Consider the following 144,179-nt stretch of genomic DNA (forward strand, 5'->3'; position numbering starts at 1 on the left):
ATCTCTGGGCCGATAATCTTGTTTTTCTTGTTGATGTTTTTTCTTATAAAAAATAAAGGGCTGCTGTGGCCAAAATTTTAATCCATGTCACGCAGTGTGTGGTGTCTTATTTATTAGGTTACCAGGAGCGCAATTCACTAGTCCATCAGTCATGCATTTTCCCTTTGTACTTTTTTTTGTGTGTATCAATGAACAAACTAACATAAAACCAGTCAATAATTTGGCACTTCATTAAAACAGTTTAATATCATGAAATCTGAATGAAAACTTGGAATGCAATGGATCATATATTAAAATCTTACATAGAGCTTTGAAGAATACAATAACACTTTTAAAACTGCTTAAAAACGTCTCTGCCACTATTTCCTTTTTTATTTTCCCGTGTGTAAAAGAATGACAGACTATCACAATGTACCAGTCATTTGTGAAGAAAGAAAGAATGAAACTATTTATTGCAGCCACTCCTTCATTTCACCAGTGTGTGATGGACTAGAAGCATCAATTATGTGAGAGGACGCCGCTCCCCATCGATCCAGGATACCGATATTATTCCTGTTTTCAGTCAGTTGGGTGTCTGGCGCATGATGTGGCAAAAATAAGAGCCGCTTGTGGCTCACTATAAAATACTGGCTCCATATTCAGTAACAGATAAAAGATCCGCAGATCACAGTACACTCAGATGAGCTAACAAGTCAAGTTCTATCTACAAGTCTGAAAGGTTGTAGCGTACAAACAAGTGCAAATACATTCGCTCTAGACAGTCACAGTTTGGCAATATTTGGCAAGCAATATGCTTGGATATCAGGATTCCTTCAATATCAGGATTTTCTATCTGGTCTTCATGATGAGAAGTTCAGTTTCTGAAATAAAAAGTAACAGTAAATGAAGTGGGCGAAGACTAGGAGCTGTACAGCCAATAACATTCTCATTACTGTAACACTTTACCCCTAAATGTAGGTTCACACTATCTTTTTCCAGTTGTTAAAAAAATGTCAATTTTTCAAGCAGAAGCTTGGAGGAATGGCAGCTTTCCTTTGGAGTTTTGTAAAGCTGAAGCGTCTATTAATGTTTTTTAGTCTTTTCATAAGTGTATTTTCAGTGTTTTATTTTCCACCAGGTTTTTTCCCACACTTTTGTTTAAGAAGGAGGAAGGCTTTTATGGTTGCACACTGGAGGTTTGTTTTTTTTAAATCCATTAAGCAGCAAAAATGTGTTTTTTGAAGCAAAACCGCTGACAAAAAAAGCACAATGAACATACAGTGGGTGCGGAAAGTATTCAGCCCTTTTAACTTTTTCACTCTTTGTTTCATTTCAGCCATTTGGTAAATTCAAAAAAGTTCATTTTTTTCCTCATTAATATATACTCGCACCCCATCTTGACAGAAAAAAACAAACAAATGTAGACATTTTTTGCAAATTTATTAAACAAGAAAAACTGAAATAATCACAAGGTCATAAGTATTCAGACCTTTTGCTCAGACACTCATATTTAAGTCACATGCAGTCAATTTCCTTGTGATCCTCCTTGAGATGGTTCTACTCCTTCATTAGAGTCCAGCTGTGCTTAATTAAACTGACAAGACGATTTGGAAAGGCACACACCTGTCTATATAAGACCTCACAGCTCACAGTGCATGTCAGACCAATTGAGAATCATGAGGTCAAAAGGAAGTGCCCAAGGAGCTCAGAGACAGAATTGTGGCAAGGCACAGATCTGGCCAAGGTTACAAAAGAATTTCAGCAGTACTCAAGGTTCCTAAGAGCACAGTGGCCTCCATAATGCATAATCCTTAAAGGGAAGACGTTTGGGACCACCAGAACTCTTCCTAGGCCTGGCTGTCCAGCCAAACTGAGCAATTGTAGGAGAAGAGCCTTGGTGAGGGAGGTAAAGAAGAACCCCAAGATCACTATGGCTGAGCTCCAGGGATGCAGTAGGGAGATGGGAGAAAGTTTCACAAAGTCAACTATCACTGCATCCCTCCACCAGTCGGGCCTTTATGGCAGAGTGGCCTGATGGAAGCCTCTCCTCAGTGCATGACATATGAAAGCCCGATACAGTTTGCAAAGAAAAAAAAAAAAAGAAGAAACACATGAAGGACTGCTAGACTATGAGAAATAAGATTTTTTGGTCTGATGAGACGAACATGGAATATTTTTGGTAATAATTCCAAGCGGTATGAGTGGAAAAAAACAGGCACTGCTAATCACCTGCCCAATACAATCCCAACAGTGAAACATGGTGGTGGCACCATCATGCTGTGGGGGTGTTTTTCAGCTGCAGTGACAGGATGACTAGTTGTAATTGAAGGAAAGATGAATGTGGCCAAGTACAGAGATATCCTGAAAGAAAACCTCTTCCAGAGTGCTCTTGACCTCAGATTTGGCTGAAGATTCACCTTCCAACAAGACAATGATCCTAAGCACACAGGTAAAATAACAAAAAGAGTGGCTTCAGAACAACTCTGTGAGCATTCTTGACTAGCCCAGCCAGAGCCCTGACCTAAACCTAATTGAGCATGTCTGGAGAGAACTGAAAATCGCTGTCCGCCAACGTTCACCATCCAACCTGACGGAACTGGAGAGAATCTGGAAGAAAGACTGGCAGAAGATCCCCAAATCCAGGTGTGAAAAACTTGTTGCATCATTCCCAAGAAGACTCATGGCTGTACTAGCTCAAAAGGGCGCTTCTACTCAATATTGAGCAAAGGGTCTGAATACTTATGACTATGTGATATCAGTTTTTCTTGTTTAATAAATTTGCAAACATTTCTACATTTCTGTTTTTTACTGTCAAGCTGGGGTGGAATGTACATTAATGAGAAAACAAAATGAACTCTTGTATTTACAGAATGGCTGCAATGAAACAAAGTGAAAAATTTAAAGGGGTCTCAATACATTCCACTACATGCTAACAGTTTGTGTTGAAAGAATCTTTCTGGCAAATAAAATATTATATTTATAATATACACACACACACACACACACAGACATATATATATATATATATCTATATCATATATAGAGATATATATAGAGATATATATCTATATATAATATCTTTTCATTTTCCCATGCACTTTTTTTTATCCTTTTCACTATGGGGGGGGGGGAATTGTGTGTTATAATAATATTAACTGCCTTTAGTCTTCATTATACAGGGTTCTTCCTCCCATTCTCTTCAGAGTACCTGTGACATCAGGTGTGCGCTTGCGCATTCTGCCTGCTATCTTTCCTCTGCACAGCAAAATTGAAGCTTGTGCCTACAGAAGACCGCAATAGTGCAGGTTGGGACGGCAGGCAGAATGGAAATCTTGCGCGTGCACATTCTGCCTGCCGTCCCAACCTGCACTATTGCGGTCTTCTGTAGGCACAAGCTTCAATTTTGCTGTGCAGAGGAAAGATAGCAGGCAGAATGCGCACGCGCAAGATTTCCAGACGCGCACACGATGTCACAGGGACACCAGGGAAGACCGGAGGCAGTCTTATCTTCCGGGCAGCACACGCCCCATAGACTAGAGGATATAAAAGAGAAACTTTGCCAAATGACCCATCATCCAGAAGGCATACAGGTATGGCTAATTTCACTGTTATGCCACCTGTCTGCCCATATTAATAACTAAAAAAATGCAAGTGGGAAGACAGATGCACAGATTACATGCAACCTAATTATGAGTACCCTAGGACATTCTGGAAGAATGGAGGACGCAGACAATGGCTCCTTCTCTGGAGGACTTAACACATTCGTAATAATCATTGGGTTTCATTGGGCATGGGGTGGCACTGCAGCTAATCATGTGGAGTCACAGTTAACGATATAGATATGAGCACAGATGGATTTTCCCACGGACCGTTCTCAATAGCTGCTGCTCATATGACTTTTCAATAAGTGAAATCACTTATTAAATTAGATTTTACACAGAAAATCACAAGTAGCCAGGCAGGAATTAACCAAACGGAAAAGGGTTCAGCCCTGTGGCACTTGATACTGCAAATCCACTCCAGAAATCTGCGGGTCAGTCTTGAATTTCTGTCTTGTGCTCTTTTGAAAATGAGCATTCAACTTTTCAGAAAACGTCTAATTGTAGCTTAGCGAGGCCAATCTCCAGTTGTCTCATGAACAACACTCACAAACCTAAATTAATTGTATTGGGCTTTATGGGAAATACCAATATAAAGTAACAAGTATGTGTGACATGTAACGGAAATGATACATGGTTTTCTAAAAATTTTAAAATTATAAATCTGAAAATTGTGACGTCCATTCAACTCCCGGTGTTCTGGTACCCCTAAATTAAATCCTGAGGTGACCAATTGCTTCCAGAAGTCACCTACAGTAATTAGTAAATTGAGTCCACCTGGGTGTAATTTATTCCAAGTATAACTAAAATTGTTCTTTGAAGGCCTCAGAGGTTTGTTTGAGAATATTCGGGATCAAACAGCGTCTGACAGAGACCTGCTCAATCCATCATCCAAAATGGAAGGCGCATGGCTCAACTGGAAACCTGCATGGCTGTCCACCAAAACAGATATCCCAAGCCAGGAGAACACTAATTGGAGAAGCAGCTATGAGGCCCATAGTCACACTGGACATCACAGCTCATCAGATTCCCGGGGTCTTGCAGAGGGCAGTGCAAGCCAGGAGTGGCTGCTGCTCAAAGTCTTGTTCTGAGACTCCATAGCCTTTGATCCGCGTAATCCAAGCATGTCATGGCAACTGCTGGACTATGTCAGACCTGGGAACTTTGCTTTCTAATACATTGGTGAACAAGGGACAGTTTCTTGGGTTTTTTTTTTCACTTCTTTTAGATTTTTGGATTACAGCAGAATCTTTGTACTACAGCATACCGGCATGGACTTTTTTTTTAATAAAATGGTGAACCTGGAACAGTGTGAAGGGGTGTTTTTTTCAAATAAACTATTTTTGTGTGTGTTTTTTCTGTTTACTGTGACAGTAATGGTAGGGTCTGATAGACACCTCTCCATTACTAACCCCAGGGCTTGATGCCAGCTGACAATTCACAGCTCATATCAACCCCAACTATCATTACCCCGATTGCCACCACACCAGGGCAATAAGGAAAAGCCAGGACGAAGCACCAAAATTGGAGCATCTAATGTGATGCATCACTTCTGAGGGACTGTAGGCTGGTATTTTTAGGCTTGGAAAGGCCAAATAAGTCTCATTGAGACTGGACAGTATCTTAGTGGGATGATAGTACATGCCCACACATCTGAAATGTAAAAAAACACTCAGTTGAATGATAAAAAAAAAAATTAACACATTAGGCGCTAGTAATTGCAGTGCCCGGAGATTGTTATAGACTAATTAGTAGCAGGAATGTAGTTTATAAGGCAAAATTCATAAAAGGTCCTCTTTCCTGGATTGGCCAAAGTAGACATTCATTGTCCACATATCAGTAAGGCCTTTTTACTTTTCAACAGCTAGAACAATTCAGTATAATATACATTATATGTAGACTCATTCTTAAGTCAATGGGAATGTACATATCAGCGGGAATGTATTATAGGCAAGTTGATGCTTTAAGTTAAACCCCAGCTCTCAGGACCTGAAAAAGCCATATCTAGTCATACATTTCCCCCATAGCAGTATAATTGTACGTATGATCAGAATATACATGGTATAACTAATACATAAGCATGTACCGGCACTGCTGAGGTCACCAGTGTGAGGAGTTATTCTGATGTATCTGGAAAAAGAAAGAACATTTTCAGAAACCTTTGAAGTGGTTCATCATTACTTTCTCATGTGTTGTCAATAGCAGCACTGTAAAACTAGTAAATTCTCATAGCATCATAGCACACATTGAGTTTTCTCCGGTATCAGAGCCGGGAACGGTGGTCACGTATGCGACATGCATGTTCCAAAATCCGACTAGACTGTTTCCGGTATGCTAATTGCAAGTGTATTATGTGAGGCTGGAAACAATATAGTCTGATTCTGGATGGAAGATTGCATATCGCATATAGTTCACGGTGCTGATACAGGAGAATCTTCACACGACACACAATGGTAGGACAATATTAGGACTCATACGGTAAATTTACAACCCCTGTCACAACAGCAATAACAAGTAGATTTTGGGTACTCACCGTAAAATCTCTTTCTTGGAGCCTTCATTGGGGGACACAGAGACCATGGGTTGTATGCTGCTGCCACTAGGAGGCGACACTAAGCAAAAAACAAGGAAACTCCTCCTATGCAGTATACACCCACCAACCGGCAATTGTACCTCAGTTAGTGAGAAAGCAATAGGAGACAACGGTAGAACAAAACGCTCAATCATACAGAAGTGGACATTAAACTCAACAGCCAACAGAAACATTGAACAGTAACATATGTCCAACACAAGGGCGGGTGCTGTGTCCCCCAATGAAGGCTCCAAGAAAGAGATTTTACGGTGAGTACCCAAAATCTACTTTTCTTTATCGCTTCATTGGGGGACACAGAGACCATGGGACGTCCTAAAGCAGTCCCGCGGGTGGGTCTAATGTTACTCTCAGGGCTGACCTCGGTCCACTGCAGCCTGCAGGACTCTTCTACCGAGGCTCGCATCGGAGGATGCGAAAGTGTGGACCCTGTAGAACTTAGTGAAAGTGTGGAGCGAAGACCAGGTGGCCGCTTTGCAGAGCTGCAACGCTGGAGCGTGGTGACGGACCGCCCACGAGGCTCCCACCGCCCTGGTGGAGTGGGCCGTAATCCTGAGTGGGCGCGTTATCCCTCTTACCCGGTAGGCTTCCAGTACGGCAGAGCGAATCCATCGCGAAATGGAGGACTTGGAGGCAGGTAGGCCTCTGCGCGGGCCAGACGGAAGTACAAAAAGGGAATCCGACCGTCTGAATTGAGAGGTCCTGGAAATGTACAAACGGAGAGCTCTGACCAAGTCCAGCTTGTGGAGAAGAATCTCACGAGGGTGTGAAGGATTCGGACAAAAGGAGGGAAGAACAATGTCCTCGTTAAGATGGAAGGAGGAAACCACCTTGGGCAGAAAAGAAGGAACCGGACGGAGGACTACCTTATCCTGGTGGAAGACAAGATATGGAGAGCGGCAGGAAAGCGCCGCTAACTCAGATACCCGCCTGATTGACGTGATGGCAACTAAGAAGGCGACCTTCCAAGAGAGGAACATGAGGGACGTCTCCTGCATAGGTTCGAAGGGAGAATGCTGGAGAACAGACAGAACCAGGTTAAGGTCCCAGGGCTCCACCGGAGGTTGAACGGGGGGCGCCGCATGTGCGGCTCCCTGAATGAATGTGCGAACTTGTGACCGAGAGGCAATCCTCCTTTGAAAGAGAATGGAAAGAGCAGACACCTGACCCTTGAGGGAGCTGAGTGCTAATCCAGCCTCTAGACCAGATTGTAGGAATGACAACAGAACTGGTAAGGAGAAGGTCATGGCTGTGACCTGGTTAGCTTCACACCAGCGGAAATAGGCCTTCCACGTTCGGTGGTAAATGCGGGAAGAAGAAGGCTTCCGAGCTTTGATCATTGTCTGGACGACCTGTTCTGAGAATCCCGCGGAAGTTAGTACTGCGGCTTCAACAGCCATGCCGTTAAATTGAGCGACTGTGAATTCTGGTGAAGAAAAGGCCCTTGAGTGAGAAGATCCTGGACGTCTGGAAGTCTCCACGGAACGTCGGCGAGAAGGTGCATGAGCTCTGCGTACCACGGGCGTCGAGGCCAATCTGGGGCCACGAGAATTACCGGAACTCCCTCCGCCTTGATCTTCTTGACTAGCTTGGGTATAAGCGGAAGTGGAGGGAAGAGGAACGGCAGAGAGAACTGCGACCAGGGGATCGCTAGGGCGTCCGTTGCGAGCGCTAGTGGGTCTCTTGCCCTGGAGACGAACTGGGGAACCTTGTGATTCCACCTGGAGGCCAGGAGATCCACGTCGGGGGTCCCCCACCTGGCACAGATCTGTTGGAAGATTCTGGGATTGAGGGACCATTCTCCGGCGTCGAGGCCCTCCCGGCTGAGAAAGTCTGCGGCCCAATTGTCCACGCCCGGGATGTGGACCGCCGATATCGCTGGGATGTTCTGTTCGGCCCAGTCGAGGATTTGAGATACCTCTCTCATTGCCGCACGGCTGCATGTTCCGCCTTGATGGTTTATGTAGGCCACAGTGGTTGCATTGTCGGACTGCACCCGAACTGGGTGTCCGCGAAGCAGAGCCTTCCAATGAAATAGAGCTAGGCGAACTGATCTGAGTTCCAAGATGTTGATGGGAAGTTTGGTTTCCGGCTCGGTCCAGCGACCCTGAACTGTGAGGTCTTGGAAAGTGGCTCCCCATCCTAGCAGGCTGGCGTCTGTCGTGACGACCCTCCATCGAAGGGGAAGAAATGATCTCCCTTGGAGGATGAGGGGAGAGCATCTCCACCATTCCAATGATTGTCTGACTCGAGGAGGGATCGCAATTGGTCGATCCAGGGAGTGAGGGGACTTGTCCCATGCTGCGAGGAGAAGACCTTGAAGGGAGCGAGTGTGGAATTGACTGTAGGGCACCGCTTCCATTGACGCCACCATCTTCCCGAGGATGCTCATGCAGTATCGAAGGGAGCAGCGAGGTGCGCGTTGGAGCTTCCAAATCCCCCTGAGAATAGCTGTGAGTTTGTCCTTGGGCAGAAGAACCTTCGCTTGCGAGGTATCGAAGATCATGCCGAGAAATGAGATGCGTTGAGACGGGATCAGAGATGACTTTGGTCTGTTGATCAACCAGCCGAGACGGGATAGAGTATCCAGAGTGATGTTGAGACTGTCGCGGCACTCCGCCGCCGAGGAAGCCTTGATCAAAATGTCGTCCAGATACGGGATGGCTAGAATTCCCCGGGTTCGAAGAATAGCCATGACAGTAGCCATCACCTTGGTGAAGACTCTGGGAGCTGTCGAGAGCCCGAATGGGAGGGCAGTGAACTGGAAGTGTTGCCCCTGAACCATGAAGCGTAGGAATCTCTGATGAGCTGGGAAGTTCGGGATGTGGAGATAGGCGTCCTGGATGTCCACCGAGCAGAGGAACTCCCCTGGTTCCATGGACGCTATCACTGAGCGCAGAGACTCCATGCGGAATCGCCGGAGGCGGACCCGCCTGTTGAGACGCTTGAGATCCAGGATGGGGCGGACTGCGCCATTCTTCTTCGGTACCACAAAGAGGTTTGAATAAAAACCCTGGAATCTGTCTTGAGGGGGTACGGAGATGATGACCCCAGAGTCTCGCATGGCTTGAATGGCTGCGAAGAAGCCCTTTGTGAGGGAGAGATCCTTGGGGGGCTTGGACTGGACGAAGCGTGAGCGTGGGAGTGAAGAAAACTATCTTGTAGCCGTGAGAGACGACGTCTCGAACCCAGGCGTCGTCTATCACGGAAAGCCACGTGCTTCTGAATCTGCGGAGACGACCGCCGACCCTGGGTGGGGACCCGGAGACGGGAGCCCAGTCATGCGGAGGAAAATCTGTGGGATCTGGACCTGGAGGACTTGGACTGCTGGCCACGGGAACGCCAGGAACGCCAGTGGGGTGCTGCCTTAAAGGAGGGCTTCCGTCTCTCCTGACGCGCCGGGGACCACTCCCGACGTGGGTTGGCGTTGGTGGAGAATTGACGAAAGGTGCGAAAGGGAAAAAGCCGCCGCTTTGGAGGAGCACGAGGGGTCCTCTGTTGGGGGAGGAAGGTACTCTTGCCTCCCGTAGCCTCAGAGATGATCTTGTCCAGCTTTTCTCCGAATAGCCTGGTACCGACAAAGGGAAGACTGGTGAGAGACTTCTTGGATGCGGAGTCTGCGTTCCACGCCTTAAGCCACAGGGCTCTGCGGATTGCAGTAATGTTGCCGGCTGCCAGGGCAGCGGAAGCAGCAGAGTCAAGGGACGCAGCGACTAAATATTTTCCGGCGTGAGTGATCTGATCTGCCAGATCTGCCAGCTCTGGTCTGGGAGCATCAGCCAGGATACCACGGCGAAGGATCTTTGCCCAGGCGGAGACAGCCTTGGAAACCCTGGTGGTCGCAAAGGCTGGAGTGATGGCCGAGCCGGAGGCCTCAAAGGCTGACCTGGCTAAGGATTCTATGGTCCTGTCCGAGGGATCCTTCAGGGAGGCTCCATCGGACAGCGGCAGGGTGGTGCTGGACGAGAGTCGGGAGATCTGAGGATCCACTGAAGGAGCCACTGACCACTTCTGGAGAAGTTCCGGTGGGAAGGGATAGAGGACCTGAGCCCGCTTGCGTTTCTGGAAGCGCTTGTCGGGATGTTCCCACTGTCTGGAAAAAATATCCTCAAATTCCCTGTGGTTGCCAAAGCTTTTTGGCAGCTTCTTGGCTCTTTTGAAAGGGACCGATTGACAGGTAGGCGCTGGGTCAATGTTCTGTACCTCTAGGGTCTGATTGACAGCAAGGACCAGACTGTCCATCATACCGGTCAGCTTGGATATATGTTCAGAGTCCAGATCGGAGTCAGAAGCAGAGTCCTGGTCCGAATCTGGAGCTGCCGCAGAAGAGACAGGAGACAGCGAGCGTGATGCTCTGGCGGCCCTAGCAGGGCTAGGGGAGCTGGAGGAAGACCCAGAGAGGGACCGCTTCCTAGACCTCCCTTGTGATCTGCCTTGCCGGGCTGGAGGCGCTGCGGGCTCAGACTCGCTCTGGGTCGCCGGAGGGACTCCAGAGGAGGAGGCGGACAGCCGGTCTATGGCCGATGCTAAGGACTGAGACATGTCAGTTAGCTTGTCCACGGACTGGGAGAGAGCTGAGGCCCACCCAGGCATGGGGGCCGAGTCCTCGTTACGGGCGGTGGGGGGCTCCGTAGTAGTCATGTTAGGGGTGCTACAGGCTACGCAGATGGGGGAGGACTGCCCTGAGGGAAACTTCTTTAGGCAAGAGGAGCAGGCGAAGTGAAGCACTATAGCCTGTGGTTGAGAGCGGGTCACTCTTGTGCTGGACATGGGACAGAGAGAGGAAATGAGGGAGAGAAGAGAGGCAGGAGGATGCCAGGTGGGTGAGGTACTGGGGAAGGAGCTGCCTCCCAGTGGCAGAGCTTACCCTGAGTCTGTCGTTCTGTGTTTGATGTTTCTCTGTAAGCAGGCGCTTCCTATCCAGCTATGCAGGCTGAGGGAGCAGAGGTGGGGGCTCCGAGGAGCTGCAGGGACGTGAGGCCGGTGGCTGCACGTGTAGCGTGTCTGCCGCAGAGGAGATGACAGGGCAGTGACTGCTGCTGAGAGCCCAGGCCGGAGGGGGAGCCGAAAAAAGAGCGCGAAAAAACGGCGCGCAGACTGCAGGTATCGGCCGGGAGAGAGAGAGGAGGCCCGTGGTTGGCTGGGAAAGGGCGCGCAGAGGCCTCCCCTGACTGGCTGCTGGAGCGGGCGGGCCTGCTGGAAGAGAGGGCACACGCGATAGGCTGGCCGGGAGGGGGCGTGGCCGGACAGGAGCTAGGCCGGAGAGAAGCCGGGGACTAGATTTTTTATGTGAGGCCGCAGGGGGAGCCGAGGACGGCGCCGAGGACGGGATCGGGGCTGTGTGGGGGAGCCGAGCGTACTGCCTGGAGAACGGGTAAGAACGACGCCTGATATATAATGATTTAAAGAGACGGTTTTTTTTTTTTTTTTTTGGAACGGAGCCCCCCATGACCCGGGACAAGGGATGGGTACCTGTCCCGGTGGCTGATAGTCCTCTCCGCTTGATCCTGTCCTCCTTGGCTTGATCCCTGGGAAGGGCATAGGGAGACGGGGTTCTTCCAAGGATTTTTTCGTCTCCCCTCCCTGATCAGGCCGGCTGTGGAGAGCGGGCGTGCAGGGGGAGGGGGGCAAGGACCATCCGCCTGTCCCTCTGTGCGGATGCCCCCCAAACAGTCTTGAGAGTGTTAGGGGGGTAGGGTCCTGCCAGACAGGCACGGAAGTCAACGGAAGTGGCGGACGGACCCCACTTCTGTGCGACCGGCCTCTAGGGGGGAGAGCAGGGTGAGCAATTACACCCTGTCGCCCGACGAGCTGTGTCTGAAAAGAAAAAGGGGAAAAGATTAAAAATACAAACCTGAGGGGCTGGAGCAGCCCCAAGTGTGTCCACCTCCTATGGACACTAAGCTTAAACTGAGGTACAATTGCCGGTTGGTGGGTGTATACTGCATAGGAGGAGTTTCCTTGTTTTTTGCTTAGTGTCGCCTCCTAGTGGCAGCAGCATACAACCCATGGTCTCTGTGTCCCCCAATGAAGCGATAAAGAAATAAGGTCTACATCTTCAGTCCAGGAGAATGTGACCTTTGTAGCCACTTCTCCTAAGAAAACCAAGGCCTAAACTAGCTGCGTTATTCAGGAAGCATGATAAGTATGAGTGGGAGTAATCCACTGATCACTGAAGTAGAAGTCCAGTAATACAACCCCTCTCTAATGGCATCCTCTAAAGTTGTAGGATGTATTGGACGTCAATTTGAACATACAGTTCGATTCCATGTAAAGCACCAGGACTTAATACTGGCTTGTACTACAGGGCGCTGAATCAGAGCAGTCACCAACTGTTCTTGCTGGCAGATATTCCATGTCAACAAAGCAGTAGCTCTTCATCTTCAAGGCTGTTGTCGATGGGGTATGACGGCCGATGTTGTGCCAAGTCACAGCCGCCTTCCCGCAGTTATGCCTTGAGGAGCTGACTGTCAAATCAGCAAGACATTAGCGGTCACACCCAAATGGCAGAGCGGAAGAGAAACAGCTGCCCTGTTAATGTGATGTCAGCGGAAGCTGCTGAAAGTCAAGCAGAAACAGTCTGTAACCACTCTCTGTGCCACTGAGAATGGCTCCAGGCACAAAAGGTAGGTAGTCAGCCTGTTATGTTTTAGGTCCATAGTAAAAAAAAAAAAAAAAAAAAAAAAAATTAAAATAACCCCTTTAACGTTCTGACTGGTGGTGTTCAGCAAAGGCTGTATTCCTAGGTAATTGGGAAATAGTCAAAACTAAAGAAACAATGCAAAAATCCATCAAGAAAAGTTCCCTCCTCCTTAATGAGGGGTCTGACCGCTAAAAAGGTCATAAACGATGGCTTTAGTGCCTGTCACGGAAGCATTGAGGAAGATTCATCAAGCCAAATATGTCTGAATTCTAGCGCAATTTGTGTAAAAGAGGTCTGGCCTAACGTGACAACATTTTGGAGGAAATATCCGGCATAGAGTTGGTCAACCAGTAACATGTAGAAATTGTGACTACGTATTCCAGCTCCCAAATAAAAATAAATAAATAAAAAAAAATCCTTCTTTATTAATTAATGAGGAGTCCTAAAAATACACATGGGAGGGTACAATACTTTTTATACAAGTGTATAAGAACTGAAGGCTTTGGAACGTGTTGGGAGGTGCCGGCTTACTCCCCCCACCCCCCATGTCTATTTTTAGGACTTTTTATGGCTCAACAAATAGTTTTTTTTTATTTGAAAAGGGCTTGCATGCATAGTCACAATTGTACGTTTACTCTTACATGCCTGGTCGGTGGGATCCTTTCCACTCATCCCGAGTTGGTGAAGAGTCAGTACAGACTCTTTCGGAGACTTTTTAGGTTTTTTTTTCTCTCCAACCAATTAATAGGTAATGTAAATTTAGACGAGACAGTCTAAATGCCAGATTTCTCAAGCAGCATGATCTGGAGTGAGAAATCTGGTGCATTTTATTACGGTCTAGTCTAAGACCCAGAATCATCATTTGCATTTTTTTTCTGTAAAAGTATTTCCTTTTTTTTTGCCTTTGCACAGACTGTCTGTTTTTGTGACAAATTCTTGAAAAATGGCACACGCGACCAAAACTGGTCCCCTTCACGGTCTTTAAACTGTTTTTGTGACTTCTTTAGATGAAACTGTCAAAACATTTTTTAAAAATTTGAAAAATGACTTTTTAAAAAGTATCACAAAAAGAATCAGCTGAAAACCTCTGGATTCGTAAAATTCTTCCCACAAAACAGGAAAACAAAACTAAGATTTAGAAAAAGGCGCAAATAAACTAATTAATTAGATGCAAACAAAAAAGAAAATGTATATACATACAAAAGACACGCACAAAGATTAAATCGGGGCCATACAGTGACTATTTTTGCTCCTGCTCCCGATCCTGTAGTAATCTGCCCATCCTGGTCCTCTTCCTGTAGTAAAGTGCCCATCCTCTAATAATGTGCCCATTCTTGTCCCCTTGCACTTTCCCCTTCTTGTAGCAATGTCCCCTTTTACAGCTTTTTTCCTGTATCAATGTCCCATCCTGTAGTAATTTCCCCTTCATTATATTTAAAAAAAAAAAAAAAAAAAAAAAAATTCTTCTCACTTGTTCTATTCCCTCTGTGTTCTCTTTCCTTCTTTTTGCGGCCCATAGGCCTGTGGCACCTATTACGATCACGTGAGGTGCAGGATCCACCGCTGTCAGTGCTTTATTCCATTTGAGTTAATTAACAGCGGCACGTCAAAAAGCACTCTGCAGCCCTAACCCAATGGCAGCAGCTGGCCAATCAGAGGTCAGCAGCTGACGGCATACACAGATGTTACCTGCTAGACTGTGACTGGCTGTCGGCTGGTATTGAATAATGCGCTAACAGTGGCGGACCCTGCACTAGCCACAATCGTCAGGGGGTCCACGGGCCGCAAGGAGCAGCCTCAGGTGCCGCATGCGGCCAGCGTGTTTGAGACTTCTGAACTAAACAGTATACATAGGCTTGAAAGGGAATGTGGCCACTGACATCACTAGGTGAATAAAACAATCCAGGCTTGTAGCTCCCATCCAGTTACAAAACAAATGTATGACAGCAGATACTCTTACAACCAAGTTATTTGTTTTTCACTCTTTGCTGCTATATACAATATAAAAGTAGATATAACTGAATATAAAAATAGAACACAAAATATTAGAGAAAAAAACAACTAATGGTCATAATAACTGGCGTCTTTCTGGGATATTATTATGTTCATGTACACAAAACTCATTGAGGAATATTAACCACCATCACAGAGTATATAGAGGTCTCACCTGAATAAACCCTTTCAGGCTGCTCGGTGTTTTAAAATCACCCTTTAAGACCTGAAAAATAATATGAAGTATTAGGGTAACTGTTATTAAGACTCTGAATGTACAGAATTAATGAGAAGATTTTATATTGTATAATAAAGAAAAACTTGGTGCATAACGTAACAAATATATTTCTATAGGTAGCCATACTTTTCACCATTTACTTGGCTAAGGCCTGGGAAATGCTACCATTATCAACATGTAGTTTAGCGGGTAAAACATCTCCTTTTGGTAAACAATAAGACGTCTTTGCCTGCAATTCTTTAATGGCCAGAGTTACTTTGATGACTGACAGTGGATTTTACAGGAGTGTACACGTCTTCATATCACAGATATACTCACTCTGTGGGTGTTGTTGACCACTAGTGCATCTGGACTACCATACTTTGGCGGGTTTGCAAAAGGGTCATACCCTAGTCGAGCAAGCATTGGAGCAACACGAGGCATGTCTTCTACTATATCCGCTGGAAGCTTTCCAACCCACTTTGTCAAGGCTTCAAGATTCACAGGTTTCATTACTTGGTCTGTTGACTTTTCTGTCCTGAAAAAAATATAAAAGAAAGTAATAAAAATCTAGGCAAAGAGATGTCCTGATAAAAAAATTGAAAAAAAAACCCCAAAGACCCGGCATATCTATAAAGGATTATTAGTCAATAACCTATTTCCAAACTAATTGCACGATAGGGATCTACAATGCACTCAGTTCACGTCATTGGTCCAGTCACTGACTACTGGATGCACAGGAGCGCAATGACCACTAAAACTTGCTGTAAGCGTTCTTGGTGGCCCCCTGGTCTGGGAAGCTCAGTAGGTTTGGCTGTATAATTCTACAAGTAACATTTCCCATCTTAGCTTATTCACACCTATAACAGATCGCTCGGGGAAAACCAGGTAATCCATTCCCAAAAGGGAGTTATCCAGAAGACACAAACCTACAATCAAACCTACGAACAGACTCTGCTGGGGTTTCTAATGGTAAACATACGTTTCTTTCGATGAGCTACTATACTGCCAAGTTGTATTCCAAAAGTAGAAATGATCAGAACCGGACACAATGTAGCAGCACTATGCCGGTGCGACCACCCATCCACTCAATTACTGTGGGACAGCCTGAGAAAGCAGAGTGCATCTGTACCAGGCAGTCCCATGGAGAATAATGGAGCACTGTCACTGCTAATGGGGATATAAGGGTGCCCCATTCTAGCAAATAGACCCAACAATATAGAGAAAGATAGGTGATAAAGGGGTATTCTGGTCGGAAGAAGTGTATAGTGACCACACTCTTAAGGCCCCGTCACACGCTACGATATATCTAACGATATATCGCCGGGGTCACGGAATTTGTGACGCACATCCGGCATCGTTAGAGATGTCGTAGCGTGTGACAGCTCCGAACGACTGTTAACGAGCAAAAATACCTCATCTTTGAACACACACGACACACACACACGACGAACACAGCTTACCTGCGTCCCGCTGGCAATGAGGAAGGAAGGAGGTGGGCGGGATGTTACGGCCGCTCATCTCCGCCCCTCCGCTTCTATTGGGTGGCTACTGTGTGATGTCGCTGTGACACCGAACGAACCGCCCCCTTCAGGAAGAGGATGTTCGCCGCCCACAGCGACGTCGTTAGGGAGGTAAGTATGTGTGACGGAGGTTAACGACATTGTGCGCCACGGGCAATGAATTACCCGTGACGCACAACTGACAGGGGCGGGTGCGATCGCTCGTGATAGATCGTCCCGTGTGACGGGGCTTTTATTCCCACGTTCACTAGCAGCAATGAAAGCGCTGAGGCACAGAAAAACGTTTCACTATAACGGGTTGTGGAGTTGGAGTTTGGGAAACTGAGGAGTCAGATTTGGCTTACCGACTCCACAGCCCTGGCGATAGGGCCATCAACCTTGTTCATGTATCAAAAGGGATTCTGTCACATTACTATGCTGCTCAATGTATGGAAAGCACATAAAGGGACACAACAGTCCAAAAATGTAAGGCCATTTGGCCACTAGAAGCAATAAATGAATGATGAGATCACCGAGGGTGCTGTATGAATAAGAATCCATTGATAAAGTCATCAGCGGTATATCCCAGTTTGGATACAATTGTAACCAACTCTCGGCTGTGAGAATGAATGGGTCAGTACACTTGATCTGCTTGTACACGTAAACCTACATGACAACGGTCTCAAAGGTGTTGAGCGAATATAGCGATTAAGATACATTTACATAAATCCATCCTAATTTTACTTTGATTATTAAACTAATTTGCAACATTTTTGAGAGAATACCCGAGGTAAAGCCCCTTTAATATTTCTGTGGCTTGTTTCACTAGATTTAAGAGTTATTCATTGCTGAATGGTACTAGTGACGACCGGCTCTTTTGAAATTAACGTATGTCATCTTTACTCCAAAAATTTGATTCCCGGCAAATACATTTGCACAAATTTAAATACTGGAAAGCTGATAATTGCAGGTGAGGAAAAAGAGAGCAACAAGAGAAGGACCTGGACCATAAGAGCTTACACTCTAAAGAAGGGTCTCCGGAGATGGACAACAACTCTGCTCCTGTGGGGACTGCTAATTTTCTGATGGCCCAAGGACTGACCACCACTGTACAAGGTGTGATAATCAGGAAGATGTCATAGCTGCAGGGCATTATGAGGAGGCCCACGCAACAACGCAAGATGACATTTGCTAGCTTTCTGATACTTCAGATGTATGGAAAATGGTCACGGGCAAGTGTTTTACAAACCGTAAATCGAATCTCAAAACATTTGACCGCGAGTTACAAGAAATTCTATTGACTCAAGATTGAGCCACTCATCTCTAAATATTATCCATCATCAGAAATGCCTACAATAGCCACATCCACGAAAACCGTTACAAATGGTAATCATGATGCCTTTTTTAAACTGGCCACTAGGTGTCAGCAGAAACTACATTGGCACATAAGAGCACAACGCTTCAACGCTTTTCAGCTTTGCTGTTAAAGTAAATCTGTCAGCAGGTTTTTGCTATGTAAGCTAAAGCCAGCATGCAGCAAGGGTTAACAGAGAAAGTTCAGGCATGCTTGTTTTGTCACAGTCCGATCTTTTGTTTATTTCCTAAGATTGTTTAAGCAGCAGGACCCTTATTACAGGACTAGAAACTCATTGCAGAGAAGTCTGACTCCCCCTGCTATGAATTACACCTCACTGTCAATATATATCTGTCAGCAGTTTTTTGCTATGTACGGCCGGTTTCAGACGTCTGTGTTTAATCAGGTACCAGTCACACACATGGTTATGGTCACAGGTGTGACATCCATGTTTGCAAAAGTGTGACACGCACCAGGTAAAACACGTGTCTCTGCAATGAAAATATGTTCTATATTTACCTGTATCCAGCGATGCTGTCTTCTGCTCTGCTGCCTCCCGCTCCTAACCCCCGCTCATTATTTTCATTGATTATTCACTGCCCGAGGATCTGGAAGCCAGAATAACGCGGGGATAGCGCCGGACAGCACAGCACCGCCAGCGACATCGCCGGTGACAGGTGAGTATACAGCAGTTTGTGCAGTGACATCCAGGGGTCATCGGAGTTCCCAATGAACTCATGAACCCCTGGAAGTCACCATCGTGACACTCCCTGTTGCGCACTTGTCACAGGGGTGTCATCAGGAGGTCATCAGAGTTCATTGGGAAATCTGATGACCTCCTGGATGTCCCTGCACACACACTGCTGGCAGGATACTCACCTTTCACTAGCAATGTCCCCAGCGATGCTGTCACCGCGATGCCCCTGCTCTCAGCTGCTCACTGCGGTGAATAATCAATGAAAATAATGAGCGGGGGTCAGGAGCGGGAGGCAGCAGAACCGGAGACAGCATCGCTGATACAGCTAAATATAGAAAATCTTTTTATTTAAAAACCCGTGTTTTCTCCGGTCCGTGTCACACTGATGTCACACGGATCACATCAGTGTGCGGACCCGTGTGACACCCGTGCTGCCGGAGAAAAAACGGACACATCTCCGTGTGAAATAGCGGGGCCACGCGGTCTGTGTGAAAACACGGCCGTGTGAGAGTGCACAATAGGGTAACATGGGTAAATGTGACATCCGTGTTAAAAACTGTTATCTCACGAACCTAAAACATGGACGTCTGAAACCAGCCTACGCTAAAGCTAGTATGCTGCAAGAGTTAACACAGAAAATTCAGGCATGCCTGTTTTATCACAGTCCAATCTTTTGTTTATTTGCTATGAATGTTTAAGCAGCAGGACCCTTGTTACAGGACTAGAAACTCATTGTAGAGAAGTCTGACTCCCCTCTGCTGTGAATGACACCTCACTGTCAATGTGCACTCTCTATAGAGAGCCTGGTTTGGGCGAGAACAGCTCCCTGGGCTCAGCTACATGACTAAAATTAAAAATTCAAGATTGTGTCAGACCAGCTGTACCCAGTAATCTAAGATAATCATCGTTGGATTCAGCATCTCCTTGCCTACACCACGCTGCTCTCAGATGAGATAGTAAAAACCTGCTGACAGATTCCCTTTAAGAGTAGTGTTAGCCAGAAAGTAAGATGTCACGGTTTAGTTGTGATAATTTCATCAGTAGGTGTCACAACATGAGTTTTTATTATACAAATAGAAAATAACAAAAAATACAAAAATAAAAGTAAAACTCTTCAAACTCAACACTAGCAGATGTTTCCAACAGTGGCACTCACTTAGAAAGGGATACTCCTCCTGGTTTTCCAATCAGTTCCTCATGATGAAGCACTGCATCGTTCCATGGGATGCCCAGAAACTCTATAATGGCGTGCATGGTTTGCTTAGGATGCAGAACTAGCTGTTCATAATAAACCGGAAAGCACTTGTGCTCTCCGATCTCCAAGCACTGCGCATACATGATCTCGATCGCCTTGTTCCATTTGGTCAGGCAGTCTCTATAGCTGTTGAGATCGAAGCCGGCTATAGTAATCTTCCTGGTTATCATGGAATGTACCGACGCACGTCCATCACGAATCATTAGCAGAAACTTGGAATTTGGGAACAGTTTGGAGAGATAAACTGATGATTTCAATGTAAAGGGATCCTTATTACACAACAGTTTAGCAGGCTCTCCATGTTTGGCTATAATTTCTAATATAAAGGCCTGCACAGCGGCATCCATGACCCCATCTGTTACGCCAGCCTCATCAAGACGCAGCTTTTCACTTCCAGATTTTGACCAAGCTTGGCGCATTGCTAAAATCCGAGGAATAATCCTAGTCTCTTCTCCACAGCGGACATCCGGATGTGCATCCAACATGGCTCTCATTAATGTAGTTCCGCTTCTAGGCACTCCTCCAATAAATATAAGTGGCATGTCTTTACTGTATCTGTACTCTACGTTGTTGGCGTCCATCATTACAAGTTCTTCACTTTCTGGCTTCATGACGCCCCGGTTTTTTCTACCATATCCTTCATCTAAAATCTGCTGACATTCCAGCATTTGTTGGCCAAGATGCACTGCCAAGGCAACCAAAGCAATGAAGCCAAACACCAGCAGCACCTTCCTCACCGTGAAGCGCATTCTTAAAGGTCAACATGCGGGAACGAGCAATGCAGAGGGGAAACTAATACGATAACTCTTCCATAGGGACCCTGCAGAGGAGAGGAATAGAAATAAGAACATGTTATATCCGTTCTCAAATCAGATCTTGCTTCCATTTGCATACAGTACTACACATTCCCACAAGGTGGCAGTATTTTATTGCCTAAATAATATGCCATTGTGGCTTTGAAACATTTTAACATTAGCTATTCCTGATCCTCAGTTAGTAGGACTAAGTACACTAAATATTGGCCTATGGGTTCTGGTATAGATGCTTGTTTCTACACACAAAGTGGAGTGGAGATATGTTCTCCCCGTGTTTTCGTAGGTTTCCACAGGGTTCCCAGTTCCCTTCGACAGGCTACATACAAACTGATAGGGAATTTAGATTGTGAGCTACAATAAAGACAGAGATAATGAAGTCTGTACTATGCTGTGGAATAATATAGTGCTGTATAATTGAGAATAATAAATAAGACAAAACAGTTAAAGGGAACCTGTCATGTGCAATATGCACCCAGAACCACGAGCAGTTCTGGGTGCATATTGCTAATCCCTGCCTAACCCTCCCTGTATACACTGGCATAAATAAAGAGATCTTTAGAAAAAGTGTTTCTAAAGATCTTTTATCATATGCTAATGAGTGCGGGGACTAGTCCCAAGGGCGTTGCTTCCCTTGCTAGTCGGCTCCATTAGCATGTTACTACACCCCTGTGGGCGTGCTAACATGCTAATGAATGTGCAGCGTCAGAGGATGATCTCACTCACCTCTCCGCTGCCATTGCTGCCTGACGCTGGATTTCCGCTCAGTCGGCCTTTCACTCATGCGCACTACTTCAGTTTGAAGCCGGAACGCGAACACCCGGCTTCATAGTGAGCATGACAAACTCCGGGGTCATGCGCACTGAGCTGAAATCCAGTGCTGGGCAAAAAATGGCAGCGGAGAGGTGAGTGAAATTATCCTCTGATTCTGCACATTCATTAGCATGTTAGCACACCCACAGGGGTGTAGTAGTAACATGCTAATGTACCGACTAGCAAGGGAAGCAACGCCCAGGAGACTAGTCCCCGCGCTCATTAGCATACGATCAAGAGATCTTTAGAAAAAGTATTTCTAAAGATCTTTTATCTATGCTAGTGTTTACAGGGACGGTTAGGCAGGGATTAGTAATATGCACCCAGAACTGATCGTGATTATGGGTGCATATTGCACCTCACAGGTTCCCTTAAAGTATTTTACCATGCAGTTCCACTTACTCACAGATCTTACACCTAAGCATTTCCCATTCTCGCCCATGTGCTCTATAAAGTACTATGAAAGGGGTGATAATGCCCCTTAATATCTATCTTTAAGCCATAACCACTTTTGTAATTTGCTTTATTATAAATTCTTTACTATTCTCCTTATTTCTTTTAATCCCTATTTGTGCTCATTTTTCTTTACCGCCTGTGATGTTTTGTTTGAGGGTAATGTCAAACAGGACGCCAAATGAAGATGGCCCTACAGTCACTTCCCCGCATCTTCCATCACCCCCCCAACACAGTACGTCATCACGGAGTGACACTGTGGTCACGTAACACAGCTCTGTCACTGCTGTTCCCTGATGTCTCCCTGTTCCAAAAGGGTGATTGAGAAGTAACTGCATTTTCAGTGGCCGCTGCCACACTTTTTGTGCCCGCATCCTCAGTTCCCGCTTCTAAAATGAGAAAATAGACGACACTTCCTAACTGACCAATGTGAACAAGTGCAAATGAAAAATGCTCTAACAAATATACAGCTGCACTAAAGTATGCAAACATTGAATACAGGAATTTGGACATGTATTACTGTTAAGGAAACAAATTAAAAAACAGACACAGAGCATAAAAAATGAGCCCAGAAGCCAGCATCAATGTGTCATGCCTTCTGACTGAGCACTTCTTCCCACCAGCTTAAAGGGAACCTGTCAGGTGGAATATGCACCCAGAACCACGAGCAGTTCTGGGTGCCTATTGCTAGTCCCTGCCTAACCGTCCCTGTATCTAGTAGCATAGATAAAGAGATCTTCAGAAAAAGTATTTCTAAAGATCTTTTATCTTATGCTAATGAGCGAGGAGACTAGTCCCAAGGGCAATCTATCCCCCGACTAGTCTGCCCTCTTAGCATGTTAGTACGCCCACAGGGGCATGCTACATTCTATTCAGTTCAGCATCACCAGCACCATCACCTGTGTTTGCTGTGACCGACCTTCTGAATGCACGACACTTCCAGTCATGCGCATTAGACCTCTTTGAAGCCGGGACGAGTACACCTGGCTTCATACTGTGCATGACAGGAAGTGCCCGGCATTAAGAGGCGCGAACACAGGTAGGTGCGTCACCGCTGGTGATGTGGAGTTGAATAGCATGTTAGTACGCCCCTGTGGGTGTACTAACATGCTAAGAAGGCGGCTTGTCGGGGGGATTTTACACCCTTGGGACTAGTCCTCTCGCTCATTAGCATAAGATAAATTGTCTTTAGAAATCCTTTTTCTAAAGATCCCTTTATCTATGCTAGTGTATACAGGGACGGTTAGGCAGGGATTAGCAATATGCACCCAGAACTGCTTATGGTTCTGGGTGCATATTGCACCTGACAGATACCCTTTAAGACTATTTTTAATTTTCTCTTAGCAGATTCCTGCCTGCCCATTAAATTGTAGGCTTTTCAGCCTGGGTAGAGGCCTGTAGGCAGGGACCCAGCAAAAGAGATACACCTTGACGCTGGTTGCTGGGCTCAGATAACTCCTCAAAAAAAGGCAGTTTTAAGTGTCTCAATTTTATAATTTATTTCTTTAGCAGTCAAGCATCTCCAATTTCCTATATTCAATGTTTGCATACCTTAGTGTCTGAGTGCAGCTGTATATTTGTTAGAGCTCCTGCTTATGACACCTCCTTCACTGAAATTAGCAGCACTGCCGACTGATGACGATTCTTTGAGGCTGGTGTTGGAAAATGTCCAGTTTTGGGAGGGAATTGACATCTGCCAAGTATAATGTAGTAAAGACAAAAAATAATATGGACGTTTACCCTGCTGTAACTGAATAAAAGCATAGTGCATATAAATAAACATAGGGTACTTGGTAAACACTGTTTCTGATCAAAAAATGCATAAAGCCATCCAATTTCACCCTGAAATCATATGCCACTTACCCATTTAAGCCTATGGGTGCCTAGAAAACATCAGACTGCACTCGGATGACATCCAAGTGCAGTCTGAATTCTGTGGACTCAATGGAGCAAGTTTGTTCTCCATCTTCTCCTTACAGTGCTAGGATTCTCTCAATGGAGAGAATTGGATGACACTATGCTGACACGGTTATCAAACTCTGATCAGAGTATCATTAGAATAATCTATCCAATTCTTTAGGATGAGAAAATGTACAGTTTTGTGACCTTAGCTCATGTAGAGGCACTTGTCTTCCCCTGGTGAATACTTGTTATAGTTGGTATCTACTTTATGGGTTGTCTGCTTCAGTGTTCCCTTCTAGCATTCCAAAATGGTTCCCCTTCTCATGATGCCGTTTGACTTTTCAAAGAAAGGGAAAGTAGAATCTCACTACAGTACCCTTGGCGTGCTAGGAGTCCAATCTAGTTTGATTATTGTCATGGAACTATGGTTCCCTAAATTACACTGCAGAGTCTCAGTGTCATATAGCTTCATCCTGTCTCCCCTGCCTCCTGCTTGAGAAAGATTACTCCTTTTATATTCCATTATAAGCTGGAGGCAGTGGAAAAATGATGGAGCTTCATCTCCTAGGAAATACTGGAGATCTTATAGACCGTGAGCTAGAGTCAGGGGAGCTTCATAACGAACTAATCAATTTATGTAGAACCGCTTGGGTGGTGGGGGAATACAGAGCAAGTAGAGTTTAGCTGGATGAGGGTTAGGTCCGATCACTGCCAGGAGGAATTTAGATGATAGGTCGCCTTTAATGGTGATATGCCATAGGAGTGTTTTATAGGTGTAGCATGGGGCTCATATAAGGCAAAAAAATACTAAAGCGCAAGCAGCAAATGAGCTTGTTGGCAGTAAAGATCTTTTTATAAAATCTGAAAGACAGTCAATTATTAATGGTACGGCAATGGATTATCCATTTACAATATAAAATATTTATACCAGCCCTGCTATATCATACCATATTACGGAGGATAACCCACCTATCCATGGTGTACTCATTTTATGACAGCTTCTTGTATTTATAATGGTCCATTCTGAAAGAGAAAGGGAGGACATCCATTTTCAATGCTATTAGGTATCAAAGAAACAAAGAGTCCCCAAATACTACATCCTATTGTAACATCACCCATTAATAAAACTGTATAAACATACAAAATGCACTTCATTATGCTTATACACACAACTTGTATACATTGATAAAGCTTGGGGTAAGTCTCAAAAGATATCATAATATCTTTTAGAATCTCATAATAACTTTTGCATATGTTTGTTTGACAGAAGCATCATAAGAATCCTTATTTTTTTTGTCATACGTCAAAAAATTGATGCCACATTGTAAAAACTAATATACGTCCCAAAAACGGATGAAAATCAGATCCAGCAAGTGATGAAAAGGCTTGTGTGCAAGAACAAAAATCCTGTGTTTTGCCAAATACACCCTTCCAGTTTTTTTGTTTCCCAAGAGATAAATTATCTTGCTTCCCACAGTTAAGCCATATGCAGATGTGTTTTTCACAGATAGAATATTTAACGACTATTAGGCCCTGTGCGCACTTACCGGATTTTGCCGCGGATTTTTTGCGGTTTTGCTGCATGTTTCGCTGCAGAAAATGTTCATAACATCTCTGCAGTGAATCACCAGCAAACCCTATGGGAAAAAAAATCCTGTGCGCACTAGGCGGATTTTGACAGCTGCATGTTTTGCTGCGGGATTCCCGCAGCAAAAACAATTGCATGTCAATTCTTTTCCGCACGTCGCTGCAGGATTTCACTCCATTGACTCCAATGTAATCGTGAAATCCCGCAGGGAATAACGCAGGCAGCAAATTCTGTGCGGTTCACTGCGTTTTCCTGCATTATTCCCTGCGGTGTTTCGCGGTTTACCTGCGGTAATGTACATCGCTTGCCTGCGGTTTTGCAGGGAAGTGATGTCATTACAATAAGAGGAAGCGGAGGAGAGAGTAAACACACAGATCACACACACACACACACAGACATCACAGACATAGAACACAGACACAGACACATAGAACACACATAGAAAGAAAAATGGAAATATAGAAAAGAAAACACGTGGGCTCCGCTGCATATTTACTGTCCAGCCGAGGTAAGCACACAGCGGCGGGCCGGTATTCTCAGGCTGGGGAGGGAGAGGGACAGGGTTAATGTCCCCCGCCTCACTCCCCCTCCCGCAGCCGACAATATCAGCCGCAGCTGCCCCGGCACTGTCGCATGCATTATGCGGCAGTACCGGCGTGTCCCTGGCTCTTCTTGCTGCCGTGTAGCAGTGGCAGTCAAGGTAATACAAGGGGTTAATGGTGGCGGATCACCGCCATTAACTCCAGGCTTGATCATGGCAGCGTCTATGTGACAGCTGACATGATCAACCCATAAGTAAAGTGAAAAAACACACACACCGAAAAATCCTTTATTTTAAATAAAACACAAACAAGCCTCGTTCACCCTTTTATTAACCCCTCCCGAAACAAAGCTCCGACGTAATCCACCGCTCTGGCGTAATCCACAGGTCCTGCGCTGCTTACATCCAGCCGCGACTGACACTGTCACAGCACTGAATGAATGCAGCCTCGCAGCGAGACAGCAGAGGTAATTACCGGTCATTTCCCACGGCCGGTAATGTGAACTCACTGCCGACCGTGAGAAATGCAGTGTGCTCTCAGGGACTATCTATCTATCCCTCTATCTATCCCTCTGTCTATCTATTCTTCTGTCTATTTCTCTATCTCAGAATTAATTTTTTTTTTTTTCTTCAATGTGCTTTATTGCATTAAATGCAATAAAGCACATACTAACCCGCACGCGGCAAAACCGCGGCAATACCGCGAACAATGCCGCGGTAAAACCGCGGCAAACCGCATGCAGTTTTCGGGTGCGGTTTGCCGCGTTTTTTTAACGCGGGTGCGGTAATCTTTGAATACCTGCGGAATTTTCTTGAGAAAATTCCATTTTCCAGTGCGCACAGGGCCTTAGTCAATGGGGCTGTTCACATTTTTTGGGATCCAAGATTGGGATCTGGATTCTCATTCACAAAAAAACAACATGTAAGAATGAGGCGTTTAAGAAAATTTGTCACCTGGTTTTTGTTCTTTATTCTTAGCGCAGCATAATATAGAGTCCGAGACCTTAATTGCAGCGATGTGTCATTTATTGGGCTAAGAAAAGAAAAATCACTGTTTTCACTAGAGGATTAGTAAACTTGCTGCCATGTAATCCTCAATAATCATGATCTCTGTGCAACTATACTCCCACCATTGATTGGAAGCTTCCTGCACAGTGCATAGTCAGAAAGCTGCCAATCATTGGTGTGGGTTGAGTAGATCAGACCTCAGCATTCAGAGAACTGCTAGATCTGCAGCAGAGAAAACAGGAGTTTTACCAAAATTGCAAGCAGTAAATGATACACTGCTGGAATCAAGTTCTCTTCCACATTATGCTGCTCTCAGCTAGGGTAACAAAAACCTGGTGACAAATTTCCCTTTGTAGCAAATTTCACATTGCGGTCTCAAAATAAATCCTAGGTTGTCTGGCCAGTAACATTCACTGCTTTCCTCGCTATCAGCTTATTGGTCAGTGAGTCGGCACACTGTCCATACCAGTCATGACAATGTCTCCCACGGGCTGATATTACCTTGTCTTTTCCTTGCTGGAAACCTAGACTGACTCAGCTGTAGAATGCCAAGATACTGACTGACTGGATACAGTGGGAAGAATTCAACCACCAGCTGTGTTCTAAATTTAGAGATGAGTGCGAGGAAGAGAGCGCGGCGAGGAAGAGAGCGCGGCGAGGAAGAGAGCGCGGCGAGGAAGAGAGCGCGGCGAGGAAGAGAGCGCGGCGAGGAAGAGAGCGCGGCGAGGAAGAGAGCGCGGCGAGGAAGAGAGCGCGGCGAGGAAGAGAGCGCGGCGAGGAAGAGAGCGCGGCGAGGAAGAGAGCGCGGCGAGGAAGAGCGCGGCGAGGAAGAGCGCGGCGAGGAAGAGAGCGCGGCGAGGAAGAGAGCGCGGCGAGGAAGAGAGCGCGGCGAGGAAGAGAGCGCGGCGAGGAAGAGAGCGCGGCGAGGAAGAGCGCGGCAAGGAAGAGAGCGGCAAGGAAGAGAGCGCGGCGAGGAAGAGCGCGGCGAGGAAAAGAGTGACGATAGCGAGCAAGAAAGAGCAAGAGAATGAGAAAGAAAATGAGAATGAGAAAGAGAAAATGAGAAAGAGAAAGAGAAAATGAGAAAGAGAAAGAGAAAATGAGAGAGAAAGAAAATGAGAAAGAGAAAGAAAATGAGAAAGAGAAAATGAGAAAGAGAAAATGAGAAAGCGAAAATGAGAGAGAAAATGAGAAAGAAAGAAGCATATAGAAAGACAAAAGAAAAAAAAAAGCAAAGCAAAAAAGAAAGAAAAAGAAAGTGAAGGAGGGAGGAGACAAAAGCAAAGAGCAAAAGAGAAAAAATAGGAGGGAGAGAGGAAAAAGAGAAAGAAGAGAGAAGTACAGTCTATCACAAAAGTGAGTACACCCCTAATGTTTGTACATATTTTATTATACAGTATCTATTCATGTGACAACACTGAAGAAAATGACACTTTGATACAATGTACAGTAGTCAGTATACAGCTTGTATAACTAAATTTGGTGTGTCCTGTAAATAACTCAACAGCCATAACCCCTTCACTCTCCAGCCTGTTTTCACTTTCATTACAGGCCATTTTTTTCCAATTCTGACCAGTGTCACTTTATGATGTAATAACTCTGAAGCACTTCAAGATATCCCAGTGATTCTAAGTCTGTTTTTACGTGACATATTGCACTTATGTTCGTGGCATACTTAGGACGATATTTTTTGCATTTATTTGTGGAAAATATTGGATATCTGCCCAAAACAAAATACGTAAATTTCACAAATTTCAACCTTTGAATTATAATGCCCTTAAACCAGAGTTGAGTCACACAAAATAGTTAATAAATAACATTTCCCACATGGTGGGAGTTGGAAGGGTTCAATGTTTATCTGCAATTTGGTGCAGCATGGTGGAGGAGTTGGTTTGCTTCTGTCCGACCAATGCTCCTTTACACCAATTCCACTACCACCCTCTGTTACTCTTCCCTCTTTTGAGGTGCACTCTGCACGAATCTACTCCCCTTCCAACCTCCAACTGGCTGTCATTTATCGCCCCCCAGGGCCAGCCACTGCCTTTTTTGACCATTTCACCAACTGGCTACTACATTTCCTTTCCACTGACATCTCCACCATCATAATGGGTGACTTTAACATCCCCATTGACTCTTCTCACTCATGTCTCTAAACTTCTAACAACACTCACTTCTTCCTTCGGCCTCACTCAATGGTCCTCTGCAGCTACTCACAAAAATGGCAACATGCTAGACCTCATCTTAACTCACCTCTGTTCCCTATCTAACCTCTCTAACCCACCTCTCCTCCTGTCTGACCACAACCTACTCACATTCTCTTCCTTCTCTTCTCTAAGTACACAACCCCCCTCCACAATCTTTCCCACCCCCGCAGAAATCTCAATCACCTTGACTTACACGCACTTTCTCAGTCCCTTCTACCCCTCACAGACATCGCTTCTTTACACAATGCAGATGCTGCTGCCACTTTATACAACACCACCATCTCTGCAGCTCTCCAATCAGCTGCCCCTCTCACACACACCAAAACCCGCACAATCAACAGGCAACCCTGGCACACGAGCCAGACTAAACAATTGAGACGGGCTTCCAGAATTACTGAGCGCTGATGGAAGAGGTCTCATTCTACTGACCACTTCATTACATACAAACAGGCTCTCACCACTTTCAAGTCTGCACTCACTGCTGCAAAACAAACCTACTTCTCATCCCTCATATCCTCTCTATCCCACAACCCTAAACAGCTATTCAACACTTTCAACTCTCTCCTCCATCCCCCGGCACCACCTCTCTCTCCTCTCATCTCAGCTGAAGACTTTGCCTCTTTCTTCAAGCAGAAGATTGACATCAGAGCAAGCTTTGGCCCACAATCACAACAGCCACTCCTCACAACTACTCAGCCTTCTTCCTCCAAATCCAGCTTCTCCACCATGACAGAAGATCATCTTTCCACTCTACTCTCAAGATCACATCTCACAACCTGCCTGCTTGATCCACTCCCATCCCACCTCATCCCCAATCTCACCACAGTCTTCATCCCGACCCTAACCCATCTCTTCAACCTATCACTAACAACTGGTCTATTCCCTTCATGCTTTAAACATGCCTCCATCACACCCATCCTCAAAAAGCCCTCCCTTGACCCTTCCTCTGTGTCACACTATCGCCCCATATCACTTCTTCCTTATGCCTCAAAACTACTGGAACAGCATGTCCATCTTGAACTGTCCTCATACCTCTCTTCCTGCTCCTTCTTTGTCCGGTTACAATCTGGCTTCCGACGCTATCATTTCACTGAAACTGCCCTAACCAAAGTCACTAATGACCTACTAACTGCAAAATCCAAGCGACACTACTCTGTCCTCCTCCTGGACCAGTCCTCTGCCTTTGACACAGTAGACCACTCCCTTCTACTACAAATTCTCTCGTCTCTGGGCATCACAGACTTGGCGCTATCTTGGATCTCTTCATACTTAACTGACTGAACTTTCAGCATCTCCCACTCTCACACCACTTCCTCATCTCACCCTCTATCTGTCGGTGTCTCCCAAGGTTCAGTTCTTGGGCCCCAGCTGTTCTCCATTTACCTTCGGCCTGGGACAGCTCATAGAGTCCCACGGCCTTCAGTATCATCTCTACGCTGATGATACGCAGATCTACCTCTCTGCACCTGACATCACCTCCCTACTAACCAGAATCCCACAATGTCTGTCTGCTATTTCATCCTTTTTCTCTGCTCGATTCTTAAAATTGAACATGGACAAAACAGAAATCATTGTCTTTCCTCCTCATCACTCAACTCCCTCACCTGACATATCCATCAATGTCAATGGCTGTTCACTTTCCCCAGTGCCACATGCTCGTTGCCTGGGAGTAATCCTAGACTCTGATCTTTCTTTCAAGCCACACATCCAAGCCCTCTTCACCTCCTGCCGCCTCCAACTCAAAAATATTTCCCGGATCCGTACATTCCTTTCCCAAGAAGCTGCAAAGACCCTTGTACATGCCCTTATTATCTCCCGCCTAAATTATTGCAACCTCCTGCTCTGTGGCCTCCCTTCTAACAGTCTTGCACCCCTACAATCTATTCTGAACTATGCTGCCCGGCTAATCCACCTGTCCCCCCGCTACTCCCCGACCTCTCCTCTCTGCCAATCCCTTCACTGGCTTCCCGTTGCCCAACGACTTAAAAACCCTCACCATGACCTACAAAGCCATCCACAACCTGTCTTCTCCCTACATCTCTGACCTAGTCTCCCGGTACCTACCTGCACGTAACCTTCGATCCTCACAAGATCTCCTTCTCTACTCCTCTCTCATCTACTCTTCCCGCCATTGCATACAAGATTTCTCCCGTGCCTCCCCCATACTCTGGAATGCTCTGCCTCAACACATCAGACTCTCGCCTACCTTGACAAGCTTCAAGAGGAACCTGAAGAACCACCTGTTCCGACAAGCCTACAACCGGCCGTAACCCTCAGTCTGATACAGCGCCGCACAATCAGCTCTACCCTAACCTACTGTATCCTCACCTATCCCTTGTAGACTGTGAGCCCTCGCGGGCAGGGACCTCCATCCTCCTGTACTAGTCTGTGTCTTGTATTGTTTATGATTATTGTGCTGGTCCCTATTATGTATACCCCTTTCACTTGTAAAGCGCCATGGAATTGATGTCGCTTAATAATAAATAATAATAATAATAATTTGTAATTTTTCCCCAAAAAATTACAAAACCATTTTTTTTTTACTTTTTTTTTTAGGGACTACATCAGTGACTTTGAAGGGCATATGTAACAGAAACTACCCAAAAACACACCATTTTAAAAACTGCACCCCTCAAACTGCTCGAAAAGACATCCAAGAAAATTATTAACCCATAAGGTACTTCAGAGGAACTAAAGCAATGTAGAAGGAAAAAATTAAAATTTTACTTTTTTTCCCCCACAAAGATGTCACTTTAGCCACAAATTTTGCATTTTCAAAAGGGTATCAGGAGAAAACGCACTGTACATTTGACTTTTGAACATAAAAGTCAGCGGATGCCATGTCTTGCTTGGAGAGCAACTGAGGTGCCTAAACAGTGGAAACCCCCAACAAATGACCCGATTTTTGACACTAGAGCCCTCAAGAAACTTATCTAGATGTACGGCGAGCCCTTAAAACCCCCAGGTGCTTCACAGAATTTTATAACGTTGAGTCGTGTTGTTAAAAATAATAAAAAAAAACAAAAACAAATTTTTCCACAAAAATGTTGCTTTTGCCCCAATTATTTTGTTTTCACAAGGCTAACAGATGCATATGATTAGTACAATTTGTTCTGCAATTTCTCCTGAGTACACTGATACCTCATATGTGGTCTAAAGCTACTGTTTGGGTGTACAGCAGGACTGATGGGAAGGAGCACCAGTTTGGCTGGAATAGATTGCGGCGTCATGTATCATTTGAAGAGCCCCTGACACCAACAGCAGAATTCCCCACAAGTTACCCCATTTTAGAAACTACAACTATTAAAAAAATGAATTAAAAGGATGCAGTGAGCATTTTTAACTCTCAAATCAAAATCGCAAATCATAGAATTGTATAACATTAGGCCGAGTAAATGAAAATGATAATTTTTTCTACTAAAGTGTTGCTTTGGCGCCAAGTTTTTAAAAGGAGTAATGGGAGAAAACAATACAATTTGTTACATAATTTCTCCTGAGTACACCAATACCCCTTATTTGGTCGAAAACTACTTTTGAGGACAGTGCAACGTGAAGGAGCACCACATTAGATTTCAGATTTTGCTTGAATGGTTTGAGGGTACCATGTCATATTGGCAGAGCCCTTGCGGTGCCAGAACAGCAGAATTCCCCTATAAATGACCACAATTTACAAAGTTCAGCTCTCACTATTCATCTAAGAGTGCAATGATTATAGTGACACCACAGATGTGTCACAAAATTTTATACCATTGGGCAATGAAGAAAAAATAATTACATTTTTCCCTTGAAAATTTAGTTGTCGCCCCCAGATTTTACATTTTCACACATGAAAATGGATAAAAACGGCACTAAAATTTGTCACACAATATCTGCTGAGTATGACAATAGCCCATATGTGACTGTACAGTACTAGTTAGCCACATGGCAAGACTCCGGAGGGAAGAATTGCCATTTGACTGATTGAGTACAAATTTTGGTACAATTGTCTGCGGACATGTACAGAGCCCCTAAGTGCAAGAAGAGCAAAATCCTCCTCAAGTAACAGTATTTTGGAAATTATACCCCTCTAGGAATTTATCTACAGGTGTAGCAATGATTTTGACTGCATGGATGTTTTCCAGAAACAAGCATCAATGGTTGTTACTAAGTGAAAATCTGCCATTGTACGGCCCAGGACGGTGTAGTGGCAATAGAGTTTGCCCAGCTCATGCTTCTGGAGACACGCACGCTGTAATGTAAATTAAGCGGGCAATCTTCACTAAAGAAATGGCAAATATGTGGATACTAAATGTAGCATAGGCACACTATGGCGCTCAGACGTTAGGGGGCATTTGGTTTCGGGATTACAAAGGTTTGCTGGATTTTTTTTTTTTTTTTTAATGGAAGGGGGGGAGGGGGAGCAGAGCGAGCCATAGCAGAATTCCAGAGCCTTTGTGCTACCAGTACCATGGAAGCCCCCTATCTTTCCATTGACACATGAGATGGACCTGAGTGGTGAATTTTGTTTGTGAATCAAATTGAAGCTTTTATTGGGAATAATTTACAGAATATTTTGGACTACATTTATCCCATGCTCTACGCTAAGCACTTACTTTGGGCTTGCCACCTAAATTTCTGCTAAATCTCCAAACTGCAATTAAGATAATACCCTAGAGGGATCCATTCACTATAACAAGGCTGTAGAGTTACTTAGAACTCCATCTGGTCTGTGTTGACCAGGGCTGTGGAGTCGGTAAGCCAAACCTTCGACTCCGACTCCGACTCCGACTCCTCAAATTCTCTTGCACCGACTCCGACTCCGGCTCCGACTCCGACTCCGGCTCCGACTCCGACTCCGACTCCTACATATATTGCTTAGTTAGGTGAAAAATTTATTGTAGTACATGAATATGTGTATGTGAACATCAGACATTTAATAATTTTTATGATACGATAATCAAGATATTTGGATAGAACATAAAATATATTTATTGGAATACAACTTTAGAACACAAAAAACTGTAATAAATTGTAAATATGTAATACACTATGTAATATACAGTAGATTACATATATATCTTGTGTGTGTATATACACTGTGTGTGTATATATATATATATATATATATATATATATATATATATATATATATATATATATATATTACATATTTACAATTTATTAGTTTTTTGTGTTCTAAAGTTGTATTCCAATAAATATTTTATGTTCTATCCAAATATCTTGATTATTGTATCATAAAAACAATTAAATGTCTGATGTTCACATTGTACTACAATAAATTTTTCACTTAAATATAAGCATTATACTAAATGTTATTATTTAGTAAAATATTCAGCACATTCTGCATTGCACTCCTGTCCCCAATTTATTATATATTTTAGGAGTCGGAGTCGGTGCATTTTATACCGACTCCGACTCCGACTCCACCAAAATGAGCTCCGACTCCGACTCCGACTCCACGACTCCGACTCCGACTCCACAGCCCTGGTGTTGACCGCGTATTCTCCGGCTGGAGAGACCCATGCTTATTACCCCAATTGCCACCGCACTAGGGTACTCGGAATGAGCCCAGTAAAGTTCCGATATTGTCGCATCTAATAGTTGCGACAATCCTAGGTGGCTACAAGCTGCTATTTTTAGGCGGGGGGGTGAATAATCATGAGCCACACCAGCCTGAGAATACCAGCTCCCAGCTTTATCTTGGCCAGGTATCAAAATTGAGGGTCCGCAAATAAATTGATTTAAATATTTAAAAAGAGAAAAAAAAAAAAAAAAAAGCCACTTGAGGCCTTTTATTTTGATATACAACCAAGAAAAGCACATGGCTGGGGGCTGCAGCCTCTAGCATATGCTTTATCTGTTCTGGGTATCATAATATGGAGGGACCCTACGCTGATTTATTTATTTATACACCAATTTAAGGACACGCACACAGCGCCTCTGATAGAAAGCAGTTAGACACTATGTCACACAGGGTGGGAGCTGACTGTAACCAATCAGACCCCAAGACTGCCGGTGGAAGCAGTACATATGTATGAGGTTAATGAGTAGCCTCGGAAGTAGCGTTACAGCCGCATTGGAAAGGTAAGTATAATGTGCCTGCTCAATCCCACTATCCCTTCTACCACCATTTTAAAGCACCGGATTCTGGTCCTCATAGACACATATGGGGACCTGCATCCGGCCAGATATTCAGGATCAATTGTGGGCCGAAACCGGGATTTTAAAACCTGGTTGGAACTGCCGATCCCAGGTATCTGTGACTCTGCCTATCACTAATTATTACACATAATTCATGGACATCTATGGCTTGATTTCTTCGCCTGTGTGGAATGGATGCTTTGATTTTAACATCTGGTGAGAAATTCATACCAATAGCAACTTTAAAAATACATTTAACTAGAAAATTTATGACTTGCTCAATACGTACACTGGCGAGCAAAAGGGTAACACTGGTTTGAACTTTTAACCTCCATATCTCACATCAACTACAGCTTTGATTGTGAGACTACCTTAATTTTATAGACAATCATCTTGGCTATCTCATACATTAATTTGACTTGCAACTATTTAGCATATGATTAATTATGCATATATTGTCATGTCACTGCATTGTTACTGTTTTGCTCCTAAAATCTAAATTTTATTTTTTATTATTTGGTTAGTATTTTGTAACATCCACTTTTGGCTTTCAACATTGCCTGAACCTTCTGGGCACGCTCTCGATCAGATTTAAGCATGCCTCGGCCAAGCTCATCCCAGGTCTCTTCTACATGGTTCCAATGTTGGTGCATACTGGTCAATTGTATGTATACAGCTTTTTCTTCAACCATACCCTCAAGTGTTTGATTGGGTTGAGGTCTAGGGACTGTGGCAGACAATACAGCACCTCTACTTTGTGGTCATTGACATCTGTGATCTATCACGAAGCATATGAGCCACTCACACTGCAGTGTTTGTTGTGCCAGAACTGATAGACCTTGTGATGAGCCGATGTTGACTCCGATCTTTTGCCTGGAAGTCCACCTTTTGAATGGATGAACAGACTTCATTTTGTATTTTTCCAACTGTCATGGCACTGATGCACTCACAATTATCAATTTTCCTGGTTGAGAGACAGCTATTGATAAAGTGGATGATGCAGTTTCTCTTTGTAGGAATTTCATCTTCATGCCTGCTCCTCGATTCGAACCAGTGAATATTTTGCTTGGCAATCAACAGAACACACTGAGCTATTAGGGAATGTGAGAAAAGGTTGTAATTTGTAGTATACAGGAAGAATAAGATTTTTCCACCACCAAGAGCAAAACAGTAACATGATAAGAATCTTCATAACTACTCATATGCTAAAAATAGTTGCAAGACAAATTTTTGTAAGCCAACATGATTGTCTATAAAATAAAGGTAGTCTCACCTTTGAACCAGAAGTGGATGTTGAGATATGGAGAAAGTCAAAAGTTCAAAATATGGTTACCCTTTTGCTCGCTAGTGTATTTAAACTTGCTGTATATATATCTATATACACTGAACAAAATATATAAATGTAAGACTTTTCTTTTTGATTCCATTTTTCATGAGCTGAACTCAAAGATCCAAGACATTTTCTATGTATATAAAAGACCTTTTTCTCTTAAAAATGTACAAATTTGTCTAAATCTTTGTTAGGAAGCACTTCTTTACCGAGATACTCCATCCACCTCACAATTGCGGCATATCAAAATAATGATTCAACAGCATGATCATTGCACAGGTGTGCCTTAGGCCATAATAAAAGGCCACTTTAAAATTTGCAGTTTTACAGTACTGATGTGGTCCAGGGGAATCAGAAAACCAGTCAGTATCTGGTGTGACCACCATTTGCCTCATGCAGTGGAACACCTTTGTTTCGCATAGAGTTGATCAGGTTGTTGATTGTGGCCTGTGGAATGATGGTCCACTGCTCATCAATGACTGTGCATCAGTGACTGTGCGAAGTTGCTAGATAATGGCAGGAACCCAAACACACTGTTGCAAACGCCAATCCAGAGTATCCCACACATGCTCAATCGGTGATATGTCCAGTGAGTATACTGACCATGAAAGAACAGGGATGTTTCCAGCTTCCAGAAATTGTATACAGATCCTTGCAATATGGGGCAATGCATTATCCTGCTGAAACATGAGGCGATGGTCATGGATGAATGGCACAGCAATAGACCTCAGTATCTTGTCACAGTATTTGTGCATTCAAAATGACATCAATAAAATGTACCTATGTTCATATTATAACGCCACCATGGGCCACTCCACGTTGACATTAGCAAACTGCTCACCCACACGACGCCATACACGCAGATTTCCATCTGCCTACTGCAAACCGTGATTCAAACATGGACAAAACACCTTTTCAATGTGGCAGACATCATTGAATGTGAGCCTTTGCCCACTGAAGTCCATTACAACGATAACTGTAGTTAGGTGGAGACCCCAATGAGGACAACGAGCATACATATGAGCTTCCCTGAGATGGTTTCTAGCAGTTTGTGCAAAGAAATTCTTTGGTAATGGAAATCGATAGTTGCAGCAACATTCCGGGAGGCTGATCTCAGATGATCCTGGAGGTGAAGATGTTGAACGCTGAGGTCCTGGGCTGGTGTGGTTACACGTGGTTTGCAGTTGTGATGCCGGTTGGATGTACTGCCAAATTCTCTGAAACGCCTTTGGAGACTGCGTATGGTAAAGCAATGAACATTCAATTCACAGGCAACAACTCCTGCAGTCGGAATGCCAATTGGATGCTACCTCAAAATTTGCAACATCTGTGGCATTGTGCTGTTTGAAAAAACTGCACATTTTAGAGTGGCCTTTTATTTTGGCCAGCCTAAGGCTATGTGCGCACGTTGCGTATTTGCATGCAGTTACGCTGCGATCTTCACCGCAGCGTAACTGCATGCGTCCTGCGTCCCCTGCACAATCTATGAAGAGTATGCAGAAGTCGTGAGCACGTGGCGTCTTAGAGCGCAGTGCTTCGGCTGCTGCCCGAAGCGCGCGTTCTAAGAAGGGACATGTCACTTCTTTCCTGAGCTCTGCATGCAGTCCCCACTCTGTCTATGGGAGGGGCTGCACTCAGAGCGTATAGAATCTGTTTTTTTTTTTTTTTCATTACAGACTCTTTCTGCAGCGATTTGAAGCGCACGTGTGCTGTTCAAATCGCTGCAGAAATTTCTGCAGGGCAGAACGCTACGTGTGCACATAGCCTTAGGCATTATCATGCTGTCTCAGCAGCATCTTGATATACCATATATGGTTTATGGATTATCTTGGCAAGGGTCAAAACTCTAAATATGGGCTGGGAAAAAAAAAAAAAAATTGTTGGCACCCTTAACATATTTGTTTGGAATAAATAACTGAAATCAGTCCACTGCTTCCTATAACCATCAACAAGCTTCAGATTTAGGCTATGTGCGCACTAGAGCTTTTTACCCGCGGATTTACCCGCGGATTTGCCGCGGAAATTTCTTGAGAAATGTCTGCAATCTTTGTGCAGACATTTCCCAGCAAATTCTATGGTAAAAAAAAATAGCTGTGCGCACTGGTGCGGATTTTTCTCAAGAAATTTCCGCGAGAAGAATTTCTCGAGAAACTTTCTTGAGAAAATGAACATGTCCATTATTTCCGCAGGTACCCTGCGGATTTCGGCAGTACAGCCTGCAAAAATCCGCAGGGAACCACCCGCGGGAAAATCGCGGCAATTCCACGGCTAATCCGCGGCTAATCCGCGTCAAATCCGCATGCGGATTTGGTGCGGATTTTTTCCGGAGGTCCGGAAATCTTTCACTCCCAGAAGTTTCTCAAGAAATTTTCTTGAGAAACTTCACATTTCTAGTGCGCACATAGCCTTAATGATGCCTTGCATTCAAAGCACCCTGTGCCAGACGCAGCAAAGCAGCCCCAAAACATCTTTGAACCTCCACCATATGCGACTGTAGGCACTGTGTTCTTTTCATTGTAGGCCTCATTCCATTTTCAGTAAACAGTAGAATGATGTGCTTTCCCACAAAGCTCTATCTTGGTCACATCTGTCTACAAGATCCTTTCACAGACGGATTGTGGCTTAGGGTACTTTCACACATCCGGATTTTTGCTCTGCGGCACAATACGGCGTTCTGCAGAAAAACCGCAACCGGCTTTTGTAACGCCGATTGCGGTTTTTTTTGCATTGACTTACATTAGTGCCGCATTGTGCCGTAGGGGCTTGCGTTCGGTCCGGTTTTTGCCGCATGCGGCAGATTTAGCCGATGCGGCGGCCGGATCGAACGTACCCTGCAACGTTTTTTGCTCCGGCAAAAAACACCGCATCGCGCCGCATCCGGCCGCTGCGGCGCATTTTTCAATGCATCCCTATGGAGGCCGGATGCGGCGCGATGCGGAAAAAACCGCATCCGGTCGCCGCATGCGGTATTTTCCACTGCGCATGCTCAGTAGCATGCCGCAACCGGAAAAAACCGGACCGGCCGCATGTAAAAACTTATGCAAAGGATGCGGTGTTTTCACCGCATCCGTTGCATAGTTTTCACAGCCGGATTGAGCCGCAGGGCTCAAACCGGATGTGTGAAAGTAGCCTTACTCATGTTCATTTTGGCAAACAGCAGTCATGCTTTTTAATATCTGTGTCAGCAGCAGTGTCCTCCTGGGTCTCCTACATAATGATTCATTTCATACAAATGACGGATAGTTCGTGCTGACACTGATGCACCCTGAACCTGCATAACAGCTTAAATTTCTTTGGAACGTAATTAGGCCTGCATAGCCACCATCAGGACTACCCTGCGTTGCTATGTTTCAGCAAATTTTCTCTGCTGTTCACGTCCAATCAGATTAGCTACAGTGCCATGGGTTGTAAACGTCTTGATCATGTTGCACACTGTGGAACAGCAATATCTCTGGAGATGGACTTTTAACCTTGAGATAATTATTTTTCAACAATTTTGGTTCTCAAGTCCTCAGACAGTTCTGTTCCCCATGCTTACTGTGGCACACACAGCCACACAATGCAATGATTGAGTCAACTTCTCCCCTTTTTATCTGGTTTCAGGTGTGATTCTCATATTGCCCTCACCTGTTACTTGCCACAAGTGAGTTTGAATGAGCATCACATGCTTCAAAAAAGTGGTTTACCCTCAATTTTGGAAGGGTGCCAACACTTTTTTCCAGACCCCTTTTGGAGTTGTGTGTGAAATGTCTAATTTGTCTTTTTTCCCCCTGATTTTTTTGTGTTTCTCCAATACAAAACAAAAGAAATAAACATGTGTATAACAAAACATGTGTAATTGAAATATGTTTCACATTTACGCTGAAATATCATATACTCTCAATACCAAATGAGAACTACACGAGGAAGAGTGGAAAAGTCGCACTAACGTGTCAAGTACACATTAGACAAGTCACCTAACACCATGAATGTGTACACAGCACAAGTCAGTCATTCCAAAATACCTGCAGGTAGAGATGGAAAATGTATCACTTCACAAAACGGCAAACTTCCTGAAAGTTCAGCAAGACGCCCCCCCCCCCCCAACCCCAATAAAAAGTACCAAAAGTACCTGCGTTGCTTCCGTTGGCCGATGCGCCGTTGCTTCCGCCGAGCGGAAGCAACGCAGAATGTAACGTTAAATGCTGGCGTCAAAATGACGCCAACCAACGGATTCCGTTGGTTCCGTTAAAATTTATAATGGTTCCCTATGATAGCGGATTCCATTGCTAAGTGCTTAACAACGGAATCCGCTGCTGGATTCCGCTAATTTCTACTGAGCATGCCCAGAATGAAAAAAAAAATGAAAAAAGAAATAAAACAGAGCCGACGGATTCCGTTAGACGGACGCCTAACGGACGCCAAACAGATGCAACGGTCCGTTATTTCACAGGAATCAGCTAACGGATTCCTGTGAAATAACGGACCCGTTGCATCCGTTGACACCACAAAAATAACGGATGCGTCAAAAAGACGCAGCAACGGACCCAGCGGATTCAACCCAACGCAAGTGTGAAACTAGCCTAAGAAAACCTATGCTTTTATTTAGTTACAGCAGGGTATGTTTTCACAATTTTTTCCTTGGTTTCTCGTAAGTGTGAAACTAGCCTAAGAAAACCTGACAGGTGTCCAAAACCTGAAAAATGACAAAATGAGACCATATTAGTTGGCGTTATTCTCAAATTTGAACTTTGTTCATTAACCACAGAAAAAATACACTAAATATTATGAGAAGTAAATACATGTATAGACACAGTTTAGATTTTTTTTTTCTTCACACCAGAAAGAATTCCTTGCTATAACTCCTTTTTTTCCAGCAATTCTTTCCAGCGTGCTACAGAAGAGCATTATATAAGCCCTTTGTCGAATAGTTTGTGGATTGCCGTTACAACACGAGAATCATCCCCTGGGCCAAAATTCCCACCTGCACATCACATGGAGCGCACTCCATAATGCAGCACATCGGCAGCGCAGACTAGTGTGTACAGATATTACTTCCAGATGCTCAGGGCTGAGACTAAATATAGTTCCTTCTTCATTGCATTGTTACACTGGAGGACGTGGAAGTTTATAACACTTTATGACAGAGGATTGTTATTTCAGTATACAGGCCACTATTGTCATCTTAATGTAGTGAAGACAGAAGAATGCTGTGAACATGAGTCATAGCAGCCACCGCAGTACTTGTAACTATTCTTCAGCAATACCGTGTTTCCCCGAAAGTAGGACCCCCCCCCGAAAGTAAGGCAGGGTGGGGGTTTCGGGGGGGTCCGCCAATGTAGGGCACCCCCCGATTGTAAGGCAGGGTAGCGGGGGGGCCCGGGGAATGTAAGGTCACAGCGTAATGTAAGGCCTCCTCCGGTGAATGGCCCCCGCAATCTCGCCGGCCTGCGGCGCATCCCGGGTCAACGCTCTTCCTGCTTGATGCTGATTGGCCGATCAGCCTGTTCGTCACAGGCTCCCTGCTGGCCATCAGCTCGAGCTGTGATTGGCCGAATCAGCCGCGACGTCACCGCCTGCAGGCTCGCTCCCATTGGTCCAGCGTCGCCGGCAGAAGGAAAGTAACGGTAAGTTCCGAAACTCTCTCTCTGTGTGTGTGTGTGTACGGTATGTGTACGGTATGTGTATGGGTGCCGTATGGGGCTGTGTCAGTGTGTGTGTGTGTACGGTACCGGTACGATATGTGTGTGGGTGCCGTGTGGGGCTGTACCGGTACCGTATGTGTCAGTGTGTGTGGTGGCAGAGTGGGGGGCAGAACCACTGTATGGGGAGGCTGCAGGGGGGAGGATGGGGTGGATGCCGGACTCTCAAACAATGGGGAGGCTGCAGGGGGGAGGATGGGGTGGATGCCGGACTCTCAAACAATGGGGAGGCTGCAGGGGGGAGGATGGGGTGGATGCCGGACTCTCAAACAATGGGGAGGCTGCAGGGGGGAGGATGGGGTGGATGCCGGACTCTCAAACAATGGGGAGGCTGCAGGGGGGAGGATGGGGTGGATGCCGGACTCTCAAACAATGGGGAGGCTGCAGGGGGGAGGGGGGAGGGGGAAATTGTTATTTTTTTTTTCCAATGTAAGGCCTCCCCCGAAAGTAAGGCAGGGTGGGACTTTTGGGGGTAAAATTAATGTAAGACAGGGCCTTACTTTCGGGGAAACACGGTACTAAGGTTCACCGAGTACAAACACTACCTATAGTGCAATGGTAGACGTATACAGCGTAAATGGTTACATACAGATTAATGATGCTCTAACTGCTTTTAGAACATTTTTGTATTTTATTTCCCGTATCACTATACTTACCGTATTTTTTGGATAAGGCCGGTTTCACACTTGCGTTGTTTTGACGGAAACTGGATCCGTCACAAACGGAGTACAGTTCATTTATTTACAGTGGAAGCACGACACCATGCTATTGTATGCTTCATACACTACCGGCATGTATTCACATGGTGTCGCGCTTCCACTGTAAATAAATGAACTGTACTGCATTTGTGACGGATCCCATTTCCATCAAAACAACGCAAGTGTGAAACCGGCCTTAAGGTACAGTCACACAACGAGATCGCTAGCGAGATCGCAGCTGAGTCACGGTTTCTGTGACGCAGTAGCGATCCCGTTAGCGATCTCATTATGTGTGACACCTACCAGCGATCAGGCCCCTGCTGTGAGATCTCTAGTCATTGCAGAATGGTCCAGGCCATTTTCTTCAAAGGCGATGTCCTGCTGGGCAGGACACATCGCTGTGTGACACTGTGTGACAGGGTCACAGTGACTGCTGAGATCGTTATACAAGTCGCTACTGCGACCTGTATTGTTCTTGCATCGCTGGTAAGGTCTTACTGTGTGACATCTCACCTGCAACCTCCCAGCGACTTACCTGCGATCCCTATCAGGTCGCATCATTTTCGGGATCACTGGTAAGTCGTTGAGTGTGATTGGGCCTTTAGACGCACTTTTCCTCCCGAAAATTTGAGGGCAAAGTGAGGGGTGCGTCTTATAATCTGAATGTAGAATACCGGGGGTGGTGGAGAGGGGTTGCAGGAGGCCGGGAGGAATGTTGCAGCGGCTGTGCGGGGTCTGTTGGCTGGTGCTGGCTCTGAGGAACGGGCGGTGAGGACTTCAGATAAAGGTACCTGGAGTTTGCACATGCACAGAAGGAGCCCTCAGCTCAAGATCTAATCTGCATACACTTCAGACCACTGATTTCCCAGCAGCGCACTTAAGGGAAAACGTCGCCCAGAGGTGGCGCTTGCGCAAATGTGATCTGGGCTTGCAATCGAGTCGAAAGCTCAATCGGCGCATACGCTAACTCTGGATACCACTTCTTTGAAGGCCTCTCCAACCGGAGTTGCCGCCGCTGCCCAAGCCCCAGCAGAGCCGACAGTTTCTGGGACAACCACCACCCCTGCCTCTTGTGACCCTGCTCCACCACCGCTGCCGCCCCCTCTAGTAAGACACCACCGGATTAGAAGACAGACCCCATATTTTGTTTCACCCTTTTTTGCACTAAACTTGGGGTGCATCTTATGGAAAAATACAGTAGAAAGGGAATTATACAAAGTAAAATTGGAACAAAGATGACTAAAATTAGGCCTATTGACTAGCATAAATTTTAAGATTTCAGATTTTTCTTTTTAATATAGAATGCAATGAGAAAAAAAAAATTCCTTACTAACCGATATTTATTTGCACACAAGTCTGACGTGTTTTTGTTGTGGGGGTTTTTTCAGCGCAGTGTCGTCACAAAAAGAGATGGATTTCCTAGCATCAGCAAAGTGAATTAGACTCCTGAAATCTCATACACGACACTAGTCTGCACCTAATGACTCTCATAAGAACTAGATTTGGTTATGCTTGTGATAGTGTTTTACCAGATGATGATTACTCTAAGGCTGGTTTCACACTACGTTTATTTAACATCCGTCCATAACGTTTTTTTGCTGCAAAAGCGGATCCTGCTTTTACAGCAAAAAACGCATGCAAACGCATGTCTTATTTTGCAGGATCCTGTCACTGGATGTTTAGGGGCGGGCATTGGAGTCATGTGATCGGGAGTGAGGGGAACTAAACATGCCAGACTGGGAGCCGGCATCTGACAGCTGCGAGGCTGTAACGAAGGTAAACATCGGGTATTTACTTTGGTTACAAGCGTCTGCAGCTGCTAGGAGCCGGGCTGCCTGCACACGTTACCAACGTAAACATCGGGTAACTAAGATAAGTGGTTACCCGATATTTACCTTGGTTACGAGTGTCCGCAGCTCTCAGGTGGGGGAGAGGGAGGGGGAGAGACAGAGAGAGAGGGAGGAGAGAGAGGGGGAGAGAGACAGAGAGGTAGGAGAGAGATAGACTGATCACGGAGGCTGGTTCTGGGCATGCTCAGTAGAGCAAGCAGGATCCTATCAGCACGCCAGCGTTCACATGCGTTTGCGTGCTGTTTAGTCAGGATCCAGCGATTTGCAGTATTTGGACGCAGCTCAAAAACGCTACAAGTAGCGTTTTTGAAAGATGTTAAAAAAACTGCAAGTCGCTGGATCCTCACTATAACGCACGCAAACGCAGGTGAACGCATGTTAACGCGAGTCCATTGCAAATGCATTGAAATGAAAACGCATTTGCACTGGATCCGTTTCTGCGTTAAAAAAACGTTCAGGACGGATGTTAAATAAACGTAGTGTGAAACCAGCCTAACATCGGTGTTTCTGATGTCTGACATATGACTCACAGTGCATGCATTCTTTTTTCTTTTTTTCATACCCACTTGTGTTAGTGCCAGTTTACAGATGTCTGTGTGCATGCTTGTATATATCTGCCAATGAGCACATCTACTTATATTTACTCCATATTGTTGTTTATCACATTATTAGACATATCATAAGTTACCTTGTATGCTCATACATTTTATTTTTAATTCCATCATGCTTCACTTACTTTGCCAACTCAGATCAATTAAGGCGGCAACACAGACCAGCGTGCACTGTCATTGTGCTGTCAGAGTACTTGGTGGTGTTCAAAGACCAGCGCCACCCCCCACAAGTGACGTCACTGTTGGGGCGGTGTTCGTCGCTGCATGCCGTCGGGTACTCCAAGAACACTGGCAGTGCATGCTGCTCTGTGTTTTCAGCTGTACTGATCTGAGCCGGCAACAGATCAGAAGCTCTGAGCAGAAGCAGATCACACAGTGAGCTGGGAGGCACAGACCAGCCCCTGAAACAAGCATTACTGATGACTATTTGTTTCAGGGAGGATGCAGAGGCTGTGTCAGTGACCGCAGCCTTTTTGGGAAAAACAGGAAGGATTCCAGCTTACATGGAGGAATAATATGACTGTGCAAGGAGGATAGGCAAGTCCAATTAGCATATAGAAAAAAACTCCAGCATCCATGTCTGTATAGAGTAATACTTCGTTTTTATTTCAAAAAATTCTTTAAAATTCCATAAAAACATTGCTTTTATGGAATTTTAAAGAATTTTTTGAAATAAAGACGAAGTTTTACTCTATACAGACATGGATGCTGGAGTTTTTTCTATATACCGCAGCCTTTTTACCTGCTCTCATGACGCTTTGAGTATCCCAGCTTGCACTGGGATTATCAAACAAAGCATCATAAGACAGGAAGTATGGAGAAAAAAAAAATCAATAGTAGTTAGTGCAGTGAGGGAAGAGCAGGACATTTTTAAACACAGCCACATTAGTTTAGACTGGGGCTATAGTTAGGAATTTGCCGTAGATTTAAAGCTCTTCACCTTTGGATTCCATAGCAAATCATCGAAGAATCCGCATATGTTATTAGCCATTACTCTTAAAGAAAGATAAGGAGGCCAGATTAATGTTTGCTAATATACACAGGAACAAAGGCCTTAATTTATAGAGACATCTCCTGGGGTCTGACAAAACTGAACTGTTTGGCCATAATGACCATTGTTACGTTTAGAGAAAAAAGGAAGAAGCTTTGAAGCCTAAGAACATCATCCTAAGTGTGAAAAACGGAGGTGGCAATGGCAACATCATATTGTGGGGTTGTTTTGCTGCAGGAGGGACTGGTGCACTTCACAAAATACATGGCATCATGAGAAAAGAAGATTATGTGGCAATACTGAAGCAACATTTTAAGAAATCAGCCAGGACCTTAAAGTTTGGGCGGAAATGATTCTTCCAGATTAACAATGACCCAAACCATACTGCCAAACTGGTTACAAAGTGGCTTAAGGATAACAAAGTCAATGTTGTGGAGTGGCCATCACAAAGTCCCGATCTCAATCCTATTGAAAATGTATGGTCAAAGCTGAAAAGGCAGGTGCAAGCAAGGCGATCTACAAACATGGCTCGTTACATCAGTTCTGTCAGGAGGAATGAGCCCAAACTCCTACTAACTATTGTGAGAAGCTTGTGGAAGGATATCCAAAACGTTTGACCAAAGTCATAAAGTATAAGGGCAATGGTACCAAATACTAATGAAATGTAGGTACACTTTTGACATTGCAGAAAGTAATAAAAATGCCTTAAAACATTTTCTCTCTCATTCTTTTGACATTTGGCAAATATAATTGGAACATAATTGTAAGCACAACAATTGCATATAAAGAGCTTCTGTGCATGATAGGTGCACTAATCAAAGGCATAAATCCACCAAGAGAACTCTGTGGATATGCTATATGGTGTGGTAAAGAACAAAAATACAAATAGTAAATGATAAGCCCAGAACAAGATAATGCTGAGCACAAGGCAGCGCACATAGGCCAAGAAATAAGAACCTGGTAGTTCGAGGGAAGGAAATTGAGAGACAAGTGGCTACAGGAGGACCCAAATTGACCTGGGGTGAAGGTAGAGAAGACCTCTCTGGTCCTCCAGATTTTGTGTTCAGGCTATTGTGCTTTGTTTTTCTTGATTACTACAGGTTCTCTTCTATACAATTGCATTACTTATTGGGGCAGTTACTCTATTGTGGACTTGATCCACTTAAGGTGTGGGGGTTGTTTGCTATTTTAAATGTTATCATTTTTTGTGGTTGGCATTTATTGTAATAATGGTTTTGATATTAAATATGTAAACTTATTGTCTATATTTATTCTCCGTGTGCACGTGTTCATGCAGAGCTCTTTTTCTTGTCAGTTTTGACAGAAAACATCTTGACGATCCCTAAGACTTTTGGGAGAATACTCTGTGGACTGACGAGACAAAAGTTGATTTCTTTGTTTGGAAAGTGTATATCCCATTACATCTGGCATAGACGTCACACAGCATTTCAGAAAAGGAATATCCTACCAACAATAATATATGGTTGTGGTGGTCTGGGGCTGTTTTGCTGTTTCAGGACCTGGAAGATTTGTGGCAAATGGAACCATGAATTCTGCTGCCTACCAAAAACTCCTGAAGGACAATGTCCGGCCATCTGGACAATGATGCAAAACACACTAGCAAGTCCACCTCTGAATGGCTTAAGAAAAATAAAATTAAAAGGTGGTGTCACACACAGCGACGACGACATCGCTGCTAAGTCGCCATTTTCTGTGACGTAGCAACGACCTCAACAGCGACGTCGCTGTGTGTGACACATAACGATCAGACCCCTGCTGCGAAATCGAAATCCTTGTGTTTGACACCGCTGCAGCGACGGTCGCAACGACGCTGAAGGCAGTGACGTAGGACTGAAGGCAGGACAAGGGCGTGTTTTTGCGGTGTATTTTGCAACGCCCCTACGACTCCGATTGGTGGTTACAACAGCGTACCGATTGGGTTCTTTAAGTTCCATTCTTTGTTCCACGTAGTAGATTCTCTGTCTGGTGTGGCTAGTGTGTCGTTCTTTGTGGATCTGAATAAAATGAAATAGAATGAATGAATGAAAGAACTACTGCGTCTTCCTTTGTTTGGCACGGTCACATAATCAGGCGCCGCTGTAGCGATCACCAATCGGAACAGAGGGGCGTGAAAAGAGGCAACGCAAAACATGTCTAGGGGTATACACCACGCCTCTATCAAGGTCTGAGTCGTCGCATAGCGACGCGTGTGACACCGCACAACGACCGTCGAGGTCGCTATGATCGCTGCTCCGTCGCTGCTTAAAATTACATGTTTGACAGCTTACTAGAGATCATCTAAGGTCGCTGTTACGTCACAGGAAATGGTGACGTAACAGCAACGTCGTTGTGTGTGAACCCAGCTTAAGGCTATGTGCGCACTAGACAGTTTTTCCCGCGGATTTACCCGCGGATTTGCCCCGGAAATTTCTTGAGAAATGTCTGCAATCTTTGTGCAGACATTTCCCATGAAATTCAATGAGAAAAAAAAATAGTTGTGCGCACTGTGCGTATTTTTCTCAAGAAAATTTCTTGAGAAAATTTTCTCGAGAAACTTTCTTGAGAAAATGTGCATGTCCATTAATTTCCGCAGGTACCTGCGGTATTCCGGGGGTATTCCGCAGGTAGCAATGATGTGCGGTATACCACAGGAATAGCCGCGATTTACCTGCGGTAATGCCCATCGCTGCCTGCGGTTTTGCAGGAAGTGATGTCATTATGCCAGGAAGAGGAGCAGAGTAAACACAGACGTCACACTCCCTGGACGCCGCACAGAAGCACTTCCGTGCGACCTCCAGGTGCCCGTGCAGTGTGTGTCCTGCTCCGGCCTCGCGGCTGCCTGCACTGCAGTGTCAGTGTCTGCCCGCAGTATCGGCAGCCTGTCACGCGGCAGCGCAGGCAGACACTGACATCCTGCAGTGCTGGGAGCCGCGGGGATGACGATCGCTGCTGTCAGGAGGTGAGATCATTACCTGCTGTGACGATCTCCTGCCTCCTGACGTCACTACTTTCTATGCCCGTCTCGCGAGCGGCCCGAGACTGTCACTAGCGGTGACGTCACGGGCTCTCGCGATAAGTCAGTGACAGCGCTGACGTCAGCAGTACAGGAGATGATCACAGAAGGTAATGATCTCATCTATGCTCCTGATGGCAGCGCTCGTCATCCCCTGCAGTGACCTGAGCTGACCTATTGATGTTAGCTCAGGTCACTGCATTGCTCTCCCAGCCAATGGGGAACATTCTGTTTTTCATTGACTGGGACAGCGACTATGGTATGGATCGCCGTGCCCCCCCCCCTTATTGGATTACGCCGGACGTGGAATTGATTGTGCTCTTTTCAATAAATTGGTTAAAGAGGGAATGTTTTGGGGAGTGTTTTTTCAAATAAAACTTTTTTTGTTGTCTATTTTTTAATTATTACTGACTGGGTTGGTGATGTCGGGTATCTGATAGACGCCTGACCTCACCAACCCCAGGGCTTGATGCCAGGTGACATTACACATCTGGCATCAACCCCATATATTACCCCGTTTGCCAACGCACCAGGGCGCGGGATGAGCTGGGGCAAAGCGCCAGGATTGGCACGTCTAATGGATGCGCCACTTCTGGGGCGGCTGCGGCCTGCTATTTTTAGGCTGGGGAGTGTCCGATAACAGTGGACCTCCCTAGTCTGAGAATATCAGACCCCAGCTGTCCGCTTTACCTTGGCTGGTGATCCAATATGGGGGGGACCCCACGTTTTTTGTTTTAAATTATTTATATAATTTAAAATAACAGCGTGGGGTGCCCACTGTTTTGGATTATCAGCCAAGGTGAAGCTGCCAGCGGTGGTCTGCAGGCTGCAGCCGTCTGCTTTACCCTAGCTGGCTACAAAAAATGGGGGGACCTCACGTCATTTTTTTTTAATTATTTATTTATTTTATGGCTAAATACAAGGCTAAGCACCCTTTAGGCTACTTTCACACATCCGGCTTGAGCTCTGCGGCTCAATCCGGCTGTGCAAGCTATGCAACGGATGCGGTGAAAACACCGCATCCTTTGCATAAGTTTTTCCTGTGCGGCCAGTCCGGTTTTTGCCGCTTGCGGCATGCTACTGAGCATGCGCAGTGGCAAAAACCGCATGCGGCGGCCGGATGCGGTTATTGCCGCATCGCGCCGCATCCGGCCGCCATAGGCATGCATTGAAAAATGCGCCGCATCGGCCGAATGCGGCGCGATGCGGTTTTTTTTTGCCGCACGAAAAAACGTGCCAAGCAACGTTCCATCCGGCCGCTGCATCGGCTACATCTGCCGCATGCGGCAAAAACCGGACGGAACGCAAGGCCATGCGGCACTAATTAAAGTCTATGCAGGAAAATCGCAACCGGCAGCAAAAAAAATCGGTTGCGATTTTCATGCAAAGTGCCGGATTGTGCCGCATAGCAAAAACCGGAGGTGTGAAAGTAGCCTAAGTGCCACATGAAAGTCACTAAAGGGTGCCAGCTTAGAAAATGCAGGGAGGTGGAACATTATATAGGTTTTTCTCATCTATCTATCTATCTATCTATCCCTCTATCTATCTATCTATCCCTCTATCTATCTATCCCTCTATCTATCTATCCCTCTATCTATCTATCTATCCCTCTATCTATCCCTCTATCTATCCATCTATCTATCCATCTATCCCTCTATCTATCTATTCATCTATCTATCCCTCTATCTATTCATCTATCTATCTATTCATCTATCTATCCCTCTATCTATGTATCTATCTATCTATCCCTCTATCTATCCCTCTATCTATCCATCTATCTATCCATCTATCCCTCTATCTATCTATTCATCTATCTATCTATCCCTCTATCTATCTATCTATTCATCTATCTATCTATCTATTCATCTATCTATCTATCCCTCTATCTATCTATCTATTCATCTATCCATCTTTCCCTCTATCCATTATCTGTCTATCGATTATCTTTATTATTTATTGCAGGGACAAACCTGCGGTAAATCCGCGGCAAATCCGCGGCAAATCCGCGGCAAAAACGCATGCGGATTTGGTGCGGATTTTTTCCGCAGGTCCGGAAATCTTTCACTGGCAGAAGTTTCTCAAGAAATTTTCTTGAGAAACTTCACATTTCTAGTGCGCACATAGCCTAAGACATTGGAGTGGCCTAGTCAAAGTCCTGACCTTAATCTGACTGAGATGCTGTGCCATGACCTTAAAAAGGTGGTTCCTGTTCGGAAACCCTCCAATGTGGCTGAATTAAAACAATTCTGCAAAGATGAGTAGACCAAAATTCCTCAAGAGCATTGTAAAAGACTCATTGCCAGTTATTGCAAACGATTGATTGCAGTTGTTGCTGCCAAGAGTGGCCCAACCATTTATTAGGTTTAGGGGGCAATCACTATTTCACACATGGCCCTGTAGGTTATTTTTTTCCTTTAAATGGCAAAAACCTTAATTTATAAACTACATTTTGTCTTATGTTTGTCTAATATTTTAAATTTTTGGGGTGATCTGAAACATTTGTGTGACAAACATGAAAAAGAATAAGAAATCGGGAAGGGGGAAAACACTTTTTCACACCACTGTATCTTCAGGTCACAGTTGTGGATATATGCCATCTTCCCCTAGCTTTGCTATTTCTATATATACACAGTTGAAACCAGAAGTTTCCATACACTATCTAAAAAAATTGTTTAAAAGTACTGAGAGTCCTCAGTGGTTGATACCTTTTAATGGCTAACTGAAAAGATGGTAATAATTGCAAGCTTTCGAGACTACTCAGGTCTCTTCATCAGGCATGGTATAACACAAAATCTGAAGAGTCACATATTTATACACAACAGGACTTAGAATAGTGCAGTAAAAAAAAAAACAAAAAAAAAAAACAAGTTATATAAAACAGAACTCGCTCTATGGCAGGGGGCAAACTGTTGTGGCCATAAATTTTGCTGCAGTTCAGTGTGAATGTTTTATTGTCCTCTGATCAGGGTCTGGTCCAGGGCTGTGACACGCTCGGATGGTCAGAGGAGCACATCTTTTAACTGATGTAAAAAGGCATGAATCCATGAGACACATTCATTTCTGCTCTGAATGTGTCAAAGGTCATCATAAGTTTGTACTCCCATAGTCTCCTGTCTCTTTGGGACTTGAAATTCCCTTTCAATACCAGCAATTTCATGTCCATGATGCTGTGGTCTGAGTTACAAAAATGTTTGGCCACAGGTAGATCCATCCTTTTTTCTCTAATTGTGTGGCGGTGAGAATTCATCCTTGTCCTGAGCTGTTGTCCTGTCTCCCCTACATACAGACCCCCAGTTGGACATTTGGTACATATAATTAAGTACACCACATTGGTTGTGGTGCAGCTGAAGGTACCTGGGATCTTGTAGTCCTGATGTGATCTGGGAATCTTTATCTTGTCCGTTGTCAATATTGATGGACAGGTCTTACATTTTTTCTGGTTGCAGGGAAATGTTCCTGTTGGTGTTGGAGAGGACAGGGAGCTTCTGACAATGATGCTTCTTAGATTTGGGGGCTGTCTAAAACACAGAAGTGGGGGGTCTGGAAAAATAGATTTTAACCGGGCATCTTTTTGCAGTAATGGTTGTAGTTTCCGTGCAGCTCCTCTAAACACCTCCAGATGTGGATTGTAGGTGACTACAAGAGGGACCCGGTTGTTTTCTTCTTTAGTTTTATAATGTAGAAGATGGTTTCTTGATATTCTGGTGGCTCTTGTAATCTGGTTTTCAATTGTTCTTGGGTGGTAGCCTTGATTCAGAAAGGTCTTTCTGAGGCACTCAAGGTGATTGTCTCTATCTGTACTGTTGGAACATATCCGATTGTACCTGATAGCCTGGCTGTATACAATAGAGTTTTTTATGTGTTTTGGATGAAAACTGTCCCATTTCAGGTATGTTGGACGGTCAATTGGCTTCTTGTACAGGGATGTCTCTATTTCATTGCTCCGTAGTTTAATGATGGTGTCCAAGAAGTTGATTTCCGTGCAAGTACAACAATACTATTACAGACTACGAACCCTTCTGATCCACAACAAGGAAATGAAGCTACATAGACTGCGCCTCAATTCAAGACTTAATACAAACAGGTTGAAAACAAAGCCAAAACCTGACAACTTGGACAACCACTCCATTCAAGGCACAAAAGCATCTAACTGTTATCAATCTCTCGGATTACAAACCAAACAAAGTGGAACTTGCTGTGCTTTCTAGAGGACTCTCATTTTGTCCTACTAAAGCTCTAGACAAAATTGAACTCTGCAGCGACATGGAGGATTACTTCAGGAGACTACGTCTGAGAGAATATTTTAGCGATGCAGATGTTTCAGGATCCACCCAGACTGAAGGAAGACGGATCTTGACAACCAGGAAAAGATCAGATTGGACACCTCCACCAGGACGCAACCCTCATCTGGATAACTATATAGACACTTTCAGACATTTGGTAAAATCCACTTTCCTAGACACACACAGGAGGCAACCATCCAACATCAGTGCCCAGGAGAGAAGGGCCATAAAATCTTTGAAAACCAACAAAGAAATCATCATTAAACCTGCAGACAAGGGGGGTGCAATGGTCATGATGAACAAATCAGACTACATGAAGGAAGCACACAGACAACTGATGGACACACGCTACTATAAGAAATTGGAGTCTGACCCTACACAGGACTATTACAAGGAACTTAACAAGTTGGCCTCTTGTCTGCCTGACATATCCATAAGAACTGATTAACTGATACCGGTGAGTCCAAGAATAGGCACATTCTACATGCTTCCCAAAATTCACAAATCTGGAAACCCAGGAAGACCCATCATTTCATGTGTGGGCACCCTCACTGAACAAGTCTCTGGATGGGTAGAGGGTATCCTTAAACCCTTGGTAAGGGATACAACCAGCTACATCCAGGACACTACTGACCTATTGAAAAAACAATCAGCAATAGGTCCTCTTCCAGAGGGAACCATCCTTGCTACCATGGATGTGGAATCCTTGTACTCGAATATTCCACACCAGGATGGATTAAATGCTTGGAAAACTTTCCTCGAAAATACAGGAACTGATGCCAATTCTGTGGTGAAGCTTACAAAATTCATCCTCACCCATAATTACTTTGCATTTGACAATGACATATCTACAGGAGACTGGGACTGCAATGGGAAGCAAAATGGCACTACAATATGCAAATCTTTTCATGGCCAAGCTTGAGAGTGACTTTTTATCCTCTTGTCCTATCAGGCCTCTAGCCTACTACCGTTACATTGACGATATTTTAATCATCTGGACAGAGTCTGAGCAGCAGCTGAAGACCTTCCATGAACACTTTTAATCAGTTTCATCCCACCATCAACTTAACACTCAACTACTCCTGCACTGAAATCAACTTCTTGGACACCATCATTAAACTACGGAACAATGAAATAGAGACATCCCTGTACAAGAAGCCAATTGACCGTCCAACATACCTGAAATGGGACAGTTTTCATTCAAAACACATAAAAAACTATTGTATACAGCCAGGCTATCAGGTACAATCGGATATGTTCCAACAGTACAGATAGAGACAATCACCTTGAGGGCCTCAGAAAGACCTTTCTGAATCAAGGCTACCACCCAAGAACAATTGAAAACCAGATTACAAGAGCCACCAGAATATCAAGAAACCATCTTCTACATTATAAAACTAAAGAAGAAAACAACCAGGTCCCTCTTGTAGTCACCTACAATCCACATCTGGAGGTGTTTAGAGGAGCTGCACGGAAACTACAACCATTACTGCAAAAAGATGCCCGGTTAAAATCTATTTTTCCAGACCCCCCACTTCTGTGTTTTAGACAGCCCCCAAATCTAAGAAGCATCATTGTCAGAAGCTCCCTGTCCTCTCCAACACCAACAGGAACATTTCCCTGCAACCAGAAAAAATGTAAGACCTGTCCATCAATATTGACAACGGACAAGATAAAGATTCCCAGATCACATCAGGACTACAAGATCCCAGGTACCTTCAGCTGCACCACAACCAATGTGGTGCACTTAATTATATGTACCAAATGTCCAACTTTGGGTCTGTATGTAGGGGAGACAGGACAACAGCTCAGGACAAGGATGAATTCTCACCGCCACACAATTAGAGAAAAAAGGATAGATCTACCTATGGCCAAACATTTTTGTAACTCAGACCACAGCATCATGGACATGAAATTGCTGGTATTGAAAGGAAATTTCAAGTCCCAGAGAGACAGGAGACTATGGGAGCACAAACTTATGATGACCTTTGACACATTCAGAGCAGGAATGAATGTGTCTCATGGATTCATGTCTTTTTACATCAGTTAAAAGATGTGCTCCTCTGACCATCCGAGCGTGTCACAGCCCTGGACCAGACCCTGATCAGAGGACAATAAAACTTTCACACTGAACTGCAGCAATATTTATGGCCACAACAGTTTGCCCCCTGCCATAGAGAGAGTTCTGTTTTATATAACTTGTTTTATTTTTTTTTTTTACTGCACTATTCTAAGTCCTGTTGTGTATAAATATGTGACTCTTCAGATTTTGTGTTATACCATGCCTGAAGAAGAGACCTGAGTAGTCTCGAAAGCTTGCAATTATTACCATCTTTTCAGTTAGCCATTAAAAGGTATCAACTACTGAGGACTCAGTACTTTTAGGGTAAGTTCACACAGTGCGTTTTTGCGCAATTTTCGGGTGCGTTTTTGCTCAGAAAACTGCATGACTTTGCTTCCCCAGCAAAGTCTATGGGTTTTCATTTTTGCTGTCTGCACACAGCGTTTGTTTCAGCTGCGTTTTTGTGGTGCCACAAAAACGCAGCATGTCAATTATTCCCGCGTTTTTCACTGCGCTTTTCATCCATTGAGTGCAATGGGATGTTGAAAGACGCAATGAGAAACGCAAATAGGTGCGTTTTGGTGCGTTTCTAAGACCAAAAACGCAGCTATAAACGCAGGAGGTGGGTACTAAAGTGACATGTACAGGAAGAGGATTCCTTCTGTCAGTAAACACAGAAGCGTGAATCCTCCCGGTACCGTCACCGCCGCTTCCATCTCCCGTCCTGTGCATGTCTGCTGCCGTGCGGCACAATGTCTGGGCTGGAGGTGGAAGCAGCTGCAAAATCAAAAGTGAACAGTAAAAAAAAAAAGTTATACTCACCTGTCTGCAGGGTCCCGGTGCCATGCCCGCTCCCAGCTCCTCCCGGTCCCGCCGCTCCGGCTGTGTGCAGTCTCCCCGGGTGCGTATGTCTGCAGGATGAAGGACCTGGCGATGGATCACCTGATGCAGTCACCTGAAGCGTCAGCTGATCGTAAGTCTCGGGCTGACGCTGGCGCCCGGCCGGCTTCATCTATCAGCGGATGCGTCAGGAGACTTCATCCCTGATTACCGGCAGCTGCTGCAGCGATCGGACGGGATCAGACTCCGCTGCAGGAGCTGCCGGTAATCAGCACATAAGTATTTTTTTTTTCTTTTCTTTTGCACCGATGCATCTGCTGATTGTATAAACGGCTTTTATACAATCAGCTGATGTGTGATGTGATTCAGGCACTTGATCCTGACACATCATCTGATCGCTTTGCCTTCCAGCAAACCGATCAGATGATATTGGATCCGGATTGGACGGCGCGGGACCCTTGACCCAGGATTACTGCGGAGGGGGGGTTCTTTATTTCAATAAAGATGGAGTCACTAATTGTGTTGTGTTTTATTTCTAAAAAATATTTTTCTGTGTGTTGTGGTTTTTTTATCTTTCCTAGAAATTCATGGTGGCCATGTCTAATATTGGCGTGACACCATGAATTTTGGGCTTAGGGCCAGCTGATAATATACAGCTAGCCCTAACCCCATTATTACCCAGTGAGCCACCCGGCATCAGGGCAGCTGGAAGAGTTGGATACAGCGCCAGAAATGGCGCTTCTAAGAAAGCGCCATTATCTGGGGTGGCTGCGGACTGCAATTCGCAGTGGGGGTGCCCAGAAAGCATGGGCACCCTGCAATGTGGATTCCAATCCCCAGCTGCCTAGTTGTACCCGGCTGGACACAAAAATTAGGCGAAGCTCACGTCTTTTTTTTTAATTATTTCATGAAATTCATGAAATAATTAAAAAAAAAAAAAAAAAAGGGCTTCTCTATATTTTTGGTTCCCAGCCGGGTACAAATAGGCAGCTGGGGGTTGGGGGCAGCCCGTACCTGCCTGCTGTACCCGGCTAGCATACAAAAATATGGCGAAGCCCACGTCATTTTTTTTGTTTGGGGGGGGGGCAAAGAAATCCTGCATACAGTCCTGGAAGGAGGATGCTGAGCCTTGTAGTTCGACAGCTGCTGTCTGCTCTCCTGCATACACTATTGGATGGAGGATGCTGAGCCTTGTAGTTCTGCAGCTGTCTGCTCTACTGCATACACTAGTGGAGAATGAAGAACATATTGAAGAAGGAAATTACATCAGACCTTTTTTTTTGTTCACTGATAAAAAACGCATAAAGACGCAGTGAGCAAAAACGCAGCAAAACGCAGCAAAAAACACGCACCAAATCGCGTCAAAACGCGTGCGTTTTTTGACGCGGGTGCGTTTGTGCGTTTTTTGCCGCAAAAAAAACGCGCAAAAACGCAGCGTCAAAAAAACGCAGTGTGTGAACCTAGCCTTAAACAATTTTTTTTATCTCTACTGGCTAACATGGTACAAAAGATATATTTTACTCATACAGTACTTACTTATCCTACATTCATGATCTGTTCATCACTAATAAACTCTCCTTCCTCGCCATCACAGAAACCTGGCTCACCCCCTCTGACACAGCCTCTCCTGCAGCACTTTCTTATGGCGGTCTCCAACTCTCTCACACCCCCCGCCCCAGTAACAAGCATGGTGGAGGAGTTGGTTTGCTCCTGTCCGACCAATGCTCCTTTACCCCAATTCCACTACCACCCTCTGTCACGCTCCCCTCTTTTGAGGTGCACTCCGTACGCATCTACGCCCCCTCCAACCTTCAGCTGGCTGTCATTTACCGCCCTCCAGGGCCAGCCACTGCCTTTTTTGACCATTTCACCACCTGGCTACTACATTTCCTTTCCACCGACATCCCCACCATCATCATGGGTGATTTCAATATCCCCATTGACACTTCCCACTCATCTGTCTCCAAACTTCTAACACTCGCTTCCTCCTTCGGCCTCACCCAATGGTCTTCTGCAGCTACTCACAAAGATGGCCACACGCTGGACCTCATCTTCACTCGCCTCTGTTCCCTATCTAACCTCTCTAACTCGCCTCTCCCCCTGTCTGACCACAACCTACTCACATTCTCTTCCCTCTCTTCTCCAAGTATGCAACCCCCCCTCCACAAATTTTCACACCCTCGCAGAAATATCAAACACATTGATTTACACGCCCTTTCTCAGTCCCTTCTCCCCCTCACAGACATTGCATTTCTACATGATGCAGATGCCGCTGCAACTTTATACAACACTACAATCTCTGCAGCTCTCGAATCAGCTGCCCCCCTCACACACACCAAAACCCGCACAATCAACAGGCAACCCTGGCACACAAGGCAGACTAAAGAACTTAGACGGGCTTCCAGAATTGCTGAGCGCAGATGGAAGAGGTCTCATTCCACTGAGCACTTCATTGCATATAAAGAGTCCCTCACCACTTTCAAGTCCACACTCACTGCTGCAAAACAAACCTACTTCTCATCCCTCATATCCTCTCTCTCTCACAACCCTAAACAGCTATTCAACACTTTCAATTCTCTCCTCCGTCCCCCGGCACCACCTCCCTCTCCTCTCATCTCAGCTGAAGACTTTGCCTCTTTCTTCAAGCGGAAGATTGACAACATCAGAGCAAGCTTTGGCCCACAATCACCACAGCCCCTCATCATAGCTACTCAGCCATCTTCCTCCAAATCCAGCTTCTCCACCATGACAGAAAACAATCTCTCCACTCTACTCTCAAGATCACATCTAACCACCTGTGCACTGGACCCGCTCCCATCGCACCTCATCCCCAACATCACCGCAGTCCTCATCCCAGCCCTAACCCATCTCTTCAACCTATCACTAGCAAGTGGTGTAGTCCCTTCATGCTTTAAACATGCCTCTATTACACCCATCCTCAAAAAGCCCTCCCTTGACCCATCCTCTGTGTCAAACTATCGCCCCATATCCCTTCTCCCCTACGCCTCAAAACTACTGGAACAGCATGTCCATCTTGAATTGTCCTCATACCTCTCCTCCTGCTCCCTCTTTGACCGGCTTCAATCTGGCTTCCGACCACATCATTCTACCGAAACTGCCCTAACCAAAGTCACCAATGATCTACTAACCGCCAAAGCCAAGCGACACTACTCTGTCCTCCTCCTCCTGGACCTGTCCTCTGCCTTCGACACAGTAGACCATTCCCTCCTACTACAGATTCTCTCATCTCTGGGCATCACAGACTTGGCCCTATCCTGGATCTCCTCATACCTAACCGACCGAACTTTCAGCGTCTCCCATTCTCACACCACTTCCTCATCTCGCCCCCTATCTGTCGGTGTCCCCCAAGGCTCAGTTCTTGGACCCCTGCTGTTCTCCATCTATACCTTCGGCTTGGGACAGCTCATAGAGTCCCACGGCTTCCAGTATCATCTCTATGCCGATGACACACAGATCTACCTCTCTGGACCTGACATTACCTCCCTACTAACCAAAATCCATCAATGTCTGTCTGCTATTTCATCCTTCTTCTCGGCGCGATTCCTAAAACTTAACATGGACAAAACAGAGTTTATTGTCTTTCCTCCTCCTCACTCATCTCCTCCAACAAGCCTTTCCATCAAACTCGATGGTTGCTCACTCTCCCCAGTCTCACAAGCTCGTTGCCTTGGAGTGACCCTTGACTCTGCTCTATCCTTCAAGCCACACATCCAAGCCCTCTTCACCTCATGCCGATTACAACTCAAAAATATCTCCCGGATCCGTGCTTTTCTTAACCAAGAATCTGCAAAAACATTAGTGCATGCCCTCATCATCTCCCGCCTCGACTACTGCAACCTCCTGCTCTCTGGCCTCCCTTCCAACACTCTTGCACCCCTCCAATCTATCCTAAACTCTGCAGCCCGCTTAATCCACCTCTCCCCTCGCTACTCCCCAGCCTCGCCACTCTGCCAATCCCTTCACTGGCTTCCCATCGCCCAACGACTCCAGTTCAAAACATTAACCATGACATACAAAGCCATGCACAACCTGTCTCCTCCCTACATCTGTGACCTAGTCTCCCGGTACCTACCTGCACGCAACCTTAGATCCTCACAAGATCTCCTTCTCTGCTCCTCTCTTATCTCCTCTTCCCACAATCGTGTACAAGATTTCTCCCGTGCATCCCCCATACTCTGGAACGCTCTACCTCAGCACATCAGACTCTCCACGACCGTGGAAAGCTTCAAGAGGAACCTCAAGACCCACCTCTTCCAACAAGCCTACAACCTACAATAGCCTTCAGCCCAGTAGACCACTGCGCAACCAGCTCTGTCCTTACCTATTGTACCATCACCCATTCCCTGTAGACTGTGAGCCCTCGCGGGCAGGGTCCTCTCTCCTCCTATACCAGTCTGTCTTGTACTGTTAATGATTGTTGTACGTATACCCTCTTTCACTTGTAAAGCGCCATGGAATAAATGGCGCTATAATAATAAATAATAATAATAATAATAATACACTATCTAAAAAGACACACCCACATCTTCGTTTTTCTCACTATGTGACATGAAATCAATATAAAGTTTTCTCGTTTTACATCAATTAAGATTACCAAAAATTTATTGAAGGTGGCTTTTATAGCCTGGCCATCTATTTACTCTGGTACTCCTGGTTTTGTGTTCAGGCTATTGTGATTTGTTATTCTTGATTACTACAGGTTCTCTTCTATACAATTGCATTGCTTATTGAGGCAGTTACTCTATTGTGGACTTGATCCACTTGGGGGTTGTTTTGCTATTTTAAATGTTATTGTTTGTGGTTGGCATTTATTGTAATAATGGTTTTGATATTAAATATGTAAACTTATTGTCTATATTTACTCTGAGTTCCAGTGTTCATGCAGAGCTCTGTCTCGTGTCATTGCCCTATTTCTGCATGTTGTAGCACCCGTGATTATTATTATATAGCAACGTTGTTGCACCCCACACAAACACACACACACACACATATATATATATATATATATATATATATATATATATATATATACACACAATAGATATATATCATATATATATTAATTTTTCTTTAAACTCCTGTCAACACTGACACGAGCAATTGTTATTTTTACTCAGCAGTGGTTTTCGTCTTGGAATTCTGCCATGCAGACAATTTTTGCCCAGTCTGTTTCTTATGGTGGAGTCATGAAGAATGAACCTTAACTTAGGCAAGTAAGGCCTGCAGTTCTTTGGATGTTTTTGTGGGGTCTTTTATGATCTTTTTGATGAGACATCTCTGTCCTTTCAAGGTAATTTTGGTGGGCTGGTCACTTCTGGGAAAATTCACCACTGTTCCATGTTTTTGCCATTTGTGGATAATGGCTTTCACTGTGGTTCGCTGGAGTCCTAAAGCTTTAGAAATGGCTTTATAAGCTTTTCCAGACTGATAGATCTCAATTGCTTTGTTTCACATATCTTCCTGAATTTCTGAGATAGCAGCATGTCGTCTAGCTTTTGAGGCTTTTTTGTCTACTCTACTTTGTCAGGCAGGTCCTATTTAAGTGAATTCTTGATTGAAAACAGGTGTGGCAGTAATCAGGCCTGGGTGTGGCTAAGGAAATTGAACCTGGCTTCCAAAAGATGTGATAAACCACAGTTAATTTATGTTTTAAAAGACGGGCAATCACATCTTCACACAGAGCCCAGTAGGTCTGGATTTCTTCCTCCCTTAATCATTAAAACCCAAATTTAGAAGCTGCATTTTATTTTTACTTGTGTTATCTTGGTCTAATATTTGAATTTGTTTGGTGATCTGAAACATTTAAGTGTGACAAAACTTGGAAAACAATAAGAAATCAGGAAAGGGCAAACACTTTCAGAGCCCTGTAAAAACACGGACATGTGAGCAGCCCCATAGATAATAATGGGTATGCGTGGTATACGTGAAAAAATAAAGCTAAGCCAGATGTACTGGAAAAACGGACATGTGAAGGAGATCTAATATAGACAAAAATGTATTGATTAGGTGTTATACAACAAGCATATAATGTAATACATGTTATACAAGGTTATAAAATGGGCAGATCTGCCTTGGCAGAAGACTCTGGTGTTTGGTGACGACCAGTTAAAGCAAAACTTCATAAATCAATAATACACATAAAAAAAAGCAACTATGTAATTCATCAGACAAACCTGATGGTGATGGCAGTTGTTACTGATGAGATTCTATGTAGAAAATAGAAGGATGAGAGGGTGGAGCTCTGCATCTAGCTCCTCCGTCTGCCGTCATCATAGAATCTATCAGTAACTAGCTCAGTAAGGCTGCTTTCACACCTCCGGTTTTAGCAGAGCCGGCCAATCCGGCTCTAAAACCTATGCAACGGATGCGGTGACAATACCGCATCCTTTGCATAAGTTTTTGACATGCGGCCCGTCCGGTTTTTGCCGCTTGCAGCAGGTTACTGAGCATGCGCAGTGGAAAAAAACGCATGCGGCGTCCGGATGCGTTGTTTGCCGCAGGACGCCACATCGGCTAAATCGGACGCATGCGGCAAAAACCGGACCGAACTCAAGCCCATGCGGCACAATACGGCACTAATGTAAGTCTATGCAAAAAAACCCGCAAGCGGCGGCAAAAATAAAAAACGGTTGTGGTTTTTCTGCAAAGGGCCGGATTGTGCCGCACAGCAAAAAACGGATGTGTGAAAGCAGCCTTATGGGAAAGTCTTCACTGAATACAGATTTTACCCCAAATTTGAGAATTTTGATAATGACTGATCAATTCTGGCAGAGAAAGAAGCAAGTTTGTCTGATGAGATATATTACAAAGTTGCTTATTATCATGTGTACTAATGATTTATGGGGAATAATTAAAACAATGGGTACACTTTAAGTGTCCTTCAGGACTAATGTCGTCATTGTTTAATTATTGGAGAAAAATATGCACCCTTAGAATTGCGGTTTTGTGCAAAGTCCCATAAAGTCTTTATAAACCATTACTTTACTACATCAGAAAGAGGATCTTAATTGGAAGAATCCTCAAAATGCTTCCAGCGCAGCTTGGATTTGTGACTTAAACATGTGGACTACGTAATTAGTGCATCTTATTTGCTTACGTTGTATTTTTAACTTGTAAATCCTAAATAGTTAATTAAAAAAGGCAATTCTTCAGTGTTACTTGTGAAGATTAGTTAATGACACTGCTAACCCACAACTTCCTGCACGTTCGTCTGTCCCTGCACAGATGCGCAAGATATGGGCCCCGCTGGCTGGAAAATAGATGTTAGCGACCGTAAAACCCCACAAGAAAGCACAAAGCTAAAGTGTGAAAGATAACTCCACCGAAATGCTGCATTTACGGCTTGTACTGTTATTGTAGTGATGCTCGATTTATGAACACACATCATGGTCTAGGTAGGACTTTCGGGAATTTTTCAATGTAGGCTTTACTTTATAACGTCAAGGGGGTTTTCCAAATTTATAAAAAAAAAAAAAAAAAATGTTTACCAAATGATCAAACACTAGTGGAAAAAAACAAAAACCCAATACTCTCCAAGTCTAGCACCAGCCCACCAACACTGCCTGTGTCTCTGTGTTTTAGCTGCAGCGGTAAAGTCACCACTGCAGCCACTTACGGAGCACAGCGGCTCATGCAGTCTACCTTAACAAAGCTGTCGAGCTCGGTGATTGGCTGCAGCGGTCATGTGTACTGTCAAAGTGATGACCACCACAGCTAAAATACTGAGACAGAAACAGTGGCGGAGAGCCGCACTGGACCCGGTGAGGGTGTGTACTAAAAAAATAATAGATTGTAAGCTTGCGAGCAGGGCCCTCTTTTCTTTAGTAGCTGCTGAACTATGTGTGACTTTGTATTGTTTTTGTCTGTATAAGCCCCCTTGATCATAAAGCGCTGCGGAATATGTTGCCACTATAAAAATAAATATGTTAAAAAAAAAAATCACTTTTAGCATTATTTTCTGAGAATCATAACTTTGCTATTTTTTGGGGATCAGGCGCTTATTGATTGCTTATTTTTTGCATTCTGAGCTGACTTTTACTGATACCATTTGTTGGGTAGATATAATGTTTTGATCTCCTCTTATTGTATTGTAATGTTGTGGCGGCCAAAAAAAAAAAAAGGTTTTTTTATTACAGATTGGATTAATTTATGTTTGATAGGTTGGACATCTCTGAACACAGCAATACCAAATACTGTATGTGTACTTTATTTGTTTTAAGGGAAGTATTTTTTTTTTCTTTTACTGTTTTCACTAGGTTCTTTAAAGGACTTTTAGCTGCGATTGTCCGATCTTTTCTGCTGTATAGAGTTCATCATCACTTCTCTGTATAGCAGAAATCATGATCTATGCAGCCGACTATCACAGGAGGATCGTCATCATGACAATCACAGAGGTCCTCAGCTGATCCGTCTGTCATGACAACCCATAAGCGACCCAGTCACGATGGTAATGATGGGAGCAGGGAATGCTGTGCTCACCGCCGATGCGTGTTAAATCCCGCTGTCAGAGATTGACAGCAGGACTTAGCTTGTTAACAGTCACAGACGGATCTCTGATGCACATTACGCTTATGAAATCAGCCCTCAGGTGGATTTGATGCGGGCTCAGCGTGCAAGCCTGCTTCAATTCAGAGATACAAAATATGACTTGCTATGTACAGTCCCTGACAGAAGTTCTGTCGCTTATCCATGTTATGTAAATAAAAGCTTATAACTTGACTTTAAAATTCATCCATTGGTTTTATAAATTACTCTTTTGAAAGCTGAAAGGCTCCCAAATTTGGTTTATGTTATGAAAATATAGTTGCTGCAAAGCTGAAACATTGATCATTTAATGAACACAGAAAGGTCAGATTTTGGCAAGACAAAAGTTTTGTCGCCTTATCATATAACGCACCCAATCCTAGTTTACATCCTCACCTGTGCTCACTAAATGTTCGGTTAATTAGTGGGTGTGTATAAAAAGAAACCCAGCACCCCAGATCTTCACTTGAACTGAAACTTGACCTCTGACAACATGCCAAAAATCCACTCTACGACCAAAGCCTTGATTATCAAGTGGCTGAAAACCAGATCCACTGCAGAGGTGGCTGGCACCTTTAATGTGTCTCAGCGTCAAGTACAAAGCATTAAAAAAAGATTTGAAGACACTGGAGAGGTTTTTGACAAGCCCAGGTCCGGCAGACCCCGCAAGACAACTGCTCAGGAGGAACGTTTGTTGGTTAGAAAATCCAAAGCCAGCCCGTCTCCCACTGCAGCAGAGCTCCAACAGGCCTGATCACCTCAAGTCCCTGTGTCAACTAGAACAGTTTGTAGGACTCGAAATGGCCTCCATGGTAGAATCAGTGCACAGAAGCCAGCACTAAACAAAAGGCAATTAAACAACCATGTGGCATTTGCCAAGTCCCACAGCCTGCTAAACAGATGGACGCTGGAAAAGTGACAGAAGGTGGATTTCTCTGATGAATCTTCAGATCAATTACACCACAGCCGCTGCAAATACTGCAGGAGACCTACTGGAGCCTGTATGGATCCAAAATACACCCAGAAAACAGTTCAGTTTGGTGGTCGAAAGATCATGGTCTGGGGTTACATTCAGTATGGGGGAGTGCGAAACATTTGCAAGGTGGAAGGCAATATCCATAGCCTAAAATATCAAGAAGTATTAGCTACCTCTTACATTCTCAATCATAAAAGGGGTCAAATTCTGCAGCAGGATGGTGCTCCATCTCATACATCCATCTCTACAACAAATTCATCCTGGCAAAGAAGATCAAGGTGCTCAAGGACTGGCCAGCTCAATCACCAGACATGCATATCACTGAGCATGTTTGGGGTAGGATGAAAGAGGAACCTTGGAAGACAAAACCAAAGAATCTAGATGAACTCTCGGAGGCATGTAAGACTGCATTCTTTGCTATGCCTTATGACTTCATCAATAAATTGTATAAATCATTGTTGAACCGCATGGATGCTGTTCTTCAAGCTCATGGAAAATCACAAAAAATAATAAATATGGCTCTAATAGCACCACAACTTCATTCACCAATGTTATGCAACATATCTTTGTATTAGAAGTTAATTATTTGTTTGAATTTCACATTACTTTCTGTGGGCGATAAAACTTTTGTCTTGCCAAAAACTGACCTTTCTGTGTTCACTAAATGATCAATATTTCAGCTTTGCAGCAACTTTATTTCATAACATAAACCAAATTTGGAAGGGTTTCAGCTTTCAAAAGAGTAATTTATAAAACCAATGGATGAATTTAAAGTCAGGTTATAAGCTTTTATTTACATAACATGGATAAGTGACAGAACTTCTGTCAGGGACTGTACTCATACTGTGTAATGGCAGTGTCTGACTATACCACATCTCCTGGGCAGGAGAGGAAGTAAAAAGGTATAAAAGACACTACAGAACGGGTGCATAGTTGATTCTTTCTGTGAGGTAAAATATTTCCCTGCATGTGGCTTAACAAGTGTTAGCTCACCCAAAAAAATTAACTGCAATACCGTGCTGTACTATGTGTGCACTTTTCTACTTCCTCCCCTACCCAAGAGACTTTCCTGTACGGTCAGACACGGCCATTACACATCAGGAACTTTTTTTTTTTTTAAACACATCCAATTGTGGAAATTATTATTCAGAGAGCAATTCACAATGAGGCCAATTTCCATTTTTGTGCTTTCATTTATTCCTCCACTTCTTCCCAGAACTTTTTAATTTTTCTGTACACAGAGTTATGAAGGCTTTTTGAAGGTCGAGTTGTACTTTTGAATGACACCAATCTTTTTACCACACAATGTACTGGGGGGGGGAAGAAAAAAACAAAAAAAAAAAAAAAAAAAAGGAAAAAAATTCCAAATGCGGAGAAGTTGTGATTTTGATTAATAGCACTTTCCTGAACTTGGCGATACTACAGTAAATATGAGTATTTTTATTATCTTTATCCTTTAGGAGCACAAGGGGGTAATTTGAACTTATGGGGCTTTTTTTTTATATACTTTTCACTATTTTTAAATAGTCCCCTTAGGGGACTTGAGGCTGCGATCGTCTGATCGCTTGCGCTATATACAGAGCAGGGCATCAGCACTGCTGCATACAGTCAAAGTCATGTTCTCCTTTGAAGCCTGGTCACAGGAAGGGTTACAAAAGGGCACTGCTATGACAAGCACAAAAGGTATTCAGCAGACCCCATGCTGTCATAGCAACCCATCAGTGACCTGCAATCACGTCATGGGAGTTTTAAATGGCGCATTCCCTTGTCAGTGCATGTTAATCCCACTGTTAGGGTCTGTGCCCATGATCAGGCTTCCTTGTGTTCTGCACGCAGAGCGTTTTCTTCCGAAGATGTTAATGTCCTTTTGTCCTTTGTGAGAGAACACCCTGTACGTGCTCACAATCAGGATTACTGATACCACATATTATCGATATTTTCTCCCACTCAGAACACTAGTGACTCCGTAAGAATACATTCACATGGTGTGGCTCGGAAACCGCAGATTTACAGAGCATTGAAAAGAAGCACAGAGGGCAGGAGATTTCTATAAATCCCATCTACTGTGCTTGTATTGTACAACGAAGTGAGAAACACACTGTATCCAAAATGCTGCTAATCCTGATTGCGGGCACATACCTTCAGAGCTTGACAGCGGGATTTAACATGTTAATAATCGTGGGCTTCACTCCACCCGTGATTGTTAGAGGAAGGTCCTGGCTGGAATACACTACCATTACCTGCAGAGTTCGGGGCGAGCTCACCCTGTGAGCCTGTGCTATACACCAGCTTCCACCCTGTGCCGTACATGTAAACTAACAGAGAGGTTACGAGACATCACAGACAATGATTTTTTTTGTGCCCATTAGATCTTTTGAGTTAAAAAGTAACCTCTTACTAGAAGTTTTTGAGCTGAACAAAACACACTTATTGCCAAAAACAAACTTTGCAAACCACTGTGTGAATTCAGCCTAAAAAGAAAGTACTTTACATTTTAAAATGCAGAAAAAGGGTTGTTTTCGGTCTAACTTGACCCCGAAGTACCATTCATATGATTAGACATCCACCAGAAGTGGTCACTAGAGATGGGCGGACCTGAGGAAGTTTAAGTTCTGCGGATTCAGCCGGACTTTATGTATAGTTCAATTCTGGAGCCGGACTTGACCTGAACTTCATTGCAAGTCACTAATTGGGCAGTTCAGCTCTTTACCCATATGCAGCCAGCCATACACAGAACACTTCCGGGGGAAGGGGGGCAGGGTTTTTTTTTCCATATTTATTTGTTTGGTGCACACTGCAGCTGATAACGCTGTTAACCACAGTGCGAGTTGTTTAAACACTGCATGCTGCTCGCACTGGGCTGAGCACCGAGCGTACCAGAGCACATGGACGTTAGATCGAGTGGTAAGCGTACGCAAGACACTCCCAAAATCGAACACATCTTTTTGCAAAGTCTATGTTCGATACGAAAACCAAAGTTAAAAGATTGGGTCTTCTCATCTCAATGGTGACATTCGGGTAGCGGTTAATATAATGTATTGTATACTGCACACAATCAGTACATTGTGAGTGTATACAGAGCTTTATGTTAGCCAAGCTGTATGGATATTATAACGGAAAGGCGTAGTTTCACACGAGATTCTGACAACTTTGATCTGATCTACAGAACTGTGCCCAATATCTGAGTCATCTAGTGGTAAATGAGGTTTTCAGCTGGATTGAGTTTGGGACTGTAAGAAGAGGACTCTCATGCGACAATATTAGTCTGCATAAACCAATAACTACACATCGTTGTCACGTCCGGATATTGCATCGAGGGCGAACTGTGGTTTCCAATATTAGCCAATGCAATCATGAGGTATCAACACGACATGTTTTCTATCATGAGCTACTAAAACCATGACAGGCTTACTACCATCAAAACACGAAGTAAAACGAGGTATGCCACTAACAGATGAAAGTGACTTTCAGTACAGACCTAAACACCCACGGAGTAACTCCAACATAATCCGAAGGTGCACGTCACTTATTAAACAAGTCTATGAATATTGAAGCTACAGAATGAATGTGTAGCACTCACCAGTATCACAAAACTGAGTGCTTCATTCCACTTTTAATAAAAAAAATAAGCACTTTACACACCGTGACACCAGACGCTTGTGCAGGTGATGGCCATTTTGTATTATCGCATATTTTTTTAAGTATGTAAAAAAAATAAATAAGAGGTCTACTCGAGAAAATTGGAGAACCTTTTAATTCCAAAGATATGGAGGTTGAATTAGTTGCCACAGAACACATACGACAGGCATATCATAGTGATCCCACAGATGGAAAATTTGCTGCCATTGAAAGTTCCCCCATGCCGATGCAGGGAAAAGACAGACATCAACTCATTACAAAAAGAAGCACAACGGATTATTCATACAGGTGACGAAGGTCTTATTAGCAATAGTGGAACCTTGGTTTACGAGAACAATCCGTTCTGGGACTGTGCTTGTAAACCAAGTTACTCGTCTAGCAAAGCAAGATTTCCCATAGGAAATAATGGAAGCTCAGACAATTTGTTCCACAACTTGTGCAATGTCCCCTATTGTGCCATTCCACACACGCACAAACATACACACACATATAAATACATATATACATATTATGCTCACCTTACCCTCTGTTCCCTCGCTGGCCTCCTGGTTCTCGTAGTCCGCAGGTTTGTGTATCCAGCAACCATCACGACGATGCAGGAGCTTCCGCTGTCAGCATCAACGTCATATGCAGGAGCCGCTTGCCTCCGATTGGTCAGCGCGCTGCCTTTGAGAAGCGCTGACAGCGGAAGTTCCTCCATCGTCACGATGGTTACCCGATGCACATACTGTACCGGCGGAGTAGAAGAACCAGGAGGCCGATGAGGGAACGTAAGGTAAGGTGAGCATAATGTGTGTGCGCGCGTTTGTGCGGACTGCAATAGCGGGACAGAAAGTGGTAAAAGTACTGAACCGGAAGTGTGTGCGGTGAGTATTTGCTCGTAAAGCAAAGAGTGCTCGTAAACTGAGTTACAAATTTATAGCAAGCTTTGCTCATATAGCGAAATACTCGCACACCAAGTTACTCGTAAACCGAGGTTCCCCTGTATTGCTATTTGCAATGGTTATGGTCACAAAGACATGGCTCTTGATAAGAACGTGCTGATGTCATCACGCAGTCAGGCCAGTGGAAGCGTGCAATAATGCAAAACAGTCATTATCTGCAGCTTCTAAACAACACAACCACCTGCAGAACCACCCCCCTTCAAAACACAACCACTTGCAAGGATCCTCCGCTACACAACACAACTACTTGCAGGACCCTCCCCTGCACAACACAACCACCTGCTGCCCCCTACACAAAACAACCACCTGTAAAAAAAACCCTCCCCTACACAACACAACCACCTACAGCCCCTAAACAGCACAAGCATCTGCACAAACCACCCATACAAAAAACACTACCATCTGCAGAACCCTCCCTACCCAACACAACCCCCTGCATCATCCTCTCTACCCAACACAACCACATGCATAACCCTCCCTACCCAACACAACCACATGCAGAACCCTGCCTACCCAAGACTACCACATGCACAACCCTCCCTACCCAACACAACCACATGCAGAACCCTGCCTACCCAACACTACCACATATGCACAACCCTCCCTACCCAACACAACCACATGCAGAACCCTGCCTACCCAACACTACCACATATGCACAACCCTCCCTACCCAACACAACCACATGCAGAACCCTGCCTACCGAACACAACCACATGCAAAACCCTCTGTATAGTCAATTCCCATAGAACAGCAGTTTTCAATGCCATTTACACTGACTGGTTGGGTCTTTTAACACCATCCAAGGCCGGGTTCACGTATTGCAGATGTCCACGTGCCCAAAACTGTGCTAGTAAGAATCATACATTTCCATTTTTGATTCCTGATTAAAAAAACACTAATTGGTAATAGCCACTAAATGGCAATAAAGATTTGTTTTTTTAACTAGAAAATAAGGGTAATAAAAAAAAAATTGGGGATAAAATGCTCCCATTACATAAGCTTTCCTTGTATTCTAACAATCTTCCACAAGTCTGTTTTCTGCTTTACAAATGATGTTCATGGGACTGCTGCAGCCAATCACTGATGCAGTAAATGTCTAATTGGCTGCAAGTCACATGTCCTTCTGACGAGAGGTCATCACTGCATTTACTCAGCAGAAAGAACTGGCAATGCAGAGCTTTCTGCTACCTTTCAGATAATTCTCTATGTGTTTTTATGCAAACACAGGAAAAAGTATTGAAAATGGCAGAAAGCTCTTGGTATTACTAGTAATATTTGTACAGCCATGATGTGATTTTATGTGATGGGAATGACAAATCGGGTTCCACAGAAGTCAGCTGTCTAGACCCCTGCTGTAAACCAAGTTCATTCCCTTCAGACATTGGTCCCCTGGGTATCTCATGCCGTTTGTCACTAGTGTGAAACTTGCTCTAGCAGCAGAACATCCTCAGTTGCCATGAAATGAAAACTCATGGCACCAAAGGCAGAAAGAACCGTGGTAGAGCACCCACAGGATACTAGTTGGCTCTTGGCACAGGTAAAATAAAAAAAATATAAAACTGCTCTTTTCCTTACACTGATGTACCCTGCACTGTGAAGGGACTGAATCATTGTGGAAACAGCTGTGAAGATGCACTACATCATTCTCTAAGGGTTTCATTGCAAGGCCCACAAGTGCACGTTCAGCCCACCATCACTGCAGGACCAGTAACAAGAAAGACTGGAGGAGCAGCAGGTGCTTGAACACTTTTTTTCTAGTTATCAATTTACAACAATTGGGGAAGGTTTCTATTTAGATCTCAATAATACCTTTAAGGAGACTGATATGACTACAAGTGTATTAACCCCATGTGACCATCATGGAGGCAATGAGGTATGCAAATAGCAGCTTTGATCTTGGAAACTTGCATGTTGAAGGTCCGTTTAGCGAGACAGATCAGTGGCACAATACGAACACTTATTATTGTTAAATCTTTAACGATCTGCAGTGTTAAATGCCCAAAGTAAACGGTGTACACCGAGTGATCTATCCTAGCTCGACGCACATAGGCTGCCATGGTTCTTGTCGGAGCGAGTCCTGTTTCATTAGATGAGAGTTTTGCTCGCTCATCGTGTGATCGGCAGTCAGTTTACATGTAAAACGAGCATCTTCAATTCCGCTCATTCACAATTATCCTGCGGTGTGGTGGCTACACTGGTTAGCGCCATTTTACTGATCAGCAATATTCACCCAGAGTGCCACTTTCTACAGAGAATATTTCACTTATGATAACAGCCAGCAACCACTTTATTACACTGAAAACGGAGGACGTCCTCTATAGTTTTTACATAGATAGTAATATTTGGCCCAATGACAGACAGATTTACACAGGAGGAAAACTCACTGGTCATTGTTTCTAATTTTAGTCAAAGTACACTGCCAATTTTCCACTATGTTAAGGAGCATAAAGCTAATTAATGGAATGGCTGAGGATCCTGCACAGGACATTGTCACATCACTGACCTAACCACCATTTAGCTGCATATTAGAAAGGAAACACTCTTAAAGGGAATGTGTTATCAGAGAATAATCAATTGTTTAAATATGTTCTGGGTGCATATTGCTAATGTCTGCCTAAGCCTTAGCGATGCAGCAGCGATCCGACCCGCGATCTGACCTGGTCAAGATCGCTGCTGCATCGCTACATGGTCGCTGGTGAGCTGTCAAACAGGCAGATCTCACCAGTGACCAGCCCCCAGCCAGCAGCGACGTGCAAGCGACGCTGCGCTTGCACGGAGCCGGCGTCTGGAAGTTGCGGACACTGGTAACTAAGGTAAACATCGGGTATGGTTACCCGATGTTTACCTTAGTTACCAGCTCACACCGCTTAACTTAGCGTGTGCAGGGAGCAGGAGTCGGCACTGGCAGCGTGAGAGCTGCGGAGGCTGGTAACGAAGGTAAATATCGGGTAACCACCTTGGTTACCCAATGTTTACCTTGGTTACAGCTTACCGCAGGCTGTCAGACGCCGGCTCCTGCTCCCTGCACATTCAGGATTGTTGCTCTCTCGCTGTCACACACAGCGATGTGTGCTTATCAGTGGGAGAGCAACAATAAAAAAACGAACCAGGGCTGTGTGTAACGAGCAGCGATCTCACAGCAGGGGCCAGATCGCTGCTCAGTGTCACACACAGCGAGATCGCTAATGAGGTCACAAAAAACGTGACTCAGCAGCGATCTCAGTAGCGATCTCACTGTGTGTGAAGTACCCCTAACTCTCCCTGTATCTAGTAGTATACATAGAGATCTTTAGAAAAAGTATTTATAAAGATCCTTTATGATCTGCTGATGAGCGAGGGGACTAGTCACAAGGGCGTTAGTTTCAGGCGCTCATTCTGCCCTCTTGGCATGTTAGCATGCCCACAGGGCGTGTACTAACATGCTATTCAATGCAGCAGCATCAGTGCTGACGCGCGTACCTGTGTCTGCTGTCACCGCTGTCATGTGCAGTAGGAAGCAGGGTGTACGCATCCCTTCTTCAGAAAGGTCTAGTGCACATGACTGGAAGTGACAGGATTTCTGATCAGCGGTGACAGCGGACACAGGTACGCGCATCACCGCTGATGCTGCTGCATTGAATAGCATGTTAGCACGCCCCTGTGGGCGTACTAACATGCTAAGAGGGCGGAATGAGTGCAGGAACTAACTGCCTTGCAACTAGTCCCTGCGCTCATTAGCATATCATAAAGGATCTTTAGAAATACTTTTTCTAAAGATCTCTATCTATGCTACTAAATACAAGGACAGTTAGAGCTTAGCAATATGTACCCAGAGCTGCATAGTGCCCCTGACAGATTCACTTTAACCTAACCGTAACTGTAGTGTGTGAATACACCCTCATGTCGCCCCACTATATATGGGTTATAAAATCTGTCTCGTCAAGGTTAAAATTCGCACATTGGTCACACTGCTTAATATTTATACGGATAAGATACATGTATTCCAAAAAGAGACTTCTACAAACTGAGAATGTCTGCAACAAGAAATACCAAAACCAGTTCTCAATTATATGTGATCACTCTGCAATCAATGAATTGGGAGTTTGAAACCCATTGCTTTAAACAAATGCAAAGCTCTTAGAGCCTGAAATATCCGGAAGCCTTTGTGTATCAACCTAAGTGAAAAAACTGAAGTGTTTCCAATCTTGGGAGCATCACTCACCCAAGTGGGGTTCCCCCCCCCACACACACAAAAAAAAAAAAAAAAAAAAAAACAGCTATAAGCAACCAGTCAGAGCTCAGCTTTCAGTTTGTACAGGGCCAGCTACATTAAGCCCATTAAATGGAGATTTATCAATGTATTTACCCAAGTGTCCTGATCTACATACAATCTTTATTCTAATAAAGTTAGGACACTGGAAAATGAAAAGAAAACAAGAATGTAATGATTCAGAAATCTAACAGCCATGTTGTATTCACAACAGAAACACAAACCAGGAGGTGAAAAAGATTTTTCCATTTTATTTGAAAAAAATAAATAAAAAATAAATAAAAAATAACTCCTTTAGAAACGGATGGCAGCAACACATCAAAGTTTTTACAGGGCCAAGTCTACCATTGTGTAGCGTCCCCTGTTCTTTTACAACTGCCTGTGAACGTCTGGGAAGTGAGGAGACCAATACCTGGAGTTTTAGGAGAGGAATGTTGTCCCAATCTTGTCTGATGTAGGATTCTAGGTCGTTTGCTGGATGTTACAAGTCATAATGCACCAAATGTTTTCTATTGGTGAAGGGTCTGGACAGCCGGTGGTCAGGTCATCACTCAAGCCCTTCTTCTGTGAAGCCATACTGTTATGATGGTTGCAGTGTGTGGTTTAGCATTGTCTTGCTGAAATACATTAGACCTTCCCTGAAATAGACACTGGATGGAAGTACATGTTCTAAAGACTATATAATGCTCAGTATTCGTTGTGCTTTTCAAGCCATAGGCACTAATGAAGCCCCATACCATCAAAGATGTTGGCTATTAAACTGTGCAAGTTGGGTGGTCCCGCTCTTCTTCAGTCTATAGGACATCTGTGGTTTCCATAAAGAATTTCAGATTCTGATTTATCCGACCACAGAACAATTTGCCATTTTGCCTCAGTCCATTTTAAATGAGCTGTGGTCTAGTGAAGATGGCAGCCTTTCTGGATTGTGTTGATAAATGGCTACTTTGCACGATAGAGCTTTATAGGAGGACTTTTCACAAATTTTAGCATTACAAAATGTACATTTCTGCACATAGTAGCAGGAATGTAGATGAAAACTTTTTTTGTTCTTCCCCACTCAGTTTTGTGGATAAAGGACGCTGACATTTGTGGCGCCAATTTTCTTATTGCTCAACTGGGCGTTTAATTTCTTTCTACACTGTGGCGTGTACTTTAAACCAAATGGACAATGTCAAATCATAAAAATTCAGCATCATGGTGATGATAAACAAGATGTCCACAGTTCTGATCGAAATGGAACGAGCACAGAGGTCAGAACTGTGCCAGTGCTGCTGTCAATCTAATAACAGGAAGTGTCTGGATGGAGCTGTTGTCAGCGTGGTAGCGCTAGACCTTACTTATGTCACATGATCTAGTGTAATCACAGCTCTCTCCCACCACCTTCTCCCGGCGGGATAGGAGACATGCAACAGGAAGAATTGAGCGTCTTGTGAGCAGCTGTGAATGGCAGATCTACCAGTGGTAAGGCTGCTTTCACACTGGCATTGTTTTGCATCCATCACAATCAGTTGTGTGACTTATGCAACGGATGCGTTGCAGATAGTGGCACAACTGATGTGACTGATGCTGCAAAACATCGATCCGTTGGCCGGGCAATCAGCTGATCGCTCACAATAGCCGGCTGCCGGGCGATCAGCCGATCGTTCACAATAGCCGGCTGACGGGCGATCAGCTGATCGTTCACAATAGCCGGCTGACGGGCGATCAGCTGATCGCTCACAATAGCCGGCTGCCGGGCGATCAGCTGATCGTTCACAATAGCCGGCTGCCGGGCGATCAGCTGATCGTTCGGCCACCGAGAGAGAGAGACATTGCTTTCAATGATTAAACACAAGCTGAGCATGCGCAGTGAAAAGAAAAAAAAAAGGATTCCGCCGCTCAAAAAATGCTACATGCTGCCACCCGATGGTCAGTCGTTCCACGACTGATCCGTCACACGGTGGATGCAACGCAAGGCCATCAGTTACAATCTGTCGTCCATCGAAGTCTATAGGGAAAAAAACGGAATTTTGAAAAATATTTTGTAGGATACCGTAATTCCTCAAGGTGATGGATTGCAACTGATGCAAAACAACGCAAGTGTGAAAGCAGCCTAATGCTATGTGCGCACTTTGCTTTTTACCTGCTTTTTCAACTGCAGCGTTTAATGCCAAAAAGGTTGTGTTCTGCTTTTCAAGCAAAGTCTATGTGAATTTGGGTTTCTTGTCCGCACTTTGCAGTTCAAACTGCAGCCTTTTTGTTGCAGAACTTTGGTCAAAAACTCAGCTTTGCAGTGCAAAACCCAAATGGCAAAAACAATTGTTCTGTTTTTGTCATTTGGGTTTTGCACTGCAAAGCTGAGTTTTTGACCAAAGTTCTGCAACAAAAAGGCTGCAGTTTGAACTGCAAAGTGCGGACAAGAAACCCAAATTCACATAGACTTTGCTTGAAAAGCAGAACACAACCATTTTGGCATTAAACGCTGCAGTTGAAAAAGCAGCAAAAAAGCAGGTAAAAAGCAAAGTGCGCACATAGCCTAAGTATTACTGTTAGTGCAGCGATGTCGTGAGCGCAGTCATATCTCAAGTGACGACAATGGCACAGGTCTGACCTTCTGTATGGGAGCTCCATTTCAGGTTTTCATCCCTAGAGAAAGAAAAAATACGTTTTTCCTCTACGTTCTTGATAACATATGCAGGAATGTACCTTTGTAATTCTAACATTTATGAAAGCTCTTCTTTAACTTTCAGTTCTGGCTTGCTTGGCAAACTGTTCACAGAAAGATTTCTGGAAGTATTACTGAGCCCATGCAGTGACTAGCATGACTGTTTTAATGCAGTGCTGCTTCCAGACCTGTAGATCACAAATATCTAATATTAGCCTGGTCCCTTGTGCACAAGGATGTCTCCAGAATATCTTGTATTATGTACTGTAGATTGTGGGATAGTCAGAGTCTTGGCAATTTTACATTGAGAAACATCTCCTTTCTGAAACTGTGCCACAACTTACAGATACAGTTGTTCACAGATTTTTGAACCTCTGATTATCTTTGCTTCTGGGAGCCTCTGCTTCTTTAATGTGATTTTTATTATACAGTCATGTGACTTACTAATGAAAAATAGCTGGCGGGTCAATTCTCAACTATCACTTTTTACAGCCTTTTTTACCTTGACCAAACTTTTTGCAGATGTGTTGCTGCAATCAGTTACCAAATCACCATAGTTAGATATTTTTCCATTTCATTTGGAAAAAACTAACAACTTCAAATCTGTGTTCCATATATTGTTGTCAATAAAATATGGCTATAAGATATTTAGAAATTATTTACACAGCATCTCACCTTTTTGGAAATGGACTTGTACCCAGAAACATGGGATTTATCAAAACATCACATTTATAAAGCTCTGCATTGATTTACTGAGACATAGGTTCCACAATGATGGGTGTGTCTTCTCATCATCACCCAGTGGATCCAATTCATTACCTTCCTCCACCACTTCCTGGGTCCAAGTTCATGGGCCGGTGACACCAGGAGGTAGAGCAGACCTCGACGTGGGTTTCACCGATGGACGGCATTGTCAGGCCTGCTCTGCCTCCTGGTGTCTTCAGCCCATAACCTTCAGCTCTGGTATGTCTTCAGGTATTAAACCCCCACAGTGCCTACATTATAGTTATGTACAAGACTATTTATCCTTAATTGACAGCAGGGTTCTCTGTGAACAATTCACCTGTATGTAATTTCTCACTCTAGGTATTTTTACATATACAAATTTGACATACCGGTAGGAGCTGTACATGGGTTGGATCACCAGGTGGATGCGCTTTCCTTTATGCTTCTGAGTGGCTGTTGACTTTCAGCCATTTGTATACTGTTTGCTGTTTATCTATATTATTGCTATTTGTACTATTGTTCATGCTATTCATAGTCTCACTATTTACTATTTTTTTGGTCCTTTTCGGTTCCCCTATTAGTTTCTCACATGGGGTGTTCCTATTTCTGGTTTCATATTATTGTTGGACCTTTCCTTTGAAGGAAGTGCTTTTTAGGTTTAGATACTAATCATGCAGGGTGCTCAAACGTTTTCATTGGCCTATTTTCCTTTATTATTAGTTTTACAATTTAAAAGATTACTTTTTTGGGGGGCCCTAAAATAAAGAAAATGTGTCATGTTTAACTTTATGCCTTTTAGAGATCATTTCATTTTCAACTTGCTTAAAAGGGAACCTGTCACTAGATTTTTGAGCGATAAAGCAAAACTAGCACCTCAAGCAGCGCCTGTGCTGCATTTTATTAAGGTGCATGTTGTCCCCTGACTCCCCCTGTAGACCCCAAAAGTACCTTTATAAAATCCCCCAGCATGTATGCTAATCATTCGGTCTGGTCTGATGTAAGTCCTATTTTGAGGCTCTCGTCCATCCTTTCGCGCTTGCGCAGATACATTACTGGCTCGCGCAGATGCACCAAACGCAAGCTGGCAATGTTTCTGTAGTTGTGAGATTTTGCCTGGCTACGTGGATAGTGTCGGAGGAGTCATCTACATCAAATATCAAAGGAGGACGGCAATCGGCGCTGAAAGGAGGGACAAGAGCCGCAAAATAGGACGTCCATCAGACCGGACCCAACTATTAGCATAAATGGTGGGAGATTTTCTAAAGATACTTTTGGGGTCTACAGAGGGACTCCGGGGACAAAATGCACCATTATAGAATGCAGCACAGGCGCTGCTTATGGTGCTAGTTTTGGTTTAGAACGCAAAAAATATGGTTCCTTTTAACTGTTCACAATAAAAGTGTTTATTAATTTTTGCTCCCCTTGTGTGCTTGCTCCTCCATCATTAAATATACCTCTATGTATTTTTTCATATATCTCTGTTCATTGTGTAATTAAATGGTTAATCAGGTACGGTTTCTCTGATTTCTAAGCGGTGTTTTTCTCCACCCCCTTGGGTATTTGTGTATATAAGTTTGCTTTATATTTTTCTATGTTGTCCTGATTAAGAGCAAGTTTATTGCTCAAACGCATAGACCGACACCTGGTCTACATAATATCCTTAAGGTTATGTGCCCACGTGTGCGCTCTGCACCGCAGCTAAAAGCTGTGTTCTGAAGCGCATGGTGCCTGCAGAGAACGTGCGCTCTGCATGCTGTCTCTCCCTATAGACAGCATGCAAACCGCACGGAAGAAGGGACATGTCACTTCTTAGAATGCAGCGATTCGGGCAGCAGCCGAATCACTGCGTTCTAATATGCCACGTACGCACGACTCCTGCACAATCTCCATACACTGTGCAGGGGACGCAGGACGCACGCAGTTACGCTGCGGTGCAGATCGCAGCGTGACTGCATGAAAACACGCAACGTGGGCACATAGCCTTACACATGAATTTGTACCACTGTTTTTAATGATTTTTCATTAAAGCTACGTTTTAACCTTTACAAACGGATGCTGGATTTTCTCTACCTACTTTCCACAAGTGAACACCTGGTTAATGGCCCAGGCTTCCAAGCACCACAGCCACATCACATCGTCTGGTGAGCCGTTAAAACTTTTTTTTTTTCCTGTTGATGGAGGTTATTGGCAGCCCTCCGGCTATCATGACAACCCATGAACAGGACGTTTGATGTAACCCCCCGTTGGTGGGTGTTAAATGCCACTGTCAAGAGATTGCCAGCAGTATACAACCGGTTAATAGCTGTGAGTGGAGTGCTGCTCCAGCCATGGCTGTTAAAGGCACTTGATGGCTGATTAAATCTGTGAGAGCCCACATCAAAGCCAGGGGCATGACATATGACATACATTAAGTCTATACAACTTGGAGTTGCAAAATCTGCATACAGATGATGATATGGTCAAAATACTCCCTTGCCTTATAATTATGCACAAAGTGTAGAAACATCTGACAAAAAAAGGTCTAAACAGTGAAGCAGCCGACTGTGGTAACCAGAATTTGTATCAGTCTCAAAACGTTTGCCCATGAATGTACACTGGAGATCAAAATTAGAAAACACACAGTTTCCTAAATGTTAAGCTAATTGTGTCGGTCTATGTGATTATATCCGAATTTCAGTAAACTCGCAGTATTTTAAGGTTATTTCATAAATTGTATTTCATAAAGCATCTTTACAACATCACAAACCCTTTCAAGTCCCCCAAGAAGGCTGGTCGCCCTCGAAAGACAAATGTAAGATTACAGGATAAAGCAGAGACTCTCCATGGGTAATCGTTTCAACACTGCAGCTGAAATTGCTCACCAGTTCAGCATTGAACAGGGTAAGCATCTGTCTCATCATACAATGTCACGACGTTTAAGACCATTTGGACTGCAAATCCACTCTGCAGTGACCAAACCTCTCATTAGCAGAAAGAATCAAAAGGCTAAACTCATCTTTGGTGAGGAGCATGTTGTGTGGACAGAGGGAAAAGTGGTCCACAGTTCAATTTAGTGCTGAAAGCAAGATGAATTTATTTGGGTCTGATGGGGAACATTATGTTCGTCGATACACTTTGGGTTCAGTCTTTCCCCAGTCTATTAAAAAGTCAGTGAAAGGTGGTGGAGGAAGTGTCATGGTTTGGGGGAATGTCTGCAGCAGGGGTTGGAGCTCTCATACAGCTACATGGCAGAGTGAATGCAAGTGTATATCAGAGCCTTCTTCAACAACATGTGGTTCCTTACTTGCGTTCATCACTCAGCCAGCAATTTTGATGCAGGACAATGCCCCCTGTCACACAGCAAAATGGCTAAAGCAGTTCCTTGAAACAGAGAACATTGAAACAATTAAATGGCCAGCCCAGAGTCCGGATCTAAACCCAATAAAAAACCCTCTGGAAAACCCTTGGTGACAAAGTTACGGCCAAGAAACCCACAACAGTCAAAGAAGTGTGGAAGAGACTGGAAGAAGAGTGGATCAAAATCACACCAGAGCAGTGTGAGAGACTAGCGATGTCCTGTGGCCGCAGATGTGCTGAAGTCACTCAAAGCAAAGGCCTGTACACTTCCTACTGATTGGTGACTGTTGTTACCGTGAAAAAATTTACTTATAATCTTTCTCTGTGCTACAGTCATTGTTGTTCTGTAATTATGATCATCACATTTTGGGCAAAATAAAGGTTTTATGTTGATAAACTTTGGTTCTTTTGTAAAACACTGTTCTAGTGGCATGGTGTACCCCTTACAAAAAACCTTCAAAATGTTCATCAATGTAGATTACATTATTTCTGAAAAAGCAAGTGATCATACATTGTTCTCTAATTGTGATCTCCAGTGTACATCTTCACAGCACTTCAACATCTTGGGCTCTAGATAGCCGTGTGCCTACAACCCAGACAATAGACAAATGCAGCTACATGACAATGGATATATTGTATCTAGCACATACTATACTCTATGGTATGTAATGAAGTAAAACCAGGTGCTCCAATTATACAAATAAAGGTAAGTGTTATATTTAGTGTAGATTGCAAGTTTACAGTCTCTGCAAGGAATAATACAGGGACTCTAGTGCCAATTATGGGATGGAGCAATCTAACAGTTAAAAAAGCCCCTTTAACCAGACTTGCCACATGACTTGGAAGCCAAGCCAGAAACTCCATTTGTTTGGAGACACGTGTTTTGGGGTGTCAGCCCCTCATCAGTGAAAAGCAGGAAATCTAGTTTGGCTGGAGGGAAGGGCTCTTACAGGGTTCTAAGGAGTAAAGTTTCTCCTTATGGACAGTGTCATGTCAGGATAAGAGGACTTATAAGTCATACAATGTACATCTGGCAAATTAAGTATCCTTACAGCCTCTTCAGAGACTTAAGCCGCCGTCACACATAGCGAGATCGCTGAAACGTTACAGGTTTTGTGACGCATCAGTGACCTCGCCAGCGATATTGCGGTGTGACAAGCAGCAGCAAGACGTCGCTGATCATGACAAAACGATCAGGACCATTTTTTGCTCGTTGGTCTCCCGCTGTGCAGCACACATCGGCATGTTTGACCAACGAGCGCCGGTTCTAAGTGTGCAGGGAGCAGTCATTACACAGGTCGCTGGTGGGCTGGTCGCTATGGAGATCTGCCTGATTGACAGATCAACAGCGACCATGTAGCAACATTCCAGCGATCCCTGCCAGGTCGGATCGCTGGTGCGTCGCTATGTATAACACAACTCTAAAGCTCTAGTGCCACCTATTAGAGGTAGCAAACCTAAAAGTCGCCTCAAATGAAACAATACATTTCGATGAAATGCCTTTGTTTTTTTTGCCTTTAGATTTTACTTAAACTACTGCTTTCTCTCAGAAAGAATAAAGAAACGGCAAGACATAATATAACTGCACATCAGAGGAAAAGCTGCAAAAAATCTAAATTAAAACCTGATTTCAGACATCAATGGTGCGTTTGAAGAACATGCACGAGTCAAAAGAGCAGATGTTGTATTAATCCTGTGAAGACAGAGGTTATCAATCAGCCATCTCCATTCAATGTGCACAGCCTTTCATTTTAAGGTCAGAGAGAACAAAGTAAATATTGATTGAAATTAAAAGGCTATTCATTATCAGGGGGTGGGAAAAAACTGGAAACTTGTCAATCAGGCATCATATAAGTGTGAACTGTGGGGGTCGTGGCTCCACACAACCAGGTAAGAATAGGGTAATAATACTAGGAGGCAAAACCGCTCCAGATGGTAGAGTACGGTAATTGCTTCAGACTGGAGAAAATAGGAAAGCTACACAAAAAGCTTAGGCTGTGTTCACATGCACCTGTCGTCCTTTTGTAGTGAATTCAGTTTAGAAAAAAAAATAATGCATCCGTTACAAAAAACGTTTTTTTTTCCCTGATGATGATGTATGGGTGCAGGAAACGCGTCGATACATAAACCACACACAATATTTTATGATCCTGGACTCCTCATCTGGTCAGTTACGCCAGCACAGAGGAACCACATTTAGGCCTCATGCGCACTGTGAAATAACTTTTCCTAAAGAAAAATCCACACCCTCTGGCAGAATACCGCACCCGCCGCAAAAACTGCATTAATAACGCACCCGTGTGTTTTCCACTGGTTGGTCCCTGCATTTTTTTTACCATTATCTATGGTAAAAACCGCAGGTTCCTGCAGAAAAGAAGTGACAGAAGTGACATGCTCATTCTTTTTGCTGCAGAGGTAAAAGAAACTCAGTGTGTGCACAGCATTGCATTTTTTTTCCCATAGATTTTGCTGGGGAAGGACTGCAGCAAGGTTAGGAACAAAAACCGCGCCTTTTCTGCCGCGAAAACAGCAGTGTGCGCACAGGGCCTCACTTCCATTCACAAACATATGGAGGCATCCTTTAGCTATAATTTTACAAACATCTAAAACCATATTAATAATAAAAAAAAAATAAATAAAAAATATTAAGTTAATACCTGTAGATGACTACCTATTATCTGTTTCCCATAAACTTTAATGTTAAAAAAAAAGTTGTGCAAACTACTGTTTTTGATGCAACTAAAGCAGTTTGCAGTCAAATGGAAGGCATTTCAGGACATTTCCGTACCAATTCACATGAATGGATTCTGTAATGGATTATTTTTAGGGATGATCGAATACCTCAAATATTCAACTTCACAAATATCCGAAAAATAGGTCGCCGCTATGTGAATATTCGATGCACAACGTAAGTCTATGGGAAGCCCGAATAGTTCTGAATAGTTGTTATTCGGGTTTCCCATAGACTAACATTGCGCATCGAATATTCGCGAATAGTCGAATAGCGGCGACCTATTCGGAAAATATTCGCGAAGCTGAATATTTGAGGTATTTGATCATCCCTAATTCTTTTCCTTCCATTTTGGTCATACCAAAAGAGAAATATCTAGTAGACGTGTGAACATAGCCTGACACACTGCTATCAGAGCCCCGTCAGCAGGACCGCACATGGTGCTCATTGTTCAAGGCTAAAACACTAGGAACCATGATGAAAGTCAGTGGAGTCTGTCGGGCACCAGTGTTTTCTGGTATAAGGGGTGCTTCACACACAGCGAGCTCACTGCCGAGATCGCTGCTGAGTCACGCTTTTTGTGACGCAGCAGTGACCTCATTAGCGATCTCGCTGTGTGTGACACTGAGCAGCGATCTGGCCCCTGCTGCGAGATCGCTGCTCGTTACACACAGCCCTGGTTCGTTTTCTTCAAAGCCGCTCTCCTGCTGTGACACACAGATCGCTGTGTGTGACAGCAAGAGAGCGACAAATGAAGAGAGCAGGGAGCAGGAGCCGGCGTCTGACAGCTGAGGTAAGCTGTATCCAAGATAAACATCGGGTAACCAAGGTGGTTACCCGATATTTACCTTAGTTACCAGCATCTGCAGCTCTCACGCTGCCTGTGCTGCCGGCTCCGGCTCTCTGCACATGTAGCTGCTGTACACATCGGGTTAATTAACCCGATGTGTACAGCAGCTAGGAGAGCAAGGAGCCAGCGCTAAGCAGTGTGCACGGCTCCCTGCTCTCTGCACATGTAGCTGCATTACACATCGGGTTAATTAACCCGATGTGTACTGTAGCTATGGTAGGAGAGCAAGGAGCCAGCGCTCAGTGTGCGCGGCTCCCTGCTCCCTGCACACACAGCTGTGCGCTGGTAACTAATGTAAACATCGGGTAACCATACCCGATGTTTACCTTAGTTACCAGTCTCCGCAGCTTCCAGACGGCAGCTCCGTGCAAGCGCAGCGTCGCTTGCACGTCGCTGCTGGCTGGGGGCTGTTCACTGGTCGCTGGTGAGATCTGCCTGTTTGACAGCTCACCAGCTACCATGTAGCGATGCAGCAGCGATCCTGACCAGGTCAGATCGCTGGTCGGATCGCTGCTGCATCGCTAAGTGTGAAGGTACCCTAAAGGATACATTACAGCATTGTGGTTTCCTTCACAGATGAAAGCCACAAGGTCGAGCTCAGAACTGTTGAATATATTGTGCACTTGTCTATGGCTGCTGCTATCACATGCACTTTTCTTGTCATTATAAAGAACAAGAACACTGCATTTGGCAATTTTTCTCTGTGTGGGAAAAAAATGTCATCCATTATTGACTAACACACAATCAGCAACCAGAAACAAGTTCGTATGAACTATCCATAAAAAAGGATTCACCCAACAAAGTCACTGACTGCCATTAGTGCTTTATTCTGGAAATGTCCATCCTCTCAAACAGGGGGCATGAATGGCGCACAAGTCTGAAAAGAGGGTTAGCGTCCGAAAGAAAGCACAGAGGTCACCTGAACAATACTCACACCATAGCAGTCTGTGCCTTCATCACGGGTTAAGTCTTAATCCCCAAAAATCATAACCCCTGGACAAACTGCATCAGCACAATGTGAACAGGTCTACATCTGTTTATGTAAAAAATACTCCGCCATTGTCTCAACCTGATAACTAACATCAGATCAGTTAAACGCATAAAACAAAACTCCATTTGGCAGAGTTTAGACTTAGTACGAGTGCTTGGACCAGACACGTCCACAAGTGCTGGAGCTGACTGCCAGTAACGTGCCCTAGACTGGTGCATATATCACACCAGACCAGTGCATGCTGCGTCATCTGATTTACAGCAGTCTGCATGCTCTACAATTGTCACTGTGACGGTACACATTCTTATACTATATTTTGGACGCTCAGATTAACTGGTCAATTTATTATTTTCCCCCATTGACTACTTGTAAATTTCTGCCAAGAAAACTGAAGACCTGTGATTGTACACGCTGAGATTTTAAAGGGACTCTATCGCCAGATTTTTGACACCTAATCTGAGAGCAGCATGATTTAGGGATCCATTACTGGGAAGATTGCTATAGCGTTGATAAAACCATTATTTTATCAGCCGATGAATATCACCAGAAAAAAAAAAAGTACACCTTTTGCCATGTAGTCCTCCATATATACGTAGTCCTCCATATACATGCGCTATCTATAAACCACTGATTGGCAGCTTTCTGTGTACACTGTGTATAGGCAGAAAATTGCCAGTCAGTGGTGTGAGTAGGATATAAAGAGCTCAACTTTCAGAGCATGTCCTTTAATTTGATGTCAATTTTGTGCCTCTGAGTGTTTTGCGATTCGCACATCTGAATGGGGCCACTGGGTATAAGAGGGTCAAGTGCAGTTTGATTTCAAGAAGTTGCTTATACAAAGCAAAATCTGAAAGTTTGTCGGGTGATCAGCAGCTGGTTTAGACTAGCCGTGTCAGTGTTCCGGGATTTCCAGTTTGCTTCTGAAGGATCTTGCCCTTTGTTAACATGGAGGTTTCTGTTCTGTTGCCCTACTTCCTGTTCATCTGTTTAAAAGCCCGCCCTTAAGCTTAGTCTAGTTGCTTGAGTATACTGCTTCCTGTGTACTCCTGCACTCATCTCCTGGTTGCTGTTTTGGTTCCTGGTGAATCACCTGATACCGGTCCTGGACTTCACCTGATCTCATCGAGCTGTGCCCTCGCTGGTCCCGGACTATCTGCTGTCTCTGGTTGGCGTTTGTGCCCGGTCACTTCCGGTACATCTCTACCATAGGACCCGTGTTCCACATCACGTACGGACATTTTTTTGGACTGTAATCTGTTGCCCTTTCGTGTCCCGGCTGCTGCGCATTTAGGCCTTCTGGGGTGATTGCCAGACAGCCCCTGTATAGGGGTTCGCTCCTCCGATGCGCGGCCCCGGGAATTCCCCTTTGCTCCGAACCTGGCAGGTATTTACTGTGTTTATGTTCTACTGTGTATATGTTCTGTTCTGTGTACATATTGTGGTTACATATTATAAAACGTCTTTGCACCAAGAACCCATCTCTGGTTGTCATTGCCCTAACGCAGTCGAAATCCTCAGTTCATACAATAGTATTACAATCCGATTATTGTGAAATAATTGTGTAGTGAAAAATAGACCTTAACCCTTAAGAATAACATGCTGGATTAGCACTTACTCTTATTTAGACCTGACTTCTGTAGGGGTGGACCGCCCCTTTTCTTCATCCGTGCACCCTAGGTGGTTTGGATCACATGGCTATGGTAGCCTGAAATTTACTCCTTTTCACTTGGAACCTTAAGAATAACTTTAGAGTAGTATTCGTACATTAAAAAGACTAAAATGGGACAGGGGTTGTCCAAAGACCCCAGGGCCCCTATATGAATGCAGGGGAAATAAGCATGTATGAGTCCCAAACCTTTCACTGTTTATGGAAATCGCGGTCATTCATGCAGCTAGTGAAAAAAATCCCATTTATCCTTCCTAGTTTGGCACTAAAGCCTCCCATACACAATAGAGCAATCGTTTGGCCGACACTCTCTCACTCGTTTACTCCATATAAATGAATGCTCAAATCTGCCAAGAAATATTGTCAAGATCGGACAAAGATGCCTACCAGTATATGTCGAAAGATATTATTGGTCATAAGATATCGATAGAAGGCATGTAAACCTGTGAAAGGTCCATCCAAAAGACAAGAAAACCAGGACAATGGGACAACCTGAGTAAATGACATGGGAAGACAATCACTGAGCAGGGGATCCATAAACAAAGGACTAAGAGGGTATTAAAATCAATAACTCTGTGAATACAAGTATAAATGACATATACAATAGTGCAGAATTGAGTAAGCAGAAAGAGAATGGCTGAAATAAAAAGACAGCCACACAAAAGCATAAAAAAAGAGTGCAGCCACCAGGTGCTCCAGTCCATATCAAGTCCACATATCTCTAAGTATATGTGGTATTGCCAGGGTGAGAATATCATCAAGCCATAGGGAAAAAGGCCCACACTGAATTTAGAGTAATTTGTCCCATCCATTCATCTAAATAACAAGCACCTGACGACATGGCAGAGCAAGTGAAACGCGCGTCGAGGCTTGCTTCACCTCCTGTTGTCTCCAGCTCATAGATACTTGCACTATTGTATGGGTCATTTATACTTATATTAATAAAGTTATTCATTTTATTCTCTTCTTGGTCCTCTGTTTATGGTTCCCCTGCTCAGTTACATCTTCTCATGTCATTTACACATGGTGTCCCTTTGTCTTGGTTTTCATATTGATAGAAGTCAGTCTGAGGAACCCCCAAGAACAAGCCAACCAAAACCCTATTTCTAAAAAGTACCATAAGCCATGCATGTTTCTGAAGAGAACTGTACCTTGCTTTTATCTCTAGTACTGCTGGTATATTATTACTCTTTAATGAGCATTTTCACCGCCCAACACTATCACATCTAGGTACTCTAAGAGTGGCTTTATACGCTGCGACATCGCTAGCGATGGCCAGCGTGATCGCACCCGCCCCTATCGTTATGGCGATATGTGAAGATCGCTGTCGTAGCGAACATTATCGCTACGGCAGCGTCACACGTACTTACCTGCTTGGCGACGTTATGGCGATATGTGAAGATCGCTGCCGTAGCGAACATTATCGCTACGGCAGCGTCACACGTACTTACATGACCGGCGAACCGCTTTCTTTCTAAGGGGGCGGGTCGCTCGGCGTCACAGCGACGTCACTAAGCGGCCGCCCAATCAAAGTAGAAGGGTGGAGATGAGCAGGACGAACATCCCGCCCACCTTCTTCCTTCCTGGCGTGTGGCAGGTAAGGAGAGGTTCCTCGTTCCTGCGGCGTCACACATAGCGATGTGTGCTGCCGCAGGCACGAGGATCAACTTCGCCAAAGCAACAGCAGCGATAATTGAGAGAGGACCCCCATGTGAACGAGGAGCGATTTTGGACGTTTTTGCAACGATCCAAAATCGCTCCTAGGAGTCACACACAACAAGATCCCTACAGCGGCCGGATGTGCGTCACAAAATCCGTGACCCCAACGAGATCGCTGTAGCGATCTCGTAGCGTGTAAAGCCCGCTTTAGGCTATGTGTGCATGTTGTGTAATTCCATGCTTTTACACAGCGCTTTGCACTGCAGCGTAAACGCATGCGTTCTGCGTCCCCAGCAAAGTCTATGTGACTTGGGCAAATTTCATCCGCACGTTGCGTTTTTGAACGCAGTAATTTGCATGCTGCAATTTGTTGCCGAATCGCTGCGTTCAAAAAAGCAACATGTCCCTTATTTTGTGCACTTTGGATGCTGTTCCCACTTTCTATAGGGAGAGAAAGCATCCAGAGCGCATGAATTCTGCATCAATTTGGCAGTCACAATACATGCGATTTGAAACGCACATGCACTGCCAAATCTCTGCAGAATTTTCAGCATGGACACTACGCAACGTGCGCACATAGACTAGGCTATGTTGACAAGCGGCATTTTTTTGTCAGTGCATCTTGAGTGCATCTTAAGATGCACCAAAAACGCACCCGCGTGTTTCCCAATGCGTTTTTTTAAGTCAAATATATTGACTGGAGGGCTCAAAAACGCAGTAAAAATGCAAAAAGAATTGACATGCTGCATCTTCAAAAAACGCAGCCAAGATGCAGTCAACATAAGATGCCCCGTGTGGACAGCAAAATTGAAATCTCATACTTTGTTGGGAGAAGGAAATGCATGCATTTTGGTGCATCACCAAAAACGCAGCAAAAGATGCCCTGTGTGAACTTAGCCTTAAGGCCTCATTTCCACATTTTTAATTAAACACTTATGTGGAAAAAAATAAAAATAAATGGTGGTACCGGTGTCATCAGTGTTTGGGTCAGTGTGCCATCAGTGTGTCCATTTTTACCATCAGTGTTTTTCACATATGGATCAATAAATAAATTACAAAGCTTCTCCTATCCTTTGCAACATTATCCGTGTGTTGTGTATGTGTTTTTCATGGACCCATAGACTTTTATTGGTCATTGTCATCTGTGCTGCTGGGAAAACCCCCCCAGAAATTTCTGTGTGATTTACATGGGCAGGTGAAAAGTGCAATAGATTATAGTGGGCACATGCAGCATCCGTGCAAAAAAAAAGGATGCAACACATACATGCCACACAGACATCTAAATGAGGCCTAAGGTGCATTCACGATTAAACACGTAAACATTCTGCCAATCGCGGGAAGAACAAGCAAAACGCTCATTCTTCAGGTGAGATTGCTCTTCGGCCTTGTGCGTACAATGCATTTTTTTGCTGCAGTTTTGGGTGTAGATTGTTGTCCTAAACTGCATTTCACCAGCAAAGTCTATGGGAGATCCGAAAGGCCGTGCACACGTTGCCTCTTTCTGTGCCTGCAGTTTTGGCTGCAGAAAAAAAGAAGCAGCAGGTCACTTCTTTTGTAGGTTATTCCCTGCGCTTTGCCATTGACAATGTTAATAAAGCGCAAGAGCAAAAACGCATGTGTTTTTTCGGCCAGGGATGCATTTTTCTGCCAGAGGGTAAGTTTTTCGCTGGAGAAACAAAACGCAGTGTGCGCACATACCCTTAAGCTTGCGTAAAAACCTTTTTGGCAGCGAATATGTAAACGGATTACTACAACCTGCAGTTGATCAGCAGTTGTTTATGGCGAGGGGACAACCAGTATAAACCCACCTTTACCATGAAATATTGCAATTGCTTTTCTCTATATATAATTGAAGGGAAACATTCATATTTAATTTTTCTGTGTCTTAAGTAGAGTTGAGCGCGGTTCGTGGTTCTCCAGTTCGCGGTTCGAGTGATTTTGGGGGCTGTTCTAGATCGAACTAGAACTCGAGCTTTTTGCTAAAGCTCGATAGTTCTAGAAACGTTCGAGAACGGTTCTAGCAGCAAAAAGCCAAGCTAATTACTAGCTGGCTTTCCGCTGTAATAGTGTAAGTCACTCTGTGACTCACACTATTATGAAATTTCAGCGTATAGTGTGCGGGAACAGCGCATTCAGATCACTGCTGCTGGGATAATGGCGATCGCCATTTTTATTTTTTTTTCTCCTTGTCTTCCTTCCCTAAGAGCGCGCATGTAGTGGGGCGGGCCAGCATGTCAGCCAATCCCAGACACACACACAGCTAAGTGGACTTTTAGCCAGAGAAGCAACGGCATGTGTGATAGGATGTCCATGTCACATGTCCCTGCATTATAAATACGGGTATCTGCCCGTCCGGACGCCATTATCTCTTCTGCGTCTGGGTGTCAGTCACCGCTGGCGTAGCTCCTGTCTCCGATACTGCTGTGTACGCTCTATACACAGCACTATACAGAATAGGGATAGAAATTTCTATTAGCCCTTGTAAGGGCTAATAACAGCAGGCTCAGAGCCATAGGTGACAGTCAGGTCCGTGGAAACAGATTTTAACAGCTATAGATAACAGCGTCTGTGTAGCTAAGGTCAGGGACTTCCTCGCTGCATTTCCCCATTAGGAGGGATAGAAAGTGAGGCTTCTTATCCTGTACACTGACTCACAACCCTGCCACTGTACCCTCCTGCCCTTTGCACACTCAAACTCATTGTTACTAAGCCATTATACTAGTAAACTTAGTGGCATCCTAAAAGTGGCTGTTGGGACTTCCATTAGTGTCCCACTAGTGCAAATCTATTTGCAGCACCTCTGCATTGCACACTGAAACTCATTGTTACTAAGCCCATTATACTAGCAAACTATGCTGCCAGTTTAAGGGCCGTAGTTGCATTGTCAGGGATAGTTATTGTTGTTTATTCTGCTGTTAATAAAGCTAGACCACCGCTGAAATCTACACCACCTCTCAATTTTTACTACCACATTTTAAGTGCACAATCTTGTCACAATCAAAATGAGTGGCAAAATGACAGATGCTGGTGGAAAGGGGAAGAGGCGTGTTGGAAAAGGAAAAAAAAAAGGGTTTGTCCATGGGGAAGGTGGCAAAGCTCCATTAACATCTGCTGAAGATAGACCATCTTCCAGCAAAAGTAAGATGTCTACTACTTACCGTGGACAATCCGATGTGCTCCCTTTTTTACGGACACGAACAACTGGAACAAAAGGTAGATGATGGCCAAAAAAAGAAAATGCTTGAATGGATCTCAAGTGGTCCAACAAGTGCCCTCTCCGCCACCTCAACTACCGCATCCAAAAAACACCAGTCCTCTGAGTTGTCATCCCAATCACACTTGCTTTCTCCCAGCTCTGAAGTCTCCATCCGCCCTGCACAGTATGGTGGAACTGAGATGGCTGAGTCTGCAGAGCTGTTCAGTCACACTATAGCCTGGGAATCAGAGGTCTTCTCCCAAGCTACAGTGAGTACAGACCAGGAAATGGTCTGCAGTGATGCCCACAACCTTTATGACTCAGATTCAGGCCGTGATGAACAAGTTTCTGAGCATAATGTTGACCCTTATTCACAAACTGAAACACCTGTTGTAATAGACAATGAGGAACATACTGATGACGATGAGACGCAGATACCAGATTGGGATGACAACTTAAATATTCGGTCAGGGCAAGAAGAGGCTCGGTCTGAGGGTGAGGGGAGTGCAAACAACAATTGATAAGGAAGTTCTAGATCCCACCTACTGTCAACCCACAGTCAGGCACTCGAGGAGGTCAACAGAGGCGGTGGAAAAGGATGCTACTGACGACGAAGTTACCTTGCGCCTTCCTGGATAGAGTCGGAGTACTGGTAGCACGTCTACAACTGCATCCTCAGCCACCACTCTGCCTCTGAGCACTAGTCGGGGGGGGGCTCAGCAGGTCGCATGCCCTCTAAGCCTTGCCTAGCCTGGACCTTTTTTGACATAGAAAAAGATCGCCCAAATCATGTGATATGTAAAATTTGTTGCGATTCTGTTAGTAGAGGGCAAAACCTCAGGAGTTTGACAACTTCTTCCATGAATCGTCACATGAATAATTATCATATGTCCCAGTGGGAAGCTCACCGTGCTGCAATGTAGTCTAGCGGAGCGAACCATCCACCGCCTGCCCCTTCAAGTGCATCCGCGCGCTCTTCATCATCTAGGACTGTGGGGACAGCTGTCACACCTGGTTTTCCACGCACTACTTCCACCACTGTAACCGCAACAGGCAGTTTGCTTGGTAGGTCGTCATTTGGTTTGGAAGGGGAAACAAGTGCGTGTGTACAGCTCTCTCAGACATCGATAACATCAACGTTGGATGAAGGCAACATCATGTCTACGCCTGCACTTTCCTCAAAAACCTGCATTTTTTCACGGACACCCTACTCACCACCGTCTACACACAGCAGCCAGATCTCTGTCCCTCAGATGTGGACAAATAAAAGGCCATTTCCTGCGACCCATGACAAAGCTAAGAGGTTGACTTTATCCCTCTAAGCTCTTGGCTACTGAAATGCTGCCTTTCCACCTGGTGGACACACAGGATTTTAGAGACCTTATGTCTGTCGCTGTGCCCCAGTACCATATGCCCAGTCGCAACTACTTCTCTAAGAAAGGTGTGCCTGCCCTACACCAGCATGTCGCACACAACATCACCGCTTCCTTGAGAAACTCTGTGTGTCAACGGGTGCATTTCACCACCGATACTTGGACCAGTAAGCATGGACAGGGACGTTACATGTCGCTGACTGGGCACTGGGTAACTATGGTGATAGATGGTGAAGGGTCTGCTGCACATGTCTTGCCGTCCCCACGACTTGTGTGTCAATCCTCTGTCTGTCCAAGTTCCGCCACTGCTTCTGCCTCCTCCACCTCCACCCCAAGCCTGCCTGCGTTGTAACTGCGCAGAAGCAATCACGCACCCCTCATTACTATGCTGGCAGCAGAGCGCAACGGTATCAGGCGGTCTTTAGCTTGAAATGTCTTGGAAATAAGAGTCACACAGCGGCTGAGTTGTGGGTAGCTCTGGAGACTGAGTTTAATAAATGGTTGTCTCCACTCAACCTGCAGCCTGGTAAGGCCGTGTGCGACAATGCTGCAAACCTGGGTGCGGCCCTTCGCCTTGGCAAGGTGACACTCGTGCCTTGTATGGCTCACGTGTTGAACCTTGTTGTCCAGCAATTTATAACACACTATCCCGGCCTAGGTGGCCTTCTGAACAGGGCACGAAAACTGTCTGCTCACTTCCGCCGTTCAACAACCGCTGCTGAGCGACTTGCATCACTCCAGAAGTCTTTCGGCCTGCCGGTTCATCGCCTGAAATGCGATGTGCCGACACGCTGGAATTCGACTCTCCACATGTTACAGCGTGTTACAGCATGACGTATAGCCTGAGCCAATGAGATGCAGAGGAGGGGCAGATCACCCTGATTGAGTGGTCTCAGATCAAGGACCTATGCACCCTTCTGCACAGTTTCGACATGGCGACGAATATGTTTAGCGCTGACAATGCCATTATCAGCATGACAATTCCAGTAATTTACATGCTGGAGCACACGCTAAACACTATTCGGAGTCAGGGGGTGGGACAACTGGAAGGGGAGGAACTACAGGAGGATTCATATGCGCAAGACACAACAACATCACCAAGGTCCAGACGTTCATCATCACCAACGCGGCAGGCATGGGACCATGGGGTACAGGGATCAACAAGGGCGCATAGTAGCAGGCGAAATGTTGAGGAAGGTGCAGGAGAACATGAAGAAATGGAGGACAAACTGTCCATGGACATGGAAGACTCAGCAGATGAGGGAGACCTTGGTCAAATTTCAGTTGAAAGAGGTTGGGGGGAGATGTCAGAGGAAGAAAGAACGGTTAGCACCTCTATGCCACAAACACAGCGTGGACTTGGTCCGCATGGCTGCGCAAGACACATGAGCGCCTTCTTGCTGCACTACCTCCAACATGACCCTCGTATTGTCAAAATTAGAAGTGATGATGAGTACTGGCTTGCCACACTATTAGATTCCCGATACAAGTCCAAATTTTGTGACATAATTCCAGCCATAGAAAGGGACGCAGGTATGCAGGAGTATCAGCAGAAGCTGTTACTCGATCTTAGCTCGGCTTTTCCACCAAACAACCGTGCAGGTGCAGGGAGGGAATCTCCCAGTTGTAACTTGACAAACATGGGACGGTCTCGTCATCTTCAACAGTCTACCCGTACCAGTAGCACCGTATCTGGTGCTGGTAACAGCAATTTTATTGAATCTTTTCATAATTATTTTAGACCATCCTTTGCAAGGCCACCAGAGACAACAAGTCTGACACATAGTCAACGGCTGGAGAGGATGATACAGGAGTATCTCCAAATGAACATCGATGCCATGACTTTGCAAATGGAGCCTTGCTTTTGTCGTGTCCAGCTGCCAGCGTTGTCTCTGAAGGTGTCTTCAGTGCTGCTGGGTGTGGGCTGACAGATAAGCGCACGCGTCTGTCCAGTGACAATGTGGACAGACTAACGTTCATCAAAATGAACAAGTCATGGATCCACAAGGAATTTACTACCCCTGTGTCATCCTGGGGAGAGTAAATGCTTGTGGATTTTCAATGTGTTTGATGCAAATCTACCTGTGAAGTGTACAACTGGGGCACAAGTGCTGCCACTGAAGGGGTGGGTGTGTGTGGCCCAATTTTTGGAAAAAAGGGAGACTCCGCTTGGAGTAACCCTTGCTTGCATTGTTTTTAAAAATGATCCAAGATGAACAGAGCTGGGATTAGGAAAGACTTAGCTACCTACCCCGGTGTCATCCTGGGGACGGTTAAGGATGGCGTATTTTTGAATGTGCTTGATGGAAATCAACCTGTGAAGTGTACAACTAGGGCACAAGTGCTGCCACTGAATGGGTGGGTGTGTGTGTGGCCCAATTTTTGGAAAAAAGGGAGACTCCGCTTGGAGTAACCTTGCGATGTTTTACATGATTTTAGAAGGGCCTGCCATGCCTATATCTGTGTCTCCTCCTCTTTTATCCTTGTCCAGCTCTTTTGTTTTCGCATGAGTATATATCCTTGTCACTTTCCCATGTGTTTGTCTTGTGTTGTGAGTTGTTTGTCACCTTTTGGACACCTTTGAGGGTGTTTTCTAGGTGTTTTTATGGGTTTCTGATTGCCTCCCATTGTTTCCTATGCGGTTCGAGTGGTTCGCCGAACCGAACGAGACCTCCGTTCGGCGAGCCGAAATCGAGCCGAACCGCGACCGGTTCGCTCATCTCTAGTCTTAAGCAGGGCTGTGGAGTCGGTAAACCAAACCTTCGACTCTGTCTCCTCAATTTCTCTTGCACCGACTCCGACTCCTACATATATTGCTTATAGTTAGGTGAAAAATTTATTGTAATACATGAACATGTGTATGTGAACATCAGACATTTAATATTTAATAATTTTTATGATACAATAATCAAGATATTTGGATAGAACATAAAATATATTTATTGGAATACAACTTTAGAACAAAAAACTAATAAATTGTAAATATATAATACACTATGTAATATACAGTAGATTACATATATATCTTGTGTGTGTCTAATTATATATATATATATATATATATATATATATATTATATATATAATTAGACACAAGATATATATGTAATCTACTGTATATTACATAGTGTATTATATATTTACAATTTATTAGTTTGTGTTCTAAAGTTGTATTCCAATAAATATATTTTATGTTCTAAATATCTTGATTATTGTATCATAAAAATAATTAATGTCTAATGTTAACATTGTACTACAATACATTTTTCACTTAAATATAAAGCATTATACTAAATATTATTTAGTAAAATATTCAGCACATTCTGCATTGCACTACTGTCCCTAATTTATTATATATTTTAGGAGTCGGAGTCGGTGCATTTTATACCGACCACCAAAATTAACTCCGACTCCACAGCCCTGGTCTTAAGTTCCACTGATCATTCAAGGTCCCGAGACCCCCACGAATGCTTCAAGCACTGCTCTGATGAGTTATTTCTGCAAGCACAGGCACATGTACAAGCAGGTGTATATTCTCATACAACATAGAGTCCATACATGGCTCAGAGCACTGCGTTAACACATACTAAAAACTGAGCGTGATTATGTGTGAATAGAGACATTTCCATTTTGACGTCACATCACATACAGTTGACCTAAAATACACCATCTTTCTTCCAATGTATACATTGATATTCGCATAGGCCCTAATTCACTGCACGCAGGCTAAAGCGGGCTTTACACGCTACGATATTTCTAGCAATTGCTAGCGATATCATACGGAAAAGCACCCGCCCCCGTCGTGCATGCGATATCGTGTGATTGCTGCCGCAGCGAACATTATCGCTACGGCAGCGTCAGACGCACTTACCTGGTCAGCGGCGTCGCTGTGACTGCCAAACAATCCCTCCCTCAAGGGGGAGGTGCGTTCGGCGTCACCGCGACGTCACTAAGCAGCCGGCCAATTAAAGCGGAGGAGCGGAGATGAGCGGGACGAACATCCCGCCCACCTCCTTCCTTCCGCATTGCGGCCGGCGGCAGATAAGGAGATGTTTCTCGCTCCTGCGGTGTCACACACAGCGATGTGTGCTGCCGCAGGAACGAGGAACAACATCTATAAACAACCATTAACAATTTTTGGTTTTAGGACGACCTCTCCATGGTGAACGATTTTCACCATATTTGAGGTCGCTTAAGGTCGCTGGTAAGTGTCACACGCTGCGATACCGTTAATGACGCCGGATGTGCGTCACTAACGACGTGACCCCGACGATAAAACATTAACGATATCGTAGCGTGTAAAGCCCCCTTAAGTGTGCTTTATGGGCCTCCGTCAGGCAGCTGTCTGCACACTGTTTTACTATACAAGAAAACTTAGTCATATGTAGAGAGCCACTGCATAAGCAAAGCCAGCAGACTAGAAGTTTCACAGACTGGCTTAGGCTAGTTTCACACTTGCGTTGTTTTCCTTCAGTCGCAATCCGCAGTTTTGGAAAACAGCGGAATCCTTTAACAGATTCCGCTGCTTCCCATAGACTTGTATGGACGATGGATTACGTCTGATGGACCTGCGTTGCTTCCGCTGGCCGACGTTGCGTTGCTTACGCCGGGCGGAAGGAACGCCGCATGTAATGTTTTTTGAGCAGCGGAATCCTTAGGATTTCAATGCGCATGCTCTCTCTGGCTACCTGGACACGTAACCAGGGTACACATCGGGTTACTAAGCAAAGCGCTTTGCTTAGTTACCCTGGCTACGTGTGCAAGGAGCCAGCGCTAAGCGGTATACGCTGGTAACCAAGGTAAATATCGGGTAACCAAGCAAAGTGCTTAGATTAGTTACCCGATATTTACCCTGGCTACGTGTGCACGGAGCCCGACACTTCCCCGCTCAGCTTCGCCCCCTCCCGCACTCCACATGTACAGACACACACACGCCCGTCCCCAGCCATGCAGTCCCCCGCAGCACTGACGTCCTCAGCGCCAGGGCCCCGCTCGGCTCCACCCACCCGCACTCCGCCCCCCGCAACATTTTCGGCGGCCGAACGATCAGCTGATCAGCTGATCACCCGGCGGCCGGCTGCTGTGAGCGATCAGCTGATCACCCGGCGGCCGGCTGCTGTGAGCGATCAGCTGATCACCCGGCGGCCGGGTGATTAGCTGATCGTTCACAATAGTCTGCCGCCGGTAAAACTGTAAAGAAAAAAAAAAAAAGAAAAAAAAAGCAGATTACGATTTGTTGAATCTGTTGTGCCACTATATGCAACACATCCGTTGCATCCGTCACACAACGCAATGCAACAAATGCTCTTCAACGCAAGTGTGAAACTAGCCTTATCAGCACAACACTCCACTGGAAGTTTCCAATTTCTCTAGTACGGCCTAAGACACACTGCATGAAAATCGGTGCGAGTGGAGTGCGATAAAACATCGCATTCCACTCAGACTAATATCAGCCTGTGTGTCAGCACCCATGAGTGATTATTCTCTTAGCCCTAATCAGACCGAGAAAGCAATTGCAGCATGCTGCGACTGTAAAGCGATCCTGTTTTCTCTCGCACCCATTCAAGTCTATGGGGCGAGAGAAAAATTGCACTGCACTCGCGAGTGCAGGGCGAGAATGGAAATAGTCTGCTACGGAGGAGAGAGGGAGATAAATCCCTACTCCCCTCCACAGAGCCAACCCTCCCCCTGCAGCTGAGGTCCGCTCGCATGATCGTACCTCAGCCGCAGGGACACACGCATGACACTTGGCTCTGTTGTACTGCCAGCGTGAGCCAAGTGTCATGCGAGGTCATCGCATTAGTCCCAGTGTGGCCCCGGCCTACTACTTACAGTCAAGGCCGAAATGAAGTATTTCTCCCAGAAAATTATTGCAATTGCATGTTTTTTTATACACGTTTATTTCTTTTGTGTTTAGTGGAACAACACAAAAAAAAAAAAAAAACAACAGAAAAAAAGCAAATGAAACATAATTTCACCCAAAACCCCAACCAGGAGCTGGAAAAAAAAAATTGTTAGCACCTTTCCAAAATTGTGGGTTAACAATAGTGATGGGTGAGCACTAAAATGCTGAAAAGCTCGTTACTCGATTTTAACTGGTCAGACAGTCGGACGAGCTCGACGTGAGTAATGAACATTATGGGAAGTCAATGATTGACCTGTTCAGGTCTATGCCCACAGAGCCAGCCATAAACAGAGCATTTCCAACAGGAGGGCTGGGTTTTGTTTTTTTGGTCCCACTACGTCTGAGAACATTTGTTTTATCACCAGGAAAGCCATCCAGAGACTGAGAATGGCTCTCTTTGTGGTGCCAGCACACATCATGCAGTGAAGCAAGTCTGTGTGTTGTGGTCGTTGTTTCATGGACATAACATTCGAGCACCGAAGATACTCAGCCGAGCTCCACAAGTAGCTAAGCACCCCAATGCTCGATCGACTAACGAGCACGCTCGCTCATCACTAGCAAACAACTTTTTTTCCAAACATATGGCACTTATTCAAACGCACTTGTGGCAAGTAACAGGTGTGGGCAATATGAAAATCACATTCGAAACCAGATAAAAAGGGGAGACGTTGACTCAATGTTTGTATTGTGTGTCAGTAAATGCAGCACTAAGCATTGAGAACAGAAAGAAAAGAGAACTGTCTAAGCACTTGAGTACCAAAATTGTTGAAAAATAATCTCCGGAGCTCTTGATGTTCCTCTGTTCATGGTGCACAACATGATCATGGAGCTTACAACCCATGGTACTGTAGCTAACCTCATTGGACATGGATGGCAAAGAAAAATTGATGAAAGGTTGCAGAGTCTTGTGGACAGAAGGCTAAGATAGAGCTTTTTGGTAAAGCACAGCATTCTACTGATTACCAAAAACAGAATGAGGCCTACAAATAAAAGAATGCAATAACTACAGTCAAAGATGGTGGAGTTTCAAAAATGTTTTGGGGTTATTTTGCTGCCTCTGGCACTGAGTGCATTGACTGTGTGGTATATAATTACAAAATGTAAACAGCAGCACTCTAACAAGCTAAAATACAGTGGGGGAGAAAAAAAAAAAAAAAAGTATTTAGTCAGCCACCAATTGTGCAAGTTCTCTCACTTACAAAGATGAGAGGCCTGTAATTGACATCACAGGTAGACCACAACTACGAGTCAAAATGAGAAAACAAATCCAGAAAATCACCTTGTCTGATTTAGCAAGATTTTATTTTGGCAAATTATTGTGGAAAATAAGTATTTAGTCATCTAAAAACATGCACGATTTCTGGCTCTCAGAAACCTGTAACTTCTTAAAGAGACTCCTCTGTTCTCCACTCATTTCCTCTAGTAATGGCAAAAAGAACACCTGCCCACAACCTTAAAAACAGTCACGCTCCAAATTCCACGATGGAATAGACCAAAGAGCTGTCGAAGGACACTAGAAACAAAATTGTAGCCCTGCACCAGGCTGGGAAGACTGAATCTGTAATAGGCAAGCAGCTTGGTGTGAGGAAATCAACTGCGGGAACAATAATAAAATGTAAGACATACAAGACCACTGATAGTCTCCATTGATCTGGGGCTCCACGCAAGATCTCACCCTGAGGGGTCAAAATGATCACAAGAATGGTAAGCAAAAATCCCAGAACCATACAGGGGGACCTACTGAATAACCTGCATAGAGCTTGGACCACCGTAACAAAGGCTACCATCAGTAATACACTACGCTGTCAGGGACTCAGATCCTGCAGTGCCAGACGTGTTCCCTGCTTAAGCCAGTACATGTCCTGGCCCGTCTGAAGTTTGCTAGAGAGCATTTGGATTGTCCAGAAGAGTATTGGGAGAATGTCATATCGTCTGATGAAACCAAAGTAGAACTGTTTGGTAGAAACACAACTAGTCGTGTTTGGAGGAGAGAGAATGCTGAGTTGCATCCAAAGAACACCATACCTACTGTGAAGCATGGGGATGGCAACATCATGCTTTGGGGCTTTTTCTCTGCAAAGGGACCAGGACAACTGATCCGTGTACATAAAAGAATTAATGGGGGCATGTATCGTTAGATTTAGAGTGCAAACCTCCTTCCATCAGCAAGTGCATGGAATATGAAACGTGGCTGGGTCTTTCAGTATGATAATGATCCCAAGCACACTGCCAGGGCAACAAAGGAGTGGCTTCATAAGAAGCATATAAGGGTCCTGGAGTGGCCTAGCCAGTCTCCAGATCTCATCCCCATAAAAAACCTTTGGAGGGAGTTGAAAGTTTGTGTTGCCCAATGACAGGCCCAAAACATCACTGCTCTAGAGGAGATCTGCATGGAGGAAAGGGCCAACCTACCACCAATAGTGTGTGCCAACCTTGTGAAAACCTACAGAAAATGTTTGACTTCTGTCATTGCCAACGAAGGGTATATATCAAAATATTGAGAGGAACTTTTGTTATTGACCAAATACTTATTTTCCACCATAATTTGCAAAAAAAAAATCTTGCCAAATCAGACAAGGTGATATTCTGATTTTGTTTTCTCATTTTGTCTGTCATAGTTGAGGTCTACCTATGATGTCAATTACGGTACAATTGGTGGCTGACTAAATACTTTTTTTCCCCCACTGCAAAAAGAGGTTTTCCAGCAGCACGTCCGGTAATATAAAAATCTTTATTTCATATTCTTTAAAATTAAGATATCAATAAACAAAAAAGGGGGGCCGTTTTATACCCCTCGGGGTTGTTAAGAATCGCTTACACGTTTCGGACATGTCCTTACTCATAGCTGTATGAGGGAATTCTGGCACTGCATTACTGCTATAGAATATTTGAAAAAAAATGAGGTTGGGGGTGCCAACAATTTTGTCCAGCTCATTTTTGAAGTTTTGTGTGAAACTACCGTATTTTTCGGATTATAAGATTTGAGAGGAAAGTGAGGGGTGTGTCTTATAATCTGAATGTAGCTTACCGGGGTGGTGGAGAGGGGGTCGCAAGAGGCCGGGGAAATGCTGCAGTGGCTGTGCAGGGGTTGCGGTGGCTGGGCTGGTGAGGGGGTCTGCGGAGGCTGGTGCAGCTATGCAGTGTCAGCAGCTGCTATGCGGAGTCTGCGCATGGTCTCCGGCGGCTTTACTAGCGCTGCAGGTCAGGCGGTGAGGATTTCAAATATTGCAGCCCGGAATTGGCGCATGCACAGTTGCAGCTCTCGGCTCAAGCTCTCATCTGCACAGGCGCCGCCTCTGGCGGACTTTAGGAAAATGGCGCCAGGAGGTGGCGCTTGCGAGGGTGACATCTTGGCTTGCCATTGAGCCTTGAGCTGTGTTAACTTCGGGCGCTATTTCTTTGAAACCCTCAACGGCCACAGCCCAAGCCGCAGAACAGCTGCCCCAGCATGGCAGCACCAGCCTTCTCCGCAGCCCGAGTCCCAGCAGTAGCCGCCACAGCCCGAGCCCAAGCTCAGCTGCCCCAGCATGGCAGCACCAGCCTCCGCCGAAGCAGCAGCCACAGCCCGAGCCCAAGCACAGCTGCCCCAGCATGGCAGCACCAGCCTCCGCCGCAGCTCGAGCCCCAGTCTCTGCCGCAACTCCAGCCTCCGCTGGAGCCCCATCACAGCCTCCTCCACCACCGCTACTGCCCCCTTCATAAAGACACCACCGGATTACAAGTCAGACTCCATTTTTTCACCTTTCCTTGCTCTGAATTTGGGGTGTATTTTTATAATCCGGTGCATCTTATAAAACTAAAAATACAGAATGTTCAATTTGCCTTTTATTTTTCCTGTGTTTTTTTTGTTGTGTTCCAATACAATCCAAATACATGTGCATAACAAAAAATGTGTAACTGCAATAATTTTCTGAGAGAAATATTTCATTTTCTGGAGCAATTTCAAGGGTGGCAACATTTTGGCCACGAGTATATATTTCTGCATATCTTTGTCTATGGCAGTTTCATGATTGCATTATTCAATACTCTTACAAATTACCATTGCTGATTCCACCCTGAATATTTATCACATGAGAACATTACAGTAAGATGGCCATTTTATGATAAAACGAGCCCGCCAATTTAGGCCACTAACCTAACCTGCACATGGATATCCTGACTTACCGCTAAGGGCAGATGTCATTGGAAAGAAAGCTCAGCCTTGTTCAATTTTAAAGGGAACCTGTTATTAGATTAAAACACATTATTAAGAGCTGGCTGGGGAGAAGAGACTAGCCTTGACCAGCTTCTCCCCCCTCCAGTTGATTGACAGGTCACTGCCATAAGTGTACATAGGCAGAGACCTGTCAATTACCAGCATACAATAAACTAAGTGATACATTGTTGGAATCGGGATCTCTGGCCCTACCTGATGCTCCTCTCAGATTACATAACAGACCTGGAGAGAGATTGCCTTTAAAACGAATCTGTCCCTAGAGTGTAGTGCAAAAGTAGCAACAAATACCATGGGTCACTTTTTGGCTTCTTGTTGTACTTGTTTGTCTATAGACAGTATATGTAGAAACTGTCAATCACCAACAGAGGTCCACTGGACCATGTGAAGAGTGAGGACTGCGTAGCCCAAGCTGATCACAGAGAGGACTAGCAGAGCTGCAGCAGACAAAACAGGTATTTATCTAGACTACAGCAAGAAGCCCAGTAAGAGTATGTGCATGATGTCTTCATAAAAATAATTGTAAAAACCATAGGAAAACGCCTCAAAAATGCATCAACAGCCAAGACTGGAGGAAAAATGCAAAGGAAAAAATGAAATGACAAGACCCATAAGAAAAAAAAATACAAAATAAACTAATTTCTTAAGCCTGCAGTCATATTAGCACATGGCATCCGATGTGAGAGCAATGGATGCGATATGCTAATGACCCCCGACTCAGGTTCTGCTGCGAGCGTGAGCCGAGTGTCACGCGACTGTGACCCGATCTTGCGATCGGGTCACAGCTGTGAAGAAGGGGGCGGGTGCTGCAGAGAAGAGGGAGGGGTAATTCCCCCATCTCCTCCATTGTCAGCCTGTGCGTATATCGCACTGCACTGGGATGACATCCGAGTGCAGTCCGATGTTTCTCTCACCCATACACTTGAATGGGTGCGAGTGATACGGCTCTCACAGGCAATCGCAGCATGCTGAGATTTTTTCCTCAGTCCGTTTAGGGCTGAGAAAAAACTCGCAGATGTGAGCTGCAGCATTGTCCAACATGGGGCCGAGTGCAATGCAAGATTTTCTCACGTTGCACTCGTCCGATTTATATGCTCGTGTGAGCGTACCCTAAAGCATATTCTACTTCAAATACTCGGCAGGGTCGCCAGAGTTTAAGACGTCGCAAGGCAGTGGTGCCTGTGTTTCTATTATACTTTTCCTCCGATTGTTCCACTTCTGGTTTTGGCCACAAATACTGAAATACTGAGGGAAAAACTTAAATACCGAATGTGTGCACATGGCCTTACAAATAGATACACCATGAACATGTTTCGAAACCTGGTTGGCATATTTGGAGGTCATTTAATTTACAAGAAACAGAACTGTTTTTTTTTTTATACAAACACTATGGTTATATTAAAAGGGCTTGCTTGGATTTTAATGTTGATGGCCTATTAGGAGGACTGGCACCCTGCACCCCACAATGAGCCATTTTTAACACCCATTGAGGTAAGTAGTAAAGAGTGTGCATAGCGGAATGGCACAGATCTGTACCCCAAGTTGTGGTCGACTCGGGTACTGAAGATCAGCTCCTATTCACTTCAATGGAAGAACAGCCCCTACTCTGCATACATGAATGAAGTATTCTGGCTTTCTACCCGATTTTCCATTAGTCACCATGGGACTTGCCAACAGCTAGGGGTGTCAGGACAGGCCAGCAATATCAAAGTTCTGGACAAGCCCTTAAAAACTTACAGCAAAGTATGAGAAAGTCTGCAGAGATGTTTGATTTCAGGTAAATTATCACCCGTGGAATAAGAAATCCTGAAAACATACAGTGTTGGCGGCTCCTGAGGACTGGAGTGGAGGAACACTGCTCTAGGCATTGCGCTTTTATAGCACTTCAAAGATGTCTGTACAAAATGACACAAATTTTAGAAATTAAAAAAATAAAATATATTAAAAAAAAAAAAAAGGAAAGAGGCGAGAAGGTCAGCATTTGTACTTGACAGGCCAAGACAGCTCAGGGATATCCTCAGGGGAGTCTTCGGAGGCACTACACATAAATAACGACCAGTCTGACCACTGGACATTTATCACACACACGAGAATGCCAACTTGCTTCACTTGAATTTTAACACACTTAGAAAGTGAAAAATAAGGAAGCGTCACTTCCTTTTCAATGCTCTAAAGAAGTTCCCTAAGGCTATGTGCGCACGTTGCGTAATTACATGCAGTTACGCTGCGCTTAGTGCGCTGCGCTTCGGCTGCTGCCCGAAGCACACGTTCTAAGAAGTGACATGTCACTTCTTCCGTGCGCTTTGCCGGCAGCCCCTGCTCTGTCTATGGCAGGAGCTGCATGCAGAGCGCACGTTCTCTGCCGGCACCATGCACTTCAGAACGGAGCTTTTCAGCTGCGCTCTGAAGCGCACCTTTTAGGTGCAGTGCAGAGCGCACACGTGCGCACATAGCCTTAGGCTCGTATCACATTAGGGTTGAATTCACTAAGGCAACGTGCCCACGATCAGTGTTGCAACGAAAACACTCTGCATCCAAAACACTGCGATGTACAGTACAAGTATAGTGCACAGGATTTCTAGAAGTCCCATCCACTGTGCTTGTACGAAAAACTGACTTGCGGTGCGGTTTTTCGAGCCACAAGCATGTCAATTCTTTCCTGCAAAGTCGCAAGCGTTCTCAGTAGGGAAAACACAACGAGAGACCGCTTTGCCCCTAACCGAGATCACGGGCACGAGCAACGAGCAACTACTGTCTCCTGCGTAGGAGATTCGCGGCCCCGCAGGTCAGCACGCAGTGGGTCCTGATCATGGGCACGTACCCTAAGGGTGGCGCTCTTCCTACAAAAGTCTTCGGCTGGGTTCAGACAAGTATAACGCAAAATAGTTTTTCATAAAGGAAAAAACACACATCAATTTTTCATCTATAGCAGGGTAGCACTGAGTGCAGCATACCTGCTGGGGGCGCCCACTGAATATCGCAGGAGGACCTGGTAGCGACACAGACGCCCGGAGTCTGCCAAGTATAATCCTCCTGGGAAACTGGATCTGCATTTTTTTGGGGGGTAAACTTTCCCCCAACAATGTTTCCCCAAGAATAAGCTCTACCCAGAAAAAAAAATACCAATCGAATTTTTCAGGGAAAAAAAATTATAAGATACAGGAACACACAGTAGTACCGAGCATTGTAATGCTCGCTCATCACTAATTACGAGTACTGAGCACCTGAGCATGGCAGTGCTCGCTCATCACTAGCACCGAGCACCCGAACATGGCAGTGCTCACACATCACTAGCACCCGAACATGGCAGTGCTCACAAATCCCTAGTTACGAGTACCCGAACATGGCAGTGCTCGCTCATTACTAGGTACAAGTATCGAGCACCTGAGCATGGTAGTGCTCGCTCATCACTAGGTACAAGTACCGAGCATGGTAGTGCTCGCTCATTACTAGGTACAAGTACCGAGCACGGTAGTGCTCGCTCATCACTAGTACCGAGCACCCGAGCATGCCAGTGCTCACTCATCACTAGTACTGAGCACCCGAGGATAGCAGTGCTCACTCATCACTAGTAACAAGTACCCGAGCTTGGTAGTGCTCACTCATCACTAGTACCGAGAACCCGAGCATGGCAGTGCTCACTCATCACTAGGTAGAAGTACCGAGCACCCGAGCTTGGTAGTGCTTACTCATCACTAGTACTGAGCACCCAAGAATAGCAGTGCTCACTCATCACTAGTTACGAGTACCTGAGCATGGCAGTGCTCGCTCATTACTAGTACCAAGCATGGTAGTACTCACTAATCATTATTTACAAGTACTGAGCACCCGAGCATGGTAGTCCTCGCTCATCACTAGTACTGAACACCCAAGAATAGCAGTGCTCACTCATCACTTGTGGTGGTCCATGTGAGATCTTTTTTGTGCAGCCATTGGCTTGCATATCAGAGTTGTGGCTGCTGCACTTTTTTCTGGTTGCCATCCGTCAGTGGCTAGCCTGTAGGCTTCTGTTCTGCGGATAGTCGGACAGCACAGAGACTGATGAGCCCTTATGGGGCGCACAATGGAGATACTATGCACCACATGCATATACCGGCACCTCTCCGTAACTGCGGCCCACCATGGGCTGCCCATGAGCCTCAAACAGAAAACTTTTTTTCTGTCATTAAAGCTTCTGTAAATTCTAGGAAATATTCATAGCTGCTGCTGGCCCCGCTATTTCCAATAAAGTGAAATTGACGACAATTTTTAAAAAAAATGTACAGTTTTTTTGCACAAATCACAAGATGACAGAATTTGTGACTCTACGAAAATGTGCGGAAAGAATTGGAAATAACGTATTAAGCCCCCGTCCCCTCCAATGGGCCCGGCTGGTTATGGGAACACACGACCACCCCACCGCACAGAAAGCGCTGCTGGCGGGATCTCACATAATCCACACCTAAAACTTAGATTTTGGTGCCGGATTAGCGCAGATCTCACGCGTGGATTAACCCTACTGTAATCCTATAGAACTAATCCCCGGATTTCAGCAAATAATCTGAGAAGATCATGAAGGTAATCAGGAGGATAAATGCTGTAGTATACACTGTATGACCAGACATGCCCCGGGGCCACTAGAGGTGCGAGGATGGCCACCACAATGTGCGCACCTGAACCAGCCCCAAACGGCCAATAAGCCATCCCTAGAAGAGCAGAGCCAACGAAGCACTCAGCTTTCCAGGCATCCGGAGCGGCTTATGGTCCCTGGATGTGGGCCAGTGCCATTCACCAGAGGTGTAGGTGCCGGCCGCCAGCTGACAGACTACAGCCATAACACCCGTTACCGGGGCTCCATGCTGTGTGTGTGTGTGTGTGTATACCGCCGGTAACGGGGTGCAGCAGCGCACAGCCGCATGAGGCAGCTAGGAAACAGGGCGCCTGACACTGCCCGCACCACAGCACTACCCGCACTCACCTCTCCGCTGCCCCCCGCATGGAGCTGCCACTACACGGGAACCTCTTGGTAGCAGCAGTGCCCTCAGCAGCCGAGGCGCGCACCCACGCACCAACTCCCTCCCCCGCCAGACTCACAGGCCCCGCCCACACGAGGACGCGCGCTAGACTCCGCCCACCAGGCCTGTCTGCGCGCGCCGCGGGCTACGGGTTCCGTATAGCGGAGGCTGGGAGGTATCAGCGCCTGCTCCTCCGTTATACGGCGGTGCTCGGCCTGTCAGTGGGAGGATTACCGGAGTGTGAGCACACAGTGCGGGGGGAGCACAGCCCGACATGTGTAATGGAGGGGAGTGCAAGAGGTGTGGGGAGACACAGCACGGCCACAGCAGGCCCCTCTACAAGACTGGGACATAGTATCCAGCCCATAATGTCACTATACATTCCGTTACCGTAGTTACCGTACTACAGACAATAGTCACCGTACTGCATCCCATAGTCCCTATACATCCCAGTCACCATACTATATCCCATAGTCACTATACATCCCAGTCACCATACTATATCCCATAGTCACTATACATCCCAGTCACCATACTATATCCCAGTCACCATACTATATCCCATAGTCACTATACATCCCAGTCACCATACTATATCCCATAGTCACTATACATCCCAGTCACCATACTATATCCCATAGTCACTATACATCCCAGTCACCATACTATATCCCAGTCACCATACTATATCCCAGTCACCATACTATATCCCATAGTCACTATACATCCCAGTCACCATACTATATCCCATAGTCACTATACATCCCAGTCACCATACTATATCCCATAGTCACTATACATCCCAGTCACCATACTATATCCCATAGTCACTATACATCCCAGTCACCATACTATATCCCAGTCACCATACTATATCCCAGTCACCATACTATATCCCATAGTCACTATACATCCCAGTCACCATACTATATCCCATAGTCACTATACATCCCAGTCACCATATTATATCCCAGTCACCATACTATATCCCAGTCACCATACTATATCCCATAGTCACTATACATCCCAGTCACCATACTATATCCCATAGTCACTATACTATATCCCATAGTCACTATACTATATCCCATAGTCACTATACATGCCAGTCACCATACTATATCCCATAGTCACTATACTATATCCCATAGTCACTATACATGCCAGTCACCATACTATATCCCATAGTCACTATACTATATCCCATAGTCACTATACATGCCAGTCACCATACTATATCCCATAGTCACTATACATGCCAGTCACCATACTATATCCCATAGTCACTATACTATATCCCATAGTCACTATACTATATCCCATAGTCACTATACATGCCAGTCACCATACTATATCCCATAGTCACTATACATCCCAGTCACCATACTATATCCCATAGTCACTATACATCCCAGTCACCATACTATATCCCATAGTCACTATACATCCCAGTCACCATACTATATTATATAGTCACTTGACAATACTATATCCCATAGTCACCGTACTATATCCCGGTCACCATACTATATCCCAGTCACCATACTATATCCCATAGTCACTATACTATATCCCATAGTCACTATACTATATCCCATAGTCACTATACATGCCAGTCACCATACTATATCCCATAGTCACTATACATGCCAGTCACCATACTATATCCCATAGTCACTATACTATATCCCATAGTCACTATACTATATCCCATAGTCACTATACATGCCAGTCACCATACTATATCCCATAGTCACTATACATCCCAGTCACCATACTATATCCCATAGTCACTATACATCCCAGTCACCATACTATATCCCATAGTCACTATACATCCCAGTCACCATACTATATTATATAGTCACTTGACAATACTATATCCCATAGTCACGGTACTAAATCCCGGTCACCATACTATATCCCAGTCACCATACTATATCCCATTGTCACTACACATCCAAGTCACCATACTATATCCCATAGTCACTATACTATATCCCATAGTCACCATACTATATCCCATAATCACTACACATCCCAGTCACCATACTATATCCCAGTCACCATACTATATCCCATAGTCACTATACATCCCAGTCACCATACTATATTACAGTCACTTGACAATACTATATCCCATAGTCACCGTACTATATCCCATAGTCACCTATCTCCCATAGTCACTATACTATACATCCCATAGTCACCATACTATACATTCCATTCTCAATATACTATATCCCATAGTCACTATACTATATATCCCATAGTCCCTATACTATATATTCCATAGTCACTATACTATATATTCCATAGTCACTATACTATATATCCCATAGTCACTATACTATATATTCCATAGTCACCATACTATACATTCCATTCTCAATATACTATATCCCATAGTCACTATACTATATATCCCATAGTCCCTATACTATATATTCCATAGTCACTATACTATATATTCCATAGTCACTATACTATATATCCCATAGTTACTATACTATACATCCCATAGTCACCATACTATACATTCCATTCTCAATATACTATATCCCATAGTCACTATACTATATATCCCATAGTCACTATACTATATATTCCATAGTCACTATACTATATATCCCATAGTCACTATACTATATATCCCATAGTCACTATACTATATATCCCATAGTCACTATACTATATATTCCATAGTCACTATACTATATATTCCATAGTCACTATACTATATATCCCATAGTTACTATACTATACATCCCATAGTCACCATACTATACATTCCATTCTCAATATACTATATCCCATAGTCACTATACTATATATCCCATAGTCACTATACTATATATTCCATAGTCACTATACTATATATCCCATAGTCACTATACTATATATCCCATAGTCACTATACTATATATCCCATAGTCACTATACTATATATCCCATAGTCACTATACTATATATTCCATAGTCACTATACTATATATTCCATAGTCACTATACTATATATCCCATAGTCACTATACTATATATCCCATAGTCACTATACTATATATTCCATAGTCACTATACTATATATCCCATAGTCACTATACTATATATCCCATAGTCACTATACTATATATCCCATAGTCACTATACTATATATCCCATAGTCACTATTCTATGCATCCCATAGTCACTGTACTATATTCCATAAACACCACACTATATCCCATAGTCATTATTCTACAGTTGAAACCAGATGTTTACATCCATTATCTATAAAGACACATCTGCACGTTTTTCTCACTATCTGACATGAAATCAGAATAAACCTTTCCTGTTTTAGGTCAGTTAGGAACCAAATTCTAACATATAAAGCTAAATACTGTATGTATGTGTGTGTGTGTGTGTCTGTGTGTGTGTATGTATGTCCGTCCGCCAAAGGAATGCGCACTGTCGCATTTACCATTATGAAATTTTGCACAAACACCTCATTTGACTCAGGGAACATCATAGACTATGTTTTGAGGTGAAAATTTAACTCCGTACTTCACAGTTATTCTCCAAAAAACCTGCTTACATCGCTGTGAGCAACGCTCTCTACACAGATCAGCTGGCCGGCAGACTGGAGGAGATCGCGATGCTGCAGACAACGGTGACGGGTGAGTATACTAATTCACTGCACCCCGGACTGATGATTATGCGCAGGGGGCAATGAATACAGCCGCACATGATCACTCCAGCCTGTAGTTGCCAGGGCTGATCACGCGGGCCGGCAGTTAATTATGCGCGCACCCCCCGCCCATCATCCCACTCACCTGTCAGCGCCGGCTTCAGCGCTGAGGGATGATAGGTGGGAGGATGGGCGTGCATATGAAATGAGTGGGCCCAAGGCAGGCTGCTACAGCCTGCTCATGCCACCAATGGCCCACTCCACCGCAGCACCCTGATTCCCCACAGCCACATTCAGACTATAAGACGCACCCCAACACTTACCACCAACATTTGTGGGGGGGGAGTGCGTCTTATAGTCCGAAAAATGTGGTATATCTCTGTAATCTGGGAACCTAACTTAAATGCCACTAGCTAGGTTAAAAACATCCATGTCTGGGCAAAATACCACTATTTGGACTACAAACCTCCATGTATGGGCAGCTAAGCTCCTGCTATAATGGTTATGAACACAGCCAGGTCTTAGGGCGGAGTGCTCATTCAGAAAGAGACTCACAATAAATATAAAAAAAACTGACTGAGCACTCCGGCCTAAGACCTGGCTGTTCATAACCATTATAGCAAGAGCCTAGCTGTTCATACATGGAGGTTTGTAGTCCAAATAGTTGGATGTGCGGGTCAGTTTTTTGGATATTTATAGTGAGTCTCTCTTTTGCAGTAATGCAGTGTCATATTTTACCTTGTACATTTTTGGCTTTTCAGTGTGCAGCTATATGCATTTTACAGACACCATTACAGACTGGACATGTGAGACAGTTTGATGGTTCCTTGTCGTCCTGATGAAGGTGACAGTCGATCTCTGAAACACGTTGACCTGACCTGTAAAAAGAATAAAGAAATGGAAAAATCAACATCTGTCCCCTGGTAATAGCGTGGCGTACACCCGATCTCTCTTCGTTTTTTTTACACTGTATTCTGGGGCTGTGGCTGTTGCCATTTCTTCATACGTTTTAATAGGAGTTGTGACTGACACAACACTATAAGGTGAGTACCTTTCCTTATTCGCCCATTGGTGTTTATCTGGTAAGATCCTATTGCGCTTTTCCCTCCACAGTTTTTTATTTAGTCTTTGGAAGCTTCTGATAGGTTTATTGGCAACATCTGAGCTAATGAGAGACACACCTGTGGATGTATTTTAATGCACACCTGAAACACACTGCTTCTCTGTGTAACATCAAGGGAAAGTCAAAAGAAATCAACCAATATCTCAGGAAGAGAATTGTGGACTTGAACAAATCTGGTTCATCCTTAAGTGCAATTTCCAGCTATCTGAAGGTGCCTCGTTCATCTGTACAAACAATTATACGCAAGTTCAAATAAGATGGAAATGTCCAGCCATCATACCACTCAGGGAGGAGACGGGTTCTGTGTACCAGAGATGAACGTGCTTTGGTCAGATGTGCAAGAAGTCATTACTCCAAAAGAAACATAAAAAAGCCAGATTAATGTTTCTAAATGCACACAGGAGCAAAGACCTTAATTTTTGAAGACATGTCCTGTGGTTTGACGAAAATAAAGTTGAACTATTTGGCCATAATGACCATCGTTACATTTGGAGGAAAAAGGGAGAAGCCTTGAAGCCTAACAACACCATCTTAACAGTTATTCACAGTAACTTAACAGTTAATGTTCCCAGACCTGAATATCATTGAACATCTGTGGGATGATTTGAAGTGTGCTGTCCATGCTCGGCGACCATCAAACTTAACTGAACTGGAATTGTTTTGTAAACAGGAATGATCAAATATACCTTCATCCAGGAACTCATTAAAAGCTACAGGAAGCGACTAGAGGCTGTTATTTTTGCAAAAGGAGGATCTACAAAATATTAATGTCACTTTTATGTTGAGGTGCCCATACTTATGCACCTGTCAAATTTAGTTGAAATGCAGATTGCACATTTTCTGTTAGTACAATAAACCTCATTTCAATCCAGAAATATTACTCAGTCCATCAGTTATTAGATATATGAAACTGAAATAGCTGTTGCAAAAACCCAAATTGTTATAAAGAAAAAAGGTTAACATTAATAGGGGTGCGCAAACTTTTTCATATGACTGTATATTCGCTTTATATATTAGATTTTGGTAATCCTAATTGACCTAAAACGGGAAAGGTTTATTCTGATTTCATGTCAGATAGTAAAAAATACATGCAGATGTGTATTTATAGATAGTGTATGAAAACATCTGGTTTCAACCGTATCCCATAGTCACTGTACTATATCCCATAATCAACGTACTATATCCCATACTCTTATTTTAATGATTTAATATTTTAATAAAAACCACTAGTTCTCTCATATACCAAAATTCTATTTCTTTCATAAGAATATGAGGGGGGTAGCCATTGGTAGAGGACAGAGACCGTGTCAAGATCTGTCAAGAAAAAGAAATAAAGACTAAATCAGTACTACTGCGCTACTATTTGATTAGCCTCACCACTCCTAAAATCAAAAGGTGTGTACTTCACAGACAAAGGGACCAATATAAAATATGTTGTCACTCTTACCTGGCCATATGTAGGCTACGTATTCAAGTTTAGTGGAATGTATACTTGATCACCAGAAGGCAAGTAGGTGCTGGCGCCTAAGTAATAAAATAAATAATAAAATAAATATGTCAATGTAATCCAGAAAATGCTAATCCCTAATAATCTCACTTGATAGTGCTCACAGGTGACTGCCTACTCTTTTTGGAGCCTGGTGCAAACTGAATGGATGCCCCTCAGGAAATGTTGCAGCCCAATGCGCTGACACACTTCTGAAAGATTAAAAAAATGGGTTTATATAAGGTGGTTATATCCGTGCAATTTACAGTAGGATAGGGCATCTATAGCAGTATGTGATAAAATAGATTTGGCTCAGAGCCACTTGCCTTATGCTGTACTATATGTGAAGGTCACAAGATGCAGATGGTGCAGGGTGATGCAGCAGATATACGCTGGAGACTGGAACCAGGACGCTATAGGCGGCAAGCTAGACAGCTATAGGTTGCTTGCCCCCTCTCATGCTGTAAGCAGAGGTATCAATCTGTTGGTGGTGTGGATAAAGATTATATCTAGTGCAAATTGCATTAGGGAACATATAATCAAGAAAAAGATTTGGCTCAGAGCCACTTGCCTTATGCTGTGTTATAGGCGAAGGTCACAATCTGCAGGAGGTGTAGGTAGCAGTTCCACGCTGAAGGCAGGATGCTATGAGTGGTAAGCTAGGCGGCTGTAGGATACCTGCCTTCCGTCGTGCTTGATAAGTAGGTATCGCTCTGTGAGTAGCGTGAGGCTGCGAAGGCTCTACTCTGCTAGCTAGAGACCAAGAGCTGTAGGCAGCAAGCGTGATAGCTGGAAGTGCTCGGTTGTCAGGGGCCCCTGAGTAAGAAGGCCGTTTCTGCCTTCGAAACACGTAGGCAAAGACTATACTACTTTTATCCAGCAAGGACTTCCGTAGCCCAAGCCGTGTGACGTCACCTGCCCACTCCCCTTGCTTCACGCTCTAGGTTGCCAGGTACGCCTTCGGCTGAGGCCCCTCTCAACCGGGCACTTCCTGCTATCACGCTGGGTTGCAACATGTGTCACCGCATTGGGTTGCAACATTTCCTGAAGGGCATCCATTCAGTTTGCACCAGACTCCAAATAGGGTAGGCAGTCACCTTTGAGCACTATCAAGTAAGGCTAGCAGGGATTAGCATTTTCTGGATTACATTGACATATTTATTTTATTATTGATTTTATTACTTAGGAGCTAGCACCTACTTGCCTTCTGGTGATCAAGTATACATTCCAATAAACTTGAATATGAAGCCTACATATGGCTAGGCAAGTGTGACAACATATTTTATATTGGTCCCTTTGTCTGTGAAGTCCACACCTCCTGAGTTTAGGAGTGGTGAGGCTAATCAAATAGTAGCGCAGTAGTACTGATTTAGTCTTTATATCGCATAGTCACCGTACAATATCCCATAGTCACAATACTATACATCCCATAGTGAACATACTATCTCCCATAGTCACCATACTATATATCCTGTAGTCACAATACTATATCCCATTGTCACCATAGTATATATCCCATTGTCACTATAGTATATTTACCATAATATCACCATACTATGTAGCCCATAATGTCACTGTACTATATATCCCATAGTCACCATTCTATATATCCCATAATGTTACCGAAGTATACAGTGCCTTGAAAAAGCATTTATACCCATGACCTTTTACACACTTTTTTCACATTACACCCACAAACGTAAAGTGTAACTGTCTTACTAATTTTTATTTCATGAAAATAAGCATATTTGTACTATATGTTATCAAACAAATTTGTTTCTTTCTCTGCCTCAATTGATCATTAGTTATCAAAATTCTCAATTTTGGGGTAAAATCTGTATTCAGTGAAAACTTTCCCATTAGGCTACATTCACATGACCGTTCCATTTTTGTGGTCCGCAAAAAACGGTCCGGTTTTTTTTTATGAAAGAATAAAGAAAACTGAGTTTCATATGGCCAAACATAATATTGAAAAAATGGCTAGTACACCCAAATTTATAAATGAGTATTTATTACAAAAAAGTCATATACAGATGGGGGTACTGTTATAGAAACTAGATTATAAAAATGTATAGCAGTGAAAGGTTACAGAACTAACAGAGATCTCCCTTCCAGGGACCTCAACAGCACATGTATCAGCAGTGTGTATAGGCAAGGATAGTGCACAGTCTACAAGGTAAAATATCATGGTAGAGCCCACCATATATATCACACAGAAAAACCCATAAGCTGTGCATAGATTAAAGCAAGTGCTTACCCATAATAAATGCCTATATGGTTGCCGTGTCAGAGGTCCGGTAAAGAAGAGGGGGAAGCCCCGACGCGTTTCACTTGTAGTGCTTCCTCGGGGGGCGATGTGACCCAGCATGGTGTACCCCATGTATATATACCCACCATAATTGCTTCATAGTGGCCGCCGTTTAGATGCCGCATGCGCTGTGGCAATGCTCGCGTCCCACGCGTCACTTCCGGGTCTCCCGGCGGAAGTGACGCTCACAAGGGGAACGTCATCTCCCGTCGGACGGAGCTCCTCAGTGCGCGCGAGATCGCAGGCAGCACAGGGCATGCGAAGCACGCGCGGCCATCTTAGGTGCTGGTAAGGCCCCAAAAGTGAATGCAGGATTTTGCCCATAGCATAAAGGAGACATCGCGTCATAGTCACATGACAAAAAACATTGCGGACATCTTAGATGTTGGTAAGTTTAGCCAATACATTACGAAAAAGCCCCTAATGGGGAAACCCATAGAGAATAATGGAAAAATCCCCAAGGTCTATAACACCTCCCAGCTTAGTATAATAAAAACAAAAGGTACACTAAGTTAAGCCCGCTACACACGCTTCAATATATCTCACAATCTGTCGTTGGGGTCAAGTTGTAAGTGACGCACATCCGGCATCGTTTGTGAGTTATCTGCGTGTGACATCTACTTGCGATCAGGATTGAACGCAAAACCGTTGATCGCAAACACATCGTATCATTCTCTAGAATTGAGCGTTTTGTTGCACGAACCTAGTCAATTGTAACGTGTGACATCCCTCATACGATTTTGATGTCTGATGCTATGTGCGCAGGTGTGCGCTCTGCACCGCAGCTTATAAAAGGTCACTATCTCTGTCCCTCACTCTCTGTCCATGTCAGTCTATCCCCCTCTCTCATATACTCACCGATCCCCGATCCCCGGCGCTGCACGGCGTTCACACTGCTCCGGCGGCTTTTACTGTTTTGAAAAAGCCGGCCGCCCATTAAACAATCTCGTATTCCCTGCTTTACCCGCCCACCGGCGCCTATGATTGGTTGCAGTGAGACACGCCCCCACGCTGAGTGACAGGTGTCACACTGCACCCAATCACAGCAGCCGGTGGGCGTGTCTATACTGTGTAGTGAAATAAATAATTAAATAATTAAAAAAAACGGCGTGCGGTTCCCCCCAATTTTAAAGCCAGCCAGATAAAGCCATACGGCTGAAGGCTGGTATTCTCAGGATGGGGAGCTCCACGTTATGGGGAGCCCCCCAGCCTAACAATATCAGCCAACAGCCGCCCAGAATTGCCGCATACATTATATGCGAAAGTTCTGGGACTGTACCCGGCTCTTCCCGATTTGCCCTGGTGCGTTGGCAAATCGGGGTAATAAGGAGTTATTGGCAGCCCATAGCTGCCAATAAGTCCTAGATTAATCATGTCAGGCGTCTATGAGACACCCTCCATGATTAATCTGTAAATTACAGTAAATAAACACACACACCCGAAAAATCCTTTATTAGAAATAAAAACACAAACATATACCCTGGTTCACCACTTTAATCAGCCCCAAAAAGCCCTCCTTGTCCGGCGTACTCCAGGATGCTCCAGCGTCGCTTCCAGCGCTGCTGCATGGAGGTGACCGGAGCTGCAGCAGACACAGCCGCTCCGGTCACTTCCACGCAGGTAATGAAGTCAAGTCAATAATAAAAAAAAAAAAGGTGCCCAATGCATACGTCACAGAACACATGATCTAAAGGATCGCACATAACATTGATCAATTTAACATAGACTACTAACGCACGTGTGACAGCAAATGAACGACCAACGTGAAATCTCATAAGATCCCGTATGCAACCTGGGCGTGTCACATCGCAAATGCGATTGTACAACTAATTGCAACGTGTAAAGTGGGCTTAAGTCATGACTATTGATCCTGGCATAAACATCAAAGTTGGAGAACAAGATAGTTAATATAAATTAAATATCATAAGGATGACTGGAAACCACGTTACCCAGATATAGATTACATAGATCAGTAACTGGTCCACAGTCATTAGACAAATACCCATCATCATATGTTAGTGCCAGAATAAAGGCAGAATATAGATATATCAGGGAGATGAAAATAGACCATAAGGGGGACTATACAATCAATGAACATATGTAGATGAAAAATGTTACCACACAGAGATGGCCATAGCCACAGGCCATATAGTCTATATAGTAACATACATCATCCAGGGTACCCCCATCACAATATTCTCAGGCAATTTATTCTAGACAAACACTGCTATACATGAAAATATGTGTGTATATCAAAGCAATAAAAAATATTGCAATAGGAGAGAATCCATAGGCTTGATTGTAGATGGCGTAGGCAGATAGGTTTGGTGTCTCCCATCAGGTTGTCAGATATAGCGGAGCTATCCAGCATATGTAGTCACATGGGAATACAGACATGTGGGTCATATCTCAGAAAAAGAGAAGAAAAAGAAAGGGAATTAAAATCACAAATATTAAAATAAAATAGCGGGACACACGGAAAAGTGAACCGCCACCAGAGAGATAGGTGCTAATCTATAAAAATGAGGAGAAACTCATTTTCTCATTTAAACCAGATGGTGTCAAAGTGCCCAGGCGTACGATCCAGCTACATTCACGCTGAGAAAGCATCTTGGTGTAGTCACCGCCTCTTGTCCCCAGATGAACAACATCAATACCCCTTACTCTGAATTTTTTAGCATTACATCCATGTTCCAATTTATGGTGTCGGGGCAGAGTCTTCATCTGGGGATCATCAAGGCCAATATCCACCGCAGCCAAGATGCCCCTCACATGTTCACGTGTGCGGAATTTTAATTTGCGAGTGGTAAGGCCTATATATATTTTACCACAACCACATGTGGCGTAGTATATGACATTATTTGTCCGGCAAGTGATGTGATGTTGTATCAAAAATTCGGTATTACCGTCAGCCGACAAAAAAGACGTCGCCCTCACCATATTGCGACATGCAATGCAAGAACCGCATGGAAAGAATCCTTTTAAGGGTTCCCCCCCACCAAAAATACGAGGTATACTGGCCACATAGTGGCTCTGAACCAATTTGTCACGCAGGTTGGGTGCACGTCGAGACGTCACTAAGGGAGTAGATGGTAATAGGTCCCCAATGGATGGATCCATTTTCAGGACACCCCAATGACGTCTAAGTATTGTACACATCTCCTGCCAACGATCATTAAAAGTAGAAATGAAACGTACAGGCGGAAAAGACTCTTCCCTCTGTTTAGATTTAGGAACCAAGAGATCGGTACGTACTGCCTGCCGAGCACGTCCGAAACCACGGCGCACACTCCTCCCACTGTAACCCCTGGATGTGAATCTCTCCCGGAGGTCCTGGGCTTGTTCTTTAAAGAGGGTCTCGGTGGAACATACCCTCTTTGCCCTCAGATATTGTCCAACTGGGATTGCAGAGATCGTGGAGGGAGTGTGCGCCGAGGACGCATGCAGGAGGCTATTGACCGATGTCTTCTTACGGCATATAGTTGTTTGAATCGAGCAGTCGGGATGCACCATGATACGAATATCCAAAAAGTCTATTGTACTTTTGTCATAATTAAAAGTAAGTTTAATGTTGAAATCATTCAAATTTAAATCATGAATAAATGAAGAGAAATCAGAAAAAGTGCCCTTCCAAAAAATCAAAATGTCATCAATAAATCGGAGCCAGCACTGCGCCTGGGACACGGCGGGCACGCCCTCGCCGAAAAACTCCCTCTCTCAATACCCCAGAAAGAGGTTTGCGTACGAGGGCGCGCACGGTAACATTTTTCATCTACATATGTTCATTGATTGTATAGTCCCCCTTATGGTCTATTTTCATCTCCCTGATATATCTATATTCTGCCTTTGTTCTGGCACTAACATATGATGATGGGTATTTGTCTAATGACTGTGGACCAGTTACAGATCTATGTAATTTATATCTGGGTAACGTGGTTTCCAGTCATCCTTATGATATTTAATTTATATTAACTATCTTGTTCTCCAACTTTGATGTTTATGCCAGGATCAATAGTCATGACTTACTTAGTGTACCTTTTGTTTTTATTATACTAAGCTGGGAGGTGTGATAGACCTTGGGGATTTTTCCATTATTCTCTATGGGTTTCCCCATTAGGGGCTTTTTCGTAATGTATTGGCTAAACTTACCAACATCTAAGATGTCTGCGATGTTTTTTGTCACCTGACCATGACGCGATGTCTCCTTTATGCTATGGGCAAAATCCTGCATTCACTTTTGGGGCCTTACCAGCACCTAAGATGGCCGCGCGTGCTTCGCATGCCCTGTGCTGCCTGCGATCTCGCGCGCACTGAGGAGCTCCGTCCGACGGTAGATGACGTTCCCCTTGTGAGCGTCACTTCCGCCGGGAGACCCGGAAGTGACGCGTGGGACGCGAGCATTGCCACAGCGCATGCGGCATCTAAACGGCGGCCACTATGAAGCAATTATGGTGGGTATATATACATGGGGTACACCATGCTGGGTCACATCGCCCCCCGAGGAAGCACTACAATCGAAACGCGTCGGGGCTTCCCCCTCTTCTTTACCGGACCTCTGACACGGCAACCATATAGGCATTTATTATGGGTAAGCACTTGCTTTAATCTATGCACAGCTTATGGGTTTTTCTGTGTGATATATATGGTGGGCTCTACCATGATATTTTACCTTGTAGACTGTGCACTATCCTTGCCTATACACACTGCTGATACATGTGCTGTTGAGGTCCCTGGAAGGGAGATCTCTGTTAGTTCTGTAACCTTTCACTGCTATACATTTTTATAATCTAGTTTCTATAACAGTATCCCCATCTGTATATCACTTTTTTGTAATAAATACTCATTTATAAATTTGGGTGTACTAGCCATTTTTTCAATATTATGTTTGGCCATATGAAACTCAGTTTTCTTTATTCTTTCATTGTTCTATTGAGTGGCCTTTTATATTATATTGAATATCCACCTGTTACCCTGTCTAACTGCTCATTAATCTATATACTGTGTGTACCCACAGCGTCTTCTAAGGGACAGATGGACACTGCGCGTGAAAGCACGTGGCAAAATAAGTTGGAACAGGTGTTTGAAGAACCAGAGATTGTTGATATACAGAATTCCAGAGAGACAGATGGCTCTATTGAAAAGTTAAAATTTTCTCTCAACCATAAAACCAGAATATGGTGGAACAAGGCGTTCATGGAGCGCTACTTAACTAAAGGACTTATACCAAGAGGGCTAAGAGTCCAAGTCTTCCCCTCCTTCAGTGTAGATGATGAGGACATCAAGGGGGAGTGGGAGGATCTGGCCACTAAATGCTCTAGGGGCTTCATGGGTTTGCTGATTAAAATGAATGACAGAACACTCTCTAAATTAGAGGGTGACATTGAGGACCTTAAAAAAGATCTCTCTGTCAAACTGTCTGAGGACTCCCTTAAGAAACTTAACACTGACTTGGAGAAATCCTTTACTAAATGGGAGAAAGACATAATTGAAGCTAAAACCAAGAAATATAAGCGAGATATGGGAGACTACCGTAGTAATTTTGTATATAAATGGAAACACTCCCAATAAAGGAGAAAACCCTCTCAATTCTCTAATCAAATTAGATCTTCCTCTGTGTCCTCTCTCTCATCAATGGATGAGGACGGATCTGAGAAGAGAGGTTTCATGACTCCTTTTGTGAGTAAGTGGAATCCCAATAAAACGAAGCAATCCATGGTGGCAGCCACAAAAAGAAAGATCACCCCTCCTGAGCCCCTTGATAAGAAGAGTAGGAACAAAAGTAACAACTTGGAGGTAATTAATCTCTCAAGTATCACACTTACTAGGCCCCAGATTGAGGTTTTGGAACTGGGGCTATCATTCGTTCCTAATAGTTCCTTTAACTATTTCACGGCACTGAAGGATCTGAACCTTTTCTCACGCAAGCTGGTTTTACAGAGACTGCACGCTAATAAGGATATACAGAGAGCCAGTATCGGTACTTCGGAGGGTGAGGCATTGGCCATCTTGGAGGAGTTGGAGGATCCCTCCCCTTCTGTCACTGAGGGCAGTTTCCCTAAATCCATCTACCCGAGGTCGACCACTTTCCCCCCTTTTTCCCTGTGTCCAGCCGTCGAGATTTTCCATAAACTAGTAGCCAACGACTTAAAAACATTGGATGGCAGTGGTAGGAGGAGGGATAATCTGACGGCTGAGCAGAGGAAAGCCCTAAATGAGTTAAGAAATCTGCCAGAGGTTGTTATTAAACCAGCAGATAAAGGGGGGAACGTGGTGCTCTGGCCCGTTAAGATGTACGAACGGGAAGCCTTCAGACAGCTGAGGGACAGATCATCCTATTCCTCTTTAGCCTCTAACCCAACGAACAACTATATGGCGGATCTCTTTGCAATTATTGACCTGGCTTTCCAAAAAGGGATTATCCCCAAAAAAATCATGGATGGACTATTAGTAAGGAACCCCAAAATTCCTACTTTTTACTTACTTCCCAAAGTCCACAAAGACCCCCTGGTCCCCCCGGGGCGTCCCATTGTCTCTGGCATTGGGGGGCTGTCTGAGCCGGTGTGCAGGTTTATTGAATATTACCTGCACCCCTTGGTTCAGACTTTGTCCTCCTATGTCAGGGACACCATGGACGTCCTGCGGCAGATCGATGGGATCTTTGTGGACCCTGACGTCATTTTGGCCACAGTGGACGTTGAGTCACTATACTCCTCGATAAAACACGAACATGGACTGCGGGCGGTGAGATTCTTTCTGGAGATGAGCAGTCTGGATGCACCATTAATCGACTTAATTTTGGAGTTACTTTCATTTATTTTAACACACAATTATTTTTTATTTAAAGATCGTTTTTTTCTACAGGAGCGTGGCACTGCGATGGGCGCGGCGTGCGCGCCCTCGTACGCAAACCTCTTTCTGGGGTATTGGGAGAGGGAGGTTTTCGGCGAGGGCGTGCCCGCCGTGTCCCAGGCGCAGTGCTGGCTCCGATTTATTGATGACATTTTGATTTTTTGGAAGGGCACTTTTTCTGATTTCTCTTCATTTATTCATGATTTAAATTTGAATGATTTCAACATTAAACTTACTTTTAATTGTGACAAAAGTACAATAGACTTTTTGGATATTCGTATCATGGTGCATCCCGACTGCTCGATTCAAACAACTATATGCCGTAAGAAGACATCGGTCAATAGCCTCCTGCATGCGTCCTCGGCGCACACTCCCTCCACGATCTCTGCAATCCCAATTGGACAATATCTGAGGGCAAAGAGGGTATGTTCCACCGAGACCCTCTTTAAAGAACAAGCCCAGGACCTCCGGGAGAAATTCACATCCAGGGGTTACAGTGGCAGGAGTGTGCGCCGTGGTTTCGGACGTGCTCGGCAGGCAGTACGTACCGATCTCTTGGTTCCTAAATCTAAACATAGGGAAGAGTCTTTTCCGCCTGTACGTTTCATTTCTACTTTTAATGATCGTTGGCAGGAGATGTGTACAATACTTAGACGTCATTGGGGTGTCCTGAAAATGGATCCATCCATTGGGGACCTATTACCATCTACTCCCTTAGTGACGTCTCGACGTGCACCCAACCTGCGTGACAAATTGGTTCAGAGCCAATATGTGGCCAGTATACCTCGTATTTTTGGTGGGGGGGAACCCTTAAAAGGATTCTTTCCATGCGGTTCTTGCATTGCATGTCGCAATATGGTGAGGGCGACGTCTTTTTTGTCGGCTGACGGTAATACCGAATTTTTGATACAACATCACATCACTTGCCGGACAAATAATGTCATATACTATGCCACATGTGGTTGTGGTAAAATATATATAGGCCTTACCACTCGCGAATTAAGGTTCCGCACACGTGAACATGTGAGGGGCATCTTGGCTGCGGTGGATATTGGCCTTGATGATCCCCAGATGAAGACTCTGCCCCGACACCATAAATTGGAACATGGATGTAATCCTAAAAAATTCAGAGTAAGGGGTATTGATGTTGTTCATCTGGGGACAAGAGGCGGTGACTACACCAAGATGCTTTCTCAGCGTGAATGTAGCTGGATCGTACGCCTGGGCACTTTGACACCATCTGGTTTAAATGAGAAAATGAGTTTCTCCTCATTTTTATAGATTAGCACCTATCTCTCTGGTGGCGGTTCACTTTTCCGTGTGTCCCGCTATTTTATTTTAATATTTGTGATTTTAATTCCCTTTCTTTTTCTTCTCTTTTTCTGAGATATGACCCACATGTCTGTATTCCCATGTGACTACATATGCTGGATAGCTCCGCTATATCTGACAACCTGATGGGAGACACCAAACCTATCTGCCTACGCCATCTACAATCAAGCCTATGGATTCTCTCCTATTGCAATATTTTTTATTGCTTTGATATACACACATATTTTCATGTATAGCAGTGTTTGTCTAGAATGAATTGCCTGAGAATATTGTGATGGGGGTACCCTGGATGATGTATGTTACTATATAGACTATATGGCCTGTGGCTATGGCCATCTCTGTGTGGTAACATTTTTCATCTACATATGTTCATTGATTGTATAGTCCCCCTTATGGTCTATTTTCATCTCCCTGATATATCTATATTCTGCCTTTATTCTGGCACTAACATATGATGATGGGTATTTGTCTAATGACTGTGGACCAGTTATTGATCTATGTAATCTATATCTGGGTAACGTGGTTTCCAGTCATCCTTATGATATTTAATTTATATTAACTATCTTGTTCTCCAACTTTGATGTTTATGCCAGGATCAATAGTCATGACTTACTTAGTGTACCTTTTGTTTTTATTATACTAAGCTGGGAGGTGTGATAGACCTTGGGGATTTTTCCATTATTCTCTATGGGTTTCCCCATTAGGGGCTCTTTCGTAATGTATTGGCTAAACTTACCAACATCTAAGATGTCTGCGATGTTTTTTGTCACCTGACCATGACGTGATGTCTCCTTTATGCTATGGGCAAAATCCTGCATTCACTTTTGGGGCCTTACCAGCACCTAAGATGGCCGCGCGTGCTTCGCATGCCCTGTGCTGCCTGCGATCTCGCGCGCACTGAGGAGCTCCGTCCGACGGGAGATGATGTTCCCCTTGTGAGCGTCACTTCCGCCGGGAGACCCGGAAGTGACGCGTGGGACGCGAGCATTGCCACAGCGCATGCGGCATCTAAACGGCGGCCACTATGAAGCAATTATGGTGGGTATATATACATGGGGTACACCATGCTGGGTCACATCGCCCCCCGAGGAAGCACTACAAGCGAAATGCGTCGGGGCTTCCCCCTCTTCTTTACCGGACCTCTGACACGGCAACCATATAGGCATTTATTATGGGTAAGCACTTGCTTTAATCTATGCACAGCTTATGGGTTTTTCTGTGTGATATATATGGTGGGCTCTACCATGATATTTTACCTTGTAGACTGTGCACTATCCTTGCCTATACACACTGCTGATACATGTGCTGTTGAGGTCCCTGGAAGGGAGATCTCTGTTAGTTCTGTAACCTTTCACTGCTATACATTTTTATAATCTAGTTTCTATAACAGTACCCCCATCTGTATATGACTTTTTTGTAATAAATACTCATTTATAAATTTGGGTGTACTAGCCATTTTTTCAATATTATGTTTGGCCATATGAAACTTAGTTTTCTTTATTCTTTCATTGTTCTATTGAGTGGCCTTTTATATTATATTGAATATCCACCTGTTACCCTGTCTAACTGCCCGTTTTTTTTTTTATGAATGCATCCGTGTGGCATCCATGTGACATCCGTTCCGTTCCGTATACGGTCCGTGTGTCATCCATGTGCCTTCCATTTTTTTTGCGGACCGCAAAAAACAGAAACAGCAAGAAAGATAGATGAGTAGATATAGAGTTGGATAGATAGAAATAGAGACAGAAAGATAGAGGGATGAATGAATGAATGAATGAATGAATGAACGAACGAACAGTGGGATAGATAGATAGATAGATAGATGACAAAGACATACTGTATATAATGTCCTACCTCCCTGCATATTCTAAGCTGCCACCCTTTAGTGACTTTCATGTGGCACTAAAGGGTGCTTAGCCTTGTATTTAGCCAAAAAATAAATAAATAATTAAAAAAAAAAACCACGTGGGGTCCCCCCTATCTTTTGTAGTCAGCTAGGGTAAAGCAGACAGCTGCAGCCTGCAAACCACAGCTGGCAGCTTCACCTTGGTTGGTAATCCAAAACACAGGGCACCCCACGCTGTTATTTTAAATTCAATATATAAATTAAAACAAAAAACACGGGGTCCCCCCCAAATTGGATCACCAGCCAAAGTAAAGCGGACAGCTCTGGTTTGGTATTCTCAGACTAGGGAGGTCCACTGTTATTGGGCACTCCCCAGCCTAAAAATAGCAGGCTACAGCCACCCCAGAAGTGGCGCATCCATTAGATGTGCCAATCCTGGCGCTTCGCCCCACCTCATCCCATTGCCCTAATGCGGTGGCAAACGGGGTAATATATGGGGTTGATGCCAGATGTGTAATGTCACCTGGCATCAAGCCCTGGGGTTAGAGATGTCACATGTCTATCAGATACCCGACATCACTAACCCAGTCAGTAAAAAAAAAAATAGACAACAAAAAAAGTTTTATTTGAAAAAACACTCCCCAAAACATTCCCTCTTTCACCAATTTATTGAAAAGAACAATCAAATCCGGCGTAATCCAATAAGGGGGTCCCACGACGATCCATACCATAGTCACTGTCCCAGTCAATGAAGAACAGAATGTTCCCCATTTGGTGGAAGAGTAGCGCAGTGACCTGAGCTAACATCAATAGGTCAGCCCAGGTCACTGCAGGGGATGACGAGCGCTGCTGTCAGAAGGTTAGATGAGATCATTACCTGCTGTGACAATCTCCTGCACTCCTGACGTCAGCGCTGTCACTGACTTCCATTTCCCGCCGCGCCAGTATCGCAGGAGCCCGTGAAGTCACCGATAGTGACAGTCTCAGGCCGCCCGCGAGACGTGATGTGAGAACGCAGCGGGCATAGAAGGCAGTGACAACGCTGACGTCAGGAGTGGAGGAGAACGTCACTGCAAGTAATGATCTCATCTAACCTCCCGACAGCAGTGCTCGTCATCCCCGCAGCTGCCTGCACTGCAGTGTGAGAAGCTGCTGATACTGCGGGCAGACACTGACACACTGCTGTGCGGGCAGCCGTGGGGCTGGCAGGGAGCGGGACACAGACTGCACGGGCACCCGACGGAGGTCACACGGAAGTGCTCCGTGCGGCTTCCAGGGATTTTGCAGGCCCATTGACTTGTATTGAGTCACGGTCCGTTATTACGGAACAGAATAGGACATGTTCCATAATAACGGAATGGACATACGGCATCCGATGTGTTTTTTTGTAGGATCGGATGCATACGGAAGTTCTTCCGTGTGCCATCCGATCTTACACAAAAGACATTGAAAAGCTGGTCCTGTCCATAGGCCTGCAAAAAAACAGCAGCTGACCAGGACAAACGGAATGGTCATGTGAATGAGCCCTTACTGAGATAGGAGATAGCAGTTGTTACGGATAAGATTGTATGTAGATATACAGTGAAGGAAATAAGTATTTGATCCCTTACTGATTTTGTAAGTTTGCCCACTGACAAAGACATGAACAGTCTGTAATGTTAAGTGTAGGTTAATTGTAACAGTGAGAGACAGAATATCAAAAATAAAATCCAGAAAATCAGATTGTATGCGGTAAATTATATAAAATTATTTGCATTTTACAGAGAGAAATAAGTATTTGATCCCCTACCAACCATTAAGAGTTCTGGCTCCTACAGACCATTTAGACGCTCCTAATCAACTCGTTACCTGCTTTAAATACACCTGACTTAAATTGTCACCTGTATAGAAGACTGCTGTCCACAGACTCAATTAATCAATCAGACTCTAACCTCTACAACATGGGCAAGACCAAAGAGCTTTCTAAGGATGTCAGGGACAAAGTTATAGTCCTACACAAGACTGGAATGGGCTACAAAACCATAAGTAAGATGCTGCGGTGAGAAGGAGACAAATGTTGGTGCAATAGTAAGAAAATGGAAGAAATACAAAATGAGTGTCAATCGACATCGATCAGAGGCTCCATGCAAAATCTCACCTCGTGGGGTATCCAGGATCAGGAGGAAGGTGAGAGATTAGCCTAAAACGTGTTAATGATCTCAAGGCAGCTGGGACCACTGTCACCAAGAAAACCATTGGTAATACATTACGCCGTAATGGCTTAAAATCCTAAAGTGCCTGCAAAGTCCACTTCTCAAGAAGGCACATGTGCAATCTCATTTGACGTTTGCCAATGAACACCTGGATGATTCTGAGAGTAATTGGGAGAAGGTGCTAAGGTCAGATGAGACAAAAAGTGAGCTTTTTGGCCTTAACTCAACTCCCACTGTCAAGCATGGAGGTGGAAGCAATGTTTTGTGGGTGTTTCTCTGCTAAGGGCACAGGACTACTTCACAGCATCAATGGGACAATGGATGGAGCCATGTACCGAAAAATCCTGAGTGACAACTTCCTTCCCTCTGCTAGGACATTAAAAATGGGTTGTGGCTGGGTCTTCCAGCATGACAAGGACCCAAAAAATACAGCTAAGGCAACAAAGGACTCAAAAAGAACAGTAAGGTCATGGAGTGGCCTAGCCAGTCTTCAGAACTTAATCTCATAAAAAACATTTGGAGGGAGCTGAAGATCCGAGTTGCCAAGCGACAGCCGCAAAATCTTAATGATTTAAAGATGAACTGCAAAGAATACTGGACCAAAATTCCTCCTGACATGTGCGCAAACCTCATCATTAACTACAAAAAAACGTCTGACTGCTGTGTTTTCCAACAGAGGTTTTGCCACCAAGTATTAAGTCTTGTTTTCCAGAGGGATTAAATACTTATTTCTCTCTGCAAAATGCAAATAAATGTATATAATTTATAAAATGTGATTTTCTGGATTTTATTTTGAATATTCTATCTCTCACTGTTAAAATTAATCTACCCTTAAAATTATGGACTCTGCATGTCTTTGTCAGTGGGCAAACTTACAAACAAAATCAGCAAGGCATCAAATACTTATTTCCTTCACTGTATATATTTCCACAAAAATAAGACGGTTCTTATATTATTTTTTGGTCCAAAAGATGCATTAGGAAGGACTTATTTTCAGGGAATGTCTTATTTTTCCATGAACATGTATCTACATTTATTTTTGAGCAAAAAATTCTACATTTATTCTAATCTAGTGACCAAAGCCTTCTTCTCTCTCCTGTCAGAAACCCATTCACAGATCATCTTCCAGCTCAGTGTCGCTGACCTGATCCATACTTGCATTTCTTAGCATTTTCCTTTGTCAGGCTCACAGGCCTGTAGTTCCCTGGGTCCACCTTCTTCCCCTTTTTGAAGATAGGGACAACATTTGCTCTTCTCTAGTTTTCTGGAGCTTCTCCTGTTCTCCAAGAATTTTCAAAACTTATGTAGAGTGGTTCTAATATTTCCTCTGCTACCTCCTTCAGTACTCTGGGGTGTAATTCATCTGGACCTGGGGACTTGAATTCATTAATGTTAGCTAAGTATTCCCTCACTATCTCTTTGTTTATTGATGGCCTGGATTCTTCTAATCCTACAATAGAACGGTGAAGATCAGTTGATTTTACTTTTTCAGAGAAAACAGATGCAAAATAACAATTTAAAAGTTCGGCCTTCTCAACATCATTTTTTACAACGTCACCATTTTCATCCTGTAAAATTCCTATAACATCTTTGACCTTTTTTTACATAACTCCAAAATCTCAGAAAATTAGAATATTATCTAAGGCCAGCTGAAAAAAAGATTTTAAACTTAGAAATATTGGCCTACTGAAAAATATGTAAATAGTAAATGCACTCAATACTTTGTCAGGGCTCCTTTTGCATGAATTACTGCATCAATGCGGCATGGCATGGAGGCGATCAGCCTGTGGCACTGCTGAGGTGTCATGGAGCCCAGGTTGCTTTGATAGCAGCCTTCAGCTCATCTGCATTGTTGGGTCTGGTGTCTCTCTTCCTCTCCACAATACTTCATAATAGGCTTGGCGAGTTTTCTGGCCAATCAAGCACAGTAATACTGTGGCTATTAAACCAGGTATTGGTATTTTTGGCAGTGTGGACAGGTGCCAAGTCCTGCTGGAAAATGAAATTTCCATCCCCAGAAAGCTTTTCAGCAGAGGGAAGTATGAAGTGCTCTAAAATTTCCTGGTAGATGGCTGCGTTGACGTTGGTCTTGATAAAACACAGTGGACCTACACCAGCAGATGACATGGCTCCCCAAACCATCACTGATTGTGGAAACTTCACACTAGACGTCAAGCAGCTTGGATTGTGGCCTCTCCACTCTTCCTCCATACTCTGGGACCTTGATTTTCAATTGAAATGACAAATTTACTTTCATCTGAAAACAACACCTTGGACCTCTAAGCAACAGTCCAGTTCTTCTTCTACTTGGCCCAGGTAAGACGCTTCTAGAGTTGTCTATTGGTCATGAATGGCTTGACACAAGGAATGCGTCAATTGTAGCCTATGTCCTGGATACGTCTGTCTGTGGTGGCTCTTGAAGCACTGACTCCAGCAGCAGTCCACTCCTTGTGAATTCTCCCCCAAATTTTTGAATGGCCTTTTCTTAACAATCCTATCAAGGCTGCGGTTATCCCGGTTGCTTGTGCACCTTTTTCTACCATATGTTTTTGTGCCGCCCCCGCGACGGCTGCTCGGATCCGGATCCGCAGTGGCTCGAGGGGTCTCCGGACCCGAGATGGGGTCGCGTGGCCTCTCAAAAATAAAATGGAGGTTGAAAGGGTGGATTAAATAATGTTTGTGACGCCACCCATGGTTCGTGGTAAAATTGGGATACCACCGCTGCTGCGTTTAGGGAAGAGGGGAGCGCCCGGGAGCGATGGAATGGCAGCTATTGATGTTAACCCCTCCATGGGCAGGGGAAAGTGTCCCGGGGCTTGGTGCTGGCAGGCTGGGGACCCGTTGGACGCAAAGGGGCACAACGTACTCACACAGTCCAGAGATGCTGACACACCAGGTAAACCAAAGTCTTGAACGCCCTGCAGCCTTAGTCCAAACATGTTGGGTCCGTGCCCTTTTGGCGTTGCTGATTGGTCTGATGCCTTGTCCCTTAGCACCGTGTTTACACTTGGTGGATCCCTTTCGCCTAGAACTACTCAGGTCCCGCTCACCTGCGTGGCTAGCAGGGTGAGCATGCTCTCAGGGTTCAGGCTTAGGATTTTCTGGACGGTTTTGGGAAGTCCTATCCCTCTCAGTGCGCTAGTACCCCGATTTTGGAGCAGGTGGAGAGCGGTTCATTAAGATTCCGTTCCCGTCGGGTGAATTACTGGGCTGCGTGAAGCTACTTCCCAGCCTAGGGTCCGCCTACCCCGTTGTGTCCTGGCCCCTGCCCGGTTGTAGCACAAGGCCACCGGTCTGCCCTCCGTGGCAGTACCGTGCCCCCTGTCACTACCCCCTGCGACCGGGGTTCCAGCTCCTTCCAGGCCAGACCAACGTCTGGCACCTGGGACAGTTACAGGAGCCCAGCTCCGCAGCGTGACCTTTTCTGTCACTGCTCACTGGCACTTCCCTCCAACTACTCCTCTCTCTTACTCCTGAAACTTCTGGCCCTCCTTCTACCATCCCTCCATCTGGGTGGCCCTATTCCCCTCAGCCTGCCCAATGGGTGTTTGGTGGGTGTGGTGCAGTGTTCCTCAGGATTTGTATATACCTGTTCTTAGCAACACCAAACGGACAGGACCCGTAACCAAAGAGGAGCGGGTACCATGCAGAAGGGCAGATTGCACGGCACCCTTGTGACAACCTGATAGGCCAGGGCGTCACATTTTCCTTCCATTCAACTTTACAAGAATATGCTTGTATACAGCACTCTGTGAACAGCCAGCTTCTTTAGTAATGACCTTTTGTGGCTTACCCTCCTTGTAGAGTGTGTCAATAATTGCCTTCTGGACATCTGTCAAGTCAGCAGTCTTCCCCATCATTGTGTAGCCTACTGACTAAGCCTACCAGACTTAAGCGGGCTTTACACGCTACGATATATCTAACGAGATGTCGACGGGGTCACGACGTAAGTGACGCACATCCGGAATCGTTAATGATATCCTAGCGTGTGACAGCTATGAACGAGCAGAAATACTCACCTTCTCGTTCATCATTGACACGTCGCTCATTTTCTAAAAATTGAACGTCATGTTGTTCATTATTCCCGAGGCAGCACACATCGCTCCGTGTGACACCCCGGGAATGATGAACTGCAGCTTACCTGCGTCCCACCGGCAATGTGGAAGGAAGTAGGTGGGCGGGATGTTTACGTCCCGCTCATCTCCGCTCCTCCGCTTCTATTGGCCGGCCGCTGTGTGACGTCGCTGTGACGCCGAACGTCCCTCCCCCTTCAGGAAGCGGATGTTCGCCGCCCACAGCGAGGTCGTTTGTAAGGTAATTATGTGTGACGGGGGGTTACAACATTGTGTGACACGGGCAACAAATTGCCTGTGCCGCACAAACAATGGGGGCAGGTGCGATCACAAATGCGATCTCACGATAAATGGTAACGTGTAAACCAAGCTTAAGGGACCATTTTAAACGCTGAGGAAGTCTTTGCAGGTGTTTTGTGGTAATAATTCCAATTTAATGACATAATGACTTTTGGGTTTTCAATGTCTTTAAGCCATATTCATCAACCTTAACAGAAATAAACACTTGAAATAAATCACTCTGTTTGTAATGACTCTATATAATACATGCATTTCCCTTTTTGTACTGAATTACTGAACTAAATTAACTTTTTGAGGATATTCTAATTTATTGAGATGCACTTGTATATATACAAATAGATACTGCTCAAAAAAATAAAGGGAACACTAAAATACCATTTTGTTGTTTGTGTTCCCTTTATTCTTTTGAGCAGTATATATATTCGTTTATTTATTTAGTACATAGAGGTGTACTGATATACAGTATAGAGTCAGAGCTCTATATAGAGGGAAAATGTACCGCACATAATGGGGAGCACAGCAACAATAAGTGGTAAAAGGCAACCTTTATTTGTAGCAAAAAGATGCGCGGACTTTCCAAGATGGCGGCACGCATCGCATATACCATACCGCGATGCTCCGCACATATCCCCCCATGACGGACCGGTCCGGACCAATAATTGACACACCCAACAGGTGATTTACATTTTCTCCATAATGGTATACATTTATATTCTTCCTTTTTTGTAGTTTTGTGCACGCCTACCCTGAGGAAGCCATCTTTTGCGGCGATACGCGTGGGCCTTGCTCACGGGATCCCATGCTCACCCCCCGTCCCTGCCTCCACATTCTCTAATCATCCTCTCCCTTAGAGGGACTTATGGTCTGTATATGAGCATAGGCACATTGCTATATCAGGTTATTTGACTACAGTCAGTAATTGTAACTTATACTTCTGACTATATCCTGGTATTGCCGGGCCTCTTTCTGTCTTGTGGCTTTATGAGGGTATATGTTTATATTGATTTTCACTGTTATTCCCCCTTTTGGTATTGTTACGGCTGTATACATGCCGTTCATTGTTACTCCAAATTGTGCCATGTGTCATTAATGCTTGTATTTCACATTTGTAATACTTACAACATTGCTGTGGAGCTGGGCGGTGGGCGCATGCCGTGTTACTAGGTGTGTGTTTTTGTATTTTAATTGTTTTAAACTTTTTGCTACAAATAAAGGTTGCCTTTTACCACTTATTGTTGCTGTGCTCCCCATTATGTGCGGTACTTTTTCCTTCTTGTTTCATAGTCTTCTTGCTGCACAGGTGAGCACTTGCCTCAACACACAATATAACTATTGTTGGCGGTGCACCCTTTTCCTTGGTTGTTAATGCAAGTTTCTAACCCCCTCTTTTTGGGGGTGTTCCTTGTGGTAGCACGCCTTCATTATTTTTATTAATTTTCTTATCTTGCATTAAATAATTGTCCTACTGTAATTATTCGTCATTTTGATCGTCTTGGTGGTTACTCATGGATTGGGAATCACGTGAGGCGGCTTGTCTAGCCTTGTCTAACAGAGTCTTTGGTGTAGGTACCCTCCCTATTAATAACTCAGATGAATTCACATTACTCACCTCAGATCTGACTACGGCCCACAAAACCGGCATCAGACTATGGTGGAACATCCGTAGTCTGGAGGAGTACTTGCGGGTTGGAATTGTACCTAGGGGTCTTCGGATCTCTATCTTCCCAGCTTGGGAGCCTTCCCTGGTGTTTCAGGAGACTTGGGAGCAGGGTTTACTCCGTTGCTCCAACATTCTTATATGTTATGTTATATGTTACTGGAGCACGATAGGGTTCTCCTGGCTACGACAAAGACTAATATTAAAGATATAAAAGCCAAATTGGCCAAATTGGACAACCAAACGCAGGTTCTTGCATTTCAACAAAAATTGAAAGAATCTATGGACGCATATGAGAGGGATATTATCGATAAAAAGAAAAAGAAATTTCATCGTGACCAAAACGATTTTGAGAGTAAAACTGCCTTTAGGTGGAAGCACAGAGGGAATGCTAGAAGGCCCCCACGCATTAGGAGTCATATCCCACATCAGGTTGGGCAGCTACCATCAGGAGGTCTAAGCTCGAGTGATGATTTTTTATCCTCGGCGAGCAGCGACCCAGACGTCGGACTAGAAGAGGTGGTCGCCGGGGGAAGCCATACACCAAGACTGACCAGATCCAAAAACCGCCCACCCCATCGAGCGAACTCGGGGAAATACAAACGATGATTACCAATCCTGAGGATGTTCCTACGCCAGATTCTGATCTACAGGTGAGGGATGACAAATTACGAATTATTAATCTGTCACAACATATATTGTCTACACATGAGACAGCAGTGTTGGAAAGAGGCCTGACGTTTTCGCCCACATATACATTGGACAAGTTTACCCTCACCAAGGATCTCTTCCTCTTTTGTAGGAACCTTATTTTTCAGTTCCTCTATAACAAACCTGAGGAGGCGATTAACTTGCCATTGGAAGAACAGAGGGCCTTTAGAGATCTTCTCGATTTACTTCAGGAAGATGAAAGCAACACAGGTAAGCCCAGATTCCCTTACAAGAGTAAATCGATCTCTAACCCACCCTTTTCACTAGTACCAGCAGTCCGAATTTTTTTCGAACTGGTGAAAAAGGATATTGGTAAACTTGGACCTGGCACACATAAGGCACCCAACTTGAGTCGGGCCGAAAAACAGGCGATACAGAATCTGAAAAACAACAAAAGCTTCTTAATTAAAGAAGCTGATAAGGGAGGAAATGTGGTCATTTGGCCTGTGGAATTGTATCTGGAAGAGGTTAATCGACAATTAAATAACATCAATTTTTATTCCAGACTTCCATTGGATCCCATAGCCCTTTCACCTCAAAACTACATCAACTGTTGGACTCAGCGTGGCATTTGGGGATCATTAATGATAATGAGAAAAAATATCTGTGGGTTGATCAACCAATCATTCCCACTCTATACATGTTACCAAAAGTGCACAAGTCGACAGTCAAGCCACCAGGAAGACCCATAGTGGCGAGTATTGGCAGTTTATGTGAAAAGGCTAGTGTATATGTGGATTTCTTTCTACAACCGTTTTTGAATGCCCTTCCTTCCTTTATCCAAGACTCTTCGCACTTTATCCGTATCTGTCAGGAGATCCGACCCCCTCCAGGTGCCCTTTTGGTCACCTGTGACGTGGAGTCGTTATACACCAATATCAGGCACACGAATGGTATGCATGCGGTCATGTACTTCCTGGACCTCCAGGGGGGTTCTGACCGCATGCATGACTCCTTTTTGATTGATTTGTTGGACTTCATACTCCGACATAATTATTTCCTGTTTGATAATAAGTTCTTCAGACAGATTTCCGGTGTGGCAATGGGCACACGGTGTGCACCGGTGTTTGCAAACCTTTTTCTAGGGTGGTGGGAGGCTACCTGTGTTTACTCTATCCCCACCTTTGACACTCGAGTATCACATTGGCACAGATATATCGATGATGTCTTTTTTGTGTGGAACGGTACCGAGGATGAATGTCGTAGCTTCATTTCCTCCCTCAATGACAACGAGGTTAACATCTTTTTGACATATTCAATCTCTCCCTCCACAGTGGCCTTTTTGGATCTGGAAGTGTGTCTGCAGGGTGATACCTTATCCACCAATCTCTATCGTAAGGCAACTTCCACGAACAGCCTCTTGCAGTACCAGAGTTTTCATCCTCTCCACATTAGACAAGGTATCCCCACTGGCCAATTTTTGCGGGTTCGGCGCAACTGTTCAAGTGATGATGACTTTAAACAGCAAGCCCGAAATCTCACCCACAGGTTTTTGGAGCGTGGCTACCCTAGGAACACCATCTCCAGGGCATTTCAACGTGCCAAACCTGAAACTCAGTCATCACTAGCCATCCCTAGATGTAGGAAGCAGGACCGCCGAACCAGATTTATTACTACATACAACGACCAATGGGGTAAGATTACAGGCATCCTACAAAACCACTGGGACATTTTGTTGACAGACACCCAGACATCCCAAGTGGTTAGCCCGTATCCATTATTTACAGCAAGAAGGGCTCCAAACTTGAAGGATACGTTGGTCAATAGTCATTTTTCGGGAGTGGTTGGTAAATTGAATCGGGGCATTTCCCTTAGGGGTTCTTTTCCCTGTGGGGACTGCAGTATTTGCAGATACATGCGCCCTTTTTCTAAAACCTTTTGTAACCCACAGGATTCATCTGTGTATGCTTTGAAGGCCTACATAAACTGCAAGACAAGAAATGTCATCTATGCCTTGATCTGCCCTTGTGACAAGGTTTATGTGGGCCAAACTTCTCAGGAGCTCAGGAAAAAGAGCACAGAAACATCTCTCCACTATCAACTTGGCAGCCGCTGATCAGAAAAAGGGCAATCCCATCACCCGTGTTGCAGCGCACTTTTTGGAACATCATCAGGGATCTTGTTCAGGTATCCGCATTTTAGGTCTACAGAAATATATAGGTGGTGGTAGAGGTGGCTCTTGCCACAAATGGCTCCTACAGAATGAGACAAAGTGGATCTTTATATTAGATACCATTGCCCCTAGGGGCTTATATGAGGAACTATTGTTTACTGGATTTTTGGGCTAATAGGACTGATGTTTTTTATTTCATCTTTCCCAGGCCACGAACCATCTTCTCTCCTCTCTTCGTATGGTCATCGTCTATCATCACACTTCCATATCTAATCAATTTTGATGTACATATTATGGATATACATATATGTATGTATACATACATGTGGAATTGTTCAGCATCTCCTTGGATTGAAAAGAGGGTGGATCAAACCGCTCTGAAGACAAATATATTTTTTAATGATCTCCAAATCCACGGACCAGCATCCACGATAAATGCTAAGATGGTCTCCATACACGCTTATACATTATGTGTGCAATCGCTGTATATTTGCGACTGGCACATCACTTTTGGGCAATTGTGTTATTACTCATATATGTACTCTATGTTACAATTACATGCAACTGTATTATCCCTTGTTGTGCACGTTAATGACTTGCCCTTGGTCGAGTACAAATCTTATTGTACTCTATTTTCTTTGTTTCTGTTCCCTCTTATTTTCTCTTTTACGTTCTCTCCATTTCTCTCTTCCTCCTTCCTCTTCTTCTTCCCTCTCCCCCTTCCCCCCCCATCTCCCCCTTTGTTCTTTTGCCCTTTCTTTTCTTCTTTTTCTTTCTTTCCTTTTCTTATGTCCTCTCCCTCGCTCTTCCCTCTTCTTTCGTCCTTAATTTTCTATAGGCACCCTTTGCCAACTACGCCCTGTATTCTATACTTCTATACATATATACATGCTTGTCTCTCTTTTTCCTTTGCGATAACCGTTCCCTTGTTATGCGCCCTTACATGCATTACATATGATTGCTGCATTACAGACGCATGCGCACAGCAGTTACCTTTTATCTCATTATGGCAGCTCTGCGCGTGCGCTGCTTTTTTGAGCCTCTTACGCCACCATCTCGGACTTCCCGCGCATGCGTGGACTTTCCAAGATGGCGGCACGCATCGCATATACCATACTGCGATGCTCCACACATATCCCCCCATGACGGACCGGTCCGGACCAATAATTGACACACCCAACAGGTGATTTACATTTTCTCCATAATGGTATACATTTATATTCTTCCTTTTTTGTAGTTTTGTGCACGCCTACCCTGAGGAAGCCGTCTTTTGCGGCGATACGCGTGGGCCTTGCTCACGGGATCCCATGCTCACCCCCCGTCCCTGCCTCCACATTCTCTAATCATCCTCTCCCTTAGAGGGACTTATGGTCTGTATATGAGCATAGGCACATTGCTATATCAGGTTATTTGACTACAGTCAGTAATGGTAACTTATACTTCTGGCTACATCCTGGTATTGCTGGGCCTCTTTCTGTCTTGTGGCTTTATGAGGGTGTATGTTTATATTGATTTTCACTGTTATTCCCCCTTTTGGTATTGTTACGGCTGTATACATGCCGTTCATTGTTACTCCAAATTGTGCCACGTGTCATTAATGCTTGTATTTCACATTTGTAATACTTACAACATTGCTGTGGAGCTGGGCGGTGGGCGCATGCCGTGTTACTAGGTGTGTGTTTTTGTATTTTAATTGTTTTTAACTTTTTGCTACAAATAAAGGTTGCCTTTTACCACTTATTGTTGCTGTGCTCCCCATTATGTGCGGTACTTTTTCCTTCTTGTTTCATAGTCTTCTTGCTGCACGGGTGAGCACTTGCCTCAACACACAATATAACTATTGTTGGCGGTGCACCCTTTTCCTTGGTTGTTAATGCAAGTTTCTAACCCCCTCTTATATAGAGTACCTCTCTCAATATTCTAGTACAATGTGCATATAAAAAAGAACATCAAAGTTAGATACGTCATCAATACAATATGCCTGGACAGCCCCTTTAAATAGATCAGATGTGTCTCTATACAGCCAACATTGCGTACAGCTAACACATGAAAGCAAGAGAGAAGAGAAGAAATATGATCCAAAGTCCATATAAAGTGCAAAATATTAATTTATTGAACAAGCAAGGGGTTAAACACCAATAAAATTATCACATTTTATACCTGGCTGAATTCAAACAAAACAAATATAAAGCCTTAATTGGTAGTGTCACTATATTCATCAATTTAACCTTCAATGGATAATAGTAATGATCATAGTTCTAAGTATTAATGATTGTATAATATGATAAATACAGATACAGTAACAATCGTTTTGAAAAAGATGAATCACAAAGGTGATAAATGGGTTCACAAAAGAAGATTTATCAGTGTGTATATATATATATATATATACTGTATATAATATAGTTGTTAACTATAACACATTTATAAACTCTTCCTATTGGGAGGCCTGAGTGTTAGGTGAAGCTTCATAGTATAATCAGTGTAGCATACCATACATAGCTCTCCTGTATGGAACTACCGTTCTTAACTATAAGAGAAGGTACCAAATCTATGATGGCATTCTCCTATATATGGGTAACAGTAACAACTGATCAAGAATTCAAAGGATGTTTTACCTATAACGATGAATCCAAATTCGTATGAGTCTGAACACAGCCGGGTATACAGAACCCCCTACACGTGTTTCGGCACACGCCTTCGTCCAGGGGCTATGGCAGGCTGTGCCAAATGCTTCACAGATATAACAAAAATATACTGTATGTGATGATGAGGGCAGGAAGAAATTAAATTTGCCTTTGAGTAAAATGTCAAGTTATTGTCTAATGCACTGAAGTAATGATGAATTTTACAAATTCACCAAAAGTGAACCCAACCTTAAACCAAATGGATGCTTTTACTATACGGTTTTGTTCACACGTAATAGCGATGTACTTTCACGCTTTAGAGATACACATAGTAGAGTCTTATGCCGGCGTCACACTAGATGATCTATCGTGCGATCACACCCGCCCCACGTCGTTTGTGCGTCACGGGCAATTAGTTGCCTGTGGCGCACAAAGTCGTTTACCCCCATCACACGCACTTACCTACTGAGCGACGTTGCTGTGGGCGGCGAACATCCACTTCCTGAAGGGGGAGGGACGTTCGGCGTCACAGTGACGTCATACAGCGGCCGGCCAATAGAAGCGGAGGGGCAGAGATGAGTGGGACGTAAACATCCCACCCACCTCCTTTCTTCCACAAAGCCGGCGGGATGCAGGTAAGCTGTGTTCATCGTTCCCGGGGTGTCACACATAGCGATGTGTGCTACCCCGGATACGATGAACAACCGGCGCACAGAAGGAGGAACGACTTTATGAAAATGAACGACGTGTCAACGAGCAACGATAAGGTGAGTATTTTTGCTCATTCACCGTCGCTCGTAGCTGTCACACGCTACGACATCTCTAACGATGCCGGATGTGCGTCACTAACGACGTGACCCCAACGGCATATCGTTAGATATATCGTACCGTGTGATGCCATCATTATTAAACTCAATGTATTGTGAGAATGTGAATGAACAAGGTCTTATAACTCCTCTTTCTAGTGGTATGCATTTACCTCTTTAACATTGAACTTGAAGATGTTTTTGTATATAAAGTACTTGGTAAATGGCACACAAATGTGTGTAAACCTAGTATTTGGGTGGAAATGCTTTTTTCGGGAATGTTTGTGTTTGATCTTGTCAGATTGCGGACAGTGACACCGCAGGCTCATTCTACTTTGTATTTGATAGATATCAGACAGACAGTCCTGCTGACAAAGCTCATATAAAAATAAAATGTGTAGACTTGCAGAATTTGATCTGTGCATACAAAGTGACATCATAAAGAATTGTGGTGAGCTATTGTCCATTCATTTTAACTACTTCAGTTCAGTCAAGGCTTTTATTACACAAGTTATACAGGCAGGAGAATTCGTTTGAATTCATTATTGGTTCAACAAAGAGACCTCACATTGGAGCAACTAAAAATATTTCCCTAATATATTATTCATAAAGAAGCACTAACAATATAAAATGTATTTACTATATGCTGCAATAAAATGTTATATACAGTACACTGAATAACCATTTTATTAGAGACTTCCATTTTATAGAGCGGTGTTCCCCAACATTAGTCCTCAGGAGCCACCAACCGGGAATCTTTTAAGGATTCTCTAGTATCGCACAGATGATAAATTAATTACCTTCAGGTAATTAAATTCTATCACCTGTGCAATGTTAAGGAAATCCTGAAAAGATGCCTGGTTGATAGCTCTTGACCCAAGAGTCTTGAAGACTGAGGTTAGGGAACACCATTATAGTGACTCCCATCTTATAGTCAAACTTCCTTTGGTTAATAACACAATAATTTGTTGTGTGATACTGTGGATTCAACTAGGAATACTGACCCATGCTGACATGATAATTTCTTAAAATTGAAGGAGGTATTGACAAACTTTAAACAGGCCATTCCACCTCGTCTCAGAGATGTTCCATAGGATTAAGATTTGGTCTATGTAGGATACAAAAGCTAGGACAATTCATTGTCATGTTCCTTTAACCCAATCCATGAGTACGTGACTCTTGTGGCATAGTGCAATTTTCTGCCAAAAGTGCCCTTCTGTCATGCAGGAAATAACTACCATGAAGGGATGAATTTGTTCAGCCATGATGCTTAGGAAAGTCATACTGTCCAAATATCCATCCAATTGTCAGATGAGATAGGTTGTGTGAAGAAAACATTTGTTTTCAGAGTGGCTTGATTTTCCCTTCCTATTTCTGCTGCACCTCAAGGTCATATGTCTACGTTCTATACAGGGTAGCTCCAACCAAGAAAGGCAGATATCTCTAATAAGGAGGCCATTCAGTGTACATTCTCCACGTGTCTCAGGTGATCAGTCACTCCCATTCCCTCTCACAATGCTGTCTGTCCAAAGACTGGCTGGAGCACAAGCACTCCCCATGTTTCTATGACATGACATTACATGAAGCCCATCCCCTGAATAAAGCCCCCTCCTCAGTCATCTACTAGCTGAAATGGAAGCTGATAAAAGAAGAGTGACCCCTTGTTCTCTTCAGACCAAGATTATTTCAGAAACATGCAAACATTTGCAGATTAAAGTACATAACTGCAAAAAAGACAAGGCCTTGTCCTGGATCAGAAAATGGCAAAACACTTTACAGTAGAGACCAGTTGTGTTTCTTCT

The 144,179-nt window shown here is 44.3% G+C and overlaps 1 protein-coding gene across 2 annotated transcripts; it reads right to left on the reverse strand.

The window, feature by feature from the left end:
* Positions 1 to 227: 227 nt before the first annotated feature.
* TPST2 (tyrosylprotein sulfotransferase 2) lies at positions 228 to 109,349 on the reverse strand. Of its 2 annotated transcripts, XM_075341735.1 has the most exons (7): positions 109,251 to 109,349; positions 24,778 to 24,831; positions 19,730 to 20,648; positions 15,360 to 15,558; positions 14,979 to 15,029; positions 5,665 to 5,708; positions 228 to 860 (listed from the first exon to the last, which is right to left on the reverse strand). In XM_075341735.1, exons 3-6 carry the CDS (start codon positions 20,575 to 20,577, stop codon positions 5,679 to 5,681), a joined length of 1,128 nt encoding a protein of 375 aa, XP_075197850.1. In that variant the 5' UTR covers positions 20,578 to 20,648; positions 24,778 to 24,831; positions 109,251 to 109,349; the 3' UTR covers positions 228 to 860; positions 5,665 to 5,678. The 2 variants fall into 2 exon arrangements, with proteins under 2 accessions (XP_075197850.1, XP_075197851.1); XM_075341736.1 differs by lacking the exon at positions 24,778 to 24,831.
* Positions 109,350 to 144,179: the final 34,830 nt, after the last annotated feature.

The sequence above is a fragment of the Anomaloglossus baeobatrachus genome, chromosome 1, assembly GCF_048569485.1.
Source record: "Anomaloglossus baeobatrachus isolate aAnoBae1 chromosome 1, aAnoBae1.hap1, whole genome shotgun sequence".
NCBI classification, from domain to species: Eukaryota; Metazoa; Chordata; class Amphibia; order Anura; family Aromobatidae; genus Anomaloglossus; species Anomaloglossus baeobatrachus.

What these genes read in the sequence shown, in the direction of transcription:
- TPST2 (XM_075341736.1), bottom strand. Translation starts at nt 20,577, where the DNA reads ATGCGCTTCACGGTGAGGAAGGTGCTGCTGGTGTTTGGCTTCATTGCT. An exon ending in GGAGGAGTATCCCTTTCTAA is followed by an intron (nt 15,559 to 19,729) that starts GTGAGTGCCACT and finishes TATTTTTTTCAG; the next exon opens with GACAGAAAAGTCAACAGACC. An exon ending in GCCTGAAAGGGTTTATTCAG is followed by an intron (nt 5,709 to 14,978) that starts GTGAGACCTCTA and finishes TTCTTTTTCCAG; the next exon opens with ATACATCAGAATAACTCCTC.